Below are 121793 nucleotides of genomic sequence, written 5' to 3' on the forward strand. Positions count from 1 at the left end.
TTTACGAGATATATCTAGAATGATATTAAAAAAAAATAGGCCTCCGGGCGACATGACTCGCCTGATCAGTCGAATTTGTATCGCAGTATATATAACATTATTAACTTGTTTGTCGAAGAAAAGTCTGACCCCTTCAATTAGTGGCCGAGAGCGACAGAGAGTCTTTAATTCATAGCACTTAAATGATCAATATTTGTAAAACATTACCGAAGCTAAATTGTACGTCTAGACAATATATTTGTATCATTATTCATGAACGAAAATCTCATTCGAATTCTTATCTCATCACATCTAAAATTGGACGGAAGACCCACTCGTTGCTCGCAACGAGATCGCATCTAGTTAAGGTCTTCCGTCTCCTGCGGAAGACCTTACTATTATTGTTCGCGTTCTTCTTCTTCATTATTATTATTATTATTTTTATTATTATTATTATTATTATTTTCCTTGGTAGTACACGCGTTTTTCTCAGCCATTTCTCGATCGATTTTCACGAAATTTTCAGGAAAGATGTCTTTTGGTGACGAGACTTTGCTTGCAAAATTTCGTGCTTGACATCACTTCCGGTCAGGAGTTATCTCTCTTTTAGTGACTTTTTGAAGGGCCTTGTTGTCCACACATCTCCTCCGTTAGTTTTGAAGCTAGAGTCTTGAAATTTCTACACAAGATAGAGTAAACATTTTAGAAGATTTGTGGGGGATTCGATTTTACCGGAGGCGATTTGCCTAAACGCTCGCCTGGACCTGAAAAAATGGATGCCAAAATTTTTCGCCGATTTCGGCGATTTTTGACCTTTCATCTCCAATATCTTTTTTCTTGCAAATATTTTGTTAAGACATGTAGAACAAAAGTTGTGCACATTTACAAGATCTTTTCGAAAATATCAAGATTTAGGGGCTAGCCCCTTCAATTAGGGATCTAGAAGGGCTCAAAGTCTAGATCAAATATCTCAAAAATCGTTAATATTTTGGTATAAGTCAAAGAACAAAAAATGTTCATCTCAACTATCCAAATCTATTCAGATAAAAATTTAGGTCATATGTTACGTAATAAGTGATTTTAAGGGCCAAAACCATAAATTTTTTACCCCTTGTATCTCGAAAACGACAAATATTTTGAAAAGCAATAAAGAACAAAAGTTGTTCAGAATGATGATCTGAACAATATGCATATTTCGTTTTTACCCTATGTGGCCCCGTTAGGGAGCTACAGTTTGGCCCCTAAAAATTACTTCTAGAAATAACTCGAGAACGGTAAAGAATTTCTAAATACTTGTTGAACAAAAAATGTTTGAAATGTCATGACCTTTCTTACGATATCAAGCAAAAGGGGCTGACCCTTTAAATTAGGGGCCCAGAAGGGTCCAAAGGTTTATGAGAATATCTCAGAAACTATTAATATTTTGTAATAAGTCATTGAAGCGGAAATGTTCATCTAAACGAGCTTGTTCTTATCAAATCAAAAAGTAGGTCATATGTTACGTAATAAGGGATTTTAAGGGCCAAAATCATAAATAATTGACGCCTCATATCTTGAAAACGACAAATATTTTGAAAAGCATTATTGAACAAAAGTTGTTCAGAATGATAATCTAAACAATATGTACATTTCGTTTTTTCCCTATGTGGCCCCGTTAGGGAGCTACCGTTTGGCCCCTAAATATTTCTTGTAGAGATAACTCGAGAACGGTAAAGAATTTCTAAATACTTGTTGAGCAAAAAATGTTTCAAATGACAAGGCCTTTCTTACGATATCAAGCAAAACGGGCTGGCCCTTTAAATTAGGGGTTCAGAAGGGTCCAAATGTTTTTGAGAATGTCTCAGAAACTATTAATATTTTATAATAAGTTGTAGAAGCGGAAATGTTCATCTCAACGAGCTTGATCTTATCAAATCAAAAAGTAGGTCATATGTTACGTAATTAGAAATTTTAAGGGCCAAAATCGTAAATATTTGACGCCTCATATCTTTAAAACGACATATTTTTTGAAAAGCATTATTGAACAAAAGTTGTTCAATGTGTCATAACCTATCGATCAATATCCAAAAATGGGTCTGTGGGCCTCATGGCTCGCCTGTAGAGTCGATTTTTGTCGATATCAGTCGATTTCAAAAACTTGTAACTGGTAAATATTTTGTAAGGACATATTGAACAAAAGTTGTTCAGTTTATCGAGATCTATCGATTGATATCAAGAAATAGGTCTATGGTCCTAATGGCTCGCCTGTAGAGTCGATTTTTTGTCAATATCGGTCGATCTCAATAACTTTTTACAGGTAAATATTTTGTAAAGACATATAGAACTAAAGTTGTTGAGTCTATAGAGGGCTAACAAATGACATCAAGAAATAGGCCCGCGGGCCTTATGGCTCGCCTGGAGAGTCGAATTTCAAACGAATTTCACCGCAACTTTGCTTCAGAAGCTTATGATATGAAAAATTGATTATATCTAAAGTGTCTTAAAGTCGGAAACTAAATTGGGACTCATTTGTCTTTTTTTTTTTTTTAAACTCCGAGTGCATCAACAAATCGGACGGAAGACCTACTCGTTGCTCGCAACGAGATCGTGTCTAGTTAAGGTCTTCCGTCTCCTGCGGAAGACCTTACTATTATTGTTCGCGTTCTTCTTCTTCATTATTATTATTATTATTTTCCTTGGTAGTACACGCGTTTTTCTCAGCCATTTCTCGATCGATTTTCACGAAATTTTCAGGAAAGATGTCTTTTGGTGACGAGACTTTGCTTGCAAAATGTCGTGCTTGACGTCACTTCCGGTCAGGAATTATCTCTCTTTTAGTGACTTTTTGAAGGGCCTTGTTGTCCACACATCTCCTCCGTTAGTTTTGAAGCTAGAGTCTTGAAATTTCTACACAAGATAGAGTAAACATTTTAGAAGATTTGTGGGGGATTCGATTTTACCGGAGGCGATTTGCCTAAACGCTCGCCTGGACCTGAAAAAATGGATGCCAAAATTTTTCGCCGATTTCGGCGACTTTTGACCTTTGATCTCCAATATCTTTTTTCTTGCAAATATTTTGTTAAGACATGTAGAACAAAAGTTGTGCACATTTATGAGATCTTTTCGAAAATATCAAGATTTAGGGGCTAGCCCCTTCAATTAGGGATCTAGAAGGGCTCAAAGTCTAGATCAAATATCTCAAAAATCGTTAATATTTTGGTATAAGTCAAAGAACAAAAAATGTTCATCTTAACAATCCAAATCTATTCATATAAAAATTTAGGTCATATGTTACGTAATAAGGGATTTTAAGGGCCAAAACCATAAATTTTTTACCCCTTGTATCTCGAAAACGACAAATATTTTGAAAAGCAATAAAGAACAAAAGTTGTTCAGAATGATGATCTGAACAATAGGCATATTTCGTTTTTACCCTATGTGGCCCCGTTAGGGAGCTACAGTTTGGCCCCTAAAAATTACTTCTAGAAATAACTCGAGAACGGTAAAGAATTTCTAAATACTTGTTGAACAAAAAATGTTTGAAATGTCATGATCTTTCTTACGATATCAAGCAAAACGGGCTGGCCCTTTAAATTAGGGGCCCAGAAGGGTCCAAAGGTTTATGAGAATATCTCAGAAACTATTAATATTTTGTAATAAGTCATTGAAGCGGAAATGTTCATCTAAACGAGCTTGTTCTTATCAAATCAAAAAGTAGGTCATATGTTACGTAATAAGGGATTTTAAGGGCCAAAATCATAAATAATTGACGCCTCATATCTTGAAAACGACAAATATTTTGAAAAGCATTATTGAACAAAAGTTGTTCAGAATGATAATCTAAACAATATGTACATTTCGTTTTTTCCCTATGTGGCCCCGTTAGGGAGCTACAGTTTGGCCCCTAAATATTTCTTGTAGAGATAACTCGAGAACGGTAAAGAATTTCTAAATACTTGTTGAGCAAAAAATGTTTCAAATGACAAGGCCTTTCTTACGATATCAAGCAAAACGGGCTGGCCCTTTAAATTAGGGGTTCAGAAGGGTCCAAATGTTTTTGAGAATATCTCAGAAACTATTAATATTTTATAATAAGTTGTAGAAGCGAAAATGTTCATCTCAACGAGCTTGATCTTATCAAATCAAAAAGTAGGTCATATGTTACGTAATTAGAGATTTTAAGGGCCAAAATCGTAAATATTTGACGCCTCATATCTTTAAAACGACATATTTTTTGAAAAGCATTATTGAACAAAAGTTGTTCAATGTGTCATAACCTATCGATTAATATAAAAAAAATGGGTCTGTGGGCCTCATGGCTCGCCTGTAGAGTCGATTTTTGTCGATATCAGTCGATTTCAAAAACTTGTAACTGGTAAATATTTTGTAAGGACATATTGAACAAAAGTTGTTCAGTTTATCGAGATCTATCGATTGATATCAAGATATAGGCCTATGGTCCTAATGGCTCGCCTGTAGAGTCGATTTTTTGTCGATATCGGTCGATCTCAATAACTTTTTACAAGTAAATATTTTGTAAAGACATATAGAACTAAAGTTGTTGAGTCTATAGAGGGCTAACAAATGACATCAAGAAATAGGCCCGCGGGCCTTATGGCTCGCCTGGAGAGTCGAATTTCAAACGAATTTCACCGCAACTTTGCTTCAGAAGCTTATGATATGAAAAATTGATTATATCTAAAGTGTCTTAAAGTCGGAAACTAAATTGGGACTCATTTGTCTTTTTTTTTTTTTTAAACTCCGAGTGCATCAACAAATCGGACGGAAGACCTACTCGTTGCTCGCAACGAGATCGTGTCTAGTTAAGGTCTTCCGTCTCCTGCGGAAGACCTTACTATTATTGTTCGCGTTCTTCTTCTTCATTATTATTATTATTATTTTCCTTGGTAGTACACGCGTTTTTCTCAGCCATTTCTCGATCGATTTTCACGAAATTTTCAGGAAAGATGTCTTTTGGTGACGAGACTTTGCTTGCAAAATGTCGTGCTTGACGTCACTTCCGGTCAGGAATTATCTCTCTTTTAGTGACTTTTTGAAGGGCCTTGTTGTCCACACATCTCCTCCGTTAGTTTTGAAGCTAGAGTCTTGAAATTTCTACACAAGATAGAGTAAACATTTTAGAAGATTTGTGGGGGATTCGATTTTACCGGAGGCGATTTGCCTAAACGCTCGCCTGGACCTGAAAAAATGGATGCCAAAATTTTTCGCCGATTTCGGCGACTTTTGACCTTTGATCTCCAATATCTTTTTTCTTGCAAATATTTTGTTAAGACATGTAGAACAAAAGTTGTGCACATTTATGAGATCTTTTCGAAAATATCAAGATTTAGGGGCTAGCCCCTTCAATTAGGGATCTAGAAGGGCTCAAAGTCTAGATCAAATATCTCAAAAATCGTTAATATTTTGGTATAAGTCAAAGAACAAAAAATGTTCATCTTAACAATCCAAATCTATTCATATAAAAATTTAGGTCATATGTTACGTAATAAGGGATTTTAAGGGCCAAAACCATAAATTTTTTACCCCTTGTATCTCGAAAACGACAAATATTTTGAAAAGCAATAAAGAACAAAAGTTGTTCAGAATGATGATCTGAACAATAGGCATATTTCGTTTTTACCCTATGTGGCCCCGTTAGGGAGCTACAGTTTGGCCCCTAAAAATTACTTCTAGAAATAACTCGAGAACGGTAAAGAATTTCTAAATACTTGTTGAACAAAAAATGTTTGAAATGTCATGATCTTTCTTACGATATCAAGCAAAACGGGCTGGCCCTTTAAATTAGGGGCCCAGAAGGGTCCAAAGGTTTATGAGAATATCTCAGAAACTATTAATATTTTGTAATAAGTCATTGAAGCGGAAATGTTCATCTAAACGAGCTTGTTCTTATCAAATCAAAAAGTAGGTCATATGTTACGTAATAAGGGATTTTAAGGGCCAAAATCATAAATAATTGACGCCTCATATCTTGAAAACGACAAATATTTTGAAAAGCATTATTGAACAAAAGTTGTTCAGAATGATAATCTAAACAATATGTACATTTCGTTTTTTCCCTATGTGGCCCCGTTAGGGAGCTACAGTTTGGCCCCTAAATATTTCTTGTAGAGATAACTCGAGAACGGTAAAGAATTTCTAAATACTTGTTGAGCAAAAAATGTTTCAAATGACAAGGCCTTTCTTACGATATCAAGCAAAACGGGCTGGCCCTTTAAATTAGGGGTTCAGAAGGGTCCAAATGTTTTTGAGAATATCTCAGAAACTATTAATATTTTATAATAAGTTGTAGAAGCGAAAATGTTCATCTCAACGAGCTTGATCTTATCAAATCAAAAAGTAGGTCATATGTTACGTAATTAGAGATTTTAAGGGCCAAAATCGTAAATATTTGACGCCTCATATCTTTAAAACGACATATTTTTTGAAAAGCATTATTGAACAAAAGTTGTTCAATGTGTCATAACCTATCGATTAATATAAAAAAAATGGGTCTGTGGGCCTCATGGCTCGCCTGTAGAGTCGATTTTTGTCGATATCAGTCGATTTCAAAAACTTGTAACTGGTAAATATTTTGTAAGGACATATTGAACAAAAGTTGTTCAGTTTATCGAGATCTATCGATTGATATCAAGATATAGGCCTATGGTCCTAATGGCTCGCCTGTAGAGTCGATTTTTTGTCGATATCGGTCGATCTCAATAACTTTTTACAAGTAAATATTTTGTAAAGACATATAGAACTAAAGTTGTTGAGTCTATAGAGGGCTAACAAATGACATCAAGAAATAGGCCCGCGGGCCTTATGGCTCGCCTGGAGAGTCGAATTTCAAACGAATTTCACCGCAACTTTGCTTCAGAAGCTTATGATATGAAAAATTGATTATATCTAAAGTGTCTTAAAGTCGGAAACTAAATTGGGACTCATTTGTCTTTTCTTTTTCTTTTTTTTAACTCCGAGTGCATCAACAAATCGGACGGAAGACCTACTCGTTGCTCGCAACGAGATCGTGTCTAGTTATTATTATTATTCTTTTTTTTTCTCCTTACCGATTTTTGTGCAGAAGATTTCTCGGAGATGGCTGGATCAATTTCCTTCAAATTTTCAGGATTGATGCGTTGCCATTTGAAGTTTGTACCACCGTTTCAATTTTTGAAAAATCACTTCCGGTTGGAAGTTATCCCCCTTTTATCGATTTTCAGATGACCATTTTGTCCAGACAAAAACTCAAAAACGATAAAAGCTAGAGTGCTGAAATTTTCAGTGATGTTAGACGACATGTTGTAGTTGTGCACCTGGGTTTTAAAAATTTCCGGAAGGGCCTAGTATGGAAGCTCGGTAGGGGTCGAAAATGGAGTTTTAAAAAGTGTCCAATTTTTTTCCACGTTTTGAATCATAACTTTTTACTCGTAAATATTTTGTTTAGACATATATAACAAAAGTTGTACAGTTTATTGAGATCTTTCGTGCCATATCAAGAAATGGGCCCATGGGCCTCATGGCTCGCCTGAACAATTGAATTTCTGTTACAATGATTAACTTTTTTCTCACGAAACTTTTGATAAGACATGTAGAATAAAAGTTGTTCAGTTTTCCAAGTTCTATCTAATGATATCTAAAAATAGGCCTCCGGGCGTCATGGCTTGCCTGAACAGTGGAATTTGTATCACAATTAATAACATTAATAACTTTTTCCTCGAGAAACTTTTGACAAGACATGTAGAACAAAAGTTGTTCAGTTTCGCAAGCGTTAACTAACGATGTTAAGAAATAGGCCTGCGGGTCTCATGGCTCACCTGAACAGTTGGGTTATTGTTGCAATCTATAACATTTTTGTCAAAAAACTTTTAATAAGACATCTAGAACAAAAGTTGTTCAGTTTTGCAAGATCTTTCCAACAACATCATGAAAAAGGCCAACGGACCTCATGGCTCGCCTGAACAGTTAGTTAGTGTCACAATTACTAACTTTTTTTCTCGAGAATCTTTTGATAAGACATGTGGAACAAAAGTTGTTCAGTTTTGCAAGATCTTTCAAACGATATCAAGAAAAAGGCCCACGGGCCTTATGACTCGCCTTAACAGTCTGATAAATGTCGCATAACTTTATACTCGTAAATATTTTGTTTAGAGATATATAACAAAAGGTGTACAGTTTATTGAGGTCTTTCGTGCCGTATCCAGAAATGGGCCAATGGGCCTCATGGCTCGCCTGAACAATTGAATTTCTGTTACAATGATTAACTTTTTCCTCACGAAACTTTGATAAAACATGTAGAATAAAAGTTGTTCAGTTTTGCAAGTTCTATCTAATGATATAAAAAAAGGCCTCCGTGCGTCATGGCTCGCCTGAACAGTGGAATTTGTATCACAATGAATAACATTAATAACTTTTTTCTCGACAAACTTTTGACAAGACATGTAGAACAAAAGTTGTTCAGTTTCGCAAGTGTTAACTAACGATGTTAAGAAATAGGCCTGCGGGTCTCATGGCTCACCTGAACAGTTGGGTTATTGTTGCAATCTATAACATTTTAGTCAAGAAACTTTTAATGAGACATCAAGAAAAAGGCCCACGGGCCTTATGACTCGCCTTAACAATCTGATAAATGTCGCAATCAATAACTTTTTTCTCAAGAAAATTTTGATAGGACATGTAGAGCAAAATTTGTTCAGTTTTGCGAGATATATCTAGAATGATATATATATAAAAAAAAATAGGCCTCCGCGCGACATGACTCGCCTGATCAGTCGAATTTGTATCGCAGTAAATAACATTATTAACTTTTTTCTCGAAAAAAGGCTGACCTCTTTAATTAGTGGCCGAGAGGGGCAGAGAGTCTTTAATTTATAACACTTAAATGATTAATATTTATAAAACATTACTGAAGCTAAATTGTACGTTTAGACAATATATTTGTATCATTATTTATGAATGAAAATCTCAGTCAAATTCTTATCTCATCACATCTAAAATTGGACGGAAGACCCACTCGTTGCTCGCAACGAGATCGCATCTAGTTATTATTATTATTATTTTTTTTTTCCTTTCGTCTCCGAGACCGTTGGATGGATTTTCCTGAAACTTTCACAGGTTATAGACAACGATGGTACCTCGAGGCAATTTTTTCATTTTTTCAAAATTCACTTCCGTTCGTCAGATACGTCCGATTTTCCGGTTTTTGAAAGAAACTTTGTCCGGGGGTAAACTTGAAAACCACTAAAGATAGTCGAATGAAACTTTCAGGGATGATAGATCTATATTCTCTATGGTGCATGCACGTAATATTTTTTGTCGCCGTCACTTCCGGTCGTCACCGGAAGTGATTAAAGCAATCATAAATTTCAAACTTTTTTCTTTCAAATTGAAACCTATTTCGGTTTACTATATCTCGTACTAATTCTAAAAAAATGTTGACCCCACCGGAAGTTGAATCTCCAACTTCCGGTTATATCAAAGAAAGACCTATTTATTCTCTCATTTTTCAGTGCCATAAATTTCGGTCATGAAACTAGTTAATGAGTTGAGTTTTACATATATTATAGTCACTATAAATGTCTAGAGTAACGTCAAATATTTTTGTAAAATTCACTTCCGGTCGGCAAATACGGCTTATTAGCTGTTTTCCTTGTCTAGCGTTTTTCTCAGAAACAGTAAAAGATAGAGTCACCAAATTTTCAGAGTGAATAGATCTCACGTTGTAGACGTGCAGTAGGGGGTTAAGAATGTCGGCCGTCACTTCCGGTCGTCACCGGAAGTGATTAAAGAATCATAAATTTCAAACTTCTTTCTTTAAAATTGAAACCTATATCGGTTTACTAGTTCTCGTTCTAATTCTCAAAAAATGTTAACCCCACCGGAAGTTGAATCTCCAACTTCAGGTTATATCAAAGAAATACTATTCATTCTCTCATTTTTCAGTGCCATAAATCTCGGTCATAAAAGAAGTTACTGATTTGAATTTTACATATGTTATAGACACTATAAATGTCTAGAGAATATTTAAATATTTTTGTAAATATCACTTCCGGTCGTGAGATAGGGGGTGGACAAATTCAAACTTTGTTTTTTCAGTTTCTCAATAACGAAAATATATAGACGCTTGAAACTTGTAGGGTTGATCAACTAGCATTAGGCCATTGTACACATACTTTCAATTTTTTCGTCCGTCACTTCCGCTCTATACCGGAATTATTTTAAAAAAATGACGATTTTTCGATTTCTTCGAGTGATTTCTCAGAGATGGCTGGATAGATTTTCTTGAAATTTTCAGAAATAATGTCTTATTACTTATGAATTTGCTGTGGTTATTTTTGTTTTTCCAAAATTCACTTCCGGTGGGAAAATATGGCCGATTTTCTGTTTCTCAAAAGAGATTTTGTCCAGCATTTTTCTTGGAAAGGGTAAAAGATAGGTTCATCAAATATTCAGGGATGATTAATCTCTGTTTGTAAGCATGCAATAGCTGTTGAGCATGTCAACCGTCACTTCCTGTCGTCACCGGAAATGATTGAAATAATCGTAAATTTCAAACTTTTTCTTTTAAATTTAAACTTATACTAGTTTATTAAGTCTCTTTCAAAATGTCAAAAGAATATTGACCCCGTCGGTAGTCAAAACGACTACTTCCGGTTTCTTGATAAAATACTTTTTTACTTTTCGTCTCTTTGTCCCCACCAATCTCGCTTATATTTGAAGTGTTTGATATGATTTTCACATGTCTTAAGAATAGTATCAACTTCCAGTGTTTTGACAATTTCGTTTTTCAAAATTGACTTCCGGTAGGTAGTTACCTACTACTTTTTCTTTCTTTAGTCTACTTCTTTTTGTTGAGAACTCTTCAGATAGAGACGTGAATTTTTCAGGGAATATAGACAGTAAAGAGTCAATGTCATTCATAGGAAAACACATCTAAATAGTACTTCCGGTCGTCACCGGAAGTTACAAGAAATGAGTAAAAAATTCGATAATACACTTCTCATTTATTGTTAAAGCACATTCTCTGATATATTTGAATGGTTTTTGTAGGATCAGAAAACTCTTTACCGGAAGTGAACAAACGGAAGACCTACTCATTACTAGTAATGAGTTTCTAGTTATTATTATTATTATTATTTTTTTCCCTTTCGTCTCCGAGACCGCTGGATGGATTTTCCTGAAACTTTCACAGGTTATAGACAACGATGGTACCTCGAGGCAATTTTTTCATTTTTTCAAAATTCACTTCCGTTCGTCAGATACGTCCGATTTTCCGGTTTTTGAAAGAAACTTTGTCCGGGGGTAAACTTGAAAACCACTAAAGATAATCGAATGAAACTTTCAGGGATGATAGATCTATTTTCTCTATGGTGCATGGCACGTAATATTTTTTGTCGCCGTCACTTCCGGTCGTCACCGGAAGTGATTAAATAAATCATCAATTTCAAACTTTTTTCTTTCAAATTGAAACCTACTTTGGTTTATTATATCTCGTTCTAATTCTCAAAAAATGTTGACCCCACCGGAAGTTGAATCTTCAACTTCCGGTTATATCAAAGAAAGCCCACTCATTCTCTCATTTTGCAGTGCCATAAATCTCGGTCATGAAACTAGTTAATGAGTTGAGTTTTACATATATTATAGTCACTATAAATGTCTAGAGTAACCTCAAATATTTTTGTAGAATTCACTTCCGGTCGGCAAATACGGTTTATTAGCTGTTTTCGTTGTCTAGCGTTTTTCTCAGAAACAGTAAAAGATAGAGTCACCAAATTTTCAGAGTGAATAGATCTCACTTTGTAGGCGTGCAGGAGGGGGTTAAGAATGTCGGCCGTCACTTCCAGTCGTCACCGGAAGTGATTAATGAATCATAAATTTTAAACTTTTTTCTTTCAAATTGAAACCTATATCGGTTTTCTAGGTCTCGTTCTAATTCTTAAAAAATGTTGACCCCACCGGAAGTTGAATTTCCAACTTCCGGTTATATCAAAGAAAGACTATTCATTCTCTCATTTTTCAGTGCCATCAATCTCGGTCATGAAACAAGTTAATGATTTGAATTTTATATATGTTATAGATACTATAAATGTCTAGAGTATATTTAAATATTTTTGTAAAATTCACTTCCGGTCGTGAGATATGGGGTGGACATATTCAAACCTTGTCTTTTCACTTTCTCAATAATGAATATAGATAGATGCTTGAAACTTCTAAAGTTGATCAACTAACATTAGTCCAATGTACACATACATTCAATTTTTTCATCCGTCACTTCCGGTCTCTACCGGAAGAATTTGAAAAAATGTCGATTTTCCGATTTCTTCGAGTCTGAATATATTTTCTTGATATTTTCAGGAATAATGTCTTATGAAATGACCTTGCTATAATTATTTTTGTTTTTACAAAATTCACTTCCGGTCGGAAAATAGGGCCGATTTTCTGTTTCTTAAAAGGAATTTTGTCCAGCATTTTACTTCGAAAAGGTAAAATATAGGTTCATCAAATATTCAGGGATGATCAATCTCCGTTTGCAGTCGTGCAGTAGAGGGTTGAACATGTCGACCCTCACTTCCTGTCGTCACCGGAAGTGATGGAAAGAATCGCAAATTTCAAACATTTTCCTTTAAATTGAAACCTATACTAGTTTATTAACTCTCTTTCAAAGTGTCAAAAGAATATTGACTCTGTCGGTAGTCAAAACGACTACTTCCGGTTTCTTGATAAAATGCCTTTTTACTTTTCGTCTCTTTGTCCCCATAAATCTCGCTTATATTTGAAGTCTTTCATATGATTTTCACATGTCTTAATAAAAGTATCAACTTCTAAAGTTTTGATAATTTTGTTTTTCAAAATTGACTTCCGGTCGGTAGTAACCTACTACTTTTTCTTTCTTTAGTCTACTTCTTTTTGTTGAGAACTTTTTCAGATAGAGACGTGAAATTCTCAGGGAATATCAACAGTAAAGAGTCGCTCTCATTTATAGGAAAACGCATCTGAATAGTACTTCCGGTCGTCACCGGAAGTTACGAGAGAGGAGTAAAAATATCGACAATACATTTCTCATTCATTGTTAAGGCACATTTTCTGATACATTTAAATGGTTTTTGTAGGAATAGAAAGCTCTTAACCGGAAGTTGTCTAACGGAAGACCTACTCATTACTAGTAATGAGTGTCTAGTTATTATTATTATTATTATTATTTTCCCTTTCGTCTCCGAGACCGCTGGATGGATTTTCCTGAAACTTTCACAGGTTATAGACAACGATGGTACCTCGAGGCATTTTTTTCATTTTTTCAAAATTCCCTTCCGTTCGTCAGATACGTCCGATTTTCCGGTTTTTGAAACAAAGTTTGTCCGGGGGTAAACTTGAAAACCACTAAAGATAATCGAATGAAACTTTCAGGGATGATAGATCTATTTTCTCTATGGTGCATGCACGTATTATTTTTTGTCGCCGTCACTTCCGGTCGTCACCGGAAGTGATTAAATAAATCATCAATTTCAAACTTTTTTCTTTCAAATTGAAACCTACTTTGGTTTATTATATCTCGTTCTAATTCTCAAAAAATGTTGACCCCACCGGAAGTGGAATCTTCAACTTCCGGTTATATCAAAGAAAGCCCACTCATTCTCTCATTTTTCAGTGCCATAAATCTCGGTCATGAAACTAGTTAATGAGTTGAGTTTTACATATATTATAGTCACTATAAATGTCTAGAGTAACCTCAAATATTTTTGTAGAATTCACTTCCGGTCGGCAAATACGGCTTATTAGCTGTTTTCGTTGTCTAGCGTTTTTCTCAGAAACAGTAAAAGATAGAGTCACCAAATTTTCAGAGTGAATAGATCTCACTTTGTAGGCGTGCAGGAGGGGGTTAAGAATGTCGGCCGTCACTTCCGGTCGTCACCGGAAGTGATTAATGAATCATAAATTTCAAACTTTTTTCTTTCAAATTGAAACCTATATCGGTTTATTAGGTCTCGTTCTAATTCTTAAAAAATGTTGACCCCACCGGAAGTTGAATTTCCAACTTCCGGTTATATCAAAGAAAGACTATTCATTCTCTCATTTTTCAGTGCCATCAATCTCGGTCATGAAACAAGTTAATGATTTGAATTTTATATATGTTATAGATACTATAAATGTCTAGAGTATATTTAAATATTTTTTTGTAAAATTCACTTCCGGTCGTGAGATATGGGGTGGACATATTCAAACCTTGTCTTTTCACTTTCTCAATAATGAATATAGATAGATGCTTGAAACTTCTAGAGTTGATCAACTAACATTAGTCCAATGTACACATACATTCAATTTTTTCATTCGTCACTTCCGGTCTCTACCGGAAGTATTTGAAAAAATGTCGATATTCCGATTTCTTCGAGTCTGGATATATTTTCTTGATATTTTCAGGAATAATGTCTGATGAAATGACCTTGCTATAATTATTTTTGTTTTTACAAAATTCACTTCCGGTCAGAAAATAGGGCCGATTTTCTGTTTCTCAAAAGGAATTTTGTCCAGCATTTTACTTCGAAAAGGTAAAATATAGGTTCATCAAACATTCAGGGATGATCAATCTCCGTTTGTAAGAGTGCAGTAGGGGGTTGAACATGTCGACCCTCACTTCCTGTCGTCACCGGAAGTGATTGAAAGAATCGCAAATTTCAAACTTTTTCCTTTAAATTGAAACCTATACTAGTTTATTAACTCTCTTTCAAAGTGTCAAAAGAATATTGACTCTGTCGGTAGTCAAAACGACTACTTCCGGTTTCTTGATAAAATTCCTTTTTACTTTTCGTCTCTTTGTCCCCATAAATCTCGCTTATATTTGAAGTCTTTCATATGATTTTCACATGTCTTAATAAAAGTATCAACTTCTAAAGTTTTGATAATTTTGTTTTTCAAAATTGACTTCCGGTCGGTAGTAACCTACTACTTTTTCTTTCTTTAGTCTACTTCTTTTTGTTGAGAACTCTTTCAGATAGAGACGTGAAATTCTCAGGGAATATCAACAGTAAAGAGTCGCTCTCATTTATAGGAAAACGCATCTGAATAGTACTTCCGGTCGTCACCGGAAGTTACGAGAAAGGAGTAAAAATTTCGATAATACATTTCTCATTCATTGTTAAGGCACATTTTCTGATACATTTAAATGGTTTTTGTAGGAATAGAAAGCTCTTAACCGGAAGTGGTCTAACGGAAGACCTACTCATTACTAGTAATGAGTGTCTAATTATTATTATTATTATTCTTTTTCTCCGGTACTTTTTTGTCCGGTAGTGTTCTCAGAAACTAAAAAAGGGATCGATATGAAACTTTCCAGGATGATAGTATAGCGTTTGTAGATGTGCATAGTGATAGTCATTTTGTCTGCACGTGCATGCACGCGCGCGCACGTGCATTGCAATTTTGGTACAAAAAATGGAAAATCAGAATATTAAAGGAAGCGATATAAAACCTAAATAGGATGATAGTATATCATTTGTACATATGAAAAATAATAGTTATTTTGTCAGCACGCGCACGCATGCGCGTGCACGCGCATTACAAAATTTGTACACTAACTTTGGAAACAGTCTAACTTTTTTGTTGTTCATTGAAATGGCTTGAAATTCATATCATAGGTAGATATTAAGACCCTTAACTGATTTGCATGGTCAAAATTACCAATTTTCACGCGCATGCACGTTCGCTTCATTTTGATTGGATAATACTAAAACGTTTGTAACTATCTTATTTATGAAGCGAATGAGATGATATTCACAGCATACGTAGACAATATGAGTATCTATATATTGGTGTAACAAAAAAAATGCCAACGCACACGCGCATGCGCGTGCAACGTTTTTTAAATGTTCAATTTTTAAAGGACGATAACGTTTTTGTTTTTCATCAAATTCTATTGATATTAATGGTTTAGATGTGTCTTGGTACTCCTTACAAATTGCTGTGGTTAGAATTACTGCTCAGCACGTGCATGCACGTGTGCTGAATTCTGATTGGACGATTTTAAAATCGCTATAACTTCCTTATATTTGATGGAAACGTTATGAAATTCACACTGTGGGTATATGATACACATGCCTGTTGAACGACATCAACAGAAATTCGGAATCATACACGCGTGCGCGTGTATGCGCGTGCAACGCTTTCTTTCATTTTTGGGTACTGAAATGACCATATTGAACGTACTACATGTAATTAAAGGCTAAAATAAAATGATTTTTTGCTATAGATTCACAAAAACATCATTTTTTAATTGGGGGAGGTTTGGGGAACATATGTAATGGTCCCCGTTACAATTAGAACTAGTTGCATTTGATATTTTCAAAGGAATCATCGATCCATAAAGATGGAAACATACTTTATATTTGGGTGGATGCTCTCTCCAAGAAATCTTGGAGATTTCAAAATAATTTTATTGATATGGTCTTGATAAAAAGTTAGCGATTTTAAAACATGAAAAAATGTTGGAGATCATATAACTACAGTAGTGTCATAAATGCGTCAACTTTCGTGTTTTACGCTATGTATTTCATTAGAAAATACCCAGTGTTTTACGCTATGTATTTCATTAGAAAATACCCAGTGTTTTACGCTATGTATTTCATTAGAAAATACCCAGTGTTTTACGCTATGTATTTCATTAGAAAATACCCAGTGTTTTACGCTATGTATTTCATTAGAAAATACCCAGTGTTTTACGCTATGTATTTCATTAGAAAATACCCAGTGTTTTACGCTATGTATTTCATTAGAAAATACCCAGTGTTTTACGCTATGTATTTCATTAGAAAATACCCAGTGTTTTACGCTATGTATTTCATTAGAAAATACCCAGTGTTTTACGCTATGTATTTCATTAGAAAATACCCAGTGTTTTACGCTATGTATTTCATTAGAAAATACCCAGTGTTTTACGCTATGTATTTCATTAGAAAATACCCAGTGTTTTACGCTATGTATTTCATTAGAAAATACCCAGTGTTTTACGCTATGTATTTCATTAGAAAATACCCAGTGTTTTACGCTATGTATTTCATTAGAAAATACCCAGTGTTTTACGCTATGTATTTCATTAGAAAATACCCAGTGTTTTACGCTATGTATTTCATTAGAAAATACCCAGTGTTTTACGCTATGTATTTCATTAGAAAATACCCAGTGTTTTACGCTATGTATTTCATTAGAAAATACCCAGTGTTTTACGCTATGTATTTCATTAGAAAATACCCAGTGTTTTACGCTATGTATTTCATTAGAAAATACCCAGTGTTTTACGCTATGTATTTCATTAGAAAATACCCAGTGTTTTGAAAAAAATACGCTGGTATCAGCTTTGCTTGAATTATTATGAAATTTAAAGCATTTATTACAAAACATCTACTGACTATTTTAGTTTTGAAATTACATAAATATGACTACTGAAGCTGTAACATCAACTTGTAATATTCTTTTTACTTAAATACTTGTTTGTAAGAGTGGAACGAAAACATTGAGTGTGATGTTCTTAGTCATATAATATGCATGGCTATTCAGGAAAAACACTAAGACACTGAGACCAGAAACAATATATTGTGGTAGTTTGGGTTTTACTTTTACTTTTATTTCTGGTTTCGATCCCGATGTAAATTATTCACCCGTTGTATTTGACCACGCCCACTTTATCTTTTAGCCAATAACTTTAATGACAGTTTCTATTGTCTAATTTGCTATATAAAACCATGCAGCTTACTATTCGTCGAAGCGAGACAGCTGGCCTTGCTAGCTACACTTCTCCTTCCATTATTTCTATTTTGGAATTACGTTTTCATCTACTTTGCCCCTTTTTACTTACTAAATTATTATATTACCTTTGGGTTGGGAGATTTCTTGATATATTCTAGGCTAAGTTCTAGGCTTTTGGAGTGTGTATTTGTCACATTCATACTGGTAATAAATTTGTAAAGTGTTATTTATCTTATTTTCATTTCTATTTGAATCTGTTTCAAGTTTAAAATCATAGTGTAGTTGGGTCGTTTCGGAGTCGCCACTATCAAAATAAAATAAAACAAACACAATGAGAAGTACAGACTATACGAACGCCAGACCTGCTACAATATACTTGTGTTCTTAAAAGTGTAAAAGTAACTATAAATGACCCTACATGTATATGATTTCATGATAATAATGTAAAGAAGTGTTCAATGAATTACATGTATATAGTAAAATGTAATAGAAGTTGACTCATATCTGATTGTTGATATTCTTATCGTAACTTGGAGATATCTTTGAGGTCTGGAAAAAAGTGTTGCTATCTCAATCAAACGAGGAGAGAACAAACTTGTTGATATCCTTAATAAAACATGGATATATTTTGAGCTTGTTGTCTGATATCTTGATGGAATCTTTGGGATTTTGGAGATCGTAAAACTTTTTGAATTTGAACGTGTAGGGTTTGTCACACAATGATGACATTCATTGTAGTGACAGCTTTACCATGGAACAGTTGTGATTGGTTGATTGATTATGGTTTTACGCCGTTTTAGCAATATTTCAGCCATTTTACGGCGATTGAATAATAGAAATATGTTTGGTTGTAGGTGTTTGAGTTTCATTGACGACCCCAGAGAGCCTACTCTTTTTCGAAATTCAAGGAAACTATCTTTTGCGTGGCAAGGTGTTGTGATCCTTTAGAACAGTTGCGTTTTCTAGAATATTCCCAAATTCATTTAAAGGAAGAAATGTTTAAATATAGAACTCATTCATGGATGAAAGGTGAAGATAACGAACAGTGATCAATCTCATAACTTCTATAACCGATACAAAATAGAGAGTAGAGCAAACACGGACACCTGGATATACAATATACCAGAGGTGGGATCAGGTGCCTAGGAGGAGAAAACATCCCCTGTCGACCGGTCACACCCGCCATGAGCCCTATATCTTGATTAGATAAACGGAGTTATCCGTAGTCAAAATCATTGTGCCGAGAACGGTCTAACAATCGACATGAAACAAGTCAGACAGCATTTGACCCAATGATAGGTTGTATTGGCAAACTAGATTGCTATAACGTTATATAGATATTACATTACAATTTATACATATTTGTTTTGTATATTGTCCACTCAAAGTTGTATCAGTGGGGCTAATTTAGTGTTTGCATATTTAAATAATCAATTTGCTTTAAAAACGATTGTAAATATATCCATAGAAGTCTTTAATCCAGATTGCAACCAAATCAAAATTATTTTTTGAAAGATTACTTTGTAAAGTAAAATGTTGATTTAAAGTTAGCATGTGTAAGTGATGTGGTCCTGGTGTCTTACCTTGTGGGGAGCCTTCTTGAATGCTAACAGTCTGATTGGGGGGGGGGGGGGGGGGGGGGGGTCAAACTCCGGGACAAATTCATTCACGGGAAGTACAATGACAGTTATGGTCTTACACCGGTATCCATTGGATGATGAAGTGTTAGCATCTCTCACGCTATCAATGTATAAGTTACACTGTAGAAAACTAAGTATATATATATATATATATATATATATATATATATATATATATATATCCGGTCTATCTAGGAAGGATGCATGTTACCTATAATCATGAATGATTATCTTTATATCTAATGTACATACATTTTAACAATTAGGATTTGCTCACATCATTATAAGTACTACATGAATACATGTCAATCGCACCATTATAAGTATTGCACCAATAAATCAGACCATTAAGTACTACATTAATAAATCAGACCATTGTAAGTACTACATTAATAAATCACACCATTGTAAGTACTACATTAATAAATCACATCATTATAAGTACTACATCAATAAATCACATCATTATAAGTACTACATCAATAAATCACATCATTATAAGTACTACATCAATAAATCAGATCATTATAAGTACTACATCAATAAATCACATCATTATAAGTACTACATCAATAGATCATACCATTGTAAGTACTACATCAATAAATGAGACCATTATAAGTACTACATCAATAAATCAGACCATTGTAAGTACTACATTAATAAATCAGACCATTGTAAGTACTACATTAATAAATCAGACCATTGTAAGTACTACATTAATAAATCAGACCATTGTAAGTACTGTTAGGGGTCAAAACAAACCCTTTATATAGCGGAGCAAAATTTACTAACAAAAGGCAATTAAACAATTAATAATATTTATTTATAATTAATAAATGATAGAAGTTTGTAACAATAGCAAAATACTAACTTACGGTAGTTGAATAATAAATCCGAACAGAATTTACACACACAAAATGATAATTCAAAATCGTAGTTCCCAGGATAAAAATTCAAATGAATAGAAAAGTGTCTAACCAGAGCTTTTTTATCCTAAGAATTTCAGTGTATTTATAATAGGAATGAATTTTCTGGCAAACTTTGGAAGACCATGATGTAATCTTTCTACTAAAAGTAGCATGCGCAGCTGAGTTAAGGCTTTCCCCATAAATACCAGTGTTGTACATACATGTAAATGTACTTTACCGCACTGGCACATTACATGGCGTCACAATGAAAAATACGTCATGACGAAGGTCATGACATACATATCTACAGTCCTTTTGTGGTTGGAAATATCAAAATATTTTTTCGTTATTTACCACCGCTGTCAAACGATAAACCACAATCGTGTAAAAGTTTCTGTCAAATGGGTTATATTAATTCTCTTTGATATTGAAATAGTTTCAATTTCTTCTTTATATAACATACACGCTAAAGTAATATCCATATTATATTGTGATCTTGATATCGCCCCTAATCTACAAATATAGTGACTTTCACAATGGACTCATTTGCATAAACAGGGTTTCCGTACATAACAAATTCATCATCGGCACGACACCCCGAGGTTTTTGACTGAAGGGTGTTTGATTTATGTGACATGTGAACTTCGGTGCCAAAGGAAAATTAGGGGAGCAAGTTGTGGCTTCAACAGAAAAAATGTTTTTCAGGCTAAATTCAACTTCGTATATGCAAAAATCGCTACATCTTCCATATTCAATGCAAAGATTAGACATGTTACAAGTCACGATAAACTTGCTCCCAACACTTTTCAAATTAAGAAATCAATATGCTTTAAAGTTATATTAACTTCAACTTGCATTGATATCTGGATATCGCGCCGATTGAACGATTTATGCATACATGGTTTGATTTTATCTTGATATTTGATCACGTGATACACAGCTGATGTAGAGACTCTCGATCTGGTGAAAAATGTATGGGAGGTCAATATGCACTTAATGATATGTACATATTGTTTTTATATAAAAGGGTTGTGTTTACGGAATTTGTCAAAAATTGATCTGTTTATTAATGCTGTTTTTCCTGACATCTTTCTATGACCCTATTTAACACAACTGCGCATGTATTTAGAACAATCTCGGTCACAGGTGTCAATGAAACAAACATCATTTTCTAGAACCATCCAGGTCAATTCAGTGCAAATTGCAATACATACACAACATCTCCCCACTTTAATAAGTTTGAATGACAATGAAAACTCAAATATACAATGCACATCAATCAAACCAACACGAAAATAACAAAACACACGCAAGGCACTCCTGATAAAGCATCCCCTATAACAATATCTTTGCCTTTGATATGTTTGATATCAATATCATACTCTTGCAATAATAAACTCCATCTTGTGAGTCTTTGATTCTTATTTGACATTTTATGCAAAACAGTGAGAGGGTTGTGATCCAAAACAAACAACCAAAAAAACCAACAAGAATTGGATGTACAGTAACATTTGAAAAATAAGCAACAACTCTATCTACATTGCAACTGTTCTTGAAACATAGTAGCACCGATTCTTACATCATTAGCATCCACAGTAAGCTTAAATTGCTTAGAATAATCAGGAGTTGAAAGAAATGGACTACTCATGAAAAAAAAAAATTAATTTTACAAAATGATTCATCGCAGTCCTTTGTCCATACAAATTTAGCCCTCTTTTCAATAAGTTGGTAAGTGTACCAACTGTTGAAGAAAAATTTGGACAAAATTTTCTGTAAAAACTTTTCATGCCCAAAAATCTCATTAACTCTCTTATTTGTAGGAATCGGGAACTTTGCAATAGCCTCCACTTTAACTATGATAGGTGTAACATAACTGTGACCTACTTTATGACCTAAATACTCTACAGTAGCATGACAAAAGTCACTTTTTGCAATGTTTACTCTTAAATTTGCTTTTACCAGAATGTCAAAGAATGCACGCATGATTTGAGATCTTTCTCCCAAGTGTCGCTGTAGATAATAGCATCCTCAATGTAGGCATCACATCCTTGAAGGTCATGCAGAAGGGAATGAATCATCCGCTGAAAGGTCGTTGGCGCATTTTTCATACCAAATGTCATCACTTTGTATTGGAAGAGGCCATCGGGAGTCACAAATGCAGAAATTTCCCTGGACCTCAGTCAAAGGCATATGCCAGTAACCCTTCAACAGATCAAATTTACTGACAAATTTGGCATTTCCGATTTTGTCAATACAGTCATCAATTCTAGGAATCGGATAAGAGTCTGTTTTTGTGACAGAATTCACTTTTTGAAAGTCAGTACATAATCGGTAGGTACCATCATCAGGTTTAGGAAAGAGAATGCAAGGTGAGCTCCAATCACTTGTACTTGGCTCAATAATGTAATTGTCCAGCATGCCCTCAATTCTATTCTTAAGTACTGCAATTTGAATGGATTTAAACGATAGGGATGCTGCTTGATGGGCAAAATGTCACCAACTATAGCATCATGACAAGCGGCATTGGTCTTTTGTGGAACACCCGAAAAGATTGAAGGATGATTAGCCATGAGACGTTGAACTTGTTCTCTCTGGTGAATATTTAAATGCCCAAGTTTGGTATCCAGATTGGCAAGAATTGCGGAGTTCTTTAAACGGACATTCTGGTTGAAGTTTTTTTCCACACGTTTCTACACTAATTTTATTCTTATTACAATTTTGTTATGTCTGAACATTGGAAACTGATTTTACAGAATTTCGGTCACATCTACCAAAATACTCTTTCAACATGTTTTTGTGACAAACTCGTTGTGTTTTTTGTTACGCCGGCCAGGTGTCTTAACTACATAATTCAAATAACTAAGCTTGCTTTCAATTTCATAAGGACCATAATACCTGACCTGCAAAGAATGACCAGGAACAGGCAAAAATACAAGAACCTTATAACCTGGTTTAAAAACTCTGTTCTTAGCATCTTTGTTATACCAAACTTTCATTTTGGCTTGAGAACTCCTGAGATTGTTTTGTGCTAATTTACAAGCAGTATGAAGTTTCTCTTTGAAATTTGATACATAGTCTAAAAGGTTAAGAGCACTAGTTTCAGTTAGCCATTTGTCTTTCAGCAATATCAAATGACCTCTAACTGTCTGGCCAGATACTAATTCAAAGGGACTGAGTCCTAGAGATTCTTGCAGCAAATGAAACAAAGTGAACTCCTTCATCCCAGTCTTTATTATACTGATAACAATAGATCTTCATCATAGTTTTAAGGGTTTGATGGAAGCGTTCAAGTGCCCCTTAAGACTCGGGATGATAAGCAGTAGACTTACACTGTCTGAAATAACCCTGACATGAAATTTGAACCTTGGTCTGACTGAATAGCCTTAAGCACTCCTACAAAACTGAAAAACCTGGTAAGGGCCTTGACTATGGTTTTCGCCTTAATATTCCTAAGAGGTATAGCTTCAGGGAATCGAGTGGATGTACACATGGTAGTAAATAAATATTGGTTCCTTGATCGAGTTTTTGGCAAGGGTCCTACATAATCTATTAACACCTTACTGAATGGTTCTTCAAATGCTAGAATGAGTTGTAGAGGGGCAGAGGGGCAGATGAAATTTTCTGATTAGGTTACCATCTGACAAACATGACAAAATTCAGAAACATCCTTTCTTAACTTAGGCCAATAAAACTGACTCAAAATCATGTTACAAGTCTCGTTGACTCCTAAATGACCTGTCATAGGTATATCATGAGCCAAACTCATGATGTCCCTACGATATATCACTGGTACCACTATCTGGTGAACGACCCGCCATACTTCATCCGGCGGTGCATCAGATGATCGCCACTTTCGCCTAAGGATCCCGTCGTTAGTATAGAAACACTCTCCAACTTCAACGACCTCTTCTGGTGGAAGTGCCCTCTTGCTCAGTTGAATAATATCGGGGTCCTTATTTTGCTCGGACAGTGGTTGCTCTCTACTGAGAACGACTATGAGGTGGTGACTGGGAACTAGATTGAAACTCTTTTTATCTGATTCTACACTTTTTGATGAACTAGTAGCTTGAGATTTTGCTACAATTTTTTTATGAGAGAGAGTGTAAGTATTTGAAATAACTGCGGCTTCCTCAAGAGTTCTCACATTCTTATCTTCTAAATGTGTTCTCAAATCTTGCTGAACACATTCCTTAAACTCTTCTACTAAGATGAGTTGACGATAGTTGTTGAAATTGCCATTAATTCTGTTAGATCTCAACCATTGATCAAATAAATCTTCTTTTTCTCTTGCAAACTCAACATATGTTTGATTATTAAATTTTCTGGATTTTCTGAATTTTTGTCCTTACGCTTCTGGTATTTATTCATACGCTTTTAAGATCGCGGCCTTGTCCTTGCTATAATCTGAACTCTCAGCTATGGCCAGCGCCGAGTAAACTTCGGCTGGATTCCAACCAAAACACTTTGAAACAAAGTGGAACAAAATTGTCGTGGCCACTTAAAATTTTCTGCAACTTTTACAAATTGAGAAAAATATTTATCAACCGCTTTCTCTTGAAAGAACAAGGTATGTTTTTGGCCGAAATATGCCGCGTTTTCAAACTCCACAAAACTTTATTGGGTTAAAAGCCGACGATCTGCTTAATTCAATGGTATATAATTTATCATATATATTCAGAATAACAATCAAATTTCTACGCTGAAAACGGCGGCCGTGTAAATACAAAGCGTCATTTTCTTTAACACGACATCACAGTGCGTACGGGGACGGCAGCAAATTCGCAATTGTCATTTTAAAATTGTAAAATAGATTTACTACCTTTGTTATGTATTTGGCATTGAGTTTAATCATTTTTATCAAAAAAATAGAAATTCACGAAAATAATTTATACAACATTTTTATGTTTATCCCGAACTACTGAAAGTTGAAAAATTACCGCTATAAATTTTACAATTATTATTGTATTCCGGTTAGAGAAGCGGACAGGTATAGCCTATATCTTGAATTTAGGCTCTGCCTATTCACTTTTCAAGAAATAATATTAATAGTGCAGATTTTTTTCTTTCAAACTCAAGGCTACCCATGTCCTACATCATAATGCATCGGTTATGCAAGAACATTCGTTTGGAGTGTTTCCGGTTATGTGTTAAGAGAGAACACGCCGCTTCGACGAGTAGGTAGATCTGAGTTTTTCATAATTTAACCACTGTTGACGAAAATCGTGGGATGCAGTCAGCTGTAGAAATGATTAAAGCACACGAAATAACCATAATTACTCATATCTAAAGCGGTAAGATGACACGAGATTTTCCGAGAGAAGGAGGTTGAATTTTGAATATTTCTTACGAATCTCGATTGTCAGAGTCAATATCGGCTCAAATGAAGTATATTATGCTGGTAAATATCATTTAACTTCAATTTTGATGAATTTTTGTTTATTGAATTTGAACAAATATTTGGTTTTTATAGTTAGTTGATTAAACAAATGCTGATGAGGATTTATTACCGAAAATTTGTATGTGTCCTTCTTAAAAAGTATATCCTACACTATATAACCATTTTGAACTGTGTTCTTTGGAGTTTCTCTACGTTCAAAATATCTCTTTTATTGTAGCTGGAAAAGAAACCATTGCTGAAAAGGTGCTCATGTACAAATCATGCGAGCAAACAAACAGGAACAAAACCGAATTAATCTCAAAAACAAAAACTATAGGACACAACTTAAAAATCAACAGGTGTTCTTTTTCTGATGACTTTTTAAAAATGCTGTTCAACGTCAAAGTTCCTTCCCCTTAAGAATACTATAGGGGTTTTGAATTTTTTGTCACGCAGTAAACTGCCGGTGATACGTCGAATAGTGTGGCAGATGCAAGGTGAAGATAACGAACAGTGATCAATCTCATAACTCCTACAAGCAATACAAAATAGATAGTTGGGCAAACACGGACCCCTGGACACACCAGAGGTGGGATCAGGTGCCTAGGAGGAGTAAGCATCCCCTGTTGACCGGTCACACCCGTCGTGAGCCCCATATCCTGATCAGGTAAACGGAGTTATCCGAAGTCAAATCAGTGTGCCAACAACGGCTTAACAATCGGTATGAAACATGTCAGACAGCATTTGACCCAATGATAGGTTGTATTGACGAACCAGATCGTTATAACGACCATAGAATTTGCGAAATGCTGACTTCAATCGAGACTGTTGAAATCCCTGTACCATCAACTTGTTTGTCAGTAGCTTACCTCGATTTAAAACCTGACTATACCCAGAACAAGCTCTTTCATATCGAATCAGTTGAGATATATAAACACCATATGCAGGTGATAATGGAATATTGCTACATAAATGTGGGAAGTTGACGATGGAGAAGCTGAAATCATCCCGTTTGTCATACAGTTGAGTTGTCAGTTTGCTGTTAATGTCTACTTTCAATAAAATATCTAAGTATGAAGCAGAAGTGGACGACTCTGTGGTGTCCTTTATTTCGAGCTCACAGGGATATATCAAATCGACATATGAATGAAAGCTATCATTGTAACCACATCTTTATGACATCATATTTCCAGAGACGGAAGTGCAGTTTTTTGCATTTCGATTTTCTTCTTTTTTCCCCCAACAAACTGTAATCTATACCTCAAAATTTAATTAAAACAAGTTGAACAGGAATTGAATTATTCGCAATTGAATTTTGATGATGTCATTGAACATCGAGTCACAATAAAAACTTTTCCCGAAATATATACATGTAGATGCAGGTCGAACCCGACCAAAGTTTTCCCACTGTGCGATGTTTTGCTCTTGTGACGTGAAAATTCGCTCTGGCACACGGCACTTAATCCTGTTTTCTGCTGCCTATTTTATAACGATCTCTTATATGTGGCCACAAATTATCGGACTGTCGGGCAATCGGACCAATCTAATTAAAATCAGACTTCTTAGATCCGCCCCGTATACACTAAGATATTCTATTATAGCGATTGTGAGCGTATCATAGGATCTGATTTTGATTGGATTGACTATCGGACCGTCGGAATACCGGTCCGTCGGACTATTGGGCTGTCGGACTATCGGACCGTCGGAATAGTGGGCGGTCACCTAACAGTAGAAACTCAGTCCGGTACTCTTTCCATCCAGTAGTGTGAGTACTCCAGATAAATGTAAGACCACTTATGCGTCCTTTTCACAGGTAATCGTATGTAGTAAAACAAGTATCGGTAGTTCGGAACTTTCTAAACATCAGTATTGATTCCCTTAAATCTTAAAGATATACAAATATCAATATAACACATACATGTATACACAATTGACAATCTACAAAATAACTAATTAGACAACGAAATCACTTCATTTGTGGTTTTCGCTAACCCCGTGTTCTCGAAGTATGATACGCCATTGTAGTCATCAGGATGTATAGGACAATAACTTGTGTATATGTAGCTGAATATTATATGAGCTTTGCTTTGCTTTTTCTTTCTCTACGATAAAATGATGTAAAGTAAGCTATAAGAATATGAGTTCATGTTAATAATAGAATTTGAGATAGAATAAGTTGCGGTTCGAAATAATTTTCTATGGAACGCCATAACGGTCATTGTCAAAGTTAATTAATTCGTACGCTATGTAATAATTAGCTCGTCTGTAATAGTTAGCACATTTTCTTATTAGTTTTTATCTTTCTTTGTAGTCCTTTATCACATGCCATCTCACATATTCGTCCTTGTCAATAAAGATATCAGTTTATTTGGACTTGGAAGTATTCTATGTAGATGCTTGGTTGTCTGACTGTCTGCTAATCATGAGACAGTACACAAAAATAATAATCCAAAATCGTAGTTCTCAGTATAAAATTACAAATGAATTGAAAAGTCTCTGACTAGATCTTTTTTTATCCTAAGAATTTCAGTGTATCTATAATAGGAATGAATTTTTAAGTAAAATCTTGAAAGACCATGATGCAACCATTACGTAATCTTTCTACTAAAGCTATTTTAGTATGCATCTAGAACAATCTCGGTCACATCTGTCAATGAAACAAACATCCCTCTCTAGAACCATCCAGGACAATTCAGTGCAAATTGCAATACATACACAACAGTACTACATCCATAAATCAGACCATTGTAAGTACTACATCAATAAATCACACCATTATAAGTACTACATATGCCAGAAGTGGTGTTAATCAAATGTGAATTCTAAAAAAAATTCCAAAAAACTTTAATAAACTTGAAATCGCAAAATTTTTCTCAAATCAATACCAGCAAAACCTATCACTTTTCAACACTGTACACGACCATTCCTCACGATAAATTAAAGACTAGACTTTTTGACATCATTCAACAACAATTGGAAAACGGAAATTTTCATATCTAGTGATGAGTCATCCAAAAAATTCTTTGCTAAATACCACTCTGATTCCACGCACAAGTTCTCTGAAGTTGAGTAAAAATATGTTAGAGTTCACCATTGACAATATCTTCGTGGTCTTTGGTGATCAGGTCTTCCAACAGTCTGTTGGAATTCCCATGGGCACGAATTGTGCTCCTTTGTTAGCTGACCTGTTTCTATATTCATATGAAGAAGAATTTATTCAAAAACTTCTACTTGATAAGAAAATATCTCTTTCTGTGGTCTTCAATTCGATATTTAGATATATCGACGACGTTTTGTCTATTAACAGTGATAATTTTCATTCATATGTCGATTCGATATATCCCTGTGAGCTCGAAATAAAAGACACCACAAAGTCGTCCACTTCTGCTTCATACTTAGATAATTCATTGAAAGTAGACATTAACGGCAATCTGACAACTCAACTGTATGACAAACGGGATGATTTCAGCTTCTCCACCTTCAACTTCCCATATTTATGTAGCAATATTCCATTATCACCTGAATACGGTGTTTATATCTCTCAACTGATTCGATACACAAGAGCTTGTTCTGCGTGTGGTCGGTTTTTAAATCGAGGCAAGCTACTGACAAACAAGTTGGTACAGGGGTTTCAACAGTCTCGATCGAAGTCAGCATTTCGCAAATTCTATGGTCGTTATAACGATCTAGTTCGTCAATACAACCTATCATTGGATCAAATGCTGTTTGACGTGTTTCATATCAATTGTCATGTCTTTCTTGGCACTCTGCTTTTGACTACAGATGACCCCGTTTACCTGATCAAGATATAAGGCTCACGGCGGGCGTGACCGGTTAACAGGGGATGCTTACTCCTCCTAGAAACCTGATCCTACCTCTGGTGTGTCCAGGTGTGTCCAGGTGTCCATGTTTGCCCAAATATCTATTTTGTATTGCTTATAGGAGTTATGAGATTGATCACTGTTCGTTATCTTCACCTTTCATCATTATGAGTACTACATCAATAAATCACATCATTATAAGTACTACATCAATAAATCACATCATTGTAAGTACTACATCAATAAATCACATCATTGTAAGTACTACATCAATAAATCACATCATTGTAAGTTCTACATCAATAAAGCAAATCATTGTAAGTACTACATTAATAAATCACATCATTATAAGTACTACATCAATACATCAGATCATTATAAGTACTACATCAATAAATCAGATCATTGTAAGTACTACATCAATACATCAGATCATTATAAGTACTACATTTATAAATCACATCATTATAAGTACTACATCAATAAATCAGATCATTGTAAGTACTACATCAATAAATCACATCATTGTAAGTACTACATCAATACATCAGACCATTGTAAGTACTACATCAATAAATCAGATCATTGTAAGTACTACATCAATAAATCACATCATTGTAAGTACTACATCAATACATCAGATCATTATAAGTACTACATCAATACATCAGATCATTGTAAGTACTACATCAATACATCAGATCATTATAAGTACTACATTTATAAATCACATCATTATAAGTACTACATCAATAAATCACATCATTATAAGTACTACATCAATACATCAGATCATTGTAAGTACTACATCAATAAATCACATCATTTTAAGTACTACATCAATAAATCACATCATTATGAGTACTACATCAATAAATGAGATCATTGTAAGTACTACATCAATAAATCAGATCATTTTAAGTACTACATTAATAAATCACATCATTATAAGTACTACATCAATGAATCAGATCATTTTAAGTACTACATCAACAAATCACATCATTGTAAGTACTACATCAATAAATCACATCATTATAAATACTACATCAATAAATCACATCATTGTAAGTACTACATCAACAAATCACATCATTGTAAGTACTACATCAATAAATCACATCATTATAAGTACTACATCAATAAATCACATCATTATAAGTACTACATCAATAAATCACATCATTATAAGTACTACATCAATAAATCGCATCATTATAAGTACTACGTCAATACATCAGATCATTATAAGTACTACATCAATACATCAGATCATTGTAAATACTACATTGATAAATCACATCATTATAAGTACTGCATCAATACATCAGATCATTTTAAGTACTACATCAATAAATCACATCATTATAAGTACTACATCAATACATCAGATCATTATAAGTACTACATTAATAAATCACATCATTATGAGTACTACATCAATACATCAGATCATTATAAGTACTACATCAATAAATCACATCATTATAAGTACTACATCAATAAATCACATCATTGTAAGTACTACATCAATAAATCACATCATTATAAGTACTACATCAATAAATCACATCATTATAAGTACTACATCAATAAATCACATCATTGTAAGTACTACATCAATAAATCACATCATTGTAAGTACTACATCAATAAATCACATCATTATAAGTACTACATCAATAAATCACATCATTATAAGTACTACATCAATAAATCACATCATTATAAGTACTACATCAATAAATCACATCATTGTAAGTACTACATCAATAAATCACATCATTGTAAGTACTACATCAATAAATCACATCATTGTAAGTTCTACATCAATAAAGCAAATCATTGTAAGTACTACATTAATAAATCACATCATTATAAGTACTACATCAATACATCAGATCATTATAAGTACTACATCAATAAATCACATCATTATAAGTACTACATCAATACATCAGATCATTGTAAATACTACATTGATAAATCAGATGGTTGTAAGTATTTCATGATACATGTATTGTCATTCAAAGATTTTCGCTGATCGAACAATTTACTTATAAGTGTATAAACCGGATCGACGTTAATCAGCCTTTGATTTGATAACGATTTATATCCAATCGACCGGATTAAACAAACTTTAATTTGATGACCCATTGCATTCCATCGACTGGAATAACCGGAAAAAGCAAGTGAAACCTAATACAACTACACTAGATAACCGATTCCAGTCTAAAGAAATATATAAGATACGGATGTATATTTAATTGCTGTTATAAAATTTAGAAATTCATTTCAAAATTAAGGATTATCTCCCTCATGTATAGCTCTTATCCTTGGACAAATTTGGCTCCACTTGTTTGACACGCTGTTTTTTGGCTATATTTAGATCTAAAACTTCATAGTTATTTCGGATTTCAAACATTTCGGTTGAGCATCACTGAAGAGACATTATTTGTCGAAATGCGCATCTGGTGCATCAAAATTGGTACCGTATCAGTTTTACATAAGGAAGAATTATTGGCTTGCACGACAAAAATTATTTGATTACCAGAATTATATATTCATGTACCTGGTTTGAGGTTAAAAATTGTTTGAAATAATTAAATACTGGTGTTATTCATAAAATATATAATATAGAGCAATTTTCATTGAATTAAATTTTTGGTGACAAAATGATAGCTAATGTCCCTTTAGGATTCTCATCACTGTTGAGTTTTAGAAAAGGGACACTCAATACTTACTAAATATTGTCAAGAATGTGTTTATCTGCAGATTCAAAATCCAAGGGATCATTCAATCTAAGGGTTCCATCTAAAGACAGCCTAAAAGGTGCAATACTTCCAATGGAGTAGAAAATAATGGCATCACCATCACTGTCGAAGCCCTGATATGTCCACACTGTGGTTCCGGTAGCCTGACCTTCCTTGTAAAACTTATTAAATGCGTTTGCGGGTCTTGTACATTTTGCTCGTGCAGCTTGACCTACAAATAGCATAGATAATCATGCAGTATGGGGTTGGTTTGAAAACCGATATTTTGTTTGATTAGAAAATGTGCATTTTTGAGTCTGCTGCACACACGAAATGGTTGGCGCCGACTGGTCACTTGAGACCTGAGAGATTTATCCAAGAACGTAGTAGAAATGCAATACAATGGACCATAAAAGTAAGGAAATAGTTTACATTGTAATTAAAAATAACCTGGTTTTATTTGGTGGTTTTTATCTTCATTGTAAATAACCAAGTGTTGCATGTTTTAGCATTGTCTTCATTGTAAATAACCTAACGTTATTTTTTGTTTTTGTTTTTATCTTCATTGTAAATAACCTAACGTTATTTGTTTGGCATTACCTTTAGTGTAGATTAATGGTGAACGATTTATGAATTAAAGGCCTCGAGGGCATCAGAGTCCACTCGTCCACGATTTCCAACAAGGGGGTGGGGTTATGTAGGTACGACACCGTCTTATAAGTTTATTACCAATCTTTAAAGTATGGTCAAACAAAATGAACATGCATGAGTATATTACGCTTATCTAGATATCTAGGGAATTTCAACGTTACAAACTAGGACCAAGACACATCGGTTTGAGGAATTTACCCATAAAAGTTTCAAAAGTTGTGTGGCCATAAAAGTTCAAGATCAATTGTCACTATCTATGGTACCCAGTACATCTGCATGAAATGATCATTTATCGGTACTTGTATGTCAAATATCAAAAGCCTACCGCAAAAGACGAAAGAGTAACTGTAAACCGGACACAATCTGTAGTAGGTATCGATACAAATTCTTCTATTGAAGTCTTCAAATATCTTGATCGCCTCTTCCATCTTTCTGTTTATGTTTCCCGCAAAAATGTACCACATGCGTATGTAAATGATGTTAATTCGTGTGTTGTTTATTTACATGTATTTAAACAAAGCAAATATAGAATTCGTTAATTCATTTCAGATATAATTTCGTCAAAATTCTATTAGAATATCATTTCAAGATTCGCCATATCATTTATTTTCGCGGAAAGTTAAATGCAATATATCGAAGTCCTTATTCATCTAACCCGAGTTCTCATATTTAGGCGCAATTAAAAATATTGTTATTTCAATAGATTTCGTAAGTCATTCACCATTATTGTTTGACTAAGATTTTAATATACCATACATAACTTTATCATAATTCAATGAAAGACATGCAGTGTCTGCTTTCATATCCGCAGAGTCTCATCTTCTCGCAACTGTACTCAGTTGCAGACTTCATTTAAACAGTATTTCATTTTGAATAACATAATAGAGTCCTCCACGGTAACTGCGGAGCTGCTATCAAAGCATGCGCATAAATACGTCCGCAAGACAAATTTAATTTTACGGAAAACGCTGCTTTCGTTTTTGGTTTTGATGAACTCAGAGATCTTGCAATAGTACGTTGTTGCAGTGTGTACAGGTGTTCTAATCGAGACGATGCGAGAGGAAAAGAGATGGTCAGAAGTTTTTAAGGTGAATTAAAGGATATTTGCTTCATTATCATTCGAAATTCATATCAGAAACGTAGCCACATGAAGGAGGGTTGCAAGGTTAAATGATCGCTAAATCGATTTCAATTTGTAAAATCAATCGCAGACGAAATTTGTATAGTTGCCACACAAGTATAGATCTTTACACATGATAAATTCTTCACAGGGGAGGTTGCTTCATATTTTTTATCATATAAACAGTGGCTAAGATATACTGTGAAAGTCTATTTACATGAGTTGAGCGAATGTCTGTATGTATAAATGTATAGCAGATTTTAACTTTGTATATATATTTAATTCTATGATTTCCCAAAGATGCACGTAAAAGTTGAATATGGATGGGATACTGAATCTGGATGGATTTGTACCCATGCTGAATGAACATTCCTATATATCTATGTATAATTCAAATTTCTGCACTGTACACATCATAATTATATATGAAATACTGATCGAGACAAGATTTAAATTAACAAAATGAAATATACAATAATAAATAACCGACTTGCTTCACATATCTAAGGGTAGTGCCAGTTTCAGAGACAGTGGATAATGATAATGTTATGTGAATACATATGAAATGGTAATCAATATCAATACAAGAGTTTAGTAAATACAATATGCAAAGACAATACACATGTACTTGCAGGATCCAGTTGTTTTGAATGTTTTATGCCTACAAATTTTACTATGTATAAACTACCCCAAAATCAGGTGAAATTGTATATCGTTTTAGTCAATTAGCTACATTCTTTAAAGAAATATAGTTAGAAATTAATTATTATCATTTCCATGTATGACTTTTGTATTTATTTGTAATAAAATGTGATCATTTAAAAAGTTTACATGATGTCTATTTACATCTACATACAAATATTCCCTTTGAAAAGGAGGGGGCATATTGTTTTTCATTTATCGGTCTATAGACCAAGACTTATCCGCCCAATATCTCAAGAACCCTTGGCGTGGCAAACATCAAACTTTGTGAACAGGTACATCGTAGACAGTAGATAACCCTATTGATTTTGAGGTCAGATGGTCAAAGGTTAATCCACTCTGGACATAGGAAGACATTGTCTGCTCAATATCTCAAATTGTTTTGGCACTACTATTAATAAATGATCCATAACCCTGATAAATTTTGCACCATGTGGAACATACATGTTTCTGAAACACATCTTGTTGAATTTATATCTGCAGCTACCTGGTGCCCAAGTGTAAAAAGATAGTGTACTGGAGAGGTACTTCTGCTACCCCTGGTGAGAGGGTCTGATCTTAATGTCTGATGTCATTGGAGCATATAGCTCAGTTTCTAGCCACATTGATGAGACTGAAAGTTGGATTGTATGTTGAAGATATTGCTGAATGCTTTGGTATGTGTTTAAGCTAGTAACATTGTCATGGAATTTTTTCATTTTTTAAAACGGTTTTTTTTGCAAAAATAATTAGAAAAGTTTCATACTTTACATGTAGGATTTATACACTGTTCAAAATATGAAATGTTAGGCTCGATATTTTAGGAAACATATAAAGTAATTACAATGCATGTTTAGGAGTGTCCGTTGAAACCTTTTCAAAGGAACATGTCTGTGTTTTATTTATTTATTTTTTTTTTTTTTAACAAATTAAGAGTTATTTTAGATTATAAAGAAATATTTGTTTAGAAATCAAGAAATCTTGTTCATCAAATTCTGTCTTTGTCATTCTTGTAAACAGACTTTTCTTCAAATAAGACCAGAGCTTTCATCTTTTTTTTCTACAGGATTCTCAGTCGCCCCAACTTCCACCTCACTTTCCATGATGTCAGGAGTTTTGTCGGGGATGTTCCACATCTGAGTCATGTCTGAAACATGAACATCCATGAATTATCAGTTTTGCACTTTAAATGATTAAAAGTGTTTGTCATTAAATATGTTTTTAATAAATGAATTTAATAATTATTGTATTGACTTTTTTATGTCAGTGATGCTTCAAAATAATGGTTACCAGTTTTGGGAAACAACTCTTTTAGCAGCTTTCAATGTTGCATGGAACTAGCCAGGTCAAGACTTTTGATCAGGATGACATGTTATTGATTATTTTCCTCTCCCTGAACTCCACCTTTCATTCATTACTCAATTTGGTACATGGCTGCAGGACTGTGCTAGAATATATTTAATCCAATGAGTTTTAAAAGTTAAATGTACCTGTAAATACCATTAGAGTTTTAGAACAAAATACATTAAATAGGTTTGATGATCCAGATCAAAACTTATCTCTTACCCAAAAGGACATTCATAGTATGCATAGCATACTTTTTTCCTCTCTAGCAAACATATATACACTTTATATCTGGTTTTCTTCATGGAAGCCAAACAGAAGATTCTGTCAGATGTACTCCAAGGATTCATATCTTTAAAAGAAATCATGATTAATAGTCTAATTATAGATGTGTCATATGTGTTCTGCTCAAATGCCGAAATGTATGTGAGTGGTTTGTTTATCTTGTTTTTAATTCATTTTCTTTATTTACTTTACTGTGTTTGGCATTTTCTAGGTTATAATTAATATATACTGGATATGCCTCTGTATATGTGTATATTAATTTTTATATAATTGCATGTACACATGTACAGTGTACATTATTAGTAGTTCATTTAATAGACATGATTTTTTATAACTAATCACTAGGCCTATAACATTAAACTATGGGTGAAATATTTTCATTGACAAACAACATTCAAGATATTGTAATAAATAAGTCTATATTTAAAACATTTATATTGAAGGTCTAATTTTTTTCTAATTCACTGTGTGGGTCAATGCATATCTTGTTTGCGCTAACAAAAATGTTGTATGTAAAATAATTATAAAAATATTGATTACTGAAATTGATACCTGTACTGTCAATATTTGTCACAGATCACCAGCTTCAAAGTGTTGTACCACCTTTTCTAGTCCTCTGTGGTTTTCTATCCGTTCTCCTTCTTCAGTTAGTCTCAAAATCATGTGTCTATAAATTTCTTTAAACGGCAATATAATCGTGGCATCTGACAATAGTGTCAAATATGAAGTACAGTGTGTGTGTGTGGGGGGGGGGGGGGGGGGGTGGGAAGGGGGGCATTGCCTGAAATATCTGGGATGACTCCTTCACGTGCATACGTTTTGAACTTTATCTGTATTTCAGCCATAAGAACATTGACGGTTTTCAACTTTTTGTGTTAGAAATCTCCCGGTTTGCCATTTTCGTTGTCAATGTAAACACGGAAGTTCCCCAGTATACCTATAGGGTAGCAAGTTCAATGCACATTTTTGTTTATTATACAATGTATTTCTAAAAATATATTACTTAATTGTTATCAGAACGCAACATCGGAACCCCAAAATACATATTAAAGGTATAACACATACACATTCACATAAAAACCATTTATTCTCCTCCCTTGAAATATATGTACTTCGTACGATAAATGGCGTTAGTTAAATATAGCTTTGCCCTGCGGAAGTAGTTATGCGCATGTGCGAAAGTTATCGTGAAACAGTCTATATACGGATTAGAATTAGGATTTGGCTGCAGGCAACGCCTATGTAAGCCTTTACAATGTAAAGTCCACATAATGATGTAGACTTGCTAGTTCGATGTCTGATTTTAAAATATTTTCACACCCTTTCACAAAGAATATTAAGAATTTTATGTGCACGGCAATGATTTTATTTAACAAAACATGCACTGCCAGTCAAACTATTTTCAATTGCGTATGAGCTATAGTGATAGTGAAGCGATGAATCTCGAGGACGGACGCCATGCCAAGGAGTAGCTTGCTACGGCAAGTCGACTCAATAAATATGGGGGGGGGGTTAAAAAAAGAGAGTAGAAACCGTAATCTATTAAAACTAAATATAACAGAATTCTGTCGTCAGCTTCACTGTGTCTGTGACCACCTTGGAAGGAATATATGTTGGGAACAATCATAATCAAAGTACTGAAAAGCGCTAAGCTGACTTCATGCATTCTGTCTGTAATGTTAACGAACAGGAACAGCAGTAAAACAGTTCATGCGTTATTCTTTATTTTCGTACAACTAAATAATACATTTTTTGTAAGAAGATAACAAATATGGATGGGAAACAATGTCCTGAATCTTTTCAACATGTTGAAAACACAATGGTCACAATAATAATTTCAGTCCCATCAATAGCATTGTTACCGCTGCGGTGATTTAGAGATAGAGTGTTCGCCCTGTATGTGGACGGTCGCGGTTCAAATCCCGGCCGCGACAGACCTAGGTCGTTAAAACTGGTAGTGATAGTTCCATCTCCAAACGTTCGGCATCAGGTGTGAATGTCACGGGTCCTTGGAGATGGTCTTAAAACAGATGTCCCGTGTCACAGTAGGTACACTGCTCAATGGCTGTATGCGCCGAGAATATGCCTAAATTTGAAGCCTTTCATCGGTCTTTGTGACGTCTCCGTGTGAATTAAAAATTCTCGAGAGGGACGTTAAACAAGATGCAAATCAATGAATACAATCAATAGCACTAAAGGCGATGTTATTCAAATATTTTACACATAAACACTATATACCCAGTTAGGCCCCCACCCTGGGTCATGAAATGCTGTGCATGACTATGCAATTTTTTTCCTTACAGATCGGATGTTGTAGAGAAGAATATTGTTGGAAATTTGTCAAGTTTTGGTAGAAAATGTGAAAACAGTTGTAATGGTAGTTTCGGTAAAAAGTGGTCAATTATTATTATGCAAAAAACTTACTGTTATGTTCCAGTTTAATAGTATATGGAACGTTTTTAGAATTCAACTAAAATGAAACAAATCAATAGTTTGATACATAAAATGTAAATGTATATCAAATAATAACAACTGGACAAAAAAAAAATACACATAACCACATACCCTAACTAACAAGTGTCACAGATATCCAACATATTAATGCCGGTCTATGAAACACTTTACATCCATTTCATCACCTCACCAGAAATCATTTACATACATACATAAAGATGCAACTGTATGACTTGTACTACAGAATTCAGTACATAATTGTGACCGGTCAACAGGGGATGCTTACTCCTCCTATGCACCTGATCCCACCTCTGGTGTGTCCAGGGGTCCGTGTTTGCCCAACTATCTATTTTGTATTGCCTGTAGGAGTTATGAGATTGATCACTGTTCGTTATCTTCACCTTGTATATAGCAATCAAACCAAGAAAGTGGAATTATTTTTTGCAATCAATAATGAAGATGATTTCAATTCAAAATCAGGTTTGAAAGTGGCACATCAAATTCTCCTTATTCTCATTTTGTATGTATTGTAAATGATATGCTCTTATTTTGTGTATATATCGAACACACTCTAAATCCTGTTTGGAGCCTATTTTTACTGTGCCCTAATTGAACCTCACTTCACTGGACTTTAAAGCGCCAGTCCGTGCTGAATTCAGTTTGGACACGGCAGTGTAGCAGGGAGGACGCTTTTATACTTCTCTGCATATCAGTTTATATTAATCAGCAAACTTTCCAGTTATATACATGTACATGACATATACGCAATGGTGCATATGGTCAAGCTTTTCTGAGGTAATATGTTTTATTTGCTACTCAGCAGTTTGTCTATTGTTTTATTCGTTCTACAACATCCAGTTATGGAATTCCTTAGTGTTAACTTAATTTCATATAAGTGATATTCATTCGTATCAAAATGGTACTAATTGAAACAAGTGTTCAGTGGATGGTGTAGTATTATAGTCATCAAGTAGACATGTCCAATATGTGTAAATGCATAGCAATGCAATGTTAAACTTCGATGTATTTGTGAAGTCTTTCCAATAGACAAAAGTGTAAATGTATTGTCTTAAACAGAAGGCATGTTCAGAATATTATCTGCAAATAAAATAATGTGTGTGTATTTATGTGTAATGTAACGCCACTCAGTGCGTACAAGTAATATATTACATTTTATGTATGTGTATCAAAACAGGTCCTCTCCCTGTGGTCTACTACAGTTATCCTGATGTAACCAGTGTATGCAGGACGTGAAGAGTAATAGTATAGTACCAGGACTACCAAGCTCCAGGAGTGGGTACACTGGTCAAGGGACCCCACAGACGTCTTAAGATTATGAGCCATGCTCATGGACACTTGTGGAATTAGGACTATGTTCATATAAGATATATTTTACATAATAAACTCTTGATAACCATATTGTGACTTTTTAATGTGTTAGCGTGGCATGGTTACAGCCGGCTCGTCCATCTGTGACAGAGAATGTGAATCCAAATAAGTCAGATAAATACATGTATAACTGAAAACAAAATTTAGGAAGTTATTTAAACAAGAGGCACACAGGCCTTATCGGTCACCTGAATACTAGTGAAAAAGTATCAATACTCCCAAGGGCTATGAAATCTAGAAAAAAACCTTCTTGTTCTGAATATCTAAGCTAAATTCTAATATCCAGCAACAATATAAAACAAGATGTGTAAAAGTACCATTTTTTGTACATCCTTTTCTGCTATTCCTAAGTATGCATTTAGATTTTATACAGTATCAGCAAACTTACAGATAAATACTGTATACTAAGTTTGGTCCCACAACGTGGTCAGAACCTCTACCCCGGGGATAATCAAATTTACAATTTTGGTAAAGGACTACCTGCTATTTTTAAATATCCATTTAGTTTCAATTTAGTATCAATAACACTAAAGATTGGTTGATTGATTGAATATTGTTCAACGTCCCTCTCGAAAATATTCCACTCATATGGAGACGTCACTACTGCCGGTGAAGGGCTGCAAGATTTAGGCCTATGCTCGGCGCTTATGGCCTTTGAGCAGGGAGGGATCTTTATCGTGCCACACCTACTGTGACACGGGACCTCAGTTTTTGTGGTCTCATCCGAAGGACCGCCCCATTTAGTCGCCTTCTACGACAAGCAAGGGGTACTGAGGATCTATTCTCACCCGGATCCCCACGGGAAACACTGAAGAAGGTGTTATTTAAATGTTATACACATAACCACTATATAGTAAGTTTGGCCCCACCCTGGGGTCAGAACACTACCTGGGGGATCATGAAATTTACAATTGTGGTAAAAGACTACCTGCTCTTTCTAAATATCCACTTAGTTTCAATTTAGTATCAAACCTGGTATCATGAAATTTACAACTTTTGGTGGAGGCTTCCCTGCTCTACATCACTAGGCATTTAGTTTTTCGTGGTCAATTTGGGGAAGTTTTTGCCCCGCCCCAAAGGCCCCAGGGGTGCAGGAATCCTGAAATTTACAAGTTATACCCACCCTGCCCCACAGATGCTTCATACCAAATTTGAAAAGAATTGGAATGACAGATATCAAGAAGAAATTAAAAATGTCTATTGTTCACACATTTAATAACTGACCATTTTGGTCCCACCCTAATACCAAAACTCTTACCCCTTGGATCATCTAATTTACAATTTTGGTAAAGGACTACCTGTTTTTTTTTTCTAAATATCTATTGAGTTTCAATTTAGTATCAATAGCACTAAAGAAGACGTTATTTAAGTGTTTTACACATACACACTATATACCAAGTTTGGCCCCGCCCTGGGGTCAGAACCCCTACCTCATGGATCATGAAAATTACAATTTTGGTAGAGGCCTCCCTGCTCTACATCACTATGCATTTAATTTTTCTTACACGTGTGCGGTTGTAGAGAAGAATATTTTTGAAAATTTGTCAATTTTGGGCAGTTTTTGCCCCGCCCCTAGGGTACCAGGGTGCAGGAGTCCTGAAATTTACAATTTATGTCTCCCTTGTCCCAAAGATGTTTCATGGCAAATATGAAAAGAATTGAACTGGTAGTTATTAAGCAGTTAAAAATGTTCAATTGTTAACGCACGTCGAACGACGCACGACGGACGCCAACCAATTGTAATAGATCACCTGAGTTTATTCATGTGACCTAAATCGATGTTCGTCATACATGTGTAATATTGATAACTTTGAAACTGAATGCTGCGTTATCAACAAGAGTGGAAAGAGCTCATTTTTAACATGAAAGTTAGTGCAAGGGGATATAATAAATCAAATATGATAAATTAAACTAACATATAAGCATGGATTTACATTTAGGCATTGTTGTGATTGTTAGTTATACATAAATCTAAAAAAAAAAAAAAAAAAAAACTCCAATAGTTTGTACAGGGGTACATTAAACACTGTACCCATCAACATGTGTGTATTACACTCCTTGTATAAAAGCTCATATTCATATAACAAAGGAAACCCACCAGTTTGTCTGAATGAGACACGATCAACGCGGATCTTACTGTGCAGTTAATTCTTTTTTACTGTGTTGCACACATTTTTGTTGTGTCGGACAAAATTTTTACTGAGTTGGAACAGCAGTCAAAACACAAATGAAAAACCCTCATGACTCGTGTATAGCTTAATGACGTGGCTTCTAATTATAAATTACACCATGCAAAAGTATTGATTTTCTTGACCTCTAACCACTATGCGGAGGTAACAATGCAAAGGCACCCTAGCCAAGACGGTTTCAGGTACAGATTCTTATTCATTTTTAGATTTTGAATTCCTTAATAATCACTTTAATTATTACAGACGCAGATTCAAACGGGATTTTTTTTTTTACTGAAGAATGACCTGCTTCTATGTCCCACTTTTTCCCAGAATGAGGACAAATATGTCACCATTTGATACATATTTTACCCACTGTCTAAGGAACTGTATTTCCGAGAGAGAAAAATTGCCCCTACAGACGTAAACCCCGTACTAGATCGGTTGTAAAATTACGACTACTTTAAACACGACCTCTTTACTACAGTGATGCATAATGCCTATAGGTGGCGATAAACCGGAAACGCGATAACGAAAGCAAATTCGAACTGATGGCAAAAAAGCAGCTATGCGCTTTAAAAATTATATCAAATACAAAACAAAAAAATTCCGAACCGCCGCGGTGGCCGAGAGGTTAGAGCGTTCGCCCTGCATGCGGTAGGCCAGGGTTCGAATCCCGGCCGCGACAGACCCAAGTCGTTAAAGCGGGTAGTTCCATCGCCAAGCGCTGGTCATCAGGTGTGAATGTCACGGGTCCTCGGAGATGGTCTTAAAACCGGATGTCTCGTGTCACAGTATGTGTGGCACGCTAAATATCCCTCACTGCTCAATGGCCCGTAAGCGCCGAGCATAGGCCTAAATTTGAAGCCCTTCACCGGTCTTTGTGACGTCTCCATATGAGTGAAAAATTATCGAGCGAGACGTTAAGCAAGATACAATCAAGCAATCAATCCGAAGTCAGCTTAACCCCCACTTTATGTTGAAATTCAGCTTGCGCATGAACAAGTATATATGCATGTTTTCATCGGAGCCAATCGGAACATCGCTTGGCCTTTTCGGTCAAGTAAGAAAAAACTTTGATGATGCGACCTTTATTTATATATTAGAACTTAACAAGGTAGTTCTGACCGTACACACGTGGGGAAAATAAGATTGTGCATGTACAAGTACATGTTTATCGGAATCAACCATCATCATTAAATTACTCATGTGCCATCAATAAATTTAAAGTGCCTTATCATGTATATTATTTTTTGGTATGTTTTAAATAACGCTACAACCCATGTTTTCGATAAAGTTATCTTTAAAAATCACAGCATTTATTTTTCACAATGTGAATGTTTTGAATGCGAAATGAATTAGCAACCAACAGCATATTACGTAGATATCTCATTTACAATTTTTGAATAAAATTCCAAGTATGATCATACAAAATCAACAATTTCGTGAAATTAATCCACCGCAAGCAATGGTTAAACTGTACAAATGTAATTATAGAATCGTTGCACTCACCAATATCCACAGAATATACCAATAATATAACTAACACAGGCAGTTGCTGCATTTTGAATCTATTGCATCGAAAAATGTTTGAACAGGTACCCGGAAGTGCCTCCTTATTTCCTTTTAAACCTTTCGAATGCATTAAGTAAATTTACGTAACTTACGTAACTTAGGGGGGTAGGACAGGGACATAAAACTCCTTTGATGTGTGTTGAATCATGTCATAAATCTTTGCATAGAAATATAAAGTGCACAGAAAATAAACAAACAGGAAGTCATGCTTTTGTTTATCATTTGTGATTGCTGTTTGAAATGCGTGTACGGCTGTTGATTGTTTTCTCGGTAATAAATATGTATTCAGTTTCGAGTAATAAAACTCAGGAATAATGGGCTGCTGGCGGATATACTGTGTATACCAATGAAAAGAGTATTACTTTTGTTTACACTTAAATAGACTTGATACGAAATTAGAAGCATTGGTATCTTGTTATTAGTTCGACACAGAACACCAATTAGTACACCAATTTCCAATGACTTTAATTCCTGAAAACGATTGAAAATACAGTATTAACGAAACGTTTCCACTGCTATTACCGATACAACAAATGTTGAATTTGAAATTTCGAACTCAGTCGGGGAATCAAGAATCAAAGCCCCGTGTCTCATGAGCACACTGCCGTCATTCGTATCTTTATAGCAAAACAAATGTTAGACTTAATCAAACCATTAGCCGTAAAACTGCAATAGCGTGACCTTGACATACTCTTTGCTATTATGTTTATCGACACACGTATTACGAATGTAAAATACCTTAGAAAATATATAGCCAATGAATTTACACGTTGGTATAGAGAGACAGAATCTCTATTGTCACGTACTACAATAAGTTCACACTTACTATTATCACGTACTACAATAGGTACACAGCTACTATTGTCACGTACAAAATAGGTTCATATCTATTATTGTCACGTATTTCAATATGTTCACATCTAATATTATCAGGTACTACAATAGGTACACATCTACTATTCTCATATATTAAAATAGGTACACATATACTGTTGTCATGTACTACAATAGGTTCACATTGTTACGATATGTAGAGGATAATTACATTTAAATGTTTAACAATCTGTATCTGAAGTGATTGCATTGTAACATTTGATAATTTATTTGAAACGTAAAGTAATTAGATCCACCACTCTATTTGTTTGCTCGTTGTCATGGGGCCACGCTTAGCGTCTGGCAGACGAGCAGAACTCGACACAAGATGCGGCCATAGCAGATCGACATGGGGCTGTCTGAAAAAAAACTTTGCGTAATCAGATAAATCTGATAATGGTCGGGACGTTCGTGCGATGTGTGCGTTTTGGTTTCGAGACAAGGGTTTCGGGATTTGACCATGTGTTTGGAGTCGGTGATTAACATTAGACTGTGATAACTGGGATTTCGCTGGTTTGTAGTGAAGCCACTGTACGCCATTATTGTTTATCATGTTTATAATGTAGAAACTTATGAAAATGATTTGATGCTTGTTCAAGATTAAAGATGTAAAATCTATTTTGACTGAGGTGTTTTTGTAGTTTGCCGAAATTGTCTTTTATTTATTTTTCTTATAATTTTGGCGACGTTACAACATCTACTATTGTCACGTATTACAATAGGTGTACACATCTACTATTGTCAGGTACTACAATAGGTACACATCTACTATTGTCAGGTACTACAATAGGTACACATCTACTATTGCCACGTACTACAAAAGGTACACATCTACTATTGTCACATACTACAATAGGGGTGCACAGATATATCGATATCTCAATATATGTGACAAGCCATGAGATTTTGGGTCCAAATGAGGAATTTATCAAAAATGAGATTTTCGCTTTAAAATGACACACATTAACGGCAAACTGACAACTCAACTGTATGACAAACGGGATGATTTCAGCTTCTCCATCGTCAACTTCCCACATTTATGTAGCAATATTCCATTATCACCTGCATATGGTGTTTATATATCTCAACTGATTCGATATGCAAGAGCTTGTTCTGGGTATAGTCAGTTTTTAAATCGAGGTAAGCTACTGACAAACAAGTTGATGGTACAGGGATTTCAACAGTCTCGATTGAAGTCAGCATTTCGCCAATTCTATGGTCGTTATAACGATCTAGTTCGTCAATACAACCTCGCATTGGGTCAAATGCTGTCTGACGTGTTTCATACCGATTGTTAAGCCGTTCTTGGCACACTGATTTGACTGCGGATAACTCCGTTTACCTGATCAGGATATGGGGCACACGGCGGGTGTGACCGGTCAACAGGGGATGCTTACTCCTCCTAGGCACCTGATCCCACCTCTGGTGTGTCCAGGGGTCTGTGTTTGCCCAACTATCTATTTTGTATTGCTTGTAGGAGTTATGAGATTGATCACTGTTCGTTATCTTCACCTTACATGTATGCCTAATTGCGTATTGAAAATTTTATGGTCTTATCTTGCATGGTTGCAGAGATATGACGTCACGAATATGATGTATTATGGTGTAGAATTTCATTCATTTAGAAGTAACACTTGAAACTCAATGATGCACACAATTTGAAGTACATTCTAAACAATGTTACGATATTTATTAAGAACAAACACGTTTTGTCAATATTTTCTCTAAAGGGTATCATACAGACATTATCTTAGCTAACAGTTACCATAGGAAACATTCCCATTAGAATACTGTCACCATAGCAACCATTGCAAATATATAATTATAAATGAAAAATCGTGTTTCTTTAACTTTCTAAGTAAGTAAAATTATTTACAGGTAGAAAAAATACTAATTGCATGTAGCGCTATGTTGCGAAATATTTCAACTCAATAGATAATAAATATCAATATCCATGCAGTCAAACTCCATACACCACACTCGCAAGGTTATACAATATCTATATATAGCATGGTGAAATATGGTGGCCTTGTATCGCATTAAATGTAGACAATTCTCTCTTATAATTTAATAATTATTCTTACCTGCTTCTAAAGTTAGCATGCCAAGTTTGTATTTTAAACTAACTCATCATGATAGATTTAAAAGCTAATAAGAATGATAACATACAAATATCTTAGAATTGTTGTATTATGCCGGGTATCAAGTTTTATTGTAACTATGATCATTTAATCATGATTAACATTATAATGTACTAGTAACAAGTTAACTTTGTGCATCTTTGACTGGTCAATTTTGTCCATTTATGATTGGAATCATTCAATGCAATTAAGTTGCATTTTTCATCGCAATTAATAGGCTGACCAATATTTCACAGACGTACTAATTTGTTTGGGGAAAAATGAAAACTGATACATGTACTTTATTCAAAGTATATAGTATGTACTGGGACTTATGATATTCTATGCTACTGAAGTAAACATTCAAAGCAACTTTCATAAGTAAAACCAAGTGTTATAATATTTTTTTCTCTCTCCTGAAATAATAAGTCGTATATTGAATTATATTTAGCACTGAATAAATTAAATTTATCAGAATTTAGTTTAATTTTCTGTTTTCAGGCAAAATTATTTCCATAGACCTGATTGGAATTTGTGTTGATTTACTTATCGAATGAAATCTTAAAATATATATAATCTTTCTGTCATGAGACAATAACTGATATTCAAGAATGTAAAATGCCAAATTCCTATGCATAAATGACAAAGCTCCGACACTTCTTTGATGTTTTAAAGAAAAGAGTGACCCAACTTTCGGACCATAATGTTTGTTGTTTGTTAATTAACGTCCCGTCGAGATTTGTTCACTCATATTGAGACGTCATCAGCTGTAGGTGAAGTACCTACGCTCAGGACCATAGCAGTGAATGTTCTTAACGTGCCAATGCCAGCCGCGACAGTTTAAAGGTCATATCAAAAAGATCCGTGATTCTCACTTCTAAATACCGAGCGTTTGGAGGAGCAATCACTACCTATTTCAAACATTTCGGTTGAGCATCACTGAAGAGACATTATTTGTCGATATGCGCATCTGGTGCATTAAAATTGGTACCGTATAAGTTTTACATTATGACCCCTGGGTCGAGGCCTCTGCTGGTGGACTGTTAGTCCCCGAGGTTCTCTACAGCCCAGTAGCTAAGCACTTCGTTACTAGCTTGCAAATACGGATGTATATTTAATTGATGTTATAAAATTTAGAAATTCATTTCAAAATTAAGGATTATCTCCCTCATGCATAGCTCTTATCCTTGGACGAATTTGGCTCCACTATTTTGGCACGCTGTTTTTGGCTATATTTAGCTCTAAAATTTCATAGTTATTTCGGATTTCAAACATTTCGGTTGAGCATCACTGAAGAGACATTATTTGTCGAAATGCGCATCTGGTGCATCAAAATTGGTACCGTATAAGTTTTACACTATATCAGAGTCTTAGGTTTGACGCGGCCTTGACACGAACGGAGCTCAAACTCACGACCTACCGGTTACAATACCATTGAGCTGCCGCGACTGGTCCAGAGCATAACATGACTAGTGAACTTGGTGTATATTTATATATAGTTAAAACTGTAATGGAATGCTTCTTGTAGGGGTACAACTTGGATAACCCACAGAATCAAATCATGGTGCAATGCACTATATACTTGACATTTGTATTATTTACATGTCTCAACTATATTACATGTTCGTATATTACCCCCCCCCCCCCTTAACACACAAAACAGTTGGTATAAATTGGATATTAGTACAGGAATTGATATTGAAATTATATTCATGAGCTATCATTTTACAGGTAATGCAAAAATTCCATCGCCGGATACCCACGGCTGATCTTGTCTTCTACTCATCAATTGATTATCTGACGATGGCAGATTTCAAGAATTTTCCTAATCGCTGCACTACTATATCTATGTTGATAATCAATCATGGACCTATAAACATTGATAATTAATCACGGACCTATAAACATTGATAATTAATCATGAACCTATAAACATTGATAATTAATCACGGACCTATAAACATTGATAATTAATCACGGACCTATAAACATTGATAATTAATCATGGACCTATAAACATTAATAATTAATCATGGACCTATAAACATTGATAATTAATCATGGACCTATAAACATTGATAATTAATCATGGACCTATAAACATTGATAATTAATCATGGACCTATAAACATTGATAATTAATCATGGACCTATAAACATTGATAATTAATCACGGACCTATAAACATTGATAATTAATCATGGACCTATAAACATTGATGTTGCTGATGCACAATTTAATTCATTACATACAAATGGAAACTAAAATATAGATTAATAAATATATCATTTTTCATTTTTATGTATATTAGATAGAAACAACTAGAGAGGTGATTTTGGTATCGTATACATCGTCATGTATCCTTTTTTGTTATATCCAATTGGAAAGTCTTTATTGCTTACAAAGTTCCATGCCTTGGCTGGTTTCCGCCTCTCACTTTTTGTTTATAGCAAACTTTGAATTCAACCTTTGCCCCCCCCCCCTTTCCAATATTTTATCTGGCTGTCACACCCCTTTCAATTTTGGTGCTATGTTCCTGTCATCACATTGTTCTCGATGGTGATCTCTCTGCATTTTAGCATTGTTTAACAAATGTAATGTTTCCAGTATAATTCTTATTAATGATACATCTGAATCTACACTTATCCATAAAGTCTATACACGCAACCCCGCGAATTAAAAAAAAAAGTACTTGTGTATTTATTTTCTCTCTCCTATAATGCCTGTTGAATCAAGCTCACAAAAGATATAATTGTTTATTTCTGTTTTCACCATTATAATTAATTAATCACCCCCATAGCTACCATTGCTCTCAGATATACTAGAATATCGTGCAGGAAAGAAAACCCGGGTCGTTTCTTCGTTGTCGTGTACAATGGATGATGGAATAGTGCAGAATACAGACACTCGATGTACAGCTCGATTGACTCACACTGAAAGTTTTTACATTTGATCTGTCACAAATGTTTACAAAATCGCAAACTACGTCTTTCTTATAGGGAGAAAACCGCATTTTACTTTCACTTTTGTAAAGGCCAATAACTTCCGTTATGTATTCTACGAACATTCTCTTCTGGGGCTAAAAATTAAAGTTCTGAATTTAGGTACTTGTAAGTACTATATATATTGATTATTTTCTCTTAAACCTTGATAAACCAAAATATGAAGAAGGAAAAAAAAAGCAAAAAAAAAAAAAAAAAGAAAAAGAAAAAAAAACACTGTGGAATTTGTTTACGTGCTCAACAGTATACGATATTTGTGACGTTATTTCTCTATTACGCAATTACCTCATTTGGACCCAAAGTCTCATGATGCGTCACATATATCGATATTCAACTATGTGTCGAGTATCGATACATAACCTTCGATACACCTACCGATATAATTTTTTGCAAATTCGAGTTAACTTTCACTAATTTTGATCGGGATCGACCTTCCTAATATTACTGATGCAAAATTGAAATGCTCGAATATTATTTCAGCAATGAAAAAAACCCAACAACAACAAAATCAAAAAACCAAGCAAAATGTAATCTGTGTTCAGCAATAGTTGCCACGTCGGGAGAGATAACTAATTTGATATTTCATTTGCACTGGTACCACAACATTGCGTTAAATAACCTGATCCCACCTCTGGTATATTCAGGGGTCCGTGCTTGTCCAACTCTCTCAATTTTTATTCCTTATAGGAGTTATGAGATTGATCACTGTTCATTATCCTCACCTTTCATAAACGTAGGAAGACAGCTCGTGCCTCCGGAAATGTTGGCTATGTATATGTATGTGAAAGTGATTTTCTTACCCTCGTAATGGTGTCTAATTAATTAGATTTAGGGACATATTGAAAAAAAAAGTTGCTACTCTGCACGAAGTCGTTAATTTATATACTTTGATTGAAGTTCAATTAATGGTTGTAATTCTCTTCTTTTTAGCCTAGTTGCGTAGCAAATCTCCGCTTTTACATTGGCGAAGGATGGACGTCCATTCAGGCAGGCGGGCGGGCGGGCGGCGTCCACGATTAGCTTGTTCGGTCTCAAACTTTCATACTTGTTGGTGCATCTTTGTGAAACTTACATAACATGATCACATCCAAAAGAGGAATCTCCCTTTTTATTTTGAGGTCAAAAGGTCAAAGATCAAGGTTACTTTCTCACTAAATGCCATATATTTGAGCGTGTCCGGTCTCTTTCATACTACTTGGTGCGTCTTTGTCAGACTTGCATATTTTGACCACATCCAAAAGAGGAAGGTTCTTCTTTATTTTGAGGTCAAACGATCAAAGCTCAAAACATCTTTTTTCACTATATACTGTAAATTCGAGCTTGCCTCTAACTTTTATACATGTAGTTGCTGGTGTATGTTTATCAGACTTCAAATCCCGATGACATTCAAGATTCATGTTACTTTTGAAGGCCAAAGGTCAAGATCATTATCACACTGAATACCTATTGCGGCCATTCAAAGCTTCATACTTATAAACTATATTAAATACGTGCATGTTTTTACTTCGTGAATGCAAGCGTGCATAAGAACAAGGTACGATTGTATACATAAAAAGGCCCAAACATTTTCTCTCAATAAAATGTGTCTGGAATTAACCTTAATCAGCGTTTTAAGAAAGTAAAATATATGCCAGGTATACTATGTCAACAAAATCAGAATGATATTCCTAATTGGATAGCATTATGACATCATGAATAAGAAATTTCCCGCCTTTTTCTCAAAATAAGCCTGAAAACTGTCAAATGTGATACAGATTATTGCTCAGGAAAAGATGTGCGCATTTGTCGAGCAAAATGAAAATGATATATATTGTGTATAGAGTCCTTCACGGTAACTGCGGAGCTGCTGTCAACGCATGAGCATAAATTCTTCCGCGGGGCAAATTTCATTTTACGGAAAACGCTGCTTTCGTTTTGATCAACTCATAGATCTTGAAATAGTACGTTGTTGCAGTGTGTACAGGTGTTCTAATCGAGACGATGCGAGAGGAAAAGAGAAGGGGAGAAGTTTTTTTTAAGGTGAATTGAAGGATATTTGCTTCATTTGCATTCGAAATTCATATCAGAAACGTAGCCACATGAAGAAAGGCAGCATGGTTAAATGATCGCTAAATTGATTTCACTTTGTAACATCAATCTCAGACGAAATTCTTATAGTTGCCACACAAGTACAGATCTTTACATATGATAAATTCTACGCAGGGGAGTTGCTTCATATTTTTTTATCATATAAACAGTGGCTAAGATACACTGTGAAATTCTGTTTACATGAGTTGAGCGAATGTCTGTATATATAAATGTATAGCAGAATTTAACTTTGCATACCTATTTAATTTTAAGATTTCCTAAAGATGCACATAAACGTTGAAATTGGTTGAGGCACTGAATCTGGATGGATTTGTACCCATGCTGAATGAACATTCCTATATATCTATGTGTGTTCTGGGCACTTTTTGGTTTGGCACAGTGATGTCAGATCCCCAGATTGAGAATTATTTTCCCACCATGTTCTCATAAGGATATGTCTGTTGGTGCATAAATGCAGAACCAAACAAGCAGAAGGAATATTCAAAAAGGTAAAAAGTATATCATTAAAGAAACTAGTCAATTTATAAAAATATTTCATTGGATGGATAATACATGTACATATGCATTTATTTCAAGAATTTCATGATTCAAATTAGCATCTGATTATAATCTAATGATTCTGTACTTTTGTTTATCATAAGACAGTAATTCAAGTAAATGATCAATTTAGAATTTAAGCTGAAGAAATTCAAATTATTAACTTGTTACTTGATTTTTCATTATGCAACACACATATTTTATCTACATATATATAAATGTTTATTCACAAATCAAGGGCCATTGGGAGACATGTACAGTTTAAGTAGCAATTAGTTATAACAATATAGATAAATAACAATCATTCAGAAGTACTAATTCTGTCAGATTTCACATTTCTGCACTGCACATATCATAATTATATATGAAATACTGACCGAGACAAGATTTGAATTAACAAAATGAAATATACAATAATAAATAACCGAATTGCTTCACACATCTAAGGGCAGTTCCATTTTCAGAGACAGTGGATAATGATAATGTTATGTGAATACATATGAAATGGTAATCAATATCAGTATAAGAGTTTAGTAAATACAATATGCAAATAGAATACACATGTACATGCAGGATCCAGTTGTTCTGAATGTTTTATGCCTACAACTTTTACTATGTATAAACTACCCCAAAATCAGGTGAAATTGTATATTGTTTTAGTCAATTAGCTACATTCTTTGAAGAAATATATTTAGAAATTAATTACTATCATACCCATGTATGACTTTTGTATTTATTTGTAATAAAATGTGATCATTTTAAAATTTTATATTATGTCCATTTACATCTACATACAAATATTCCCTTTAAAAAAAAGATGGGGCATATTGTTATTCATTTGTCGGTCTGTCTGTCAATCTATCGGTCTGTAGACCAAGTCTTATCCGCTCAATATCTCAAGAATCCTTGGCAAACATCAAACTTTGTGAACAGGTACATCTTAGAGAGTTGATAACTCTATTAATTTTAAGGTCAGATGGTCAAAGGTTAATCCACTCTGAATATAGGAAGACATTGTCTGCTCAATATCTCAAATTGTTTTGTCACTACAATTAATAAGTAAGTAAGTAAATGATTTATTATAATGACATGTGTTTTATACATTACAGAATACGCAAGATCGTAAATACCGAGTTAGCGGAACTCTCTTGTAAAGAAGTTCGGAAAAGCGTGTCGATCTTGGGCATTTTTGTTTATTCAAAACACGGCATCGGAAGACAATTAGCCTCCATGTGCTTTCCACAATTGAAAGCATTTTTAAATGAAAGATGTGTAAAAACGTCTGGATACAGGAAAAATTAACTTCTGAATTTAGCTCGCGAAGCTATATATTTTGACACAAGCTCTTCTCAGCTTTGGGAATTTCCTGGCTGACAGCAGTGGGAAAAATCCGCCATATTTCCATTAAAATCCATCAGTTGTGGATATTTCTGCGTACTATGTTTCTTTCTTGAATCATTACTACAGTCTACTGCAATACAATGAGAGTACACCATTGTTAAAATCGGGTGAATCGATCTCGACAAAAGTTGCAGAACTGGTATTATTTACCAACATGCCCAAATTCTCCCATACTCTGGGTCTCGTGAGACTTTGAAAGGGGAAAGTAAAATTTAAAACCAAGACGGAAAAAGTAGTCGCGATCTTGCGTATTGAAAAATACATTAAACAAAATAATAGGAATTTAAACACCCGGCCCATCGAGCCTATATGCCACTTTTAACAGAAAAAACCTCATTAAATAATAAATACAGTGGTACATGTATTACGCATGACTTTTACTATTATGGTATATGATAGACTGTCTGTAGGTGTATGTGGAGAACAGGAAATTTGCAGTTTGTCTTGGAAAATTTAATAATAGAAATTTTGTTTTGTCTAAATCTGAAATATTGATCACAGTGAGGTTAAATCCGATACTGGTAAAAAAGATTACTCTAAGATTTAAATAAGATGAACAATGAAGTAAAAAGTGACATTCATCTTCTACACTATCTGAAGAACATAAAGTACATATATGATATATAGCCCTGATATATCTGCAGTTACCTGGTGCCTAAGTGTGAAAAGATGGTGTACTGGAGAGGTACTTCTGCTACCCCTGGTGAGAGGGCCTGACCTAAATATCTGATGTCATTGGAGCATATAGATCAGTTTCTAGCCACATTGATGAGACGGAAAGTTGGATTGTATGTTGAAGATATTGCTGAATATTTTAGTATGTTTTTAAATTAGTAGCATTGCCGTGGAATTTTTTCATTTTTTAAAACAGGGGTTTTTTTTTGCAAAAATAATTAGAAACGTTTCATACTGTACATGTAGGATTTATACATAACTATCATACTGTTCAAAATATGAAATGTTAGGCTCGAGACTTTAGGAAACAGATAAAGTAATTACTGTGAATGTTTAGGAGTGTCAGTTGGAACATATTCAAAGGAACATGTCTGTGTTTTATTTTTTTACCAAATTAAGAGTTATTTTAGATTAAAAAGAAATATATTTGTTTAGAAATCAAGCAGTCTTGTTCATCAAATTTTGTCTTTTTCATTCTTGTAAACAGACTTTTCCTCAGATAAGACCAGGCCTTTCATCTTCTTTTTTTCTACAGGATTCTCAGTCACACCAACTTTCACCTCACTTTCCATGGTGTGAGGAGCTTTCTCAGTGATATTCCACATCTGAAACATAAACATCCATGAATTATCAATTTTGTGTGCATGCACTTTAAATGATTAAAAGTGTTTGTCATTAAATATGTTTTTAATAAATATTTTAATAATTATTGTATTGACTTTTTCATGTCAGTGATGCTGATTGAAATTCAAAATAATGGTTACCAGTTTTGGGAATCAACTCTTTTAGCAGCTTTCAATGCTGCATGAAGCTAGTCAGATCAAGATGTTTTATTAGGATCTGAGGATGATATATTGTTGATCATTTTCCTCTCCCTGAACTTCACCTCCCATTCATTACTCTGCTGGTGGACTGTTAGTCCCCGAGGGTCTCTACAGCCCAGTAGCTAAGTACTTCGTTACTAGCTTGAAAATACGGATGTATATTTAATTGTTGTTATAAAATTTAGAAATTCATTTCAAAATTAAGGATTATCTCCCTCATGCATAGCTCTTATCCTTGGACGAATTTGGCTCCACTTTTCTGGCACGCTGTTTTTGGCTATATTTAGCTCTAAAGCTTCATAGTTGTTTCGGATTTCAAACATTTCGGTTGAGCATCACTGAAGAGACATTATTTGTCGAAATGCGCATCTGGTGCATCAAAATTGGTACCATATAAGTTTTATATTACTCAGTTTGGTGCATGGCTGCAGGACTGTGCTAGACTATCTTTGCTCCTCACGAAAATATTAACGGCTGTGAAGGAGAAACTTCAAACCTACTGTGCGACTACATATGCTAGAAGTGGATTCTAAAAAATTCTAAAGAACTTTTAGTAAACTTGAAATCACAGAATTTTTCCCAAATCAATAGCATTAAAACCTATGACTTTTCAACACTATACACGACCATTCCTCACGATAAATTAAAGACTAGACTTTTTGACATCATAGACAGTTGCTTCTTCAACAAAAACGGAAAACATTCATATCTAGTGATCAGTCATTCAAAAACTTACTTTGTTAAACACCACTCTGATTCCATGCACAAGTACTCTGAAGTTGAAATAAAAAATATGCTAGAGTTCCTCATTGACAATATCTTCGTGGTCTTTGGTGATCAGGTTTTCCAACAGTCTGTTGGAATTCCCATGGGCACGAATTGTGCTCCTTTGTTAGCTGACCTGTTTTTATATTCATATGAAGCAGAATTTATTCAAAAACTTCTACGTGAGAAGAAAAAATCTCTCGCTGTGACCTTCAATTCGACTTTTAGATATATCGATGACGTTTTGTCTATTAACAATGATAGCTTTCATTCATATGTCGATTTGATATATCCCTGTGAGCTCGAAATAAAGGACAACACAGAGTCGTCCACTTCTGCTTCATACTTAGATATTTTATTAAAAGTAGACATTAACGGCAAACTGACAACTCATCTGTATGACAAACGGGATGATTTCAGCTTCTCCATCGTCAACTTCCCACATTAATGTAGCAATATTCCATTATCACCTGCATATGGTGTTTATATATCTCAACTGATTCGATATGCAAGAGCTTGTTCTGGATATAGTCAGTTTTTAAATCGAGGTAAGCTACTGATAAACAAGTTGATGGTACAGGGATTTCAACAGTCTCGATTGAAGTCAGCATTTCGCCAATTCTATTGTCGTTATAACGATCTAGTTCGTCAATACAACCTCGCATTGGGTCAAATGCTGTCTGACGTGTTTTATACCGATTGTTAAGCCGTTCTTGGCACACTGATTTGACTGCGGATAACTCCGTTTACCTGATCAGGATATGGGGCTCACGGCGGGTGTGACCGGTCAACAGGGGATGCTTACTCCTCCTAGGCACCTGATCCCACCTCTGGTGTGTCCAGGGGTGCGTGTTTGCCCAACTATCTATTTTGTATTGCTTGTAGGAGTTATGAGATTGATCACTGTTCGTTATTTTCACCTTGCATTGAGAGTAATTTTAGAGTGATGGTTGATCAATTGGACATTTGTCATCATTGGTGAGAGACAATTAATGGGAGTTACACAACTGGCCTAGGAGATTGTTGCTTAATCAGACAAACATCATGCTTGACAATATTCGAGAAAAGGTACCAGCAATCCTGCAAAACTCTGAAACAGTGATCAGATTGAACAGTCCTAATGAGTTATTTTCACAAAGTTAACCATTTTTTTAATGGAATGTGATTATATATAATTAAAAAATAAAATTTGGATTTACCAATGATATATGAGTAAGTACTTTTTTTCCACGTTATACAGTGATTTGATTACATGTTGCCTTTGGTGCAATACCTCTTATCTAGAACTAGACAATCATGCTCCTGCAATATGTGAGTCAACATCCGGTGTAAACAATAACAAAAGATAATTACACCCACCAACTGCCAATCTATAGTTTGAAATACAAATTTAGACCTGCTTCAGATTTTTTAGGCCAAAATTAAAACTTCATGAGAATTTATATCTAAAATAGATATGCACAGTTATGAGGGGAACAAGCATACCCATTTTAAAATTTCAGTACAACAGTTTAATCTTTATTTTTGCAAAATAAGTGCTGCAATCTGAATGTTACCAGAAAATTCATATATTCCAATATTTTCACCGATTGGCTGCTTTTATACCCAATTGCCGGCCTTTAATTGTTATCAGAACGCAACATCGGAACCCCAAAATACATATCAGAGGTAAAACACATACACTTTCACATAAAAACCATTTATTCTCCTCTCTTGAAATATGTACTTCGTACGATAAAAGGCGTTAGTTAAATATAGCTTTGCCCTGCGGAAGTAGTTATGCGCATGTGCGAAAGTTATCGTGAAATAGTCTATTATTCTAATATGAAAAACATGCTTGAATATGAATTTCGACGCATGCGCTGTATGTTTCCTGAAAGGAAAACCACCTGAATTTGTGGATATTTTAATTGAAAATTGCATTTTTGCAATTTTTTGTCAACTTCAAGCTCTCGTCATATGACACAAATCATTTTGCTGATCAAATTGAGCGGATTTTGGGTTTGCTAATCTATTCCTTATTTGAATACCAGTGTTTGTGCTCTAAGTGAAATCATCGATATTTTGGGCCAGATGACTTTAAAAACCGTACCTACTTCTTTTCCAACTGCAACTCGGCCATACGCATCTTTGATGCGTTTTAGCAATTTTTTCTACTTTCTCTCAGGGAGAATTTTTTATGTTTTTATTTTTTGTTCTTATCTGTTTGTTTTGTGTTTTTTGTTGTTGTTGATTTTACATTGATAAATAATAAAACCGATATATCATGTATCCTTGAATTTGATATCGCATTGTATCGTATCGAGATTGTCTGACCAATACTCAGCCCTATACTACAATAGGTGTACACAGCTACTATTGTCATGAACTACAATAGCTTTTCACATGAAACAGAATTCATTCAAAAACTTCTACGTGAGAAGACAAAATCTCTTGCTTTAGCCTTTAATTCGACATTTAGATATATCGACGATGTTTTATCTATTAACAATGATAATTTTCCTTCATATGTCGATTTAGTATATCCATGTGAACTCGAAATAAAAGACATCACTGACTCCTCCACTTCATACTTAGATATTTTGTTGAAAATAGATACATGTATTAAGGGCAAACTAACAACTCAACTTTATGATAAACGGGATGACTTCAGCTTCTCCGTCGTCTACTTCCCATATTTATGTAGCAATATTCCATTGTCACCTGCATATGGTGTTTATATCTCTCAACTGATTCGATACGCAAGAGCTTGTTCTGCGTATGATCAGTTTTTAAATCAATGCAGGCTACTGACAAATAAGTTGATGGTGTAGGTATGTCAACACTCTCGTTTAAAGTCAACATTTCACAAATTCTAGGGTTATTATAATGAACTAGTTTGTCAATACAACCTGCCATTGCGAGAAATGCTGTCTAACGTGTTTCATACCGATTGTTAGGCTGTTCTTGGCACACTGACTTTGACTATGGATAACTCACTTTACAATATATACATGTAGGTTTCACGGCGGATGTGACTGGTCGTCAGGGGATGCTTACTTCTCCTAGGCACCTGATCCCACCTCCGATTTATCCAGGACTACGGCCCGTGTTTGTCAACTCTCTATTGTGCATTGTTTATAGGAGTTGTGAGATTGATCATTGTCCGTTATCTTCAACTTTCATTCATTCATTATATATGATCTAGTGCAGTTTCTAGATCATCTCTCTGGACTCCTCCTCCCTCATAATCGTTGGATTCGCCTCTGTGGGGAGATCTGGGTTTACTTTCGGAAGGTCGGTGGTATCTTCATAGATACATTGTATCTGGGTTTTCACTTCCACCAATAAAAACTGGGCGCCATCAGATAACTGAAAAGTTGTTGAGTGTGGCGGAAAACATCAATCAATCGATCAAACAAAAAATCCAAAATGGAAAAAGGAAAAGAAAACGAAAAGAAAAACAGAAAAAGAAGAAGAAAAAGCCAAACTTTTAAAGATCGACGTTAATAATGAACGGTAAAAGAGAGGAAGCATACTTTGTCAAAATATACATTGATGTACACCTAAAATACACATGTAGCATCATGAAAGCACCAAGGATAGGTGAGCGCTGTTTTGTCACTGCATTTGTATATTCGTTTTACGCGTTTCCGGATAACTCCCACCTATCGGCTTGTCTACTAGGCAATTTTAGACTGGTTCTGCCTATTCTGCAACCTCTCTGCTAGGCGACCAGTAAAGTTGATTTGCGGCGTGTACATTAATTTCCACATGGGATATTTCCGAAAGGGGTTCGTTTATCATGGATACAATTTAGTAACACAAGGTTGTCACCAACGCAAGATTGATTGTTTTGTTGTTTTCAGCCACACTCAACAATTTTTCAGTTATCTGTTGGCGCCCAGGTTTTATTGGTGGACGAGATAATCCAGATACAATGTACCTGGGAAGATACCACCGACCTTCCCAAACTAAACTGGAAAATGTTCTCACTTACCAGCTCAAGCGGGATTTGAACCCGCGCCAGCCACGCAAGAATCTACACCCTGGACAGGAGAACGCGATCAATTTCTCTATACACCGTGCACCCCTTTGTTTTACCTGCTTTGCTAGCATTATGGAATATTCCTAGTATTGATAATATCACTATTGTTTAGTAGGTACATGTCACAGTTACATAGACTAGACGTAAAAAAAATTATCATTAGATATATCATGATACCTTAAGGCATCTCTATAGAACTTAATCTGATAAGAAATGGAGAAATTCTGAGATATTCATATCATTTTGGGTTCCGTTTTATATTTTATTTTCAAAGCGTTATTGAAGATGCCTACTAACTTTTATCATAACACCAAAATAATTTGTCTTAAAATTTGACCACCGCGGTGACCTAGAGGCTAGAGCATTCACCCCGCATGCGAAAGGCCGGGGTTCAAATCCCGGCTGTGACAGTCCTTAGTCGTTAAAACAGGTAGTGACAGTTCCATCGCCAAACGCTCGGTGTGAATGTCACGGGTCCTCGGCGATTACCTTAAAAACGGATGTCCCGCGTCACACTGGGTGTGGCGCGCTAAAGAACTCTCACTGCTAAATGGCCGTAAGCATCGAGCATAGGCCTAAATTTGAAGCCCTTCACCGGTCTTGGTGACGTCTCCATATCAGTGAAAATTCTCGAGCGAGACGTTAAGCAAGATACAATCAATCTTAAAAATTGAAATATTATAACGTTACCTTTGTGATATCTCCGATTTTGTCATAATGAATTCATCAACTGGTGATATGCTTGAGAAATAATTCTAAAAAAAATAATCATAAAAACGAAAAACAAGATATTCAAAAATTGAAGAAAAATGACATATATTGCTTGACTAAAACATTTGAAGTGGTTATTGAATACTTAGCATCTTGATGACAAATTTTGAGTATTGAGGACCTGTTGATTTAACAGCATTGGTAAGTTTGAAGAATCGGAATGTACGGTATCTTGAGAAGAGTTTTAAAATTCTTGAAATATCAAAACCTATGTGTTGCAATAAATGTGAGATTCAAAACATATTTTGAGAAAATTTGATGAGAATTTGTGATAATTCAAGACATATAGAAATGTGACAAATTAAAACTTGTACAAAATATCCGTGTTTGTGACTGAAACCATTACATGAGAAAATATCCCAACTTTGTTTTGAGAAAATATGAGAAATTGGGATACACATCTGTTGATGAGTACAATGCAATTGTATAAACTTTTTTTTGTAAATTTCCGTATCACCATCACTACAGTGCATAATTCTAAATTCATGTATATATATGTTAGTTTCTTTTATTTTGCCAATTATGAAGTTATATTTGCATTGTAATTCATGTTTTTTTATGAAACTCGTAGAACATTGGATTACAATTATGATGTATGTAAATTATAGTTGTGTTTTTGTGTACCATTTGAACTTAAAAGAAAATAATTTATACGTTCGTTATGGCTCGGTCCGTGCGTCTGCTCGCCTGTCTCTGTCCGTCCGAGGTAATGTTTTCTGGATTAATTCCCGTAACAAATGCATGTACAGTGTTGTAAGTTGGTCACAATTTCCAACTCAAGAAGCATTAAGTACATATGCTACACCAGAGAAATTTGATATGGATGAAAAGTGGAGGATATGTACAACAATAGTTGGAAACTGAAAACTTTCAAATATATTTTATTTAGTCAAAAAAAATGCAGTTTTAGTAGAAAACAATCTGAAAAAAAATTAAAATCCCTGCTTGTCTTGAACCCGCAATATACAGTTCAACAGTCGACATGCTAACCTAATGAAATACTCAGCTTGGCGATGACAATTGAAATGAATAGACAAATATTGCTCATATTCATATTTTCATCCATGTTTTAAAAGGAAGTCATCCATTATGACGATGTAGAGTACCTCCTTAAGAGTGAGTTTGTATTTGGGCTGGATTGATGCACCGTGACTTACTTTAAGGATAAAAGTAGATGAAACAATTTTTCAGATTTGTTTTCGTTATGGACACAGGTATATCACAACCTTCCTCTCCATTTCACCTTAATTGTTGCACAATGACATAATTTAGGACTGAAAGTATGTCAAATAATTTCCCGAACTTTCTGATTATGGATACAGATATTGCACTGAAATTTCGTAATCACTGTCCAACGGGCACATGATGCATTGCTTCCGGTACTCTTGTTGAATTTGACAGTATATGGTTTTGGTATATTCCCTTGCACTTGTAAAATAAATTGTACAACTTCCAATTCATTATTATGTTTGTGTGTTTGGAAATGACTTTTAATGGCATTTGCTACTTGGTACATGTAATTAATTTGTGTATTGTTGTTGTTGTTGTTTTTTTTTGCTCAGTTGTTTGTTATTTTCTTTCTTGCTTCTTGCTTCAGTAAATTCAGTACTTTGATATTTTTTTAAATTTTCACCTGTACATATCAACAGTGCAGCATTAAATCCTGATGCACAGCAACTCGAAATAAGACAACCGTCTTAATTAGCTCCTGGAAATAACGTTTTGATAATTATATTGATTGATATTGTGACCGGTCAACAGGGGATGCTTACTCCTCCTAGGCACCTGATCCCACCTCTGGTGTGTCCAGGGGTGCGTGTTTGCCCAACTATCTATTTTGTATTGCTTGTAGGAGTTATGAGATTGATCACTGTTCGTTATCTTCACCTTGCATATACAAAACCAGATACCCATACATTGTAGCATTGTATTCTTATGCACAGCAGTTTGAAATGATATGACATAAAGACAATCTTATTAATGAGCTCTTGCAAATAACTTTTGATAATTATATATTTTCAATATATTTCATATTTTGGAAGAAAAAAATATCATAAAACCATGTAGCCCTTTCATACATTTATTGAATCCAAAAACACCAGATTGGGATACGGGGAATACAATTGCTTTAAAACAGTGATGAAGTTATCAAAGTGATTAAATAATCATATCCAAGACCTTTAAGGTTGAGCTTTATTCCTAAAGTTTTGCGTATACAATGTACACTGTACTAACTTTTAATAAAAATCCAATCTTCCTGTCAAAACAAAAGAGATTAGTTAAAATTTTAAATTCACGCTAATCGATTTCAAATATCTGCAAGGCAACACTAAGAGTTTTATAAATGTTTGGTTTCCACGAAATAATCTTCACACAAAGTGAAAGACATTACATTTTGTTAGTTGTTGATGGGGAGGAAAGATGCGGACTTCTCCCCAATTGGTGTGTGAATCCATTTTCTGACTTTAGTTTGGGGATCTTCTTCATATACCCATCCTGTAACTATATAAATAAAGCCAATCAGAGAAATTATTCTTTTTTCATTCAATACATCGATATACCTGTATAGTACCTATGTTGTAAAGATGGATCTAGTGTAGGCCCCTAAAGTTGTATAAATCAATGACGTCATACACAAGTCTTCACTCAATTGTCGTCTGCGTGTCACCATATTCGTAGAGAGGGGGAATTGTGACCTTGTTACTATGAAGTAGCGTCAGTTCATGATTATTCGGTTAATATACTTTGGAATCTTTTTCAAGGAACAGTTCGAGTTTGATGTAATTGTCATTAAAGGAGAAATTATTCAAATATTTCTCAATGATAATGCCAAAATAAAAAGATGAAGACGACGAACAATGATCAATCCCATAATTCCTATAACGAATACAAAATTAAGACCGGTGGACACGCCAGAGGTGGGACCAGGTGCCTAGGAGGAGTAAGCATCCATGCATTAAAACCGGTTACACCCACCGTGAGCGGTATATCTTGATCAGATAAACGGAGTAATCCGTGCTCAAAATTAGTATGCCCGACAACATTTGACCTAACGACAGGCTGTGTTTGTAAATTTGATCGTGTAATTGTGAATTGATTGAAATAATCTAGAAAGCAGTTTTTAAAACATAATAAAAGGTAACTGATCTAAGTATCTTACAATAGGAGAAATATTTAAATTCGTAATATCTATGAGGTCAATTTCTAAAGCACTATACATAGCTAAAACGCTTTTTCACCAGTTGGATTTCTACTTTAGTGTTCTCATTTCCGTCTAACTTCCACCTATGATCTGACTTTGAGAATAAGACTACTTTTTTTTTTATTATTTATGATCGTGATATCAGAAATGAGACCCGTCTAGCATCGTACCTTACACGGTTAAACGTCAATTCAGTATTTCAGACATTGTTATTAACCATTTAGTTGTCCAACCCTACAGACAGCGGGCTCAGAGAAAACAAAATGTCTGTATATATGTATATATATATTACCGATTTCTATTCCGCGTCGAACTGGAATCTTTACTTGATGTTCGGGAACTTCCATTCCATTCTCCAAATCACTCTTCAAGCTTCCATCCTTGGATGTCGTGTCAAAAGCAGGTCGCTCCGTAAAAGGAACGTTGATGTACGGCCCTGGTAGCTGTCTTGTGTTTACATTGTCTATAAAATATTACATAAGATTATGAATTTATCTACTAGTAACTATGAAAGATGCTTATATATTTTCATAAAATGTAGTCGATATATCTAAATGTCAAATTGAAGGCCACAGCAAGAGATATTTTCTTCTCACGTAGAAGTTATTGAATTAATTTTGCTTCATAGGAATACAAGAACAGGTCAGCTATTAAAAGAGCACAGATCGTGCCCATGGGAATTCTAACAGACTGTTGGAAGACCTGATCACCAAAGAGTACGAAGATATTGTCAATGAGGAGCTCCAGCATATTTTTTATTTCAACTTCAGAGTACTTGTGCATGGGATCATAGTGGCGTTTAACAAAGTAATTTTTCCATTTTTGTTGACGAAGCAACTGTCTATGATGTCAAAATGTCTAGTCTTTAATTTATCGCGAGGAATATTTCTCAAAAAACATATGATGCAAACGTGGTGAGATCGCCAGACCTGAATTCTCTAAATCAATATCCGGTTCTCGGATTGCCTCCTCGTTGAATTTTTGCGGAACTGGAGATACTACAGAAACTGCAGAATTTGATTCATCCCATCCAGAGGTAGGTTTTGTTGACACCTGGGATTGACCTCTTTTTTCAAAGAGTGGAATGTTGTGTCCCTCCTGTTTGGTCTCTGTCAACTGAACCCGTGGCTTCTTTGCATTATCTTTCTTTCTGTTTGTGGTGAAAAACAATTATTATATAAAATGTATATTAGTATCTCTACGAAGTTCCCAAGTGTTGAATCCCCTAGAAATAGAGAGTGATCTACTAACGCTATGGCATCTGCGTCTTGTATGCGAGTGGTAAAATCTGATAGTCGGACGAATTCATTCGCCTTGTACTTACTTTGGGACCGATACATAAGTGAAGCATCTTTTACTTATCATTTTGCGAAATTTTAAGTCGATATGCGATCGGGTTCTGAAGTCGTCTGGATGACACGCTGATATAACAATGGGCTTGTGAAATAAAAGGCAAGATTTGATTAGCCTGTAATTTAAAAATTATTTAGATATCATGATATAATTTTGTTTTGGGTAGGTAACTGACCAACCATGGTAGTATTTATAGTAACTGCACTGCTGTATACTATATTTCAGTTACGAATTTTTATCAATGATCACCAACACAATGCAAGTACACCATATCTTGTATTTGTTGAAACAAAAAAATGTAAAATAGTCTACTGTTAGTTTGTAATGTACATAGTGTTAGAAAAGTTACATCCGCAATATAAAAAAAATCACAAAACAATTAAAGTAATGATGAAATCAACGACTTAACACTCCAGACCGCCAATGTGAGTTGGATTATGTAGGCGCGAACTGCAAACTACATGTACATTATAATAATTGAATTTTCAGAATATTTTACAAACGTTGATGAAATATTTAAAACAAAGTTTTTTTTAAACAATCTCAGAGTACCATTACATACATGCTAAACACGTGCTGTTAAAAGAAACCAGCAACTCCATAAGGAAAAACTATACTTGTGCTCAAAAGATAAATTAAAATGAATAGTTTAAAAGATGTATGAAAGTGAAGATAACGAAGAGTGATCAATCTCATAACTCCTATAAGCAATACAAAATAGATGGTTGGGCAAACACGGACCCCTGGACACACCAGAGCTGGGATCAGGTGCCTAGGAGTAAGCATCCCCTGAAAATGAAATAAATTTAGATAACATTTGATATTAGCTGTTTGGGAATAAATTATTACTCAAAGTGGCTGAACCAAGTTGGAAGGCCGTCCGTCATATCGAAAAGTTGAAGTCACAGATTTTCCATTGCATAATTCAAAGGCGTGATTGTCAGTCTGACGGATATCTCGTAAATTTTTTATATTAGAGTCACACTATCACATAAAGCACTGGCTAAAAGGTCGGTCGACAGGGGATGCTTACTTCTCCTAGGCACCTGATCCCACTTCTGGTGTATCCAGGGGTCCGTGTTTGCCCAACTATCTATTTTGTATTGCCTGTAGGAGTTATGAGATTGATCACTGTTCGCTATCTTCGCCTTTCAAAGGTGTAAGCTGGAGTTCTCTATTTTTGTCTGAAAAGTATTTTCCTTTAGACGGAGTGTAATTTCAAAAAGGAAAAATATACCATAATTGGATCGTATACAATGACGTCCTGATTTATCAGAAGTAGAGACAGAAAGCTGCGCAAATATGTAACATTTCAGTACCATATATAGATCTTATTTGTGATAGATGTTTTTTAGCTTTTTATTCTATCTTTTTATTCTCAAAGTAAAATTCACGATGCATTGATGATTATTTATCAGCCCCGTGAGAAAAATTAAGCTGATTTTGGACCACTTTATACAATATAACTTCGTTTGCAACAGTTTACGGTAATTATATAAACTTCCAGGATTTATATATTACCGCACCATGATCAAGTTATACAGTATCAATTGTTAAGTAACTAGCACCATTTCTTTATTGACTTAAATAAGCAATCATCCCTTTCCCATTGATATTCCCTTCTTACTTTCAATTTCAGAAACTGCAATAATTGATACTAACTCCAAAACCTCCCGTACATTATGAATTTTCATTGTTGTTAAAGAAGTAATTCTCTTACGGCTTCTTTCTGCACCATCGTCTTCTCCAGACAAAGTAAACGAAGATGGCTGCAATAATAAAAACGGCCATCAAGAGAGCAAATGACACGGCTAAAGGAACAATATATTGATTATCCTCTTCCAGATGGGACACCAATGGCTCTGGGTGAACAATTTTATCTCCATAAGGAACTACTTTCTCAACAGCATATTCATTCCAGGTTTTCCCTGAAATATTAAAAGATATCAAAACCTCACTTGTACGGATAACTTTCTGTTAGAAATCAATACGCGTATCATGCAATATATTCTTACAGTATAAACAAGAACTAGCATTCTCCGAAATATTGACAACAAACATGCTCTGATCTCTGATGAAATATTTCAAAATTTGACAATAAACATACCGTTGACTTCCACTGTTGGTTGTTTGTTCAGATTCAGTTGAAGTGCGTCAAGAAATTCACCATTTGTTAGGAAAACTTTTTTCACATTCAAGTTGCTGATATCATTTGTAACACCATTCTTCACAGCATAAAAGTGAACTAATATGGATCTACGAATGCATTGGGAACATTTTATACATCATTATCATTCAGTGTTTATTGCCAGATAACAAAAACAAATATCACTAATATGTAGGGAACCAATTAGATTCCAAGCATAAAATTCTAGACTTTGTTTTGAAACTTTCATAAGTTTCGTTGAATTAATCATAAATATATCTAATTCATATTCCATGAAATTTTTACTTTGTCATATACATGTAAATAAACATAAAATATTACGTCAGAAAGAATAGAGTTTGGTTTAATAAAGGTTGCTCTGAAACCAATAACCATTTCTGTACGCCAATATTTGAATAATGGTAGCATTTTGGATTGTTAACAAATCTTGCAGGAGTTGTCTCCCTTACTCACGTGATTTTGTCTTCTATACACCATCTTCTTACATACACAGTTGGAAAGTCGACAGACAGAGCCTCCTCTACTTGACGGAGAAGGTTAGCTTCTTTTTGATAGAATGTGGGTAAAATCATATCTAGGTAAAATGTGACGACAACATCTTCCGGTCGAAACCTGTCTATCCGAACCGTAGCGTGATCCGATGAGGTTAGAACTGGATCTCCATTGTCACGTGATATCACATTGATGACGTACTTGGTTAAGAGCACTTCCGAACGTGCTTTAACAACTCCTGGAGAATAAACATAACTATTCTATTTTCATTTCAGAAAAAAAAATAAGTGAAATTATCTATGAAAGAGGTTATTTGTGCCAGTCTTCGTCTTTTAATGTACTTGTACTTTGCGAATATATGATTACAAATGTACTAATCTACTGAAAATTACCGAGTTGTGAAACCGTGAAGGGTAAAGATACATCATTCGCATCCATTTCATAGTTAACTGCTGCGTGTCTTCCCACGTCTGCATCTGTAGCTGTGACGTCGGTAATGGTAGCGTCACAGAGATTGATCGTCGAGGCTTCTGTATTGTAGAACAATGGGGAAAATTTTGGTCTATTGTCATTTATATCTTCTATCTGTATGTTAACGCTGACACTGCTGGATAGTGGTGGAAAACCAGTGTCTCTTGCGACCACAGTCAATGTGAACATCTCATATGCTTCTCGGTCTACTTTTCTTTTCAGGTAAATATCACCTGTTGTCTCGTGTACACTAAAATAATAGTTGGTAAGTAAGCCATTTTGTGTGGAAATGTCCAGCTCGTACTTAATTACAGCATTGACTCCCAAATCTTCATCTGTCGCTCCTGTTGTGTGAACTTTATTTCCGGCAGCAAGGTTTTCAAAAATAGCTGTCGAATATCTTGGTCGCCTAAACATTGGGTGTTTGTCATTTATGTCCTTAACGTTGATATTTACGATAGTATCAGATAATAGAGCGGTTGTTCCTCCATCTTCAACTCTAAACAATATCGAGTACACATCTTCCACTTCACGATCCAACATCCCCGTGGTAAAAATGTCCCCTGTCATTTCATTAATTCCGAATTTCCCAGATGATCCCAACCAATACGTGGCTATCTTATACTTGAGTTGGGAATTGGTTCCAAAGTCTCCATCTGAAGCAACAATCTTTCCAACATATGAATTTATTGTAACGTTTTCGAGGACAGAAAATTCATACGATGAATTTAACGATACAGGAACAACGTCATTGACATCCCCTACATAGATTGTTGCAGCACCAAAAGTCGACCGAGGAGGAATTCCATTATCTGTTACTTTTATCACTAATTCATATTGACTTATAGACTCCCTATCGAGCGGTGAAGCAGCTTGTATAACGCCCGTATTTGGTTCTATTTTGAATACCGAATTAGAATCCCCAGATATAATCTCGTATCTAAGTTTCCCAAATGCCTCTCCATCAGCATCGTCAGCATTGATGTCGAAAATCACAAAGTGTTCAGGAGCGTTCTCCGGTACTGTAGTTTTGTAGACCCCTGTTACAACTGGGTCATTGTCGTTGACGTCAGTGAGACTAATTTCTAGTGTCAGGCTTCCGGTCAAACGAGGTGTACCTCTGTCCGTGGCAGTGATTACCATCTGATACCTATTGAATTCAAACAACGTGCATTTGTCTATATGATAATAATTTGATATACACGTAAACAATTTCCATATCAGATAAATATGTCTATAGTTTGTAAACTTTACATCGATGTCAAACTTTCACAGTGACTCAAGGGTGGACTGCATGTAAAAGTGTTCGCTTACTGAAAGGAAGACGCGGGTTCGATCCCAATCTGCGCAATACACATGAATTTGAAATAGAAAGCAAATGTTCCTTTGCATTTGGCGGTGTAAGACCTGAAATTGTCGTCTCTTCATTTGTTAAAAATGTACGTTCTGGTACGATAACACTTTATCAATGGGCTGAATCTCTAGACGAAATCTACATTTGACACATTCTATATAGCAAATATGATTGCACATTTCTTATAGGGATTTGAACTATTTAATCAATAGTTTTTTTCCAAACATTATCTTTTTCAATTTTACAATGATTGATGAACGTGCCATGGTGTTACAACAAATTATTTCATAATATCTAACTTCCAATGAATGTATTACCATGGAATGGTTTCTCGGTCCAGACTGCCGGTAACTGTGACAATACCACTTTCTGAATCCACCTGGAAAGGCACTGCTGAAGAACTCTGATAATTCACCTTGTTGTTCTCATCAGTGGACGAATCTTTGTCAGAGGCAAACACCTGACTAATTGATTGTCCCAGAGGTGCATCCTCGGGAACTTGCTCCTGTAGAGTAGGACTTAAAAATTGCGGCGCGTTATCATTTCTATCTAGAATTTGAATGGAGACTGTGCACACCCCCGATAATGTTGGAGATCCCAAGTCTGACGCTTCAACGACCAACAATGCTGTTTCCAAGTCCTCGTAATCTATTGGAGTTGCAACCGTGATACGTCCAGTAATGTTGTCAATTTGAAAGTACGATTTATCATTCCCTGAGAGAATTCTGTAACGGACCTGTCCATTGGCTGGTCCTACATCGACATCAATGGCTTGAACAGTTCCAATATCAGTTCCGGTTATTGTATTCTCCGCCACTGTAAACCTGAAAAATGAAGAAAAATGAGTCTTTCTCTCAGTCTTTCCAAATTCACAGAAAATCAAATCTCTCTGTACAACACACTGTCAATTTGTCAAACAAAATTAAACTGATCAATATGAATATTTATGTCTTGTATTCGGTACTTTACTCTGGATCAATAAGAATAAAAAGATGCTTAACGAAAAAGGCTGAATGTCAACGAAAATTTCAATTTTACATTTACATCAATCTTTGTGTTGAATGCTTTAAATGTATTTAGTTTCACGGAGGAATACTTTCACGGATATTTTTGTTTTGGTTCGCGAGTACAAAAGTTCGTTGAGCTGCACATGGCTTACTTACAATAAGCTACATGCTTTAAGTACGCTGGTATGAAATTCCGCAGATTTTATTTGACCGCGAATATAACGAAAATAAGTATTGCGCGTAATATTGTATGTTTACAGTAAACTATAATACTGATATTCATATTACACTTGCTTAATTGATGTATAGGGATGAAAATTTGGCATACCTATAACTAGAATTTGCAAATATCGGCTTCTCATTAACATCCTCAACCGTTACAGACACCGTAGCCGTGGAACTTCTCTGTCCATCAGAGGCTATAACATAGAGATCAATAGTGGGATCCGTTTCTCTGTCTATGGAAGTTCTAAGTAATATCTTTCCAGTTTTGGAGTCGATCCTAAAGTTCGGATATACGCCAACAAAAGAGTACGTGACAGGATCGTTATCTGCGTCTATAGCAGACACAGTGACTACGGACTTCCCATTGGTGTCAGTCTCACTGACGACGGTGCTGATAACTACAACCGGAAATGTGGTCTGCATTAATCATTTAGACTATATAATTACCTACCACATTGTCAATCTACATTTAGAATAGAAAACTAATGTAAAATTGTGAGTTCTAGATAAATCAAGAATATACATATGGATAGAGATAGAGAGAGAGAGAGAGAGAGAGAGAGAGAGAGAGAGAGAGAGAGAGACAGAGACAGACAGAGACAGAGACAGAGAGACAGACAGACAGAGAGACAGACAGACAGAGAGACAGAGAGAGAAGGGGAGACCTGATTGTAAGAATTGAGGAGCATCTTCATTTTCGTTTAGGATGTTGACAACAATTTTCAAGCGTGTAGACGACGATCCATCTGATACAATAATTGTAATGCTGTAAAATGAAGATCTTTCGTAATCAAGGGCACCTGTAATAATGAAAAATCCTATCAATGTCCAGTTTGCTAAGTATTCAGTGGAAATACTGAATATGGAAGTCTTTCGTTTTTGTTTTTTTTATATTAGTTCAAGAATTGTCCATCGTATGATTTTAGTATTATATTATAATACCGAATTTAACAGTATTATCTAATTGAACGGAGATATAATAATTTTTCCCTTTATCAGCTAGTTTTCATAGGAAATAATATTTTAATATGTTAGTTTACTTTGAAATTTGATCTTCACTTATTAAACGTTATCCAAAAGAACGAGAACCCACTGTCAATTAATTTATTTTATTATCCACAACAGTCGTTCATCAAGGATTTTAAAAACAGTTGTAAAAAGAATAGAAACATAAAGGTCACCTTTCACTCGGAGTTGGTTGGAAACATTATCTACTTCAAATGTATTGTCGGTCGGAACTTGAATTAATGCATAAGTCAAAGGATCATTATCGAGATCTGAACATCCTAAATCTGCCATCAGCACATAACCCAAAGCTGTGAAACGAACAAAAAATTAAATTATAATGTGCATTCAATGCTAACAAATATGAAGTCAAACATTGGATGTTTGAACTGAACTATATTTTTTTCTTTCGTTATGTATTAATTTCGTTTATAAATTTCGCTTTAAAAACACACGGATGATAGGATTTTTAAAAAAAGTGAGAATTTTCAACATTTTAAAAAAGATATGTAAATCAATTAACGTTCAAAACCTTGCATAGATAGAATTTTATAGTAGAATAAAACATGTGGTTAATACATGTACCAGCACTTTCCGATAGAGTGAAACTTTTTACTGATGTCACACAGGTAGGAGCGTGGTCGTTGGTGTTTTCTACATTGATTGTAATCGTTCCCGTACCCTTTGATAAAAATAGATATATGTCAGTCGGAGGTAATAGCCATCTTCCTTGAAAGTATAAAGTCGCTAAAATAAGTTCTTGCTAAATATATATATCCATGATTTATGGGAAAATCGCAAAAAGTATCTCTCTAATAATACCACTTATACGGTGTATATAAGTCAATTTTCATGTTTTACTTCAAATTTAAAAAAAAATATCCTATGCTTGAACAATCCTTCTAAACTAATTCTTGCTCCAACGTTAAGGAAAACCAAAGTATTTATTACAAAACATCTGGACATATAGATTCTATATTTTTAAAACTGTTACCAACAATTACAGAAACATGACTAATGAAATCTGAACATCAACTTTTAGCTTTAAGCATTCCATTTCCTTGTGTATATTGATGAAGGGTGAAGATGACGAACAGTGATCAATGTAATTCGTTGTAAGCGTGAAACGAAATCCTTGAGTGTGCTGTTTTTACAGACATATCATATGTGCATTGCTATTTAGGGGAAAAGACACGTAAACTGCAGATATTTGTGTTGTTAATGGTTAAAAGGTTACTATAAATTGAATCTTCCAATTTCAAAATTCTACTTCAATATAGAAATCATTAATATGAAAGGTGAAAATAACGAAGAGTGATCAATCTCATATAAGCAATACAAAATAGAGAGTTGGGCAAACACGAACCCCTGCATATGGATAGGTGGGATCAGGTACCTAGGAAGAGAAAGCATCCCCTTCCTAAAAATTAAACAGCACAATACCAAACTCAGTAGCAACCATCTTCGAGAATATTTTACTCTTCGTTAAGTCGTTTATCTAATTTTCAGGAGATATATTCGTTTTACGATTTGTTTAGGAAAAAAGAATATTAGGTAGAAAATAGGTGAATCACCCAAGAATTTTTGCATCCATTGAATAAAATTGTAGTACCTGTAATTTCGATGCTATCAACGTACCGACATGCATCCTCCGAAATAAATCAAAGAGGGTGTCCTATATAGGGAAGATGGTAAAAAACAGGACGTTGATATACCACTAGTGTGACTGGAGATGGAACGTGATTCATCGAAAAGCAAACCGAAACTCGCATAAGACGGCCTCATCGAAATTGAAATGGCATGCGTGATGTGCTTTACTTGCTTTATGGAGCATAAACAAAAATGTAGTTGTACATAAAGCTCATGTCATTGTTCACCTACCGTTCGTCCCCCGCCGTCTGTTGCCAGGACAATGATTTTGTATTGTGGAATGCTTTCAAAATCTAATATCTGCGCTAAGTATATCTTTCCGGATGTTTTATCCATGTAAAACGTTGTGATGTGTCCCTTGTGCACTACAAACAAATGAATAAATAATTAGAAAATTATCAAATAATATGCGAAAGGTTTCAAGAAAGAACTAATGATTTCCACTTTCACTCGTTCGTATTTTGTATTGTATTGGAAATAACCACCGTACATAACTAACTTTGTAGAAAATTCATTTCTTTAAAGTCACAGATCTCTTCAAAGAGAAATCAGATTTTGCAAAGGCGCTTGCATGTTATCCTTATTCTGTCTAGACAACGTTGCAAAACTTGTCCAATTTTGGTACTTTAGCTACACCACACGAATGATCATGGTATCTAAATTTTCGTTTATTTCATTTTTATGTTGATTAGTCTCCATTCAAAACTTTGTCATTCATATAAAGACGTTATTAGCTTTTGATTAAGTTTTACAAAATTGCCATTTATATTCTTTATCGTACGGTAACAAACCGGTTGCAGTAGCTCAGTGTTAGAGGGTTCGCTTCGTAACCGGGAGGTCGTGCGTTTGAGCCCTGCTTGTGCCATGACCTTGCCAAAACCTAAGACGTTAATATAGGTGGTGATTGCTCCTTCGCCAAATGCCCGGCATTTGAAAGTGAGAACCATGGGTCTTTCGGATATGACCTTGACAACGGAGGTCTCGTGTCTCGGCAGGTATTGGCACGATAAAAAAAACTCACATCCACGGCTCTGATCGCTAAACATAGATCTAGCTTTCTGATAATTCACACTTTGACGTCTCAATATGAGTGAGACGTTCTTGGTGGGATATGAAACAATCAATCGTATGACAGCCCACCGTGACACTTTCGTATTTAAGGTTATTCGGCTTCCACATCCAATGTCGGACTGATGGCGGAGGAAGAATCAATTCAGATTTAACCTCCTTCGTTTTCACCCGGCACTTGGATCGAGACTAGAACCTGGGACCTCATTGTTGTTAAACAGATGTTCTAACTACAAGACTACCGCGACGAAAAAAATGGATCTTAATTGCAATGACTTGATACAAACACAATGTTCATATACATGTAGGTATGAGTTTACATCAAAGTTACAGATATTTATTTACATCGCGCGGATATGTTTCACACTCTTATCCTATTGACATGCATTTTTCAGAATTGGTCGAAATGTGGTTCCATGTCAAACTACACTGATACAAACGGGTATCAAGATGGCATGACTTTATAGCATTTGCTAATATCTCTATCTACATTTCGCTGTCATGCTACAAAAGCTAAAGGTATCTAAATTTGACCCCATGTCACATTGGAATAATACAATGCCTACTAAGTTGATGAAAATATATTTAAGATATTTTTCTGCATCTACAGGTGGTACAATTTTAGTGTAAATGGATCTGTAAAATGAAAAACTACTCATACAAGTATATAGAATTGACAATTAGAAATCCAACAAACTTATTCCTTGAATTTTAATCAACTTACCATTCAGTATCTTATATGACGTCACACTATGTGGTGGCGCGTCACCGTCATGAGCCGTATACGTCATAATCTCATATCCAATTGGTCTTATTTCGTTCACATTGGTCGTTGGATTGGTGAACGTTGGGTCAAATTCATTTACAGGACGAAGTTGGACCAAGACCCATACCTTTGTATTGTGAATACCATCTGCTATTTGTATGGACATATAGTAGATAAATGTACCACTATCATAATCGAGCGCTACAATGACAAAATTAAGGTTGTATGTTAGTTTTACAGATATGTGCAATACTGGCAAAAGCTATGTAGATACAAACAAAAGGTTCTTGGTTTTACCAACGTAAACGACTTATTCGTCCTAGTAAGTAAGGTTATAATTGTATATTACAAAATAATACTTTACCGTTCTTTTAAGTATCGAGGTAACAAAATATCCCACCACATTTATATGCAAGGTGAAGATAACGAACAGTGATCTAATCTGCTAGATATACCACGCAAAGGATTAAAACAAATCGAAGACACCGCCAATATATAACTTACAATATAGAATATTGAGGAAAAAAGATAATCATCTGAATAGTAGTAAATATCTTATCACCAATATATCGAAAAAGATAATTATCTGAATAGTAGTTAGTATCTTATGAAAACCAGTGAATGAGAGTGAGTTCTTTCTAAACTCATACATATTTTCCATTTTATTCATCAAGAGAAATGTTTCAGTAGTTATACTTAATTGGTAAATATAATCTTTTTAATATCTGAACTCGTGAATGTATTAAATTGTGACAGGCAAACGTAAAGTATTCAAGTTCACAGATTTGATATCTGGGTGCACCTGCTGACGTCTGGATGTCACCCGAAGTTGAAATATTGAATAAGCCATCGCCACCATCTAAGATCAAATAGGTTAGAGCAGTTCCGGCATCTCTATCAGTGCAGTTCATCGAAAGAATCTACAAGGGAAAGGAAGACTTTCTTTGAACTAAGTCGTTGCCGTATGATAGGATAAATATCAAAATCACAATTTGATATGCCATTTATTTAACATTTTCAACAAATGAACATATATAACCGGTATAAATTCCATTTCAGATAATGTGTACTATTTTAGTTAACATTCCTACGTTTTCTCAATAATTTGATCTTTTTTTTTCATAGTATCATTGTTTATGATAACTGAAATAGCAACAAATGCAGGCACTAGTAATAAAAATGTTTTTCTTTAAATTTGTTTGTCATGAATGGATCTTCGAATCATAAATATCATCTAGTGGTGAAAGGGTTTCAACACTCTCGTTTGACGTCAGCATTTCGCAAATTCTTTGGTCATCATAATGCTACAACCTCTCATTGGGTAGAATCCTGTCTGACGCGTTTCATACAAATTATTAGGCCTTTTGTTACATTATGCTTTTGAATGCGGATTACTCCGTTTACTTGATCGGGTTATAGGGTTAATCGCGGGTGTGACCGGTCAACAGAGAATGCTTACTCCTCCTAGGTACCTGATCCCACCTCTGGTGTGTCCAAGAGTCTGTGTTTGTCCTACTCTTGATTTTGCATTATTCATGGGATTTTGAATTTATCAGTGTTCGTTATCTTCATCTTTTATGATCATCTAGTGACCGGTACAGGACGATATTAGTTACACGGTCATCTAGTGACTACAGGGGGATATTCGTACTTGGATACCAGATGTTCTATGGTCATTATTATGTAGTAGAAATACCGAGATATTTTGCCACTGATATTGTGAATTCTTTATGAATTAATGCAAGAATTCTATGCATTAATGATCTATTTAGTCATATTCTACTTACGTGCACACACAGCGTGATATTTTGTTGTCGCAAGCATTGTGCGAAGCAAACATTTTCATCGCCATATCTGATTTGATTTAAAACATACAAGGAAGTTAACGAGTATGGTGACCATGTATGAATTATAAAAGTGCCCGAATATAAGTAATTATACTTAATACTCAGTACACCGTCGTCTAATGATCATTTCGCCAGTCAATCGTATTTGTGGATATGTAGTCAGTGGCATGGGTAAATCAAGTCTTGAACGATGGAATGCACACTGTTTGAATGTATTTGGTCTTCATTGGTTAAAATATAACCAAAAGAGCCTTTGTATTAATTACAGCATGTTTCACGTCATCGTGAATGCTAAAATGATTAGTCATTTAGTACGTTTTTAATTATCTATCTTCATAACATACCGTAGTCCCGATCGCCACATCTTCGCTGACACTGACGTTGTACTCCCGAGAGGAACATATAGGTATATTGTCGTTGACGTCAGTGATTGTGACGTCAACAACAGCAGTTGTGGAGAGACCTCCGCCATCTGTCGCTTCTATTGTAAATAAGAAAGTTATTGCTTTGGCAGACTCGAAATCGACTGGACTTCTCAGGTAAATCTTTCCTGTTGCCCGACTTATTAGAAATGTGTTGTCTGTGTTTCCAGCTGTTTACAAATTAAATGAAATGGTATTATTTTTTTCTGATTGACACAAAACGTTAATATAAACATGTTATTATGAATAATTCATGCGCGAATTCGTTCATAACGGATTTTAAAAACTATCAATTACTCGCCGTTTGCTACAAATAAAGACAAAGCAACAAGATAAAATTTATTTCGGTCCCCCTACCTGGCAGGTATGTAATAACATTACCTATAATGGCATACGTCACTTCACCATGGTGACCCCCGTCATCGTCTGTGGTGTTCACAGCTAGAACCTCTGTACCTACAGGAGTATCTTCTCGGATCTACGATAAAGGATGTTTTATCATTGTGAAATGTTTTTTGAATTATTTATCAACGAAAATCATCAATATTTATCAAAAGTACACGCTTGTAAACATAATAAAGGATAATAAAAATGTGTAACAGACGAGTTGTGTAAACACCATTGGTTGTGCATCTTCGAATAAGTAACAAATGGGGAACTCAATCTATATAAAGACTAAATCTCATATGAATCTGACATTATTTCTTTCAAGCATATTTTACGCATTTGAAATTTCAGTTTCTTTACACATGTAGAATCGCCCAAACTTTCTAGATTTTCTCAGTAAATTTGGATTTCAAGAACAATTATCTCCGTTTTTAAAAAATAATAAATCATTCATGAAAATTGACTAAAATTTAGCTAATTTGCTTCATAACCAGGACTGCGTTGTTCAAAACCTTGGTTAAGTTTAAGGACGTTAGCTCCTGAGCTTTTGAGAACAAGTGTGCAGGATGCTACAACTAAGTATTTGCCTGTTCAATACTGATTCCATTGGTGCAAATATATTACACATCTATTACTGAACCCTGTCCAGTTGAAAAACATTGGGTCGATTCAAAGTTTGAAAGGGTTTGGCAGGGATTATATTTCTGGCGGAATGATTTATTTAAATAATAAAACAGTTCTTAATCTGCATGATATTACAGTTTCTGTTTCATCCATCATATCTTCTATATTTACACTCCTATACGTGTATTTCAGTTTTGTAATTTATTATACAAGTAGTTGGGACTTGGAACTAGTTCAAATGTTGTGATTTAATAATTTGGTTGATATATTTTTCCAAATAGAACACCGATTCTTATAAATGTTTAAATCAATTTACTCGCTATTTTGTATAAAATTAGTATTTTTGCTGATAATTTAAAAATCCAGTCTCCTATCCCCACTTTTTAAAGTCCCCGTATAATTTTTAAGACAATACCTCGAAAATTAAGTGACATTTTAGAAATTGACATTACTTTTGGTCTGTCCTTTGAACTCTCAAATATGATATCATGAATTTGTTCGTATATCAAGTGCAAAAAGGTCATTATTTCCATTACTAGTATTAAACTTTTTTTTCTGTAGTGTTAGAAGACATGATTATGTATCTATATTATGCAATGATTGATTTATATTGCTTATGATGTGCTGACACTAACAGACAAATCTAGTTTAATTGAATAATTTTTAAGTGCAAAAAGGTCAGGTTTAGAACACTGTAGCCAATAACAAGTATTACGACCCCACTTTTTTCTTTAGAATTTCCCAATTCTCCTTAAATGAAGAAATCAAAAATACACTTCCCAAAAAATTTACATTTCTCCAGATATCAGGTGCGAACCTCTTTAACCAGTGGTTAAATCCCTCAAATTAAACCAAGGTTTCGATCAAATTAGCTCAGTAGGTTCTCAATTTTAAATGCCGAACGTTTGGCGAATGAACATTCACTACCTATTTTATGTCTTGAGTTTTGACGCGGCCATGTCACCAGCGTGGTTTGACGTCACGACCTCCCGGTTACGAAGCAAATGCTCTACTACTGAGCTACTGCGACCGGTTTACAAAAGTGTTGATATAAGAGGGAAGGGACTAAAGAGATACCAAAATTGTAAAACAAATTATCTAGTACGTATACGAGAAAATGGACAGTAAATTGTGATGGTTAGCATGTTCTACATTTTTAAGTCTAAATAAGGCTCAAATAAAGAGAAAGTCATATTGGCTTTCCAAACTATGTAGATACGGCATAAAACTTTTGGATTAGAAGAAATTTAATTGAAAATGACGTAACAAGGAATGAAGATACACACTGTTAATGTTAGTGGTTGGTCCATTATCTGGGGAGTAAATTCGTTCACAGGGAGAATATTGACCGTGATCGTCGTCGTTCCAGTTTTACGGGGATCATGTGTCGAGCTGTCATTACCAATCACAATAAGTGTGTAGGTGACGTCACCAGTGTCGTAATCGATGACGTTGGTAGTTGTCTGAATTTGATTTAATGCTGAATTGAATTTAAACTTTGGATTGGAATCGTCCCCAGACAGGATGGTTACTGTAGAACAACCTTCAGACCATCCACTTGGTTCTTTGTCCTGGTCAGTGCAGATGAGTCCAGCTACAAACGTATCTACAAAGGTGTGTTTTGGTATCATTATCGTATGTTACGTCTTAACTTTTCAAAGAATGCCTTACATGGCATTATAAATTTCAGACTCCCAATTGTATCATCACTGTAATATTTTGGAAGGAATCCTTGATCCATAAAGTTGGGGACATACTATATATTGTGGTGGATGATTTCCGAGCTTAACTTCTATGTAAGGAATGCAAAATAGAGTGTTGGACAAAAACGAAACCCTGGACATACCATGGTGGGATCTGGTTCATAGGAGGAGTAAGCATCCGCTGTCGACCGGTCACACCAGCCGTGGGCCCTATATCTTGATCAGGTAAACGGTGTAATACGTAGTCAAAATCAGTGTGCCAAGAATGGCCTAACAAACGGTATGAAACACGTCAGATAGCATTTGACCCAATGGTAGGTTGTATTGGCAAACTAGATCATTATAAAGACCACAGAATTTGCGAAATGCTGACTTTAAACATGACTGTTGAAATCCCTATAACATCATCTTGTTTGTCATTAGCCTGTCTCGATTTTAAAAACTGGTCATACGCAGAACAAGCTCTTGCGTATCGAAGAGAGATATACATGTAAACATCATTTGCAGGTGATAATGGAATATTGCTACATAAATAAGGGAAGTTGACGATGAAGACGATAGTTGCAGATATCACGATAGTTCTGCCCCTGGGGTCATACGAAAGTCATGTTGAACCTCAACCGCACTTTTAAAGGCACGGAGGTTGGTTGACAGTTCTCTAGCAATAATGTAGACTTTAAATCTCCACCATAAAATTCTGAATTCTCGAATCAAATTAGTACTTTCTTGAAAAGCAGCCAGAGTTTTAATTTTAAAAATGTTGCATATTACTTTTAAAAATACGATTTTATCGTAGTTGTTCCTGTTTTATTACAGAATATTGGTTATGTTTAGTCTAAAATATAAAGATTAGTACGTTTCTCAAGATTAGTTTAAGAATCGCGGATGAACAAGCATTCTAAGAGTATTACATGAGCAAAACATGTCCCACTACCGGTGTCCCCATGAACTGACGGGTGTAATATTCCAGATAATGTACATTTATTGTTGTTTGAATCTGAACTATGCCCTTAAACATTGGTACCAAGTCACCATGTTTACCAGTATAGAATTAGTTCGATATTTCGTTGTTCATAACGTTGTCGCATGCAGTTTTTATTAGTTTTAAGGTCCCGGGGCCTTACCTTGTGGGAAACCTTTTGGAATACATACAATCTGATACTGATAGGGTCCTGAGGCCTTACCTTGTGGGGAACCTTCTGGAATGCTGACAATCTGATTGGGATATGGTCCCGAGGGCTTACCTTGTGGGGACCCTTCTGGAATACTGACAGTCTGATTGTGGGGGTCAAACTCCGGTACAAATTCATTCACGGGCGTTACGATGACAGTTATCGTCTTACACCGGTCTCCATTGGATTTTGAAGTGGTACCATCTCTCGCACTGTGCAAAGGTATGAATTACACTGTAAAACTAAGTAGATATATATGTATCTCTGGTCTGTCTAGGAAGGACGCATCTTACCTATAATCATGAATGATTATCTTTATATTTAATGCATACACATTTTAACATTTGGATATCAATCATTCAATTACACACTTTTCAAGGCATTATGGAATTTCTCTGTAGCAAAAAAATAAACATTGATACAACTAGACTCGTCCTTAACATGTCGTTGTTGAATACATTTATCAACACATGTCTGAGACGAATCCTCCAGATCAGATGAAAATCAGCAACACCGAACTGTGGCAGAGAACAAACCAAGCTCCAGTCAGAGAGGAGATATTAAAGCGATCATAAAAACACGGAATATTGATGGGTGTTTAATAATTGTTGGATAAGACAGGATCTTAAATCTATAGCCATGAAAAGCAAGATGAGTCATCAAAACATACGTAGGATAAACAACTGCAGAATTTCAAGGGACTTAAAAAGGAGGATGCAACAAATCAATATAGTGTTAGTACTAAAAAAATCCAGACTTTTGTGAGCACTACAGAAATAAATTATAAGACCATTGTAAATACTAAATCAATAAACCAGACCTTTGTAAGTACTACATCAATAAATCAGACAATTGTAAAGTACTATGTTAATGAATCAGACAATTGTAAAATAATATATCAGTAAATCACATCATTGTAAGTGTTTCATCATATTGTCATTCAAAGCTTTTAGCTGATCGAACGATTTAATTATAAGAGTATCAACGGGATGAACGTTAACAGAGGCATTGATATGATCGACCGGATTAACCGAGATAATTTGATGACTCGATCGACCAGAATCCCGTGAGGATCCGGGTTAGAATAGATCCTCAGTACCCCCTTACTGGAGTTTTTACGAAGAGGCTTACTTTTACAATTGACGACTGACTTTTACAGTTTAAAGGGGCCAACTCCAAATATGAAAAATTTGGAAGTGGTATTTGCAAAATCCAAAGACTTTACCGCATTCGGTTGTTGTATATATTGTTTAATGTCCCACTCGATTATTTTTCATTCATATGGGGTCGCGGTAACTCAGTAGTAGAATGTTCGCTTCGTAACCGGGAGGTCGTGAGTTCCAGTCCCGCTCGTGCCATGGCCATTGTTAAAAAACGTCCCTCTCGAGAATTTTTCAGTCATATGGCAAACCTAAGGCGTAAGAATAGGTGGTGATTGTCTCTTCGCCAAACGCTCGGCATTTAGAAGTGAGATTCACGGGTCGTTCAGGTATGACCTTAAAAACGGAGGTCCAATGCTGCGGCATGCTTTGGCACGATAAAGAACTTTCACTACTACTGCGTTGGGCGCTAAACATAGGTCGGGTCTACATTTGTGGTACTTCACCTACAGATGGTGACCTCTCAATATGAGTGAACAATCCAGGAAGGGACGTAAAAGCAACCGATCAATCATATGGGGACGTCACTATTACCGATGAAGGGCTGCAAAATGTACGCATATGCTCGGCGCTTACGGCCTTTGAGCAGGGATGGATCTTTATCATGCTACATCCGTTGTGACACGGGACCTCAGGTTTCCCGGTCTTATCCGCGGAATCTATTTAGTCGCCTCTTACAACACGCAAGGGGTATTGCAGAGGACTTATTCTAACCCGGATATCCACAAGGTACGGCATTTCTAAGGGACAAACACAATGTCAAATGTTTATATCGATAATGTATAAAGTATACTAGGGTGTAATCGATTTTCATGGGGACCAAATTTTCATGAGTCATTACCACAAACATTGTTGATTCTAATGTGTACATGTATATTGATATACATGTATACGTATGCATGTATACAATTACACATCACTTATTGGTTGTCTTTCCATTTAAACCAAGATATTCAACACAAAAGAGATGAAAACAAGGACGTAGCATTTGAGAGGGAGGGACTTTGAAAAAATACTTCTCAACGAGCTTATCCCTCGACTTCTGGTCTAGTATAGAGCTGGCGTCCAAAAATATGTGTGTGGTTGGGTAGGTAGGGGTTGCTTTGTTCCTTGGGAAGCCAAAATCATAAGATGCGAGCTATAGAGAACTTTTAAGCTTTCAGGGCTTTATTATTTAGAAATGACAGGATAACTTGAGGTCGCCTGCTTACAATGAGTGCGCTGTGGTACATTTATGATATACAGTAAAGCTTAAAAACACTCTTTTTATGGTAATTTTCTGGGTCCCTTCATGCATTTCTCAGCTCGTCATTCGCAGTTAATAAATCACATGTACATTTGAATATCGATAAAGTTAACTTAACGAAATATTAAAACGAGTAGTACATTGTGAAAGTGTTGAACAATTGTACAAAGAATGAGTTACTTAAGAGTTTACAATATTCTTGTAATAAACATAACTGTCGGTTTTGGTGTTTTTACTGAAGTAGTCTGTATATTCAATTCGGTCCAATTTCTGTAGTTGGAGTTGATCCCTTTAACTTATAAAAGTCAGCCGTCGATTGTAAAAGTAAACCTCTTAGTAAAACTCCACTTGTCGTAAGAGGCGACCTAATGGGGCGGTCCTTCGGATGAGACTGGAAAAATTTAGGCCCCGTGTCGCAGCAGGTGTGGCACGATAAAGATCCCTGTCTGGTCAAAGGCCGTAAGCGCCGAGCATAGATTTAAAGTCTGCAGCCCTTCATCGGCAATGGTGACGTCTCCACATGAGTGAAAAATTCTCGAGGGACGTTAAACAATATACAATCAGTCATCAATCGATCGACCGGAATAACCGAGCTTTAATGCAAGGTGAAGATAACGAACAGTGATCAATCTTATAACTCCTACAAACAATACAAAATAGATAGTTGGGCAAACACGGACCCCTGGACACACCAGAGGTGGGATCAGGTGCCTAGGAGGAGTAAGTATCTTGTTCGACTAGTATTGTAGCATAGATTTCCTTCGTATAAAAGTCCCCAGAAAAAACGGGCCCGGGGTAGATTTTCCTTTTTCCTATGCATTTATCGTTAATTTACAATGATAATTGATCAAATGATAGGGATAAGTGTTTTATGAGAAAAGGTTTTAATTCATCTTATTTAGGATACCCGATTTCTTTCAGATGATACAAAATCTAGAAAATTTGCTACTACCTTCCAAAGGAGGGGATGAATAAGAGCCCTAAACATGTGCTGTTTAGTGCTACCCAAAATTTTGTGAATAAAATATTGATTTAATAAAGCGATAAAACTGAACAAACTTCAATGAAATATATTTACGTTTGCTAATGTATTTCCTTATATGACAACACTTATGAAATTGACATTCAATTTCGTATAACATGAAGTTGGCCATGTGATCAGTCTTTCTTGTGTATAAATACAATCGCCGCTTCAAAGGTCAGACACTTTCACCTGGCTTCTGTGGAGGGACTTAGAGGCCCTCCCCCTTTTCGACACAAATTCAAGAATTAGAAATAGTGCGAGTAAAAGCCTAAATTGGCACCCACAATGGCTGAATATTTTGGCTAATAATGTACATTCACAAGACACCACCCTCCTTTCGGAAATCCTGGATCTGCCACTGCAATGACATCATAAATTTATTTTGCAAATACAAAATAATTTCATCAATTAATAAAACAGAAACGTTATAAACAAACCGTTCCTGAAGTTGTTTCATTTTAATAAAGTCTGCAACTACTTGAACTAGGCCTTAAACTGCAACTTCTGCAACATGGCGAATTCATTCGATGACTTTGATTTTGGAAGCGAAGAACTGTAGACAGAATTAGACCTATAAAACGTTATGATGATAACCTGTTGTTTCCAGGCAACATCCATCATGGACAAGAGGCTGACTTTGAGGTTCGAACAATCATGTCCATGTCAGGTCACCGCTGCTAGTCTTTACTAACTCCTACATCAGAAATCTCAGGTGAACAAAAACTATCTGGCAGTTTTTATTTTTTTTCTATTACACACCCGGAAGTTAAAAAGCAACCTACCTGCGCTTCGTCTAAATTTGTCCTACATGGCTACAACCACGATCCCCAATCAGCCAACTCGGAATATTCGTACCTCATACCAATGATGTAGGTTCCGGAATCAACCGAGGTTGGCCGATTGTCACGCGTCCTAAAGATGAATATGTTCCCTTCCAAAATTCCGACCAAAAGCTACACGTTAATTTGTCCCATCTATCCTCCGTCCATTCTCTCATATCCTCTGAATGTCTGTTGAAATCTGTGTCCAACAATTGCGTTTTCAATTTAAAGTAGGCTAAGACCAGTTTCTCCCTCGCTTATCGCGATCACATCACGGATGGAGCTTACTCCGCTCTTGTCGTCAATTCAATTGACTTTACTCCTTGCATTACCTTTATTTGACATCTGTTTCGTCTAAATTAAATATTGATATCTTATATTCTCTTAGATATTGTTCCTGATTATTTATTTGATAAAAATCTAACGAGCTATATTTTGTATTGTACTATCGTGATTTCGGGCATTTGCTACATTAGCATGGAACTTTCTAATCTCCTATCGGATTAACGAGTTTTAATGACTCATTGCATTCGATCGACCGGATTAACGAGCTTTGATGACTCATTGTATCCGATCGACCGGATTAACCGAGCTTTGATGACTCATTGTATCCGATCGACCGGATTAATCGAGCTTTAATGACTCATTATTCGATCGACCGAATTAACGAGCTTTAATGACACATTGTATCCGATCGACCGGAATAAAGCTTTAATTTGATGACTGAAAAGGGGCATTAGCCAGGACAATTACATAGAAATGTAATGCATTACATTACCGTGACTTAGAAAATTTTACGTTACCATGATCACTACTCCTATTTTGAAATGTAATGCATTACATTACACATTACTTGAGAGTGCATTACATTACATATTACTTCAGAGTGTGTTACATTACACATTACTTGAGAGTGCGTTACATTACACATTACTTGAGAGTGCGTTACATTACACATTACTTGAGAGTGTGTTACATTACACATTACTTGAGAATGCATTACATTACACATTACTTGAGAGTGCATTACATTACATTACACATTACTTGAGAGTGCATTATATTACACATTACTTGAGAGTGTGTTACATTACACATTACTTGAGAGTGCATTACATTACATTGCACATTACTTGAGAGTGCACTACATTACACATTACTTGAGAGTGTGTTATATTACACATTACTTGAGAGTGTGTTACATTACACATTACTTGAGAATGCATTACATTACACATTACTTGAGAGTGCATTACATTACACATTACTTGAGAGTACATTACATTACACATTACTTGAGAATGCATTACATTAAACATTACTTGAGAGTGCATTACATTACACATTACTTGAGAGTGCGTTACATTACACATTACTTGAGAGTGCATTACAGTACACATTACTTGAAAGTGTGTTACATTACACATTACTTGAGAGTGCGTTACATTACACATTACTTGAGAGTGTGTTACATTACACATTACTTGAGAGTGCATTACATTACACATTACTTGAGAGTGCATTACATTACACATTACTTGAGAGTGCATTACATTACACATTACTTGAGAGTGCGTTACATTACATTGCATATTACATAACATGCTGATATTAAAGAAATGGCAGACAAGTTATTTCTTTATGATTTATGAATTTTAGATACACAGTAATATCTATAAGCACATAAAATATTCCTTGATGTTATTTAGTCCTGGAAACGAACCTAAGTTATTATTCATTGCATTTGATTATCATCAATGTTTCAAAAGTTTCATTTTTCAGAGAATATCTGTCTGGAAGAAAGTACAAATTTCTAAAAACATTTCACAACAGCCTTCTTTGAAATCTTACAGATAGCCCTAGAGAAACATTCAATAAATGTTAAAAGTGTTGACTTACTATACCTCAGGTATTAGAACTTAAATGTTGTTCATTAAATGCTCTTAACTTTTAAAGCCAAACTACATGAAGTTGATCTTTTTTGTTCATGAGGTCTTCCATATTAAACCCTCATTACACTGGAATTGGCTGGTATTAGATTACCATTACCCAAGGCCTGTCATTAGTAATGGCCATCATTTTTTTCTCTCAAAATCTCTCAATGGCATAGAAATGTATATTAATGACATATAAAAACATTTATTTGGTACAAAATCATGAGAAACCTATTAAAACTACGTGTTATATATATATATATATATATATATATATATATATATATATATATATATATATATTTCAAACATTGCGGTTGAGCATCACTGAAGAGACATTATTTGTCGAAATGCGCATCTGGTGCATCAAAATTGGTACCGTATAAGTTTTACATATATATATATATATATATAGTTGCTATGCATTTTAATAAACACGACTGATGAAGGCTGGTGAAACGGGTGAAATATTTCGAAAAGTGTTTTAATGTTTTTTTAGTATATATATATATATATATATATATATATATATATATATATATATATATATATATATATATATATATATATTCTTACAAGACAAATAATTATTCAATCACCAAAATTACACATTCATGTGCCTGGTTTGAAGTTAAAAAGTGTTTGAAAAAAAGAAATATTGGTGTTATTACTAAAATATATAAAATAGAGCAATTTTCGTTGAATTCTATTGTTTGCTGACAGAATGTCAGTTAATGTCCCGTTTGGATTCTCATCACTGTTGATTTATAAAAGAGGGCCACACGATGATACTTACTAAATATTGTCAAGGATGTATTCATCAGCAGATTCAAAATCCAAGGCAGCATTCAATCTAAGGGTTCCACCAGTAGACAACCTAAAAGGTGCAATACTTCCAATGGAGTAGAAAATAATGGTATCACCATCACTGTCGAAGCCCTGATATGTCCACACTGTGGTTCCGATAGCCTGAGATTCATTGTAAAAATCTTTAAATGTGTTTGCGGGTCTTGTACATTGTGCTTGTGCAGCTTGACCTACAAATAGCATATATAAGTAAGGGCTGGTCTCAAAACCCTTGTCACAGTCGTAATTTATAATTCTGTTGCAGCGAGCGCTATTTTTAAATACTATTGGCGCGCACAGCCAATCGAATACGAGGGTGTACGATAGTATGAGTGAATGATTGTGAGTTTGTTTTGTCACGTGATGTATATCGACCTTTCAACTAAATGACAATCGAGTAATTAATATTCATACAAACCTCACTCATATAAAGACAAGTTCCCGCCGTTTTCATTTACCCTTCACGGTCACTCCAGAGACGTTGAGAAAGATAATTTATAACTTCATTTTATATTATATTACTGGAGCCCTGGTAAGATTTACACTTATTTTATTTATTGACAGGTAATTAATTTCATTGGCAGTGTAACCTAAAATATTGTGTTCTATGTGCTGTTGATGTAATGTATGTTTAAATATGCAATGTCTTACTGTCTGTTTAAATGTTGTGTGCGAGCGTTTTATGTGTTCTGAGAGTTTGTGTTTTAATTATAGGTTTTTTCCTTACGCAATAAAAAAATTAGCAAAAACCCAGACCAACGATTTGTTTTCTCTTGGTTGGACCCTGCAACACATATCTTTTTAATTAGAAAATGGAGTCCGTTGCCTACAAGGAATGGTCGGCGCCGATTGGTACCTGGAATATTTATCCGAGGACGTTGCAGAAATGCAAGAACAACAGAACATAAAGTAACAGAATACTTTACATTGTAATTCAAAATAACAGTGTTATTATTCGATGCAAATAGCCTAGTATTATTTGTTGTTATCTTAATTGTAAATAACCTAGTATTATATGTTCTTATCTTCATTGTAAATAACCTAGTCTTATATATTTGTTATTATCTTCATTGTAAATAACCTAGTGCTATATGTTTGTTATTATTTTCATTGTAGATAACCTAGTCTTATATATTTGTTATTATCTTCATTGTAAATAACCTAGTGTTATTTGTTATTATCTTCATTGTAAATAACCTAGTGTTATATGTTTGTTATTATTTTCATTGTAGATAACCTAGTCTTATATATTTGTTATTATCTTCATTGTAAATAACCTAGTGTTATTTGTTATTATCTTCATTGTAAATAACCTAGTGTTATATGTTTGTTTTTATCTTCATTGTAAATAACCTAGTGTTATATGTTATTATCTTCATTGTGAATAACCTAGTGTTATATGTTTGTTATTATCTTCATTGTAAATAACCTAGTGTTATTTGTTATTATCTTCATTGTAAATAACCTAGTGTTATTTGTTTGTTATTATCTTCATTGTAAATAACCTAGTGTTATATGTTTGTTATTATTTTCATTGTAGATAACCTAGTCTTATATATTTGTTATTATCTTCATTGTAAATAACCTAGTGTTATTTGTTATTATCTTCATTGTAAATAACCTAGTGTTATTTGTTTGTTATTATCTTCATTGTAAATAACCTAGTGTTATATGTTTGTTATTATTTTCATTGTAGATAACCTAGTCTTATATATTTGTTATTATCTTCATTGTAAATAACCTAGTGTTATTTGTTATTATCTTCATTGTAAATAACCTAGTGTTATTTGTTTCTTATTGTCTTCATTGTAAATAACCTAGTGTTATATGTTTGTTATTATCTTCATTGTAAATAACCTAGTGTTATTTGTTATTATCTTCATTGTAAATAACCTAGTGTTATTTGTTATTATCTTCATTGTAAATAACCTAGTGTTATATGTTTGTATTTATCTTCATTGTAAATAACCTAGTGTTATATGTTATTATCTTCATTGTGAATAACCTAGTGTAATATGTTTGTTATTATCTTCATTGTAAATAACCTAGTGTTATATGTTTGTTATTATCTACATTGTAAATAACCTAGTGTTATATGTTTGTTATTATCTTCATTGTAAATAACCTAGTGTTATATGTGTGTTATTATCTTCATTGTAAATAACCTAGTGTTATATGTTTGTTATTATCTTCATTGTAAATAACCTAGTATTATATGTTATTATCTTCATTGTAAATAACCTAGTGTTATTTGTTTGTTATTATCTTCATTGTAAATAACCTAGTGTTATATGTTTGTTATTAGTTTCATTGTAGATAACCTAGTCTTATCTATTTGTTATTATCTTCATTGTAAATAACCTAGTGTTATTTGTTATTATCTTCATTGTAAATAACCTAGTGTTATTTGTTTCTTATTGTCTTCATTGTAAATAACCTAGTGTTATATGTTTGTTATTATCTTCATTGTAAATAACCTAGTGTTATTTGTTATTATCTTCATTGTAAATAACCTAGTATTATGTGTTTGTTATTATCTTCATTGTAAATAACCTAGTGTTATATATTTGTTATTATCTTCATTGTAAATAACCTAGTGTTATTTGTTATTATCTTCATTGTAAATAACCTAGTGTTATTTGTTATTATCTTCATTGTAAATAACCTAGTGCTATATATTTGTTATTATTTTCATTGTAGATAACCTAGTTTTATATATTTGTTATTATCTTCATTGTAAATAACCTAGTGTTATTTGTTATTATCTTCAGTGTAAATAACCTAGTGTTATATGTTTGGTATTATCTTCATTGTAAATAACCTAGTGTTATATGTTTGGTATTATCTTCATTGTAAATAACCTAGTGTTATATGTTTGGTATTATCTTCATTGTAAATAACCTAGTATTATATGTTTTTATCTTCAGTGTAAATAACCTAGTGTTATTTGTTATTATCTTCATTGTAAATAACCTAGTGTTATATGTTTGTTATTATCTACATTGTAAATAACCTAGTGTTATATGTTTGTTTTTATCTTCATTGTAAATAACCTAGTGTTATATGTTTGTTTTTATCTTCATTGTAAATAACCTAGTGTTATTTGTTATTATCTTCATTGTAAATAACCTAGTGTTATATGTTTGTTATTATCTACATTGTAAATAACCTAGTGTTATATGTGTGTTTTTATCTTCATTGTAAATAACCTAGAGTTGTATGTTTGTTTTTATCTTCATTGTAAATAACCTAGTGTTATTTGTTATTATCTTCATTGTAAATAACCTAGTGTTATATGTTTGTTATTATTTTCATTGTAAATAACCTAGTGTTATATGTTTGTTTTTATCTTCATTGTAAATAACTTAGTGTTATATGTCTGTTTTTATCTTTATTGTAAATAACCTAGTGTTATATGTTTGTTATTATCTTCATTGTATATAATTTAGTGTTATATGTCTGTTTTTATCTTCATTGTAAAAAACCTAATGTAATATATTTGTTATTATCTTCATTGTAAATAACCTAGTGTTATATGTTATTATCTTCATTGTAAATAACCTAGTGTTATATGTTTGTTATTATCTCTATTGTAAATAACCTAGTGTTATATGTTTGTTATTATTTTCATTGTAGATAACCTAGTCTTATATATTTGTTATTATCTTCATTGTAAATAACCTAGTGTTATTTGTTATTATCTTCATTGTAAATAACCTAGTGTTATATGTTTGTATTTATCTTCATTGTAAATAACCTAGTGTTATATGTTATTATCTTCATTGTGAATAACCTAGTGTTATATGTTTGTTATTATCTTCATTGTAAATAACCTAGTGTTATATGTTTGTTATTATCTACATTGTAAATAACCTAGTGTTATATGTTTGTTATTATCTTCATTGTAAATAACCTAGTGTTATATGTGTGTTATTATCTTCATTGTAAATAACCTAGTGTTATATGTTTGTTATTATCTTCATTGTAAATAACCTAGTGTTATATGTTATTATCTTCATTGTAAATAACCTAGTGTTATTTGTTTGTTATTATCTTCATTGTAAATAACCTAGTGTTATATGTTTGTTATTAGTTTCATTGTAGATAACCTAGTCTTATATATTTGTTATTATCTTCATTGTAAATAACCTAGTGTTATTTGTTATTATCTTCATTGTAAATAACCTAGTGTTATTTGTTTCTTATTGTCTTCATTGTAAATAACCTAGTGTTATATGTTTGTTTTTATCTTCATTGTAAATAACCTAGTGTTATTTGTTATTATCTTCATTGTAAATAACCTAGTATTATGTGTTTGTTATTATCTTCATTGTAAATAACCTAGTGTTATATATTTGTTATTATCTTCATTGTAAATAACCTAGTGTTATTTGTTATTATCTTCATTGTAAATAACCTAGTGTTATTTGTTATTATCTTCATTGTAAATAACCTAGTGCTATATATTTGTTATTATTTTCATTGTAGATAACCTAGTTTTATATATTTGTTATTATCTTCATTGTAAATAACCTAGTGTTATTTGTTATTATCTTCATTGTAAATAACCTAGTGCTATATGTTTGTTATTATCTTCATTGTAAATAACCTAGTGTTATTTGTTATTATCTTCATTGTAAATAACCTAGTGTTATATGTTTGATATTATCATCATTGTAAATAACCTAGTGCTATATGTTTGTTTTTATCTTCATTGTAAATAACCTAGTGTTATATGTTTGTTATTATCTTCATTGTAAATAACCTAGTGTTATATGTTTGTTATTATCTTCATTGTAAATAACCTAGTGTTATATATTTGTTTTTATCTTCATTGTAAATAACCTAGTGTTATATATTTGTTTTTATCTTCATTGTAAATAACCTAGTGTTATATGTTTGTTATTATCTTCATTGTAAATAACCTAGTGTTATATGTTTGTTTTTATCTTCAGTGTAAATAACCTAGTGTTATTTGTTATTATCTTCATTGTAAATAACCTAGTGTTATATGTTTGTTATTATCTACATTGTAAATAACCTAGTGTTGTATTTTGTTATTATCTTGATTGTAAATAACCTAGTATTATATGTTTGGTATTATCTTCATTGTAAATAACCTAGTGTTATATGTTTGGTATTATCTTCATTGTAAATAACCTAGTGTTATATGTTTGTTATTATCTACATTGTAAATAACCTAGTGTTATATTTTGTTATTATCTTGATTGTAAATAACCTAGTGTTATATGTTTGGCATTATCTTCATTGTAAATAACCTAGTGTTATATGTTTGGTATTATCTTCATTGTAAATAACCTAGTGTTATATGTTTGGTATTATCTTCATTGTAAATAACCTACTATTATGTGTTTTTATCTTCAGTGTAAATAATCTAGTGTTATTTGTTATTATCTTCATTGTAAATAACCTAGTGTTATATGTTTGTTATTATGTACATTGTAAATAACCTAGTGTTATATGTTTGTTTTTATCTTCAGTGTAAATAACCTAGTGTTATATGTTTGGTATTATCTTCATTGTAAATAACCTAGTGTTATATGTTTGGTATTATCTTCATTGTAAATAACCTAGTGTTATATGTTTGGTATTATCTTCATTGTAAATAACCTAGTATTATATGTTTTTATCTTCAGTGTAAATAACCTAGTGTTATTTGTTATTATCTTCATTGTAAATAACCTAGTGTTATATGTTTGTTATTATCTACATTGTAAATAACTTAGTGTTATATGTTTGTTTTTATCTTCATTGTAAATAACCTAGTGTTATATGTTTGTTATTATCTTCATTGTAAATAACCTAGTGTTATTTGTTATTATCTTCATTGTAAATAACCTAGTGTTATATGTTTGTTATTATCTACATTGTAAATAACCTAATGTTGTATGTTTGATATTATCTTCATTGTAAATAACCTAGTGTTATTTGTTATTATCTACATTGTAAATAACCTAGTGTTATATGTTTGTTTTTATCTTCATTGTAAATAACCTAGTGTTATTTGTTATTATCTTCATTGTAAATAACCTAGTGTTATATGTTTGTTATTATCTTCATTGTAAATAACCTAGTGTTATTTGTTATTATCTTCAGTGTAAATAACCTAGTGTTATATGTTTGTTACTATCTTCATTGTAAATAACCTAGTGTTATTTGTTATTATCTTCATTGTAAATAACCTAGTGTTAAATGTTTGTTTTTATCTTCATTGTAAATAACCTAGTGTTATATGTTTGTTTTTATGTTCATTGTAAATAACCTAGTGTTATATGTTTGTTTTTATCTTCATTGTAAATAACCTAGTGTTATATGTTTGATATTACCTTCATTGTAAATAACCTAGTGTTATATGTTTATTATTATCCTCATTGTAAATAACCTAGTGTTATATGTTTGTTTTTATCTTCATTGTAAATAACCTAGTGTTATTTGTTATTATCTTCATTGTAAATAACCTAGTGTTATATGTTTGATATTATCTTCATTGTAAATAACCTAGTGTTATATGTTTATTATTATCTTCATTGTAAATAACCTAGTGTTATATGTTTGTTTTTATCTTCATTGTAAATAACCTAGTGTTATTTGTTATTATCTTCAATGTAAATAACCTAGTGTTATATGTTTGTTATTATCTACATTGTAAATAACCTAGTGTTATATGTGTGTTTTTATCTTCATTGTAAATAACCTAGAGTTGTATGTTTGTTTTTATCTTCATTGTAAATAACCTAGTGTTATTTGTTATTATCTTCATTGTAAATAACCTAGTGTTATATGTTTGTTATTATTTTCATTGTAAATAACCTAGTGTTATATGTTTGTTTTTATCTTCATTGTAAATAACTTAGTGTTATATGTCTGTTTTTATCTTTATTGTAAATAACCTAGTGTTATATGTTTGTTATTATCTCCATTGTATATAATTTAGTGTTATATGTCTGTTTTTATCTTCATTGTAAAAAACCTAATGTAATATATTTGTTATTATCTTCATTTTAAATAACCTAGTGTTATATGTTATTATCTTCATTGTAAATAACCTAGTGTTATACGTTTGTTATTATCTCTATTGTAAATAACCTAGTGTTATATGTTTGATATTATCTTCATTGTAAATAACCTAGTGTTATATGTTTGTTATTATCTTCATTGTAAATAACCTAGTGTTATTTGTTATTATCTTCATTGTAAATAACCTAGTGTTGTTTGTTATTATCTTCATTGTAAATAACCTAGTGTTATTTGTTATTATCTTCATTGTAAATAACCTAGTATTATGTGTTTGTTATTATCTTCATTGTAAATAACCTAGTGTTATATGTTTGTTTTTATCTTCAGTGTATATAACCTAGTGTTATTTGTTATTATCTTCATTGTAAATAACCTAGTGTTATATGTTTGTTATTATCTACATTGTAAATAACCTAGTGTTGTATTTTGTTATTATCTTGATTGTAAATAACCTAGTATTATATGTTTGGTATTATCTTCATTGTAAATAACCTAGTGTTATATGTTTGGTATTATCTTCATTGTAAATAACCTAGTGTTATATGTTTGTTATTATCTACATTGTAAATAACCTAGTGTTGTATTTTGTTATTATCTTGATTGTAAATAACCTAGTGTTATATGTTTGGTATTATCTTCATTGTAAATAACCTAGTGTTATATGTTTGGTATTATCTTCATTGTAAATAACCTAGTGTTATATGTTTGGTATTATCTTCATTGTAAATAACCTAGTATTATATGTTTTTATCTTCAGTGTAAATAATCTAGTGTTATTTGTTATTATCTTCATTGTAAATAACCTAGTGTTATATGTTTGTTATTATCTACATTGTAAATAACCTAGTGTTATATGTTTGTTTTTATCTTCAGTGTAAATAACCTAGTGTTATATGTTTGGTATTATCTTCATTGTAAATAACCTAGTGTTATATGTTTGGTATTATCTTCATTGTAAATAACCTAGTGTTATATGTTTGGTATTATCTTCATTGTAAATAACCTAGTATATATGTTTTTATCTTCAGTGTAAATAACCTAGTGTTATTTGTTATTATCTTCATTGTAAATAACCTAGTGTTATATGTTTGTTATTATCTACATTGTAAATAACCTAGTGTTATATGTTTGTTTTTATCTTCAGTGTAAATAACCTAGTGTTATATGTTTGGTATTATCTTCATTGTAAATAACCTAGTGTTATATGTTTGGTATTATCTTCATTGTAAATAACCTAGTGTTATATGTTTGATATTATCTTCATTGTAAATAACCTAGTGTTATATGTTTGTTATTATCTCCATTGTATATAACTTAGTGTTATATGTTTGATATTATCTTCATTGTAAATAACCTAGTGTTATATGTTTGTTATTATCTTCATTGTAAATAACCTAGTGTTATATGTTTGTTATTATCTTCATTGTAAATAACCTAGTGTTATATGTTTGTTTTTATCTTCATTGTAAATAACCTAGTGTTATATGTTTGTTTTTATCTTCATTGTAAATAACCTAGTGTTATTTGTTATTATCTTCATTGTAAATAACCTAGTGTTATATGTTTGTTATTATCTACATTGTAAATAACCTAGTGTTATATGTTTGTTTTTATCTTCATTGTAAATAACCTAGTGTTATATGTTTGTTTTTATCTTCATTGTAAATAACCTAGTGTTATTTGTTATTATCTTCATTGTAAATAACCTAGTGTTATATGTTTGATATTATCTTCATTGTAAATAACCTAGTGTTATATGTTTGTTATTATCTACGTTGTAAATAACCTAATGTTGTATGTTTGATATTATCTTCATTGTAAATAACCTAGTGTTATTTGTAATTATCTACATTGTAAATAACCTAGTGTTATTTGTTATTATCTACATTGTAAATAACCTAGTGTTATATGTTTGTTATTGTCTTCATTGTAAATAACCTAGTGTTATATGTTTGTTTTTATCTTCATTGTAAATAACCTAGTGTTATTTGTTATTATCTTCATTGTAAATAACCTAGTGTTATATGTTTGTTATTATCTTCATTGTAAATAACCTAGTGTTATTTGTTATTATCTTCAGTGTAAATAACCTAGTGTTCTATGTTTGTTATTATCTTCATTGTAAATAACCTAGTGTTATTTGTTATTATCTTCATTGTAAATAACCTAGTGTTATATGTTTGTTTTTATCTTCATTGTAAATAACCTAGTGTTATATGTTTGTTTTTATGTTCATTGTAAATAACCTAGTGTTATATGTTTGTTTTTATCTTCATTGTAAATAACCTAGTGTTATATGTTTGATATTATCTTCATTGTAAATAACCTAGTGTTATATGTTTATTATTATCTTCATTGTAAATAACCTAGTGTTATATGTTTCTTTTTATCTTCATTGTAAATAACCTAGTGTTATTTGTTATTATCTTCATTGTAAATAACCTAGTGTTATATGTTTGATATTATCTTCATTATAAATAACCTAGTGTTATATGTTTATTATTATCTTCATTGTAAATAACCTAGTGTTATATGTTTGTTTTTATCTTCATTGTAAATAACCTAGTGTTATTTGTTATTATCTTCATTGTAAATAACCTAGTGTTATATGTTTCTTATTATCTACATTGTAAATAACCTAGTGTTATATGTGTGTTTTTATCTTCATTGTAAATAACCTAGTGTTATATGTTTGTTTTTATCTTCATTGTAAATAACCTAGTGTTATTTGTTATTATCTTCATTGTAAATAACCTAGTGTTATATGTTTCTTATTATCTACATTGTAAATAACCTAGTGTTATATGTGTGTTTTTATCTTCATTGTAAATAACCTAGAGTTGTATGTTTGTTTTTATCTTCATTGTAAATAACCTAGTGTTATTTGTTATTATCTTCATTGTAAATAACCTAGTGTTATATGTTTGTTATTATCTTCAGTGTAAATAACCTAGTGTTATATGTGTGTTTTTATCTTCATTGTAAATAACTTAGTGTTATATGTCTGTTTTTATCTTTATTGTAAATAACCTAGTGTTATATGTTTGTTATTATCTCCATTGTATATAATTTAGTGTTATATGTCTGTTTTCATCTTCATTGTAAAAAACTTAGTGTAATATATTTGTTATTATCTTCATTGTAAATAACCTAGTGTTATATGTTATTATCTTCATTGTAAATAACCTAGTGTTATATGTTTGTTATTATCTGTATTGTAAATAACCTAGTGTTATATGTTTGGTATTATCTTCATTGTAAATAACCTAGTGTTATATGTTTGTTTTTATCTTCATTGTAAATAACCTAGTGTTATATGTTTGTTATTATCTTCATTGTAAATAACCTAGTGTTATTTGGTTTTTTTTATCTTCATCGTAAATAACCTAGTGTTATATGTTTGTTTTTATCTTCATTGTAAATAACCTAGTGTTATATGTTTGTTATTATCTTCATTGTAAATAACCTAGTGTTATTCGTTTTTTTTTTATCTTCATTGTAAATAACCTAGTGTTATATGTTTGTTTTTATCTTCATTGTAAATAACCTAGTGTTATATGTTTGTTATTATCTTCATTGTAAATAACCTAGTGTTATTTGTTATTATCTTCATTGTAAATAACCTAGTGTTATATGTTTGTTTTTATCTTCATTGTAAATAACCTAGTGTTATATGTTTGTTTTTATGTTCATTGTAAATAACCTAGTGTTATATGTTTGTTTTTATCTTCATTGTAAATAACCTAGTGTTATATGTTTGATATTATCTTCATTGTAAATAACCTAGTGTTATATGTTTATTATTATCTTCATTGTAAATAACCTAGTGTTATATGTTTGTTTTTATCTTCATTGTAAATAACCTAGTGTTATTTGTTATTATCTTCATTGTAAATAACCTAGTGTTATATGTGTGTTTTTATCTTCATTGTAAATAACTTAGTGTTATATGTCTGTTTTTATCTTTATTGTAAATAACCTAGTGTTATATGTTTGTTATTATCTCCATTGTATATAATTTAGTGTTATATGTCTGTTTTTATCTTCATTGTAAAAAACCTAGTGTAATATATTTGTTATTATCTTCATTGTAAATAACCTAGTGTTATATGTTATTATCTTCATTGTAAATAACCTAGTGTTATATGTTTGTTATGATCTGTATTGTAAATAACCTAGTGTTATATGTTTGGTATTATCTTCATTGTAAATAACCTAGTGTTATATGTTTGTTTTTATCTTCATTGTAAATAACCTCGTGTTATATGTTTGTTATTATCTTTATTGTAAATAACCTAGTGTTATTTGTTTTTTTTTATCTTCATTGTAAATAACCTAGTGTTATATGTTTGTTTTTATCTTCATTGTAAATAACCTAGTGTTATATGTTTGTTATTATCTTCATTGTAAATAACCTAGTGTTATTTGTTATTATCTTCATTGTAAATAACCTAGTGTTATATGTTTGTTATTATCTACATTGTAAATAACCTAGTGCTGTATTTTGTTATTATCTTGATTGTAAATAACCTAGTGTTATATGTTTGGTATTATCTTCATTGTAAATAACCTAGTGTTATATGTTTCATATTATCTTCATTGTAAATAACCTAGTGTTATATGTTTGGTATTATCTTCATTGTAAATAACCTAGTATTATATGTTTTTATCTTCAGTGTAAATAACCTAGTGTTATTTGTTATTATCTTCATTGTAAATAACCTAGTGTTATATGTTTGTTATTATCTACATTGTAAATAACCTAGTGTTATATGTTTGTTTTTATCTTCAGTGTAAATAACCTAGTGTTATATGTTTGGTATTATCTTCATTGTAAATAACCTAGTGTTATATGTTTGGTATTATCTTCATTGTAAATAACCTAGTGTTATATGTTTGGTATTATCTTCATTGTAAATAACCTAGTGTTATATGTTTAATATTATCTTCATTGTAAATAACCTAGTGTTATATGTTTGTTATTATCTCCATTGTATATAACTTAGTGTTATATGTCTGTTTTTATCTTCATTGTAAATAACCTAGTGTTATATGTTTGATATTATCTTCATTGTAAATAACCTAGTGTTATATGTTTGTTATTATCTTCATTGTAAATAACCTAGTGTTATATGTTATTATCTTCATTGTAAATAACCTAGTGTTGTTTGTTATTATCTTCATTGTAAATAACCTAGTGTTATTTGTTATTATCTTCATTGTAAATAACCTAGTATTATGTGTTTGTTATTATCTTCATTGTAAATAACCTAGTGTTATATGTTTGTTTTTATCTTCAGTGTAAATAACCTAGTGTTATTTGTTATTATCTTCATTGTAAATAACCTAGTGTTATATGTTTGTTATTATCTACATTGTAAATAACCTAGTGTTGTATTTTGTTATTATCTTGATTGTAAATAACCTAGTATTATATGTTTGGTATTATCTTCATTGTAAATAACCTAGTGTTATATGTTTGGTATTATCTTCATTGTAAATAACCTAGTGTTATATGTTTGTTATTATATACATTGTAAATAACCTAGTGTTGTATTTTGTTATTATCTTGATTGTAAATAACCTAGTGTTATATGTTTGGTATTATCTTCATTGTAAATAACCTAGTGTTATATGTTTGGTATTATCTACATTGTAAATAACCTAGTGTTATATGTTTGTTTTTATCTTCAGTGTAAATAACCTAGTGTTATATGTTTGGTATTATCTTCATTGTAAATAACCTAGTATTATATGTTTTTATCTTCAGTGTAAATAACCTAGTGTTATTTGTTATTATCTTCATTGTAAATAACCTAGTGTTATATGTTTGTTATTATCTACATTGTAAATAACCTAGTGTTATATGTTTGTTTTTATCTTCAGTGTAAATAACCTAGTGTTATATGTTTGGTATTATCTTCATTGTAAATAACCTAGTGTTATATGTTTGGTATTATCTTCATTGTAAATAACCTAGTGTTATATGTTTGATATTATCTTCATTGTAAATAACCTAGTGTTATATGTTTGTTATTATCTCCATTGTATATAACTTAGTGTTATATGTCTGTTTTTATCTTCATTGTAAATAACCTAGTGTTATATGTTTGATATTATCTTCATTGTAAATAACCTAGTGTTATATGTTTGTTATTATCTTCATTGTAAATAACCTAGTGTTATATGTTTGTTTTTATCTTCATTGTAATTAACCTAGTGTTATATGTTTGTTTTTATCTTCATTGTAAATAACCTAGTGTTATTTGTTATTATCTTCATTGTAAATAACCTAGTGTTATATGTTTGTTATTATCTACATTGTAAATAACCTAGTGTTATATGTTTGTTTTTATCTTCATTGTAAATAACCTAGTGTTATATGTTTGTTTTTATCTTCATTGTAAATAACCTAGTGTTATTTGTTATTATCTTCATTGTAAATAACCTAGTGTTATATGTTTGTTATTATCTTGATTGTAAATAACCTAGTGTTATATGTTTGTTATTATGTACATTGTAAATAACCTATTGTTGTATGTTTGATATTATCTTCATTGTAAATAACCTAGTGTTATTTGTTATTATCTACATTGTAAATAACCTAGTGTTATTTGTTATTATCTACATTGTAAATAACCTAGTGTTATATGTTTGTTATTGTCTTCATTGTAAATAACCTAGTGTTATATGTTTGTTTTTATCTTCATTGTAAATAACCTAGTGTTATTTGTTATTATCTTCATTGTAAATAACCTAGTGTTATATGTTTGTTATTATCTTCATTGTAAATAACCTAGTGTTATTTGTCATTATCTTCAGTGTAAATAACCTAGTGTTATATGTTTGTTATTATCTTCATTGTAAATAACCTAGTGTTATTTGTTATTATCTTCATTGTAAATAACCTAGTGTTATATGTTTGTTTTTATCTTCATTGTAAATAACCTAGTGTTATATGTTTGTTTTTATGTTCTTTGTAAATAACCTAGTGTTATATGTTTGTTTTTATCTTCATTGTAAATAACCTAGTGTTATATGTTTGATATTATCTTCATTGTAAATAACCTAGTGTTATATGTTTATTATTATCTTCATTGTAAATAACCTAGTGTTATATGTTTGTTTTTATCTTCATTGTAAATAACCTAGTGTTACTTGTTATTATCTTCATTGTAAATAACCTAGTGTTATATGTTTGATATTATCTTCATTGTAAATAACCTAGTGTTATATGTTTATTATTATCTTCATTGTAAATAACCTAGTGTTATATGTTTGTTTTTATCTTCATTGTAAATAACCTAGTGTTATTTGTTATTATCTTCATTGTAAATAACCTAGTGTTATATGTTTGTTATTATCTACATTGTAAATAACCTAGTGTTATATGTGTGTTTTTATCTTCATTGTAAATAACCTAGAGTTGTATGTTTGTTTTTATCTTCATTGTAAATAACCTAGTGTTATTTGTTATTATCTTCATTGTAAATAACCTAGTGTTATATGTTTGTTATTATCTTCATTGTATATAACCTAGTGTTATATGTGTGTTTTTATCTTCATTGTAAATAACTTAGTGTTATATGTCTGTTTTTATCTTTATTGTAAATAACCTAGTGTTATATGTTTGTTATTATCTCCATTGTATATAATTTAGTGTTATATGTCTGTTTTTATCTTCATTGTAAAAAACCTAGTGTAATATATTTGTTATTATCTTCATTGTAAATAACCTAGTGTTATATGTTATTATCTTCATTGTAAATAACCTAGTGTTATATGTTTGTTATTATCTCTATTGTAAATAACCTAGTGTTATATGTTTGGTATTATCTTCATTGTAAATAACCTAGTGTTATATGTTTGTTTTTATCTTCATTGTAAATAACCTAGTGTTATATGTTTGTTATTATCTTCATTGTAAATAACCTAGTGTTATTTGTTTTTTTTTTATCTTCATTGTAAATAACCTAGTGTTATATGTTTGTTTTTATCTTCATTGTAAATAACCTAGTGTTATATGTTTGTTATTATCTTCATTGTAAATAACCTAGTGTTATTTGTTATTATCTTCATTGTAAATAACATAGTGTTATATGTTTGTTATTATCTACATTGTAAATAACCTAGTGTTGTATTTTGTTATTATCTTCATTGTAAATAACCTAGTGTTATATGTTTGTTATTATCTACATTGTAAATAACCTAGTGTTATATGTTTGTTTTTATCTTCAGTGTAAATAACCTAGTGTTATATGTTTGGTATTATCTTCATTGTAAATAACCTAGTGTTATATGTTTGGTATTATCTTCATTGTAAATAACCTAGTGTTATATGTTTGGTATTATCTTCATTGTAAATAACCTAGTGTTATATGTTTGATATTATCTTCATTGTAAATAACCTAGTGTTATATGTTTGTTATTATCTCCATTGTATATAACTTAGTGTTATATGTCTGTTTTTATCTTCATTGTAAATAACCTAGTGTTATATGTTTGATATTATCTTCATTGTAAATAACCTAGTGTTATATGTTTGTTATTATCTTCATTGTAAATAACCTAGTGTTATATGTTTGTTTTTATCTTCATTGTATATAACCTAGTGTTATATGTTTGTTTTTATCTTCATTGTAAATAACCTAGTGTTATTTGTTATTATCTTCATTGTAAATAACCTAGTGTTATATGTTTGTTATTATCTACATTGTAAATAACCTAGTGTTATATGTTTGTTTTTATCTTCAGTGTAAATAACCTAGTGTTATATGTTTGGTATTATCTTCATTGTAAATAACCTAGTGTTATATGTTTGGTATTATCTTCATTGTAAATAACCTAGTGTTATATGTTTGATATTATCTTCATTGTAAATAACCTAGTGTTATATGTTTGTTATTATCTCCATTGTATATAACTTAGTGTTATATGTCTGTTTTTATCTTCATTGTAAATAACCTAGTGTTATATGTTTGATATTATCTTCATTGTAAATAACCTAGTGTTATATGTTTGTTATTATCTTCATTGTAAATAACCTAGTGTTATATGTTTGTTTTTATCTTCATTGTAAATAACCTAGTGTTATATGTTTGTTTTTATCTTCATTGTAAATAACCTAGTGTTATTTGTTATTATCTTCATTGTAAATAACATAGTGTTATATGTTTGTTATTATCTACATTGTAAATAACCTAGTGTTATATGTTTGTTTTTATCTTCATTGTAAATAACCTAGTGTTATATGTTTGTTTTTATCTTCATTGTAAATAACCTAGTGTTATTTGTTATTATCTTCATTGTAAATAACCTAGTGTTATATGTTTGATATTATCTTCATTGTAAATAACCTAGTGTTTTATGTTTGTTATTATCTACATTGTAAATAACCTAATGTTGTATGTTTGATATTATCTTCATTGTAAATAACCTAGTGTTATTTGTTATTATCTACATTGTAAATAACCTAGTGTTATATGTCTCTTATTGTCTTCATTGTAAATAACCTAGTGTTATATGTTTATTATTATCTTCATTGTAAATAACCTAGTGTTATATGTTTGTTTTTATCTTCATTGTAAATAACCTAGTGTTATTTGTTATTATCTTCATTGTAAATAACCTAGTGTTATATGTTTGTTATTATTTTCATTGTAAATAACATAGTGTTATATGTTTGTTTTTATCTTCAGTGTAAATAACCTAGTGTTATATGTTTGATATTATCTTCATTGTAAATAACCTAGTGTTATATGTTTATTACTATCTTCATTGTAAATAACCTAGTGTTATATGTTTGTTTTTATCTTCATTGTAAATAACCTAGTGTTATATGTTTGATATTATCTTCATTGTAAATAACCTAGTGTTATATGTTTATTATTATCTTCATTGTAAGTAACCTAGTGTTATATGTTTGTTTTTATCTTCATTGTAAATAACCTAGTGTTATTTGTTATTATTTTCATTGTAAATAACCTAGTGTTATATGTTTGATATTATCTTCATTGTAAATAACCTAGTGTTATATGTTTATTATTATCTTCATTGTAAATAACCTAGTGTTATATGTTTGTTTTTATCTTCATTGTAAATAACCTAGTGTTATTTGTTATTATCTTCATTGTAAATAACCTAGTGTTATATGTTTGTTATTATCTACATTGTAAATAACCTAGTGTTATATGTGTGTTTTTATCTTCATTGTAAATAACCTAGAGTTGTATGTTTGTTTTTATCTTCATTGTAAATAACCTAGTGTTATTTGTTATTATCTTCATTGTAAATAACCTAGTGTTATATGTTTGTTATTATCTTCATTGTAAATAACCTAGTGTTATATGTTTGTTTTTATCTTCATTGTAAATAACTTAGTGTTATATGTCTGTTTTTATCTTTATTGTAAATAACCTAGTGTTATATGTTTGTTATTATCTCCATTGTATATAATTTAGTGTTATATGTCTGTTTTTATCTTCATTGTAAAAAACCTAGTGTAATATATTTGTTATTATCTTCATTGTAAATAACCTAGTGTTATATGTTATTATCTTCATTGTAAATAACCTAGTGTTATATGTTTGTTATTATCTGTATTGTAAATAACCTAGTGTTATATGTTTGGTATTATCTTCATTGTAAATAACCTAGTGTTATATGTTTGTTTTTATCTTCATTGTAAATAACCTAGTGTTATATGTTTGTTATTATCTTCATTGTAAATAACCTAGTGTTATTTGTTTTTTTTTTATCTTCATTGTAAATAACCTAGTGTTATATGTTTGTTTTTATCTTCATTGTAAATAACCTAGTGTTATATGTTTGTTATTATCTTCATTGTAAATAACCTAGTGTTATTTGGTTTTTTTTTATCTTCATTGTAAATAACCTAGTGTTATATGTTTGTTTTTATCTTCATTGTAAATAACCTAGTGTTATATGTTTGTTATTATCTTCATTGTAAATAACCTAGTGTTATTTGTTATTATCTTCATTGTAAATAACCTAGTGTTATATGTTTGTTTTTATCTTCATTGTAAATAACCTAGTGTTATATGGGTTTTTTTATGTTCATTGTAAATAACCTAGTGTTATATGTTTGTTTTTATCTTCATTGTAAATAACCTAGTGTTATATGTTTGATATTATCTTCATTGTAAATAACCTAGTGTTATATGTTTATTATTATCTTCATTGTAAATAACCTAGTGTTATATGTTTGTTTTTATCTTCATTGTAAATAACCTAGTGTTATTTGTTATTATCTTCATTGTAAATAACATAGTGTTATATGTTTGATATTATATTCATTGTAAATAACCTAGTGTTATATGTTTATTATTATCTTCATTGTAAATAACCTAGTGTTATATGTTTGTTTTTATCTTCATTGTAAATAACCTAGTGTTATTTGTTATTATCTTCATTGTAAATAACCTAGTGTTATATGTGTGTTTTTATATTCATTGTAAATAACCTAGAGTTGTATGTTTGTTTTTATCTTCATTGTAAATAACCTAGTGTTATTTGTTATTACCTTCATTGTAAATAACTTAGTGTTATATGTTTGTTATTATCTTCATTGTAAATAACCTAGTGTTATATGTTTGTTTTTATCTTCATTGTAAATAACTTAGTGTTATATGTCTTTTTTTATCTTTATTGTAAATAACCTAGTGTTATTTGTTTGTTATTATCTCCATTGTATATAATTTAGTGTTATATGTCTGTTTTTATCTTCATTGTAAAAAACCTAGTGTAATATATTTGTTATTATCTGTATTGTAAATAACCTAGTGTTATATGTTTGGTATTATCTTCATTGTAAATAACCTAGTGTTATATGTTTGTTTTTATCTTCATTGTAAATAACCTAGTGTTATATGTTTGTTATTATCTTCATTGTAAATAACCTAGTGTTATTTGTTTTTTTTTTATCTTCATTGTAAATAACCTAGTGTTATATGTTTGTTTTTATCTTCATTGTAAATAACCGAGTGTTATATGTTTGTTATTATCTACATTGTAAATAACCTAGTGTTGTATTTTGTTATTATCTTGATTGTAAATAACCTAGTGTTATATGTTTGGTATTATCTTCATTGTAAATAACCTAGTGTTATATGTTTCATATAATCTTTATTGTAAATAACCTAGTGTTATATGTTTGGTATTATCTTCATTGTAAATAACCTAGTATTATATGTTTTTATCTTCAGTGTCAATAACCTAGTGTTATTTGTTATTATCTTCATTGTAAATAACCTAGTGTTATATGTTTGTTATTATCTACATTGTAAATAACCTAGTGTTATATGTTTGTTTTTATCTTCAGTGTAAATAACCTAGTGTTATATGTTTGGTATTATCTTCATTGTAAATAACCTAGTGTTATATGTTTGGTATTATCTTCATTGTAAATAACCTAGTGTTATATGTTTGGTATTATCTTCATTGTAAATAACCTAGTGTTATATGTTTGATATTATCTTCATTGTAAATAACCTAGTGTTATATGTTTGTTATTATCTCCATTGTATATAACTTAGTGTTATATGTCTGTTTTTATCTTCATTGTAAATAACCTAGTGTTATATGTTTGATATTATCTTCATTGTAAATAACCTAGTGTTATATGTTTGTTATTATCTTCATTGTAAATAACCTAGTGTTATATGTTATTATCTTCATTGTAAATAACCTAGTGTTGTTTGTTATTATCTTCATTGTAAATAACCTAGTGTTATTTGTTATTATCTTCATTGTAAATAACCTAGTATTATGTGTTTGTTATTATCTTCATTGTAAATAACCTAGTGTTATATGTTTGTTTTTATCTTCAGTGTAAATAACCTAGTGTTATTTGTTATTATCTTCATTGTAAATAACCTAGTGTTATATGTTTGTTATTATCTACATTGTAAATAACCTAGTGTTGTATTTTGTTATTATCTTGATTGTAAATAACCTAGTATTATATGTTTGGTATTATCTTCATTGTAAATGACCTAGTGTTATATGTTTGGTATTATCTTCACTGTAAATAACCTAGTGTTATATGTTTGTTATTATCTACATTGTAAATAACCTAGTGTTGTATTTTGTTATTATCTTGATTGTAAATAACCTAGTGTTATATGTTTGGTATTATCTTCATTGTAAATAACCTAGTGTTATATGTTTGGTATTATCTACATAGTAAATAACCTAGTGTTATATGTTTGTTTTTATCTTCAGTGTAAATAACCTATTGTTATATGTTTGGTATTATCTTCATTGTAAATAACCTAGTATTATATGTTTTTATCTTCAGTGTAAATAACCTAGTGTTATTTGTTATTATCTTCATTGTAAATAACCTAGTGTTATATGTGTGTTATTATCTACATTGTAAATAACCTAGTGTTATATGTTTGTTTTTATCTTCAGTGTAAATAACCTAGTGTTATATGTTTGGTATTATCTTCATTGTAAATAACCTAGTGTTATATGTTTGGTATTATCTTCATTGTAAATAACCTAGTGTTATATGTTTGATATTATCTTCATTGTAAATAACCTAGTGTTATATGTTTGTTATTATCTCAATTGTATATAACTTAGTGTTATATGTCTGTTTTTATCTTCATTGTAAATAACCTAGTGTTATATGTTTGATATTATCTTCATTGTAAATAACCTAGTGTTATATGTTTGTTATTATCTTCATTGTAAATAACCTAGTGTTATATGTTTGTTTTTATCTTCATTGTAAATAACCTAGTGTTATTTGTTATTATCTTCATTGTAAATAACCTAGTGTTATATGTTTGTTATTATCTACATTGTAAATAACCTAGTGTTATATGTTTGTTTTTATCTTCATTGTAAATAACCTAGTGTTATATGTTTGTTTTTATCTTCATTGTAAATAACCTAGTGTTATTTGTTATTATCTTCATTGTAAATAACCTAGTGCTATATGTTTGATATTATCTTCATTGTAAATAACCTAGTGTTATATGTTTGTTATTATCTACATTGTAAATAACCTAATGTTGTATGTTTGATATTATCTTCATTGTAAATAACCTAGTGTTATTTGTTATTATCTACATTGTAAATAACCTAGTGTTATTTGTTATTATCTACATTGTAAATAACCTAGTGTTATATGTTTGTTATTGTCTTCATTGTAAATAACCTAGTGTTATATGTTTGTTTTTATCTTCATTGTAAATAACCTAGTGTTATTTGTTATTATCTTCATTGTAAATAACCTAGTGTTATATGTTTGTTATTATCTTCATTGTAAATAACCTAGTGTTATTTGTTATTATCTTCAGTGTAAATAACCTAGTGTTATATGTTTGTTATTATCTTCATTGTAAATAACCTAGTGTTATTTGTTATTATCTTCATTGTAAATAACCTAGTGTTATATGTTTGTTTTTATCTTCATTGTAAATAACCTAGTGTTATATGTTTGATATTATCTTCATTGTAAATAACCTAGTGTTATATGTTTATTATTATCTTCATTGTAAATAACCTAGTGTTATATGTTTGTTTTTATCTTCATTGTAAATAACCTAGTGTTATTTGTTATTATCTTCATTGTAAATAACCTAGTGTTATATGTTTGATATTATCTTCATTGTAAATAACCTAGTGTTATATGTTTATTATTATCTTCATTGTAAATAACCTAGTGTTATATGTTTGTTTTTATCTTCATTGTAAATAACCTAGTGTTATTTGTTATTATCTTCATTGTAAATAACCTAGTGTTATATGTTTGTTATTATCTACATTGTAAATAACCTAGTGTTATATGTGTGTTTTTATCTTCATTGTAAATAACCTAGAGTTGTATGTTTGTTTTTATCTTCATTGTAAATAACCTAGTGTTATTTGTTATTATCTTCATTGTAAATAACCTAGTGTTATATGTTTGTTATTATCTTCATTGTAAATAACCTACTGTTATATGTGTGTTTTATCTTCATTGTAAATAACTTAGTGTTATATGTCTGTTTTTATCTTTATTGTAAATAACCTAGTGTTATATGTTTGTTATTATCTCCATTGTATATAATTTAGTGTTATATGCCTGTTTTTATCTTCATTGTAAAAAACCTAGTGTAATATATTTGTTATTATCTTCATTGTAAATAACCTAGTGTTATCTGTTTGTTATTATCTCTATTGTAAATAACCTAGTGTTATATGTTTGTTATTATCTTCATTGTAAATAACCTAGTGTTATATGTTTGTTATTATCTTCATTGTAAATAACCTAGTGTTATTTGTTTTTTTTTTATCTTCATTGTAAATAACCTAGTGTTATATGTTTGTTTGTATCTTCATTGTAAATAACCTAGTGTTATATATTTGTTATTATCTTCATTGTAAATAACCTAGTGTTATATGTTTGTTATTATCTACATTGTAAATAACCTAGTGTTGTATTTTGTTATTATCTTGATTGTAAATAACCTAGTGTTATATGTTTGGTATTATCTTGATTGTAAATAACCTAGTGTTATATGTTTGGTATTATCTTCATTGTAAATAACCTAGTGTTATATGTTTGGTATTATCTTCATTGTAAAAAACCTAGTATTATATGTTTTTATCTTCAGTGTAAATAACCTAGTGTTATTTGTTATTATCTTCATTGTAAATAACCTAGTGTTATATGTTTGTTATTATCTACATTGTCAATAACCTAGTGTTATATGTTTGTTTTTATCTTCAGTGTAAATAACCTAGTGTTATATGTTTGGTATTATCTTCATTGTAAATAACCTAGTGTTATATGTTTGGTATTATCTTCATTGTAAATAACCTAGTGTTATATGTTTGGTATTATCTTCATTGTAAATAACCTAGTGTTATATGTTTGATATTATCTTCATTGTAAATAACCTAGTGTTATATGTTTGTTATTATCTCCATTGTATATAACTTAGTGTTATATGTCTGTTTTTATCTTCATTGTAAATAACCTAGTGTTATTTGTTATTATCTTCATTGTAAATAACCTAGTGTTATATGTTTGTTATTATCTACATTGTAAATAACCTAGTGTTATATGTGTGTTTTTATCTTCATTGTACATAACCTAGAGTTGTATGTTTGTTTTTATCTTCATTGTAAATAACCTAGTGTTATTTGTTATTATCTTCATTGTAAATAACCTAGTGTTATATGTTTGTTATTATCTTCATTGTAAATAACCTAGTGTTATATGTGTGTTTTTATCTTCATTGTAAATAACTTAGTGTTATATGTCTGTTTTTATCTTTATTGTAAATAACCTAGTGTTATATGTTTGTTATTATCTCCATTGTATATAATTTAGTGTTATATGTCTGTTTTCATCTTCATTGTAAAAAACCTAGTGTAATATATTTGTTATTATCTTCATTGTAAATAACCTAGTGTTATATGTTATTATCTTCATTGTAAATAACCTAGTGTTATATGTTTGTTATTATCTCTATTGTAAATAACCTAGTGTTATATGTTTGGTATTATCTTCATTGTAAATAACCTAATGTTATATGTTTGTTTTTATCTTCATTGTAAATAACCTAGTGTTATATGTTTGTTATTATCTTCATTGTAAATAACCTAGTGTTATTTGTTTTTTTTATCTTCATTGTAAATAACCTAGTGTTATATGTTTGTTTTTATCTTCATTGTAAATAACCTAGTGTTATATGTTTGTTATTATCTTCATTGTAAATAACCTAGTGTTATTTGTTATTATCTTCATTGTAAATAACCTAGTGTTATATGTTTGTTATTATCTACATTGTAAATAACCTAGTGTTGTATTTTGTTATTATCTTGATTGTAAATAACCTAGTGTTATATGTTTGGTATTATCTTGATTGTAAATAACCTAGTGTTATATGTTTGGTATTATCTTCATTGTAAATAACCTAGTGTTATATGTTTGGTATTATCTTCATTGTAAATAACCTAGTTTTATATGTTTTTATCTTCAGTGTAAATAACCTAGTGTTATTTGTTATTATCTTCATTGTAAATAACCTAATGTTGTATGTGTGTTTTTATCTTCATTGTAAATAACCTAGTGTTATTTGTTATTATCTTCATTGTAAATAACCTAGTGTTATATGTTTGTTATTATCTACATTGTAAATAACCTAGTGTTATATGTGTGTTTTTATCTTCATTGTAAATAACCTAGAGTTGTATGTTTGTTTTTATCTTCATTGTAAATAACCTAGTGTTATTTGTTATTATCTTCATTGTAAATAACCTAGTGTTATATGTTTGTTATTATCTTCATTGTAAATAACCTAGTGTTATATGTTTGTTTTTATCTTCATTGTAAATAACTTAGTGTTATATGTCTGTTTTTATCTTCATTGTAAATAACCTAGTGTTATATGTTTGTTATTATCTCCATTGTATATAACTTAGTGTTATATGTCTGTTTTTATCTTCATTGTAAAAAACCTAGTGTAATATATTTGTTATTATCTTCATTGTAAATAACCTAGTGTTATATGCTATTATCTCTATTGTAAATAACCTAGTATTATATGTTTGGTATTATCTTCATTGTAAATAACCTAGTGTTATATGTTATTATCTTCATTGTAAATAACCTAGTGTTATATGTTTGTTATTATCTCTATTGTAAATAACCTAGTGTTATATGTTTGGTATTATCTTCATTGTAAATAGCCTAGTGTTATATGTTTGTTTTTATCTTCATTGTAAATAACCTAGTGTTATATGTTTGTTATTATCTTCATTGTAAATAACCTAGTGTTATTTGTTTTTTTTTATCTTCATTGTAAATAACCTAGTGTTATATGTTTGTTTTTATCTTCATTGTAAATAACCTAGTGTTATATGTTTGTTATTATCTTCATTGTAAATAACCTAGTGTTATTTGTTATTATCTTCATTGTAAATAACCTAGTGTTATTTGTTATTATCTTCATTGTAAATAACCTAGTGATATATGTTTGTTATTATCTTCATTGTAAATAACCTAGTGTTATATGTTTGTTTTTATCTTCATTGTAAATAACCTAGTGTTATATGTTTGGTATTATCTTCATTGTAAATAACCTAGTGTTATTTGTTATTATCTTCATTGTAAATAACCTAGTGTTATTTGTTTGTTATTATCTTCATTGTAAATAACCTAGTGTTATATGTGTGTTTTTATCTTCATTGTAAATAACCTAGTATTATTTGTTATTATCTTCATTGTAAATAACCTAGTGTTATATGTTTGTTTTTATCTTCATTGTAAATAACCTAGTGTTATTTGTTATTATCTCCATTGTAAATAACCTAGTGTTATATGTTTGTTATTATCTTCATTGTAAATAACCTAGTGTTATTTGTTTGTTATTATCTTCATTGTAAATAACCTAGTGTCATTTGCTATTATCTTCATTGAAAATAAGTTTGTGTTATTTGCTTCGCCATATTTTCATTATACATTAAAGTAATGATCAACAATGTATAGATAAAAGGGTGTTTTTAATAAAGAAAGCAGAAACTGTCATCTGTTTTTAGAGTAAAGTGGAATTTAAAAAACATCGCTAATAGAACTAAATATATTCCTGTCGTCCACTTGTCTGTGTTTGTTTTCCATTAGTAGAGTTTGATTTATAAGAATTGCAGACTTGGACATGACCCATGAAGGAATGCATATTGGGAACAATAATAAGAATTAAATCAAATAGAAAACAATCTTCCAAAGAAAAAAGGGAGACATTTGTCAGCTTCTTCTCATTCGGTATTAACCGAAGTGAAACCCTCGTTATAATATTTGGTGCCTTTTAGGGTTTCGTCAGAAACCATCTTCTTCTTGTAAAGAAATTGGCTTCTTAAATAGGATGGACCCTAAGGTCCACGAAGAAAATATATATGCAAGGTCCAATGCTATGGAGAAATTCAGCTTGCGCATGCACACGTATACATGAATGTTTTCACCGGAGGTAATCGGAACATTGCTCGGCATTTTCCGTCAAGTTCAGAAAAAGGAGGTTTTCTCTTCTTGACTTCTCAGAAAAGACCGAGCGATGTTCTAATTCCATCTGGAGCTTGATGATGCGACCTTTATCTAAAGACTGGAACCTAACAAGGTAGCGCTGACCGTGCGCACTTGGGGAAAATAAGATTGTGCATGTACAAGTACATGTTTATCGAAATCAATCATCATCATTATATTACTCATATATACACGTACCATCATTAAAGTGCCTTATCATGTATATTATTATTTGGTACATTTCAAATAACGCTACAACCCATGTTTTCAATAAAGTTATCTTTAAAACATAGCAATGTTTCATACAACGAATTTTAAAAATGTTCTTATGGTTTGTAGTTTTAGTGTTCTTTTAAAATGATGCCTGTACATTTCAGTGTTATAGAGCCTAATTTATTCATTTTCACATACTGTAGTTACTTGTCAACAAATTCACCTCACCAAGGTTAAAAACAAAGGAAGTAATATATTATTGTTCATATCTTGAAATGGGCATCATTTGTGAAGTTCCATTGAACTTTTGAAATAAAAAAGCATCGACTACATTTTGTTTCAAGTTTTATATCATTAGGTCAAAGTGTAAATCCCAAACATTATTATCTAGACGAGATTATGCCCCTGTTGACTGTCCAAACCAAATACAAAAATGACTCTGCATTCTGAGGTTAAACGTAAAAGCTACAAATATTTTATATCGATCTATTTCACTGTGTAGAAACGGACTACGATAAAGTAAGTTAAAATAGCGACCGGCAAGAACGCTTGCATCATTTTGCACCTAATATACAAATATATAAAGTATATATTGCAAAAGTGATGATTAAAGTTGCAATAGTATAAATAGTAGACGGTAAATATTCAATAAAATGTGCATGATCAGCGCCTATCACAGCGATATAGCGGTTTTATAATTCGACCATGATCAGGGTAAAGCAAATTTACGACTAGGGTAAAAGAAACTTGATCAATTTTAATGACTAGGGTAACGCTTACAGAATTAACTTAGTAGATGAGTAAAATGTAGACTTAAAGGACACAACGCATGTTTCTAAACTTTTTCATTTTTTCAGCAAAATTAACTCTTTTTATGCCTAAAACTACTTTAAATGTGTTTTAAATGAGTTTGAAAGCGATGAAATTCAAATCTTGCGATATGCATATTTTCTCTCGCTAGTTTACGCGCCATTATGTGTGACGTCATATGCGCCCTCGGGTTTGAAAACATCTATTAGCCATTTCAAAAACAGATTAGATTTAATCGACAAAAAACCAATTATCACGTTAACGGCTTGTAAATAATAATGCATTAAGATGTTTTGTGCCGTGCTCGGGTGTACTAGTTGTCGGTAGAAAGGATTTAGACTGAGTATTTTTCAATTTTTCGAAGGAAGGTACGAGAAAAAAGATGTGGATAATTTTTTTGTTGGAGCAAGAACTTTACCTTAAAAAACACACCCAGTCACCTTTCCAACACCGCTTGGACAGAGACCCTGATAAACTGCGAGAAAATGGATATATCGAAGCTATAAGCACTGGTAGGCCTATAGCATACATTCTGTTTTGCTCTTCAAATTCAATACACACTCGGATCAACTGACCTTCACCTTGTAACAACATATATCGACGATACAATTTAACTTCTACCAACTGGTAGATTTACAACAAAAAATAAAGATACAAAATAATTGAACTTTTAATCATACAAATAATAGAATATTGTATTTCCTAACTTTAAATTGAATTATAAAATTATTTCCTTATTGAACTCGTAGCATCTTGAGTGCGTCAGTAGGCTATAACACCGTGCTCCCACTTCGTACTTCCTAAAGACGTGCAGATCACAATTCAAAAATAGTAATAAGATTACTTTATCAAAATAAAAATAATGTGATTACCAATTTAAATTTGAATATTTTTATTGATTTGTGTGTGTGTTGTCTTTTTCTTTCTTTCCGAAATACATGCGTGACAATAGCTTGGCATAGGGCCTAGTTGTCAACAATTTAACGTATCATAATTTGTCTAATCTAAAAATAAATAATGATTGCACTGTTTATTTTAGAAAAACAGCGCCAATTACAGATGTATAAAGGAATAACAACCCCAAACAGTTTGTAGACAGCGACCCATATAAACATTATTTACTCACAATATTGCCGATTTCATACACGCTTTACTCGCTATATTTGGGTATTTACATCGTTATATGTGTACACTGGTGGCGAACACAAATAAAACTCGGACAATTTGTGAATATCGATTTAATGTAAAACTTATACGGTACCAATTTTGATGCACCAGATACGCATTTCGACAAATAATGTCTCTTCAGTGATGCTCAACCGAAATGTTTGATATCCGAAATAACTATGAAGTTAAATGTTGCCCATGGTAAATAAATTAGGTCCTAAAAGTTGAGTTTTTAATAATATCTCGCAGTACTTTCACAATCCGAAGGGCGCATGTGACGTCACTGTACCATGTGACTACCTACCTAATTAACTTGACTTTTTGAAATCGGGGCTTAGATTTAAGTCTGTATTGTGGTTAATTATCGCAAAATTTCGGCGAACGAACTATTACAATTAATTACTATAAGCATAAAGAGGACAAAATGCATGTAATATTGCATACTTTGAAAACATGAGATGTGTTATTTAATTGGTTGTTTCAAGATCTGTCCTAATGTTCTACTTTTGTGTTCATCTTTGGAACAATCGGGTATCGACCCTCACAAGTGAGGTGCTAAACACTATACGATACCAGTCATAACTTCTGGTCTGCTATATAGAGGATGTCCCATGGGTGTTTTAGAGGGACTATGTCATTTGATAAAGACCAAAGTGAAGTTAATGGTATAAATACATAGTAATACGATCCTCAACTGTGCAAGGATTTTAAAATTCTCCGCCTTCCTCAAACCAGAACACACTACTTTGTGGTTAACAGAATTCATCGTTTGGAGTACTTGCTTCGCCGTGTTGAAAGTTGAAAAACAATTAAGTTTCCATCGGATCGAGTAACAATGTTAGGCGACTACATGTAGTAATTTGTCAGTCCTCGTAATTGAATTATTCGTGGAAATGAAAGTGAAACTGTTATATTCTTTAGTTAGAAACATTACGGATATACAAATTAACTTATATTACAGACGTTCCGAGTTTAGATAAAATCAATGGTGAATACGAAAGAGTAAAGTTACAAATTGCGAAAATTCAATACATAGATAAATAAATAAATGATAATAAATATAAAACCAACTTAAACTTCTTTGAAATTAATGAAATGAAATTAGACTATGCAAATCATAGGCGTCAAAAGTATATTAGAAAGGGCTAGCTTCGTTGATCAGCACACTTTTGGTTGAAAAATATCTGTTTTGGGGGAAATTCTTGGTGAAGATTAAGCCCCCACGCTCCCCTTGTCCCGACACCTATACAAATTCAACTAGTCTAACTTACAGAAATCATTCCCAATATCGGACCACATTTCATGATATATACTGACAACAAATTCATTTAGTTGGTTGTTGGTTTTATGTCCCATCGAGAATTATTTGTCACTTATATTGAAAGGCCACCAGTTGTAGGTGATGTACCACAAGTTTAGAACTATGTTTGCTGCTTACAACCGTGGCAGTGAAGATTCTTAAATGTGCCAAAACTTGTCGCTACACGGGACCGCCGATTTTAAGGTCATGTCCAAAAGATCGGTGATTTTGGCGAAGGAGCAACTAATACTTATGTTTTCGTCTTAGGTTTGATGCGGCCATGACATGAGCGGCCATGACATGAGCGGGGTCTGAACTCACGACCTCAGGGTTACGAAGCAAATGCTCTCAAATATCACTGAGCTACCGCTGAAGTTCAGTCACCAATCTGCAAGATACACGTATTTGTTTGTGATCGCTATTGCCCTCTTGGAAAACGCATTAAATGTTGGTGACATTCACAGAGAATGTACATGTACCTTTAATACTGTACACCAAGGACAACATCAATTTCACGACGGATTAATAATTACATTGTATTCTCCATATGACAAAAATAACGGACATGAAATGGAAAATATGATGTAACGTCAAAAATTGCTATTAAAAATTGTATAATTACACACAGCTTCAATTCTTATTCATTTGATATAAGAAAAAAGTTTATTTTTATAGTTGGTGATATCTCTACCTACTTTTATTAAACTTTGTTCACATAAACTTCCTTTAAAAGCTTTTACAGTTCTATATCAACTACAAAACGAAGTATAGAATAAAAACATTGCATATTTGAATGTACGATGAATAACTTCACCCTAATCGCGAAAATTTTTTACACTAATCGTGTATTAACATTCCAAAAACTTTACCCTAATCTGTAGCAAATCTTCGAGGCGGGTTTTCTTGTTAAATACGCCTAATTTAAATAAAATCTTCAGATAGCCATTTAGAACTAACACTATCCATTTAATTGGTACAAAATAAATGTAGAACCCACGACAGAAAACATCAATATTTTAAAGAGAAAAGTGGAAGCGTATTTGCCTGTCGCCATTTTGGACTAGGGTAACGTACTTTACCCTAGTCCGTTTCTACACAGTGTATTTGGCCTATATATCAGTGCAGCTCAAGAAATAAAGCTTTAAATCAAATATTTGCATGTGTCAAGATTTGGAAAAAAATGTTTTAAAACATTTTTATTTCACCCTAAGAAATGTTTGAAATCCGAAATAACTATGAAGTCTCAGATCTAAATATAGCCAAAAACAGCGTGTCAAACAAGTGGAGCCAAATTCGTCCAAGGATAAGAGCTATGCATGAGGGAGATAATCCTTAATTTTGAAATGAATTTCTAAATTTTATAACAGCAATTAAATATACATCCGTATTTTCAAGTTACTTAGCTACTAGGCTGTAGAGACCCTCGGGGACTAACAGTCCACCAGCAGAGGCCTCGATCCAGGGGTCATAATGTAAAACTTATACGGTACCAATTTTGATGCACCAGATGCGCATTTCGACAAATAATGTCTCTTCAGTGATGCTCAACCGAAATAAAATTCCAAGTATCATCATACAAAATCAACTATTTCGTGAAATTAATCCACCGCAAGCAATGGTTATACTGTACAAATGTAATTATATAATCGTTGTACTCACCAATATCCACAACAATGATTATACTGTACAAATGTAATTATAGAATCCTTATACACACCAATATCCACAACAATGATTATACTGTACAAACGTAATTATAGAATCGATATACTACTCCAATATCCACAACAATGATTATACTGTACAAATGTAATTATAGAATCCTTATACACACCAATATCCACAACAATGATTATACTGTACAAATGTAATTATAGAATCGTTGTACTTACCAATATCTACAAAATATACCAATAGTATTACTAACACAGGCAGTTGCTGCATTTTGAATCGATTAAATCGAAAAATGTAGAACCGGGAATCCGGACATGAATCTTGTCTTAAACCTTTAGAATGCATTAAGTAAATTTACGTAACTTATGTAACTTAGGGGGTAGGACAGGGACATAAAACTCCTTTGATGTGTGTTGAATCATGTCATAAATCTTTGCATAGTGCAATATAGATACAAAGTGCACCGAAAATAAACAAAATTGAAAGTATCCTTTTGTTTGTCATTTGTGATTGCTGTTTGAAATGCGTGTACGGCTGTTGATTGCTTTCTCGGTAATAAATATGTATTCAGTTTCGAATAATAAAACCATCAAAGTTATGGGATACTGACAGACATACTATGTAAGTCATAGACAAGGTTATTACCCTTACTAGTTAAAGGGACATGGACAGGATTTGAGCTGAACATTTTCATTTTATTTTTCCATATTGAGTGTTTAAAATGCTACATCAATGCAGTTCCAGTTGTCATAAAAAAAAATGGAAAGTCAGTTGCCGAGGTACATGGGAGATACAGAGCTCTTTGTTTTGTAAACAAGGCTCGTGTCCTGTTTTTAATTACATATAAGCTAGATATACCAATAACAGTTCGTTTAAAGCAGATTTTTCAATTTACAAGTTAATTTTGAACGTAATTTAATAGTCTGTAGTGTTTAGCACATCTCACTTTGTTTTAAACATACTATTTCCTATCAAGCAATCGATATGTAAACAAAACAGGGCACGAGTCTTGTTTACATAACAAATAATTGTGAGTGTTGTATCTCACTTGTAACTCAAAATCTGATATACAAATTTTAGTTGACCATTAGAAATACCTTAGTTAAGCATTGTAAACAATAAATATGGAAAAATATGTTTTTAGCGCAGCCGTGTCCACGCCCCTTTAGCACTTTAGATTGACTTTATAGGAAATTAGAAGCATTGGTATCTCGTTATTATTTCGATGAACAAATTATATTAACAGGAGATTTTAATTCAACACGCACGAAAGGTACACCAATTGTCAATGAATTTAATGTAGAGGATGTTTGGGATACATCAAATCCTGAAAACGATTGAAAATACCGTATTAACGAAACGTTTCTACTACTATTACCGATACAACAAATGTTGAATTTGAAATTTCGAACTGAGTCAGGGAATCAAGAATCAAAGTCCCGTGTCTCCCGAATCCATCATGGCATTCAACAAGTGTTAGACTTAATCTAACCATTAGCCGTAATACTTCAACAGCGTAACCTTGATATACTCTCTGCTATTATGCTTATCGACACACGTATTACGAATGTAAAATATCTTAGAAAATATATAAACAATGTATTTACGTATAAACAGAATCTTTCGCAAAACAATAGGTAAACATCTACTATTGTCACGTACTATA

At 32.4% G+C, this 121793-nt stretch overlaps 1 protein-coding gene across 1 annotated transcript; it reads right to left on the reverse strand.

Annotated features, from left to right (window-relative positions):
• Positions 1-63004: 63004 nt before the first annotated feature.
• Positions 63005-120459, reverse strand: LOC125654507 (cadherin-23-like). The gene is made up of 21 exons (XM_056142860.1): positions 120346-120459; positions 88837-89077; positions 81928-82067; positions 80267-80586; positions 78351-78447; positions 77892-78139; positions 76503-76620; positions 75659-75901; positions 74098-74231; positions 72802-72898; positions 72393-72527; positions 71877-72011; positions 71315-71609; positions 70297-70803; positions 68547-69775; positions 68116-68392; positions 67603-67751; positions 67216-67423; positions 65072-65292; positions 64435-64605; positions 63005-63442 (listed from the first exon to the last, which is right to left on the reverse strand). Exons 1-21 carry the CDS (start codon positions 120395-120397, stop codon positions 63339-63341), a joined length of 5121 nt encoding a protein of 1706 aa, XP_055998835.1. The 5' UTR covers positions 120398-120459; the 3' UTR covers positions 63005-63338.
• Between the last annotated feature and the right edge of the window lie 1334 nt (positions 120460-121793).

This window comes from Ostrea edulis, chromosome 7 (genome assembly GCF_947568905.1).
Source record: "Ostrea edulis chromosome 7, xbOstEdul1.1, whole genome shotgun sequence".
NCBI lineage: Eukaryota > Metazoa > Mollusca > Bivalvia > Ostreida > Ostreidae > Ostrea > Ostrea edulis.

Bases quoted from the DNA above. Each gene is read 5' to 3' on its own strand.
- LOC125654507 (XM_056142860.1), bottom strand. From the start codon at position 120,397: ATGCAGCAACTGCCTGTGTTAGTAATACTATTGGTATATTTTGTAGAT. The intron at 72,012-72,392 runs GTGACCTTTATG...TCATTATTACAG, and splicing joins CAACCAACTCCGAGTGAAAG to GTGCCCTTGATTACGAAAGA. The intron at 64,606-65,071 runs GTCTGGCGATCT...AATATTTTATAG, and splicing joins TATTGATTTAGAGAATTCAG to ACAATGTAAACACAAGACAG.